At 40.8% G+C, this 109662-nt stretch overlaps 1 protein-coding gene across 1 annotated transcript; it reads right to left on the bottom strand.

The window, feature by feature from the left end:
* Window positions 1-55937: 55937 nt before the first annotated feature.
* Window positions 55938-109363, bottom strand: LOC134496297 (collagen alpha-6(VI) chain-like). Its single transcript, XM_063302037.1, has 36 exons — window positions 109297-109363; window positions 107537-108066; window positions 105938-106598; window positions 100542-101102; window positions 97146-97703; window positions 94884-95459; window positions 93552-94118; window positions 92034-92377; window positions 91859-91937; window positions 90386-90531; window positions 88792-88884; window positions 88608-88661; window positions 84404-84475; window positions 84268-84294; window positions 81943-81987; window positions 81758-81811; window positions 76486-76548; window positions 75685-75750; window positions 74725-74778; window positions 73402-73437; window positions 71845-71907; window positions 70480-70542; window positions 69613-69675; window positions 68510-68572; window positions 67650-67700; window positions 66559-66594; window positions 65662-65724; window positions 65028-65090; window positions 63434-63469; window positions 63297-63333; window positions 61399-61416; window positions 60582-61069; window positions 59219-59315; window positions 57661-58335; window positions 56783-56879; window positions 55938-56331 (listed from the first exon to the last, which is right to left on the bottom strand). Exons 1-36 carry the CDS (start codon window positions 109361-109363, stop codon window positions 56328-56330), a joined length of 6570 nt encoding a protein of 2189 aa, XP_063158107.1. The 3' UTR covers window positions 55938-56327.
* Between the last annotated feature and the right edge of the window lie 299 nt (window positions 109364-109662).

Here is a 109662-nt window from a genome sequence, read left to right as displayed (position 1 = left end):
GGCAAGCCATCTAACATCACAGTGATCCAAATATACGCCCCAACCACAAATGCTGAAGAAGCTGAAGTAGAGCAGTTCTATGAGGATCTGCAGCACCTACTGGACAACACGCCTAAAAGAGATGTTATTTTCATCACGGGAGACTGGAATGCTAAGGTGGGCAGTCAAATGACACCTGGAATTACAGGTAAGCATGGCCTGGGAGAACAAAACGAAGCAGGACATAGGCTGATAGAATTTTGCCAAGACAACTCATTCTGCATAACAAACACTCTCTTCCAACAACCTAAGAGACGGCTTTATACATGGACTTCACCAGATGGACAACACCGAAATCAGATTGACTACATCCTTTGCAGCCAAAGGTGGTGGACATCTATACAGTCGGTAAAAACAAGACCTGGAGCTGACTGTAGTTCCGATCACAAACTTCTTCTTGCACAATTTAGGATCAGACTAAAGAGATTAGGGAAGACCCACAGATCAGCTAGATATGAGCTCACTAATATTCCTAAGGAATATGCAGTGGAGGTGAAGAATAGATTTAAGGGACTGGACTTAGTAGTTAGGGTCCCCGAAGAACTATGGACAGAAGTTCGCAACATTGTTCAGGAGGCAGCAACAAAATACATCCCAAAGAAAGAGAAAACCAAGAAGGCAAAATGGCTGTCTGTTGAGACACTAGAAGTAGCCCAAGAAAGAAGGAAAGCAAAAGGCAACAGTGATAGGGGGAGATATGCCCAATTAAATGCAAAATTCCAGAGGTTAGCCAGAAGAGATAAGGAATTATTTTTTAAACAAGCAATGCGCAGAGGTGGAAGAAGACAATAGAATAGGAAGGACAAGAGACCTCTTCCAGAAAATTAGAAACATTGGAGGTAAATTCCAGGCCAAAATGGGTATGATCAAAAACAAAGATGGCAAGGACCTAACAGAAGAAGAAGAGATCAAGAAAAGGTGGCAAGAATATGCAGAAGACCTGTATAGGAAGGATAACAATATCGGGGATAGCTTTGACGGTGTGGTCAGTGAGCTAGAGCCAGACATCCTGAAGAGTGAGGTTGAATGGCCCTTAAGAAGCATTGCTAATAACAAGGCAGTAGGAGACGACGGCATCCCAGCTGAACTGTTCAAAATCTTGTGAGATGATGTGGTCAAGGTAATGCATGCTATATGCCAGCAAATTTGGAAAACACAAGAATGGCCATCAGATTGGAAAAAATCAAGTTATATCCCCATACCAAAAAAAGGGAAACACTAAAGAATGTTCAAACTATTGAACAGTGGCACTCATTTCACATGCCAGTAAGGTAATGCTCAAGATCCTGCAAGGTAGACTTCAGCAATTCATGGAGCGAGAATTGCCAGATATACAAGCTGGGTTTAGAAAAGGCAGAGGAACTAGGGACCAAATTGCCAATATCTGCTGGATAATGGAAAAAGCCAGGGAATTTCAGAAAAACATCTATTTCTGTTTTATTAACTATTCTAAAGCCTTTGACTGTGTGGACCATAACAAATTGTGGCAAGTTCTTAGTGGTATGGGGATACCAAGTCATCTTGTCTGCCTCCTGAAGAATCTGTATAACGACCAAGTAGCAACAGTAAGAACAGACCACGGAACAACGGACTGGTTTAAGATTGGGAAAGGAGTACGGCAGGGCTGTATACTCTCACCCTACCTATTCAACTTGTATGCAGAACACATCATGCGACATGCTGGGCTTGAGGAATCCAAGGCTGGAGTTAAAATTGCTGGAAGAAACATTAACAATCTCAGATATGCAGATGATACCACTTTGATGGCTGAAAACGAAGAGGAACTGAGGAGCCTTATGATGAAGGTGAAAGAAGATAGTGCAAAAGCTGGCTTGCAGCTAAACCTCAAAAAAACCAAGATTATGGCAACCAGCTTGATTGAGAACTGGCAAATAGAGGGAGAAAATGTAGAAGCAGTGAAAGACTTTGTATTTCTAGGTGCAAAGATTACTGCAGATGCTGACTGAAGTCAGGAAATCAGAAGACGCTTAATCCTTGGGAGAAGAGCAATGACAAATCTCAGTAAAATAGTTAAGAGCAGAGACATCACGCTGACAGCAAAGGTCCGCATAGTTAAAGCAATGGTGTTCCCCGTAGTAACATATGGCTGTGAGCTGGACCATAAGGAAGGCTGAGAGAAGGAAGATCGATGCTTTTGAACTGTGGTGTTGGAGGAAAATTCTGAGAGTGCCTTGGACTGCAAGAAGATCAAACCAGTCCATCCTCCAGGAAATAAAGCCAGACTGCTCACTTGAGGGAATGATATTAAAGGCCAAACTGAAATACTTTGGCCACATAATGAGAAGACAGGACACCCTGGAGAAGATGCTGATGCTAGGGAGAGTGGAGGGCAAAAGGAAGAGGGGCCGACCAAGGGCAAGGTGGATGGATGATATTCTAGAGGTGACGGACTCGTCCCTGGGGGAGCTGGGGGTGTTGACGACCGACAGGAAGCTCTGGCATGGGCTGGTCCATGAAGTCACGAAGAGTCGGAAGCGACTGAACGAATAAACAACAACGCAGTGATATTTATACAAGAGGAACTGGAAGCCATTAGTCGTGTAATGATTAAAGTAAATTAAACATTTCAAAAATAGAAAATTTATATCAGTGTTAAATATGATTTCAGTGATGTAAATGGACAGAAAGCTGCTAAAACTGTACACTTAATGCTGAATATAACATTAATAAGAAGTTGCAAAGTACATTGAACTATTTTGCAATATGAAAAAAAGTTTAGATCTTTGATCTTAATACTAAAATCCCCACTGTATTGTTATTTATGAATACTAAAAGGGGGAGAGGGGGGAGAAAAAAAAGGAACTGCTTGAAAAAAATAGGTATTTTGCCTCTAACTTCCCACTTCTCTGTTCTCCAACTGATTTACAGGGTTTATAAACATTTAAATCTCCTAAAACACCATTCTGTAAATGTTTGTATTTGCCTTGCTGTGAGATTATATAGTTTCTCATGAACTGAGGCAGGCCTGAAGAAATAACAATTGTTTATTTTATGCAACATGTTGTCCTTTATTGTATTTTGGAAATAGTGCAGATAGTCTTGTAGCTACAAAATGGTGAAGGAGATGTTGAGAAAATTTTGGGTTTATTTTAAAGCTAATGGAGAGAAAGAATAGCTGAAACTGATTTTACTATACAATCGCACCCACCCATATGCACATACTTCTTTAGCTTACAGGACTGTAAAAATCACAATGATACAAATAGTGTATAAGCTCTGAGATTTAGTTGGTTGGTTTTGCAGTATTTGCTGTATATATAACAACTATGTAAACATTTCTACAACCAACAATTCTGTAATTCCTCAAAGCCCTATTTACTGGTGTTGGAAGGAAATCTTACCAGGTCCATTCCGAGCCAGGAATGAAAGTTCTTAGGCAATTGCTTGAACAGAGGTAGAAACAACATCTGCAAATTCCTGGTAGCGGTCCAGCAGCCCTTCGAGCTGCTGTACAATGGGGTGTGGTGCTGCAATTGCAGCCCTGGCTCCCCCCCCCCCCCAGTTAAGGGTCTCCCCACTGGTGGGGCTTGATAAAACCCATTGCTAAAGGTAAGGGTTTGGTGTTGCCAGTTTATATAGGGGTTTCGCCAAGTTAGCCAAGGGATCCCTAGGATTACCATGGGATCGTCCACCGGGGCAATGATGAATTTTAAGGCCTCTTTGTGGCTCCCCATTTGCATCACTACAGTCCCAGTGAAGTGAGTTGCTGGACACCCCCCCCCCCACTGTTGATCCGTCTAATTGGGTGAAGAGTAAAGACTGCTGGAGAGGGAAACTGGCCAGGTCTAGGGCAGTCACTAGATCCAGGTGGATGAGGCATCTCGAACACCCTGAGTCAACTAAAGCCCACACTTCTGTGGTTCAGGTACGGGAGCCCAGCTTCACTTTCACTGCGAGGGTGGGGCAATCAGCACTCACCATAGCATCCTCATGCCCATCTTCCTCCACCTGCCCTAGGGCGCCGTTCAGGGCAGGTGGCTGGCATTTCCTGCTGGCTCTTTTGCTTCTTCCTCAACCTCTGCATAGAGATACAGGGCTTCTTCTAGATTTGTGGCTCCTTTGGCTGCAGTTGTCCGGCGTGATGGCTGGGGCGATTTAACCGGGGCTCTCGTCCGTTCTCCTGACTTGAGCTTCGGGCATTCAGTGGCTCAGTGTCCTCCCTTCCCACAACGGAGGCACTGGCCTCGCGCATAGCGGCGCTCCCTCTCCTCGTCTCCAGCTTGGTGGCTCAGGGGTGCAGCTGTTGCTCCACTCCAGTGTCCTCGCGACCAGGTTGTCTTCTCGGTTCGACGGGTCTGCATGTAGGTGCGCTGAGCATGCTCAGCTTTTCCGGCCAGACAGATCCACTTGTACAGGGACTCCGGATCATCTCTGCCCAGCACCCACCTTAGGACGTCTCGGTTGAGTCCTTCCTTGAATCTCTCGATGAGGGTTGATTGTGACCAGTCGGGAACCTGCCTGCCAAAGCTTTGAATTCTAGGGCATAATCAGCTACTGACCTGGGTCCTTGGGTGAGGTCCTTGAGCGCCTCCTTAGCCCTGGCTTTGGCTAGGGGGTCTTCAAAAAAAAAAGCTTCAGGGCGAATATGAAGTCATCGAACGACCTGAGCTCCAGAGCGTCTGCCTTGGTCAGTTGGACATACCAGTCTGCTGTTCTACCCTTCAGCTTAGGGGTGATGGCTGATATCTTAGCCTCTTCCGATGTGAAGCACAACCCGTATTGCTTCATGTAGTTTCTCGTGTTGGTCAAGAAAAAAGAAAGTTTGGTGGGGTCTTCGTCAAATTTGACTGCGAAGTCCTTTGCCACCTTCCCGGTTGGAGGGACCCCCATTGTGGGTTGAGTTGTAGGGGCCCAGGACACCCCAATGGACCCTCTTCGTGGTGAGGCCCCGTCGCAATGTCTTCTCTGACCCCACACCAGCTGCGGTCCACTAGGAGGAGGGGAGGAGGGCTGTGGAGAGCGAGAGCTCCTGTCACGGCTTCCCTGCTCGACTAGCACAAGTGACAGGGTCTTCAGCAGATCTTCCACCGATTCCATCTTCGCCTCCAACCTTCTCACCCTCTTGGGAGTCAGCAATTCTTCCTCTCATCGGGTGCCCGGTCGCTGCTCTGGGGCCACTTTGGTCGACTCTCCCTTGGGAGTCAAGGGGAACCGATACTTCCAGGAAGTCCCAGCCACCTTCTCCTTGGATTCCCCCTCCTCTCTGGATCCCCCCAGCTCAGGGCTTGAGCTGGAGTCCCTCTGGTAAAACAAAAAGTCAGGGGGAGTGGGAATGGGGCTCTTCGGTGCTGGACCAGCTTGCGGTTCCAGCTCCTTGGATGGTGGTCTTGATTCAGTCATCACTAACTAATTTCCTCACAAGGAATAACCTTGGAAGGAGTTAACGGGAATTACAAAGATTCTCAGCTTTATGTAATGGTTGCCTATCCTAAAACACACTCAGGCTTACAAGCAATGGCTTGAAACAAATCTGGTTTATTTAGGGATAGTGTGCAAGTACAAAGAAAGCTGAGAATGAGCAAAAGCGTGCCAAATACAAACTAAAAACCCTTGGTGTAAAAGTGAGCCCTCCCCCCGTACAACCGTTTCAAGTTCCCCATCCCAGGTGCCCCTAACGAGTTCTGTTAATCAACGGGCAAAAAGACCTTGGACACAAACGATAACCCAAACACATTCCATCCTCAAGAAAACAGATAGACAGCCTGGTACAAGGTCCCTCAGCAGCTCCCTCCCAACTGGAACACGTGTCAGCACCATGGCATGCGAAACGTTACAATGTAAATCAAACATCGCAACGGTGAACATGACACTACCACACCCCAAATATGAATTGCCTTTTGTCTACAACTCTCTTTTTCAGGATCTAACCAACTCCATCCAGTGACTAGTTTCTCATTGTCCCTTTCCTCTTGACCCATTCAGTCTTCCTTCATATATTTGTTTTGCAATTTGGACCTCATTAATTCTATATGACCAAACCTCCTCAATATACTTCTTTCATACAATCACTCACTTGGGTAGCAACAATGGATGGTCAAGGATGGTTCATTCAGGCTTGATTGATAGGAAAGAGGCAGAGAGCAAAAAAGAAGTTCCCAATCATATTCTTTGTTGTACAAGCCTTCCTTTTAAGCAGCTGAAGCCAGTCAGTGACAACCCATTTACAAGCTTGCTTGGCTGAAGAAGACAAAAAAATTCCTTCAAGACCATCAATATTCTACTTTGTGCAAGCTTGCCTTTAAGCAGTTGTGGAGGATCAGGGACAGCCCATTCCAACATACTCGTGGGAAGATGCAGAAAACAAATGAAGTTCCCAGAAAACACTCTACCCTGGGCAATCCTTCCTTTCAACAGATGTAGATAATAAATTCATTCACAGGGTTGCTTGGTGGGAGAGAATCAGACAATAAGCATGCCCACCCAATTCCCAACCCAGGAAGCACCTATGCTGCATTACCTCCTTCTCTGTTCTCTGATCTTGAAAATTTGAGAAGGCTAAGCAGGGTATGACCTGATCAGTATTTGGATGGGGCTACTCCAGGAAAGCCCAGGGTTATAGACTAGACTAGGGAGACCAAGAAGCATCCCAAAAGAAACCAGTGACAAATCACTTGCATACTGTTGCCAGGAAAACTACATTTCAATGTCCATGTAGTCACCAGAAATAAGCTAGACACAGGGGAGTCTTTATCTTTCCCTTATCAGTGGCAAGCAGCCTGCATATTTACCCATTTCCTGCTGAACTTTTTCCAGATATCTCTGCTACTACTAGATATTTCCCAGGTAATTAATAAGGGATTGACTAGAAGATCTTACACAGACCAAAAGCTCTTTAAATTTCATTTTTACTTTTGAGAACTGAACCTCGTAATGCTGAGTTCTGACTTCAGCTAGTGGACAGCTATGGGTTTCATCTGTTGTGACAGCAGAATATAGGCATAAAAGTTACACAACTTGGAATGCCACTTTTTTTTTAGGTTAAGACAACTTCCCAAGCTTTTAGCTTCTTTGTTCTTTAATCTTACACATAAAAGAACAGGCATTAAGGCAATGAATCTTACTTGTTAGAGTTTCCTCAGCAACAACATCTGTTGGGAAAGTACTGTAGGTAATTTCCGGTTTAGTTTACACCCAGCACACTCTGAATTGATCCCTGTGTCCAGATCAGAGCAAGCATACCTGCCACTCAGTCCAGCTAGCAAAAAAATATAGTTGAGGTTTAGTTATTAAACATCAGCAAACAACAAAACAATTAATTGCCAAAATGAGATAAAAGGCAGGCAAAAACAGGGAGAGAGGCATGAAAAATAGGCATTATCTACTATATCATCTATATCGGTGTTTCTCAACCTTGGCAACTTTAAGATACATGGACTTCAACTCCCAGAATTCCCCAGCCAGCATGGCTGGCCAGGGAATTCTGGGAGTTGAAGTCCACCCGTCTTAAAGTTGCCAAGGTTGAGAAACATTGTTCTGTATAGTTAATCTATGTTGAAAGGACACAGAACTTTCCAGAGCCACTGGAAAAGATACTGGGGACATTAGCACGGACAGTCCCAAAGGGAGCATCCTTTGGTTATTCCAGCCTTAACCCTTTTATGTGCACAACAGTAGCAGGATAGAGATGGCAAGTAGGACACTGGATGAAACCACCTCTATTCTGTACTTTAAAGAAAACAATTTGGTGGATGGGGGTGATGTATCCAACCCCATCAAAGGAAGGCAGTGAGCCTATCATTCTCTTTTTTTTTTAGTCCTTATTTTAATCCAACTTTCAAGAGCTCATATATCTCTGCTTACTATGAATGATAATATCAAATATTCTTTAAATAATCTTTCTCTCCTTCCTTTCTTACTTCCAAATGCATCCTAGCTCATGACTTGGAACATTACCCTGTCCTAGTCCCTGCTCCCACCATACTAAAATCTCTGTACCCTGCTCACTTTCTGCTTGCTATAATGCCAGGAATAAAATGAAGATCAAATGGGCTATTTCTTTATTTCCTAACATGTAATATGAGTAGCCTTATGCAGTTATTCAATTCAGCTGGGGCCACAGACCCTGCCCTCTCTGTAAACTAGGGAATAGGAAGTGCTGATCATATGATTTGAGAAGTAATTGTCCTTCTAATACCCAAAGTTCCAGAAATGTAATCCCCCTCCCCGTCTCACACACATAGAGAAGATAGCTAGCATGGTGAAATACTCTTAAATTCCCTATCCAGAGTTATTCCTGCCTTTATGGCAAGCAGGAAGCAAGCTTAACACAGAGAAAAAAGGCCAAAAAACCCCAAACAAACCACAATCCTATATTTCACCTTATAAATCCTATTTCCAGATTTGGAATTCATTTCCATCTAGAAAGTGAATTGAGCCTCTTGTCAATCACTCTTTGGAGTCTGGGTGCTTCCCATCATATCAGCTCTCAGCCTCTTCCTGCCAACAGAACAGCAGGTTTGCACGAAACCTTATTGCCACATCGGGTCTCATGCCCTCCTCCTGTGTTAATCAGGTTTTGTGTAAATTTCCCATTACAGCAGTAGGAAAATGCCAAGAACTGGCATGAAGGGGAGTAATCAGTGATTCCATCAGCTGATTCCCAGGGGGTTCAGTTCCTTCCCAAGTTTGAAACTATGCCTGGTCATGTTCTGAGAGAGAATGAGGGAGATTGGTAAGGAATTCTTTAGCTGGCGTGCCCTCGAGCAATCAACACAGGTAGGCAAAGTTTTCTCAAGGGTGTCTCCTCCAGGCAACCCAGCACATAACCCACGCCATGTTTTGGCTGGTACTGCAGAGACCACTACCCCAGCAACAAAATGCCCCTATTGTCTTCCATAATCTTTCTTGTCTCAAGCAGAAGTGAGCAACTTCTCTAGCAAGATGGCTTCATAATATAATTCCCAAAGTGTTGGAGGTCCTGGCAAATCCAGCATGCCCCATTAGCATGTGCATTAGCATGTAAATTGAGTTTGTCCCATTATGCTTGCTAGAGGAAGCTGTTTGTTGCCACTCCCACTTCCTCTCTCTCTCTCTCTCTCTTCCTCCTTCTTCCACTGACTGAACAGGCAGCATGGATGCTGCTCTCTTCATCAGGGCCATGTGCTCGGGCCTTGATGAAGAATTCTGCCCCTATCTTCCATGCAGCTCTTAGCAGCTGTAGGGCTAAGGGTGAATTATGTTTAGGGACAAAAGAAGAACAAAGATTTCATCTTTTCCACTGAACATGGATGTAACTGAACCAAGAATAAAGTCAGTAAGATATTCTTTTTACTTCTTAACCTACTCGTGTGATTCTTTATGCTTGGGAGAGCTAATTGTGTAAGATCAATAACCTGTGTTTCTCTGACATGCTCATTAAAGCTAAGATAATATTCTTTTTCTGTATGCAGCTTCTCAGCTGTGTTAAGCTCTGCTCCATTTCAGTTGTTCTAGCAGGCCACTAAATGGCTTCACAAAGGAGGGCACAGATAAAATCTTGAGGATATTTATTTATATTGTTCCCATGGAAAAAAGTAAGGTGCTTAAATAACTGTCTACTCTCTCATGATAGAGGAAGGTCATTTTCCCTCCTGGATTATTTTTCTCCATCAGGTTGCTGGTCAGAGTTGTAAAGTTCTCAAATCAGTGAAAGAAACTCCAAAGCTATCAGCTTTTAAAGCAGCTTTCCCCAGCCTGTTGTGCTCTGAACGTATTAGTACTCTTAACGCCTTGAATTCCAAGGAAATTTCAAAATACATCTGAAGGATGATGTCCTAACAGCCAGGAACCACGCTGAGACAAGGAATAGGTCTCTAGTGTTTTATTACTGCTACATAACAGAGAATCCTAACAAACTGAAGAAGCATGGGAAAACCCAGACATATAAACCCCAAAGACTAAGGTGGGCCCAATCTGTGTCTCTTTGAATGACCACCTAATTCCTCAGTACTATGCATGCGCTTTACAGCCTGGATGGGAGCCCCCTGCTCACCATCCTCACTCATGACAGATGCTGCTATTAACTTTTCCCCCCACATTTCTCTAGAGAAGTTGCAGTATCAGGGATGAGTTCCTACAGTGTAATCACAGAGCTTATACTGATTTTAAAAGGATCCTGCCCAATGGTGTTTCTCACGGAGCACTTACACTGACAGATGATATTTCAACTCAGTAGTTATAAGCATCCTAAACCAGCCAATTATCTTGTTTACAAATGCCATTTCTTCTCACAGAAATTATGGGCCATAAAAATGTCTAACTTGGAGTGAAGTGTCCATTCAGCATGGGCAATTAATAAACTTGGCTCAATATTTTGACATAGCAACTTTTTTTTTCAGTTTTGATTCAGTCTATAGGTCCTTTCACATACATGTGGCAAGTTTATTGTGATTTTTTATCTTATTCCCAAATAAACTCTTCATGCACTCTGCCACTGAAAGAATGAACTTTTCCTTTCTTTTACTTTTTCTGCGTTTCACATTTGCATTTACTTTTACTTTTACATTTGCATACTTTCTCTGGGAGGAACCCATATTAATAACACATACATATAATCACATTACTACTTTTCTGGGTAAGTACCCACTGATTTTTGACAGGGTCTCTTGTTCTATCACAATCATTTACTGAAAGTACCCCCTTCCTATTGCATTCAACTTACTTTTAAGTTTCTCCTGATAGACCCAAGTCCCACTTTTATATGACAAAGCGGGCAGAGATACACTCTCATACACATTCATTCCTCACAGCAGACTGCATACTACCCTCTATCTTTCACCCAGCATTTATGCCTCTTAAAATTTCTCAATCCATTTTTCCAATCTTTAGCCATTATTCTAACAAAGTATATATATTCACCTCCTGCTCTACTTGTCTTTTGGCATTCATGTTGCAATGATTTACTCCATTTTCCCTATCAAACACAACTACCTTGGTCTCTGATACATTAATTTTCAGATCCATTAGCCTCATTGCACCATATAATCTAACATTCACTGCAAATCATTCAGGTTCTCAGCCAGCAACACTCAGAGTCTTGTTGGGCTGAAGCAACCCATTAAGTCCTAATGAATAAAACAAAATAAATGGCATCATCTACATACAATAGTGTACATACATCCACATCCCAAATCAACCCGTTTCTAACATCACCATAAGCATTATATATCTATGTATTTATATATCTATGTATTTATCCATAAACACATTAAGCCAAATAGATAGCACACATCCTGGTTTATTGGTGGCCATTTTGGAGGAGGGTACGTTTATTATTAACTTTGGTTTTGTATAATTTTGACTTACTCTTGCACTTGCCTTTATCATTTTAATGTGTTGTAAGTTGCCCAAACTCTTTTGAATTGGGCAGGCTATAAAAACTGTACAGTATAAATAAACAAACAAACAAACAAACAAGGGTGGGGGAATGTACCTTGTTTAGGTAAACAGACAAGTTCAAAAGAACAAGCTGAAAAGCAACTTTCTAGCAATGCTTTCTTAAAATCCCAGCAATTTCTGCCAAGGTCAAGTTCTGTTGGGTTTATAGTCCAATATTGTAAAATATACTGTAACTCTTTTGTAAATTATAATTATTACTAGATATTGCTTAATAGTATGAAAGACTATGCAGTTAAACACTGCATAAAAATGGCCCATCAGCTCTTTTGCTTAGAATATTAGTGTTCTGCAACTGTCCAAGGTCAGCCATCTAGAAATGAAAATTGCTTCAGCCAGCAGGCCAAAGGAAATTTATGTCTAAATGAAGATATATTAAATGAAAGTTCAAGCCAAATAGTCTTACATTCTGATATCATCTCACTCTTGTCCTTGAGAGAAGCATGAGCAGGAAGTGCTGTGACATTACATGATATGTATCTGAAGGACAGTCTAACATATGAATAGGTCAATTCCCTTAAAAGAGAAGGTTCATAAAATTTCTCAGGAAGCCCTGACTGTGAGTCATTCATAATTATGATTCTTTGGAAAATGAATTTCATGGTAAATATGAATGACTCATCTGACACATGCATGTGAAACCAGATGGCCCACTAGAAGGTTTGGCTGCGAGTCACAGCCGGCATTCCCAGTTGGGGCTGTGTCCACAGCATGCTGACCACTTCTGGCAGTGAGCAAGAGTCCTGGGGTTGCCGGGACAATGCATCTGCTAGAAAGTTCTTTTTCCCCGGGATAAACTTCAGCTTGAAGTTAAATCGATTAAAGAACTGAGCCCATCACACTTGTTTAGGGCTCAGCTTGCGGGGGGTGCTAAGAGCTTCCAGGTTCTTATGGTCAGTCCACACTTCGAATGGATGATTAGCCCCTTCAAGCAGGTGGTGCCAAGAGTCCAAAGCCACTTTGACTGCAAACGCCTCCTTTTCCCACACGTGCCAACGTCTCTCAGTTTCAGAGAATTTACGGGACAGATAGGCACATGGCTTTAAACACCCTGTCCCATCGCCTTGCATCAACAAGGCTCCAATAGAATAATCAGAGGCATCTACCTGGACCACAAAAGGCTTGGAGGGGTCAGGATGTAGTAAAATCGGCTCCTGTGTAAGACTCCTTCAGCTTATCGAACGCCGCCTGACAAGCCGGCGTCCATCTCAGCAGCGCGCCTGGGATTTTTACCCTGCGGGTCTCCCCCACCCCTTTCGTTCGAAGCAACTCAGTTAGTGGCAAGGCTATTTCAGCGAACCCCCTTATGAATAATCTGTAGTAATTGCTGAACCCCAGGAAACTTTGAAGTTGCCTCCGGGTGCGGGGTTGTTCCCATTCCAAGATAGCCTGAATTTTAGCAGGATCCATTTCAATGCCCTTATCTGAGATCCTGTACCCCAAATAATCAATTTGTGTTTGATGGAAGGCACATTTGGACAGTTTGGCATACAACTCAGCTTTCCTGAGCTTGCGAAGTACCTGCTTGACCAAATAGACATGTTCTTCCAGAGTTTCAGTATAAATCAATACATCATCCAAGTACACCAATACCCCTTTAAACAGATGTTCATGGAGTACCTCATTGATCAATTGCATAAACACTCCAGGAGCCCCAGCCAACCCAAAGGGTAACACCTTATATTGAAACGCTCCCAATGGGCAATTGAATGCCGTTTTCCATTCATCCCCCTCCCGGATCCTTACACGGTAATAGGCCTCCCTTAAATCCAGTTTTGAGAAGATTTTCCCCTTAGCCAGATGTGATAACATATCTTTTATCAAAGGCAGGGGATATTTATTGGATATTGAGACTGCATTGAGCCCACGGAAATCGGTACAGAGTCTTAATGTCCCATCCTTCTTTGGCCGGAATAGCACCGGTGCTCCCACTGGTGAACTGGCTGGTTCGATGAACCCTCATGCCAAGTTTTTGTCCACAAACTCCTGTAACAAAGTTAGTTCCTTCTGAGTCATTGAGTAAATCTTTGGCTTAGGTAACTGGGTGTTAGGCACCAGCTCAATGGCACAGTCAGTTTTCTGATGAGGGGGCAGTTGATCCGCTTCTTTCTCCCCAAACACATCAGCAAACGCCTGGTACTCCTCTGGTAGACCCTCCAGAGGAGGGACTGGGTACTGCAGAGTCGAAACTGCTGCTACCCCCACCACCTCCTCTGGGGCTTCACTTCCCTCTGGCGCTTGATAAAATCCGTCCTTAAAGGTTACAGTTCGATAGACCCAATTGATTTGAGGATTCTGCTGGACCAACCATGGGACACCCAGAACCACCAACGGACCCCCCACCGGAGCCACTACAAACGACAGACCTTCCCGATGGCTACCCATTTGTAAGGCCACTAGATCGGTGAAATGCGTGACCGGTTTGCCCCCAGCCATGGATCCGTCCAGTTGGGTGAAAGCAATGGGTCTTTGCAATAGAAAGGTGGGTAGCTCCAAGGCAGCTACCATGTCGGGATGCATTAAGCACCATGAACACCCCGAATCAATCATTGCCCACACTTCTATCGTCTTCGAACGTGATCCCAATTTTAATTTCACAGTGAGAATGCGATAGTTGCCACTCACTGACACAGGCTCGCGCCCCTCTTCTACCACCTGCCCTGCGGCGCCCTTTAGAGCAGGTGGCTGGCGTTTCCCGCCAGCTGTGGCAATTCGGGTTCCTCCTCGTCCCCGTAGAACGGCACACTTTCCAACTCACTGTCAGCCACAGCTGCTTTCATTTTCCTCAGTAGAGAAGGGGACTTCGCAGTCGACTTCCCCTGCCAGTTGTCACCCTTCGCCCTCGGGCACGCCGCCGCGTGGTGCCCCTCCTTGCCGCAACGCAGGCACTGCCCCTTCGTGTACCGACGCTCCTTATCCTCTTCCCAGGAATGTTGTCCGGATCTTCCCAGGGAGCCCGATGGCCGGGTGGGTTTTCCGTCTCGCCCCGACTTCGTTGCTCATCTCTGCACAAACACCTCATGGGCATGCTCAGCCTTTCCAGTGAGCTGGATCCACTCGTACAAGCTGTCAGGGTCATCTCGACCCAACGACCAGCGCAGCACTTCGGTGTTTAGGCCATCCTTGAACAGTTCAATGACCGTTGCCTGGGACCAATCTTCCACCTTCCCTGCCAGCGCTTTAAACTCCAGCGCGTAATCAGCCACCGTTCTCGATCCCTGCTTGAGTTCTCTCAAGGCACGCTTCACCCGCTCCTTGGCTAAGGGGTCCTCGAAATGATGCTGTAGAGCCCAGAGGAATTCATCGAATTTCTCCAGTTCAGGAGCTTCCGACTGGCACATCTGTACATACCAGTCCGCTGCCCTCCCCTTAAGCTTGGTGGCAATGGTGATGATTCTCGCTTTTTCCGATCGAAAGAGCGACCCCCACTCCTCCATGTACGCCTTGGCATTCGTTAGGAAGAACGAGAGTTTTGTCGGGTCCCCGTTGAACTTGACAGGGAAGTCCCTCAGTCCTCCGCCCGACGGGCTGCACCCCCCCACTGGGGTTTCGGCTGCTCTGACAGCTCCGGTCCATCTCCGCTCGGGAATGGGTGGCGACGCTAGTTCCACTCGGTGAGCCCGGCCCCCCTCTCGCGGCCGCGCTGCCCTTCTCCATTCAGGGGACTGCACCTGGGAGGAAGGGGTCGAATGCCGCTGGCTTGACCCCTCCCGCACTTCTTTCAGCGAGCTCAGGTCCATACTCATTTTCTGCAGGATAAGTTCCAGAGAGTCCATCTTCGACTCCAGCACCCGGATTCGGTCGGGAGTAGGGGAGTCCCCCCTCGGCGGCACCTGCACTACCGTGGGCGACAGCGGGTACCTCTGCTTCCAGGATGAGCCCCTCGCCTCCGAGAGTCCCCCCTGCTGTCGTCCCAGGTGACCAGTTCGCCCGGGGTGGTTACCGTGGTCTCGGGCGCGGTTTTCATGCCCGCAGCTTCCGACCCCAAACTCGCCTCCTCCTGAATTGCTGAGAGTTCACCCAGGGGGGTCTGTCGGGGCGCACCACAGTAGAATTGGGCTCTCCCTCACTCGACCCCTCACTCTCCGCCAATAGCACATCAGGATCGGTCATCGCCGGCACTCTCCCTCACAGGATCGGACAAGCTTGTCTTTTCCTGGAAAGGGGCCCACGGGGTTTGAAGTTTTAGATTCTCAGCTTTATGTAATGGTTGCCTATCCCAAACACTCAGACTCACAAGAGGTTACTAAATGAAATCTGATTTATTAAGGAAATTAAGGCAGATACAGAGAAAGCTGAGAATGACTAAAAGCGTGCCAAATACAAACTAAAAACCCTCGCCTACAAATGTAATCCCTCCCCCCTACTAGCCATAGCAACCACCCCCCTCCCAGGTGCTGGTAACCGTTTTCTGCACATCCTGGGAAAGCAACCTTGAACACATGAGATAACCCAAATACATTCCAACCCAGCGGCCAACAGATAAGAACTTCCCAAAGAGGAATCTTCCTCCCTTCAGAGATCAAACACGTATCTGGCTAATGACATGCAAAACGTTACGATGTACCAAGCACATTGAAACGGTGAACATGACAAAGTGTTCCTGGAATTTTTAGGCTTCATTATTAGCTTTTTAAAAAGGTGATATTAGCATTTCTAACATGGCAGTCTAGGCCTCTTTTCCAACTTTAAGAAAACATGTTTTTCTTCTGGGCTAAGGCCATTTCTTTTGGTATGTGAGGTTGTCTCTTCAGCAACTAAACAATAGGGAGCGTTTAGTTAAAAGTCTAAACATCCTTGAATACACTTGCAAATTTTAAAGATACAAATCCAGCTGGGAAAGGGAGTGAAGTAACCTGTAAATTTGCCACTTGTGGAATGTTATCTAGAATCAGTGATTTCGATTGTTCAGTTCTCACGTGCCATCAATGTCTTTTATTGTTTAATTACTTGCTTTATGATGTATCACATATACTCAATGTATGTATCATTTTTTTCTGTACCCTATTAAAAGGACTGACACCCCCCCCCCTTAATAAACACTTTTGGTTTTGCCTGAATTACTTTGTAATTCATGTTTTCTGGTAGGCAAAAGGTAAAATTGCAAATTACCTGTACCTTTGCAAAGGTAAAATTGTCTTCACTCCCAAATTCAGGGAATAGGTCTTCAGCTCCACACCACTCAGGGTGCCTGAGTTTTTAAGGCAACGATTTGGCAGCCCATCCAGGATTGCAGCGTGGCATGCCTCAGGGCTCAGACTGGCCTGCCTCAGTCACAGAACATGCTTGCTGGCACAGGGTAAGTTCACCCACACGTCTTTGGAGGAGGCAGAAGACTGAGGAGCTAGGAGGGGTAAGCACTAGCTGATAATCCCTTGGGAGAGAATACAAGGTAAGGAAATGGAACAGGGGAAGAGTGCACCCCTGGGGAGCCTGTTGGGGCTCATGGTCCAGTTGTGGGACCAGGGAATCCTGTCTGTCAAGCAGAGATTGGCCAAGAGGAAGATGGTCATACTGTGTACAGGGGAGTGGACAAGATACACTGGACACCCTTCACAGGAGGAGAAGTGTCCAAAATGGGGCTCATTTGACTAGGGACAGCTGTGGTCAGTTTTAGTGCAAAGTGAGCAGAACCATCCCTGCCAAATGGACTTTTGGGTCCTGTGGGCTGATGTGGCTGAGCAACAAGTCACCCAGATGATGGTTGAAAAGACTGTGCCCTCCACCCCTACCTCTGATCGGCCACCCCCGTCCTACTTCCAAAGGGACAAGGATGACCTGGCTCCAATCCTGTGTCCTCCAGGGAGGAGCCGTAGGAAGCAGAGTGGGAGTGCGGGACCTGCAATCATGTGGGCGCTTTCACCTGTGAAACCATCACCCATTGGAGAAGGAGCTGTCACCAGCTGTCAGGGCCAGCCTCGCTCCGAATAAGACATGGACTCACTTAATGGGGATTAAGGATTTCCAGTTTATTGAAACGGTGCTGACAGAGAGAAAAACGGGAATGGAGGCATGGTGGCATGGTACTCTGTTTATACCCTCTTGCCGGACCCCGTGCTCCTCCACCCTCCATTGTCCCCACTCCTCTGACCGGACGGCCAATTTAGGTGTTGATGTGATTTGTGATAGGTGTCTGGGCGTTTTCTCGGCTGCCGTCTTTGTCCTCTGGTTGCAGGTGCGTCCTCCGGGGCACAAGCCTTGAGTTCTCCTGTGTCACTGATGCTTATCTGGATTACCTAGTGATATCCTTCTATTAAGCTGTAGATCAGTTCATGGGTGTGGACGCTTGGGTGATTATCTGAGCATTGATTTGATTGTGATCCTTCCTCTCTTTCCTGATGATCATGATCCACGTTGTGAGGCTCTTGTGTGCCTTGCAACGGGGTCATGACATGCTGCCCCCTGAAGATGTCTTTAGGGTGCTGGTTTCTCTGGGTATGGCTCATGGAAACGTCTGGTCAGTTGTTTTGCTATGACGTGTTGTGCCTCGACCCACTCTGGGTGTGGGAAATGCTTCCATTTGATGAGGTATTGTAGTGTGCCCCTTTGCTTTCTTGAGTCCAGTATCTCCTGTACCTCAAAATGCTGTTGTTTGTCTATCATGATGGGTGGGGGCAGGGGGTCTTCCGTGTGCCATTTGGATGGGCTTGTTGGTTTCAGCAGGGCACAGTGGAATACCGGATGGATCCGTCGTAAATTGTGGGGCAGTTCCAATTTAAATGTAACCGGGTTGATTACTTCTGAGATTTTAAAGGGTCCGATAAATTTAGGTGCCAGTTTCTTCGAGGTTTGTGAGGTTTTTATGAACTTAGTGGAGAGGTAGACCCTATCTCCCACTTTGTAGTCTGGTGCCTCTGCCCTGTGATTGTCTGCAAATTTCTTGTACGTGGTTTGTGCGTCTGCTAGGGCCATTTGGATGATTGGCCAGGTTGTCGCCAGTTGTGCCGCCCAGTCGTCTGGTGAGCATGGTGGTGCATCTGGTTGAGGTAGTTCTGGTATCGGTACAAAGTCCCTTCCGTAGACCACCTTGAATGGGGTGTGGCCAGTGCTCTGATGTACTGCATTGTTGTAGGCTACCTCTGCAAAAGGTAGTAGGTCCACCCAATTGTCCTGTTGGTAGTTTATGAATGCCCTCAGGAACTGTTCAAGGGTTGAGTTTAGGATCTCTGTAGATCCATCTGTGTGTGGATGCCACACAGTGGACAGTGCCTGTCTAGTCCCAATGAGTTTTAAAAATTCCCTCCAAAATTTTGACATGAACTGTGTGCCCCTATCAGTCACCAAACGATAGGGGGCGCCATGGAGCCTGTATATGTGTGTGAGGAACAGGCATGCCAGTTGTTGTGCTTGTGTGCCTTGCAACGGGGTCATCACACCAGCTCTAACAGAGTAGATCAGGTATTCGAGCAGGAGTGTATTGGCATGGGGTGGGGGAACCTCAGGGTCTCCCCACAGACTGCAGGCAAAGGAATCACAAAAACATCACGAATAGCTAGTACAGCTGAAAGTGGCCGACACAGCCACAAGAGCAGCTGGACTGTTCCCTCTAAGAATCGTACAACAACCTTATTTAGACACTGAAGGGGTGGTGCATCACACCACGACTGCCCAATATCACCCGTGGCAGGAGTAAGATCTTAAACAAATGGAAAGCATGGCAGGATGCTTTTCTGAAAAACCAAAACCATTATTGACACTCTAAGATGTCTTTTCAACAGTTACAACCACACGTATGAAGATACAGAAGAGCTTTTGGAATGCATGCTGATGGGAGAAGGGAAAGTTAGGCTTTGGAGCATAGAGGAAGGATGGGCTAGACAGCAGCAGGATAGACAGGCTTGGAGAGAAGGGAGGGAAGCAGCAGAGGAAGAAATTGGGCAAATGAGGCACACCGACTGCAGCTAGCTATAGATAAGGACTTCTCACACACTTGGAAGCCTTGTCTAGAAACCCCCCCACCCCCCAATGGGAATGTTTCAGGCATGCAAGCAGGACCTTGATGAATTTCCACGGAGATTCTGGTCCCGGCTTCTTGAAGCCACCTATCAATTTACAAGCCTGGAACCTGAGAGGGAAGCTGATTGGCCCATGCTAACCTCCGCTTTTGCTCAGCAGTCCCAAAAATCTATCCAAGCCTATTTTGAAGAATTTTGTCCTGGGTGGGGTTCTGAAAAAACCTGAAAAGATTCTAGACGTTGCTGATTTCGTGTGGGAAAAAGAATGGGAAAAAAGAAAGAAAAGGAGAAGGAGGCAGACCTCAAAGTAATGGCACTAATGGCAAACGAGGTCATGCGCAGGGGGAGAAGAACAAACAGAAACTCCCAAGGAAATGTCAGTAGCTACCCCAGATGCATAAAGGAAAGCCACCAAACTTCTCTTTGCTCAGATTGCTACGGGTGCGGAAAATCTGGGCACCTTAAAAAACATTGCCCATGGAAAAATTTCTCTGACTTGGACCCCATCAAAAGCTCCAAACAAGAATCCGTGTCCAAGGCATCTTATCAAGTCTTGGCAACAACACACTGATCGAACATGACTACATCAGAGCTCGAGTTTTCACCAATGACTGAGCCCCGGGGACAAAGGAAACCAAAAATGGAAGGATGAGTACTCAAATAACAAACATTCTTTACTAACCTTAATGAACTTTTCTTGTACTATTTTAGATACAAAAGAACCTATTGTAGAAATGTTAGTTGAAGGAAAAATGTTTCAGTTTCTTGTGGATACAGGTGCAAACTTGTCTCTCCTAAACAAATATGAAAAGGGTTGGTTCAGTTCTGAACAAACCCGAGCGGTGGGATTGAGGGGGGAGCCTTCTGTTTTATTATATGCTAAACTTCTGAAGGTTGAATTGGAAGGAAAATTGTTTCCACACAAATTTCTTTTCAGTAAAAATACTCCAAATTGCCTCATGGGAAGGGATTTGCTGCTTGCTTGAGGCAACCTTAACCTGCTTTCCTGGCAGGGTGGGTTTGATTCACCAGATGTTAGTGGTTCGCCATGGGCCCCTTCCTTCCCTAGACCCCTCTCCCACAAGCAGCGATGCTCCACTGGCTCTCCAGTGTCTACCAAATTCACTAGGGGGAAGAGAGGAAGGAGATGTTGGACTTGTGCTTTCTGCAGAACCTGTTACAAATTCAGGCAATGTCCTCCTTGCCTCGTCCCTCAGTGCCACAATATCCTCTTTCACCAGAAGCAAAAGAAGGCATTCGCCCAATATTACCTTTTTTTATGGACAATGGAGTAATTGTTTCTCTGCACTCTCCCTGCAACACACCGCTGCTACCAGTTAAGAAGGGACCAAAAGAGCAATGGGCTTGGACTAGATTGCCTCAAGGGTTCCCTGATTCACCATCTATCTTTTCACAATGTTTGCATAAAGACTTTTCAGCCTTTTTTCCTGAACAGAAGTCAGGCCTTGTTCTTTATGTCGATGTCATACTTACGGCAAACCCAGCCCAGGAACCTTAGGAATCTGTTGGAAAAAAATTACTACTATATCTGCATTCATGAGGCCATAAAATCGACCCTGGAAAGATCCAATGGTGTTCCCAAGTAGTCAAGTATGTGGGTTTCGAAGTGACACCTCAGGGGTGCCAAATTGACCAGTCTCAAATGCAAGTTATCAATCCACGTCAACTTTGTGGATTCCTCAGGCTAATTGGCTTCTGCCACCCATGGATCCCTGGATGCAAGGAGCTGACAAAGCTCTTACATGCTATGACTGCTAAAAACTCCCCAGATCCTCTTCTGTGGTCTCCAGAGGCACTTCAACAGTTTGACTTATTGTAACAGGCAGCCTTAACCTCTCGTTCTCTTTGCCTGCCATGTTACACAACACCGTTTTACTTGTTTGTACATGAAAACAGGGGAGTGGCAAGTGGGGTCTTACCAGAGATGAGTGGACCCACACACTACCCAATAGCCTTTTATTCCATCCAAACAGATCAAGTAGCACAGGGAAGGCAAGCATGCACACGTGCTTTGGTAGCAGCATCAAACATTGTGGAAAAAGCCAAAAGCCTGACTCTAGGACACCACACCATTGTCTGGGCTCCTCATGAGCTTGCTGCCTTGTTAAAGCAAGACACACTCTGATATTCTTTGCCCACTGATTGCAGCTGTTGGAAGCAACACTAATAGGGGACTCTTCCCTGGAATTTAGGAGGTGTGGCCCTTTAAATCCTGCAACTTTACTCCTACAACCCACTGGTGAAGAGCATTACTGTGTGGATGTGGTACAAACAGTAATGAGAGTAAGGGGGGACTTTTTGATGAGCCCTTGCAGAACCCAGACAAAGTCTTCTTCACCGATGGGAGTTCCTTTTACCAAGAAGGGACCAGATATACGGGCTATGCAGTGACCACAGAAATAGCAGTCATTGGAGCACAGCCTTTGCCAGGAAGATGGGGACCAGAGGCCGCGGAAGTGCTCACCAGGGTATGCCAGCTAGTGGAAGGACAAACCGTCAACATCTACACGGACGGCAGGTATGCCTTTGGGGCTGTGCACCATCATATTCATTTATGGTCCTTTAGAGGGTTCAAGACAGCTGCAGGGAAAGACTTTCAGCATTTTCAGCTTGTAAGTCTTTTACAGGCACTCCAAGCTCCAAAGGAATTAACCGTCATGCATTTCTGGGCCCACCAGAAGGATGACAGGCAGTTACAAAAGGAAACAGCCTTGCTGATCTAGCAGCTAAGCAGGCTGCCATCAAACAATTTACCTTTGAAGGACTGGGAAAAGTGCCCACAGAACACATTCCCACTGTGGAATGTCTCAGGTACAAGGAGAATGAAACCAAATACTGGAAAGAGAAGTATGAAGCAGTGCAGGATGTCCAAGGTATGTGGAGAATTCCAGATGGGAGGTCATGCCTACCCAGAGCTATTTACCACATGGCAACTGAACGGTACCATTGACATTATGGGCATTATGGGGGAGAGGCATTGAAAGACTTTGTTACAAGAACCTGGTTTACCCCCAGGATTGGAGACAATTGCCACAGGGTGGCACAGGCTTGTGCTATTTGCCAACAAAACTCTCCCTCTCCCACAAAGCTGAAGTTACCACTGGGGGGGAGGCACCAACACCCGCAGCCCCCGTGCAGCGTTTGCAGCTGGATTTTGCAGAGCTCCCATGAACAGAGGGAAAAAAAGTATCTTCTTATGATTAATAAGAAACTATAGCTTAAATATTTTGGACTCATAATGTGAAAGCAAGAATCACTGGAAAAAAACCTGGTGCTTGGAAAAAAATGAAGGCAATCAAAAAAGAGACTGACAAAAGTCAAAGTTGCCAGATATTAACACTGATTACCCAAAAAGGGTGGGTCGTGGTGGCGCTGCGGGTTAAACCGCTGAGCTGCTGAGCTTGCCGATCAGAAGGTCGCCGGTTCGAATCTGCGTGACAGGGTGAGCTCCCGTTGCTAGTCCAAGCTCCTGCCAACCTAGCAGTTCGAAAACATGCAAATGTGAGTAGATTAATAGGTACCGCTTTGGCGGGCAGGTAACGGCATTCCGTGTAGTCATGCCGGCCACATGACCATGGAAGTGTCTACGGACAAATGCCGGCTCTTCGGCTCTGAAACGGAGATGAGCACCGCCCCCTAGAGTCAGACACGACTGGACTTAATGTCAAGGGAAACCTTTACCTTTACTACCCAAAAAGGAGCCTTCAAGTACTCGAAAAAGTAATAATTGACTGATAATTCTGGTAAAATCCTGGTCACAAACAGTCACAAACAACTGAACGACAACAAGATAGTGCTTCTCTATCAAATGAATGAAATGGCAGATCAGTTCTTCAGAGACCACATGGTAAAATGTCTAAACAAGGAAAATCTATTTTTGGGAGACTATATGGCAACATGGCTCAACAAAGCACACATTTCATAGCCATAGATTAGAAAACTAGCAGTACTTTGCAGATTGTGGTTTTCAATTTCAGTTTAACTAGCTTAATGTGGAGGTAGTCCCCATTTTTCATACTTTGTCTCAAGACTGTAGATATAACAAGGATCTTGAGCAGCATTCAGCTGCTAAGATCTTGAGAAATATGTCCTGCTGGCCCAAAGTGGAAGAAACAGAGACTGAGTCCTTGATTCACGTTCTTCCTTCTAAAAAGTCTCCAAGTCAAGATGGGATCTATGGAGAGGTATTTAAGGATAATTCGAGTAGGTAGTTCTGCTGCTCTGTTAGATATCAGTGACATAAACAAGAAAAGAAGTGTTCTGGAAAGTTGCAACGTCACTGTGATTATACCAATATTTTAAAAAGAAGATATTATGGCCCCAGCAAATTACAATCCCATAAGTACCATTAACTTTGTAACAAAAATATATGCCAGATACTTGTTTAATAAGCTAGTGGATTGGACATTAGAAAATGAAATCCGTGTTGAAAATGAGGCAAGGTTTAAAAAACAATACTCAACAATTAAACCATAGCTTAAGCAAAAACCTAGCAAGTTAAGCAATTTAGTTATCTTGGGATTTGTTTTACCAGTCAGGTGCTTCGATACCACAAACTAACACTGGAAAATTGAATATTTTTTTTTAATAGTAATGTTATTAAAAAATAGAATTACAATGATAAAAAATTAATACAATCTTTAAAAAAGAAAAGAAAAAGAAAATAGAAGGTGCAGAAAAGAAAAAGAAAATAGAAAAGAAAAGAAAAGAAAGAAAAAATAAGATAGTAAAGAAAAAGAAAAGAAATATATAAAGAAATGGCTTCCCCCTTCATCACAACAAATATAAACAATTTAGTAACTTATCACCTTCTCTTAAAATACAACAAAAGATCTCTTCTTCCCATATCCCATCTCTTATCTATAAACAAATCCTTAAAACCTCATCATTTCAGTCCTAATGTCAGCATTAAGAATTATCAGAGATAACATGATTATTTTAACCTCGATCAAATAAACCAACTTTATTCCTTCCTTTTAACAATCCTGATCTTTAGTCCCTTCAAATAATGTCCTAGAACTGGATTTCTTTTCATTTTTTCTTTGTCCCTTCTCACAAAATTCTTTGAAGCTTTTAACAAGTCTCTTTTGTAAATCCAGTACAGGAAAGTTATCCAGGTCACTCTTTTAGTTTGTTATTTGTACATCCCTTTTAATTATTAGGGACGCGGTGGCGCTGCGGGTTAAACCGCTGAGCTGCCGATCGGAAGGTCGGCGGTTCGAAACCACGCGGCAGGGTGAGCTCCCGTTGCTCGTCCCAGCTCCTGCTCACCTAGCAGTTCGAAAACATGCAAATGTGAGTAGATCAATAGGTACTGCTTCGGCGGGAAGGTAACGGCGTTCCGAGTCGTCATGCTGGCCACATGACCCGGAAGTGTCTATGACAACGCCGGCTCTAAGGCTTAGAAACGGAGATGAGCACCGCCCCCTAGAGTCGGACACGACTGGACTTTACGTCAAGGGAAACCTTTACCTTTACCTTTAATTATTAAGACATTGGCCGGTTTCTTTTGTAAGTCTAGTGTAACATCTTTTTCGACGTTATTCTTGTAGCCTATCATTTTTAAATCCACTTTCAAATCAGTCTCAGTCTTGTCAGGTAAAACTTGTTCTTCTTCCATAATATCTTTAAGCACAGTTTATCTATAGAAGCAGATACTCTTAATTAACTTTTGGATCCATTGTTCAAAAATATCCTTCAATTTGTGCAGCGTTAAAATATTTTTCTCCATTCTGTATTAATAGGTCAAATTTAAGTGTTCTTCTCCTTTAATTGTAATATTTAGTTCCTTCTATGTCCCTTCAGGGTCCAGCCTTCAAAGTCCCATCCTATCATGTTTTTTCTAAAAGAATTCAAAACAAAAGCATTTTCCCACAGGAAAGATTCTTATAATTATTTCCAAAATATTATTTCAAATCCATCTGGACCTTTAGTCTATTTGTAACTTTCCAAAATCAGGCCTTCTATGTGACAGTGGCTCCAGAATATTGGTTATCAATGAACTGAACTGTTTATAGAATAGTATTTTAAGAATTAGTGTGAGAGTACCCAAATTCTTCCCTACATTTTAAATTTCAAGTATTTTATACTGATTTGTGAAGCTGTTGAGAATTATTTTTCTTGGGCTGCTAAAGGTCTTGATTTAGTTCTGCTGTGATTTTATAGCTGTATATTCTGACATGGCCCTAAAAGTTTGCATAACTTACAGCTAAACAATACATTTGTTTAATGTTCCTCTTATATGGCTCCTCCTACATGGTAGTCATCTGAACATCAAGTAAAAAAATGCCATTAAGTGAATCCCTAGGGGGAAAAATAGGAATAACAGTGTTTCTTTCCCTTTCCAAAGATCTTTCAGGTGCTTTCAAATTTCATCAGGAAGAAGCAGGAAGAACAGTTGCTGCTACTTTATTTAAGGATACAGGAAAAAGGAAATTCATCTTAGAGAATAAGATTGGCAACCTCTGAAGAAAACTGTATACCTTATTTAAATTATGGGATAATAATTATTTGATTACTGATTACTAAATGATAATTCCTAGAAAGTATTACAGATCCTTTCTTGGTGTTTAAAAAAATGGCAAAAGATGACTTGGTAGTTTGTCAACATGACATTTGCATTTGGTGAGTTGCTAGGGCTAGGTATCTCTGCATGATCTTCCAGTACCATCAGCAGAATGTAATTTCCAAGTACGGTGATAGTAAAAGTTGGATAAAACTCATATGAATTGAAAACATGTTTTCTGGTCCCTTACTGATAGTCTATATTTCCTTGATGGCCATTTTCCCTGACTGAAAAATGCATTTGGATGTGATGAGAATTACATTATTTTCATTTTCTAGAGGTTGGGAAGTCCTTCTTGAAGGACTTCCATAACTTTATCATTTCACACGTTAGATATTATAGAAAGTTAGTTCCATAATAGAATTCTATACATTTCCACAGGAATATCTGAAATGTGGCATCAATGCTTGGAAGTTGTCTCATCTTATGACTGCTGAGGTCATCAGAAGCGATCACTATCCACTATGGATCACTATACCAGAAATACTTCTTGTGTATTTCTAGTTTACAAATAGAATTCTAAATGATTAAGCAAGTATTTAAAAACAACAACAACAACAACAATTGTGCATTGTTTTGTATAGGGCTATTATTTTTATTCATGTTCCTCCTTATGATGCCTGAGGCATTAAAGGGCTAGAGATAGAACAGTATTACTCTGGAACATTTCCTTTTCTCCATGTTCAGCCCAGATCATTTTTTGTTTGGTTTGCTTTTATTCTATCCTCCCCCCAAAAAACCTGGGGGGGAGGAATAAAAATCAAGAATCTAAAACCAAACAATTAAAAAAAATCTATATCTTCAATATAACCAATTTATTTCTAAAGATATGTAGCTCTCAACTTGGCTAATACTACTAATAGTTAGGTGGTTTTGTTTTCTAAAAATAAACCAAATAAACTTCAGGGCATATCAGTGAGTGTTTTTCTTTAAAACACCATCAAGGTGATTCATAGTCAAAGAGTGAGTGAGCAAAATGTCCTGATTTGCCAGTCTTTCTAAAAAGCTTTAACAAATAACTAAACTAAGTTTGTACAATGCTTTTAATTGGAGCTTTATTTTCAGTGGGTTAGATAAACACTGAGATCATGTCCCTTGTGATTGACTGACTGACTGACTGACTGACTATGTTCCATCAAGTCATTTTTGACTTCTAGTGACCACATAGCTAGCTTTCTCCATCTTGTCCCTTGTAGTTAACCAACATCTGGGAAAGCCACTAAATATTCAGCTTTAAGTTTGTGTGCTGTTTCGTAGAGATTAAGAAATGAAGGAATCTTATTAATGGCTTAACTGTCATTTTAACTGAATATTTAAAAATGTAAATTATTTACAGGCAATAGATTGATCCTGATTAAAGTAGATGCTGTTAATTTGATTTGAAAAAAATTGGGATTTTTAATGTATTTCATTAATTATAATAGGATCTGGATCTCACCCATTATCCTGAGCAATTCTTTCCTAAGCAGTTGAATAAATAAATGAATGGAGTAGTTAGATAATTGTGAGAAATATATATTAGTCATAAACAGCTTGATTATAGCGATTAGTCCTCCGGTGAAATGAACTATTGGAACCGATCCTGCTGTGGATGATTGGACCTAAGCTTTCAAGGGGAAGGGAAGATTTTTAGTGCTTCTTCCCAAGTATTCTCCAATTATCTTCATATTTAAAATTTGATTCCAAGTCAGTCTAAGATAGACTTATCAATTACTTATTACCAGGCATAAATCTGTTGCTGATAAAATTAATAAAATTGATAAATAAAATTGATAAATTAATAAATAAAATTAGAGCCAAACTTCACATGAAGCTAAGTTTGCCAGTGGGAGGGAGGCATCCCTCACATGTACACAAGCAGGGTATTTTCATTTGCATACTCAGGTAGAGTTTGGAAGAGCAGAGTTTATGACAGTCAATAGATGAGAAGGATCCAGGAAAAAACAAATTGTACAGACAACGAAAGATGTGTCTAGAAGCACCAATATGAGAGCACACAACAGTGATGCAAACATAACTCCTGGCTTATGAGAGTTCTTTCAATAAGTCATTTCCGCATTTTAATGAACACTAATAGAACTTATCCATTAATAAAGTCATCACTACAGTTTTATTTTTTCTACAAATATTTAACAATGAATGGATCTGCCCTGGTAATGAAGTCAAGATGGGTATGGTCAGTTGCTGGCAGAGTGCAATGTGAAATCTGCAGAATCGAAAAATGGGCCGCACATACTGCCTTCTTGATTTTACATACACTCCAAGACGGGGGAATCCCAGCATATCTGTCATGTTCGCCGTTTCAATGTCTCTGAGACATCGTAACATTTCTCATGTCATTAATTGGATACGTGTTTCATCTTTCATGGGAGGATGAGTGTACTTATCTCTTGGCTTGGCTTTGGAATGTTTTCTTCCTATCTGTTATGTTCAAGGTTACTTTCCCAGGCTAGCAGGTCTGACGTTTGCTAGCACCTGGACCGGGCGGGGCTGTTGCAACGGGGGCGGGACACGCACGCACTGGAGGAGTCTTAAGTTTGTATTTGGCACGCTTTTGCTCATTCTCAGCTTTCTCTGTATTTGTCCTAAGTTCCCTAATAAATCAGATTTCATTTAAGCACTTCTTGTGAGTCTGAGTATTTGGGTTGGGCAATCATTACATAAAGCTGAGAATCTAAGATCCCAACTCCGCTGGCCCCTTTCCAGGATTAGGCGAGTGTCTAACCCTGTGAGGGAGAGCGCCGGCGATGACCGAACCCGACATCATGATGATGGAAGAAGGGGAGCCGGACTCAACCGTGAGGCGACCCGACCGACCGTCCCAAGGGGGAGAGCTATCAGCCATCCTGGAAGAGGTGAGCTCTGAGTCGGAAGGCGAAGCTGGAGGCATGAAACCTGCCCCGGAGACCACCGTAACCTCCCCGGGTGAGCTGGTCACCTGGGATGAGACCCAAGGGGATGTCTCGGTGGCAGGAGGTCCGTCCTGGAGGCAGAGGTACCCACTATCCCCCACAGTGGTCCAGGTGCAGCCTACCGAGGGCTCCCCCACCCCGGATCGCATCCGGGTGCTGGAGTCGAAAATGGACTCGTTGGAGACCATTCTAAAGCAGCTGAGTCTCGACGTGACTTCGTTGAGGGAAACGCGGGAGGGGTCAAGCCAACGGCATTCGACACCTTCGTCCCACGGGCAGTCCCCGGAGCGGAGACGGACGGCGCGGGTGCGAGACGGAGACCAAACGGTCCAGATGGAAATGGCCACCTCACCCGTGTGGCAAGCCCCCGCCCCGGCGCCGCCGCCGCCCCAGGGAGCGGCACCCGCCGCCGCCCTGGGGTTGGGGCGCAGCCCGGCGGGAGGCGGGATGAGAGACTTCCCTGTCAAGTTTGATGGGGATCCGACGAAACTCTCCTTTTTCCTGACAAATGCAAAAGCCTACATGGAGGAATGGGGGTCGCTTTTTCAATCGGAAAAGGCAAAGATCCTCACCATTGCCACCAAACTGAAAGGGAGGGCGGCAGACTGGTATGTCCAGATGTGCCAGTCGGAAGCGCCTGAATTGGAGAAATTCAGCGAGTTTCTCTGGGCGTTGAGGCAACACTTTGAGGATCCCCTGGCGAAGGAGAGGGCAAAGCGGGCTCTGAAAGAACTCAAGCAGGGGTCAAGATCCGTGGCTGATTACGCGCTAGAGTTCAAAGCGTTGGCCGGGAAGGTGGAGGACTGGTCCCAAGCCACCATCATTGAGTTATTCAAAGACGGCCTGAACACCGAGGTGCTGCGCTGGTCCCTGGGGAGGGACGACCCCTATACCTTATACGAGTGGATCCAGCTCGCGGGAAGAGCTGAGCATGCCCATGAGATTTTCGCGCATCGAAGAGCTGCCAAAGCGGGGCGGGAGACGAAGCCCAGTCGCCCACCGAGCACTGGGGGGTGACCCGGACAGCGAGCCTGGGACGAGGAGCGCGAGAAGCAGTATGCGAAAGGCCAGTGTCTGCGATGTGGTAAAGAGGGGCATCGAGTAGCGGCGTGCCCGAAGGCAAAGGGGGAAGACCGGCCAGGGAAGCCGCCGATGAAATCCCCTTCCCTACCCAGCAAGCAGAAAGCAGCAGTGGCGGAAACCGACGGAGACGAGGAGATGTTCTTCGAGAACGAGGGGGAGCCCGAACTGCTGCAGCTGGCGGGAAACGGCAGCCACCTGCTTTAAAGGGCGCCGCGGGGCAGGTGGTGGAAGATGGGCGCGAGCCTTCATCGGTGAGTGGCAGTTACCGCATTCTCACAGTGAAGTTGAAATTGGGTTCCCGATCCAAGACTGTGGAAGTGTGGGCCATGATTGATTCGGGGTGTTCCAGGTGTTTGATGCACCCCGATGTGGTAGCAGCTCTGGAACTACCCACATTCCTCTTGCAGTGACCCATTGCCTTTACGCAGCTGGATGGGTCCATGGCAGGGGGCAAACCGGTCACCCACTTCACAGGACGTGTCGCTTTGCAGCTGGGTAGCCACCGGGAAAGCTTGTCATTTGTCGTGGCTCCGGTGGGGGGGCCCTTGGTGGTTTTGGGGGTACCCTGGTTGGCTCAGCAGAATCCCCAAATAAACTGGGTTTACCGAACTATCACGTTTAGGGATGGCTTCTACCAGGCGCCAGAAGGGAGGGGGACACCAGAGGAGATGGTGGGGGTAGCGGCAGCTGTGACTCCGCATTGCCCGGCCCCTCCTCTGGAAGGCTTGCCGCTTGAGTATCAAAGGTTTGCTGATGTGTTTGGAGAAAAGGAAGCGGACCAACTGCCCCCTCATCGAAAAACGGATTGTGCCATTGAGCTGGTGCCCAACACCCAATTGCCCAAACCAAAGATTTATTCCATGACCCAAAAGGAACTAACCCTGTTAAGGGATTTTGTGGACAAAAACTTAGCGCAGGGATTCATCGAGCCAGCGAATTCGCCAGTGGGGGCACCGGTCCTTTTCCGCCCAAAAAAGGATGGGACATTAAGACTCTGTACGGATTTCCGTGGGTTAAATGCAGTATCAATTTCCAATAAATATCCCTTGCCCTTGATCAAGGACATGTTGTCACACCTGGCAAAGGGCAAAATATTCTCTAAACTCGATTTAAGAGAAGCCTATTACCGTGTACGCATCAAGGAGGGGGATGAATGGAAAACGGCATTCAATTGCCCGCTGGGAGCATTCCAGTATAAGGTGTTACCTTTTGGGTTGGCTGGGGCCCCTGGGGTATTTATGCAGTTGATCAATGAAGTGCTTCATGGACATCTGTTTAAGGGGGTATTGGTGTATTTGGATGATGTATTGATTTATACCGAAACCATGGAAGAGCATGTGTCTCTGGTGAAAAGGGTGTTGAGTAAACTCAGATCAGCAGAATTGTATGCCAAACTGTCTAAATGTGCATTTCACCAGACACAAATTGACTATTTGGGGTATAGAATTTCAGATAAAGGCATTGAAATGGACCCTACCAAGGTCCAGGCTATCATGGACTGGGAAAGTCCCCGCACCCGCAGGCAACTTCAAAGTTTCCTGGGGTTCAGTAATTATTACAGATTATTCATAAAGGGGTTCGCCGAAATTGCCTTACCCCTAACCGATTTGCTCCGAACCAAGGGCTTGGGAGACACTCGGAGAGTAAAGAATCCAGGGGCGCTGTTGCGCTGGACGCCTGCTTGTCAGACGGCGTTTGAGCGGCTTAAGGCAGCTTTTATCAACGAGCCCATTTTGCAACATCCTGATCCCTCAAAACCTTTTGTGGTTCAGGCTGATGCCTCCAACTATTCCATTGGGGCATTGTTGATGCAACAAGACGGGACAGGATGCCTCAAGCCATGTGCATATTTGTCCCGTAAGTTCTCCGAGACTGAGCGACGTTGGCATGTATGGGAGAAAGAGGCATTCACAGTAAAAGCCGCGTTGGAAGCTTGGCGACATCTGTTAGAGGGGGCGAATCATCCGTTTGAGGTGTGGACTGACCATAAAAATTTGGAGGCTCTTAGCACCCCTCGAAAACTAAGCCCAAAACAAGTCCGTTGGGCTCAATTTTTTAATCGGTTCAATTTCCAATTGAAGTTCATTCCGGGGAAAAAGAATTTCCTGGCTGATGCGTTGTCAAGGCAACCTCAGGACTCTGGGGCAGTGCCAGAGGTGGTTAGCACCCTGTGGACGGCGCCCCAATTGGGTATGCAGGCTGTGACGCGTAGTCAAACGCGTGCGCAGCAGCCACCCGCTGCAGACGCCGCCCAGCCGAGCGCTCTGTCGATTCCTTCCCCGTTGCAACAAAAGTTTCTAAAGGAATTAAAAACTGACACTTGGTTGCTGGCAAACAAGAACAATGTTACTTTTGACCAGGGACTTGCTTGGAAATCTGATCGCCTCTACGTGCCTGAAAGCTTAAGAAAAGAGGTGTTGCTCCGTTCACACGATGACAAAGTCGCTGGGCATTTTGGGTTTGTGAAAACCTTGCACCTGGTTCGGCGGCAGTTTTGGTGGCCTACCTTGCGCAAAGATGTTAAGGAATACATCGCCTCCTGCACTACCTGCGCGATGTCCAAACACAAAGTGGGTAAACCACAGGGGCTGCTGCAGCCCGTAGCTACCCCGGCTTGCCCTTGGGATGAAATCTCCATGGACTTTATTGTGGAACTACCCCCCAGCCAACGAAAAACGGTCATCTGGGTGGTCAAGGATTTTTTCTCAAAACAAGCCCACTTCATCCCCTGCGTGGGCATTCCTTCGGCACGGCAATTGGCCCGCCTCTTTCTCGTACACGTGTACAGGTTACACGGATGTCCCTCGCGCTTAATTTTGGACAGGGGCACACAATTTACTTCGCAGTTTTGGCGGGCATTCCTCAAACTACTAGGCACGAAACAAGCCCTGTCCACGGCGTGGCACCCCCAGACGGACGGAGCCACAGAGGCGTTAAATTCCACTCTGGAGCAATACCTCCGGGCTTTTGTGAATTATCAGCAGGACAACTGGGTGGATCTCCTTCCCTTCGCTGAGGTTGCTTACAACAATGCCGTCCACCAAAGCACTGGCCAAACCCCATTTCGTGTGGCACAGGGCAGAGACTTTGTACCCATCCCGGATTTGCCCCAACCCCCTGCCGTATCTACCTCACCGGGCGATTGGGCCACGCAACTGTCAGACTCCTGGCCAGTGATTCAAAGAGCACTGGCTGATGCCCAATTGGATTACAAACATTTTGCGACAGGAAACGTGCCCTTCAGCCTGGCTTTCAAGTTGGTGATTTGGTTTACCTCTCCACAAAGTTTATCAAGTCATCACAACCTTCTAAAAAATTGGCACCTAAATTTGTGGGTCCTTTCCCTATCGTTGCTCAAATTAACCCTGTGACTTTTAAACTTGACTTGCCCCATAATCTCAAACGCTTACACCCTGTTTTTCATTGCAGCTTGCTCAAACCGACTATTCGTTCTGACCGCTGGCATGATCAACCTCCGCCTCCAACCCCCGTCATGATTGATGGGCAACAACACTTTGAAGTTAAAGACATTTTAGATTCTAGACGCCTTCGCAATACTTTGCAGTATTTAGTTCGTTGGAAGCATTTTCCCCATCCCGAATGGGTTGCAGCGCCGGATGTGGCTTCTCCTATCCTCGTTGCCCGTTTCCACTCTGCTTACCCAACAAAACCGGGTCCTTGACTTTGTTTTGGGGGGGCGGTATGTCATGTTCGCCGTTTCAATGTCTCTGAGACATCGTAACGTTTCTGATGTCATTAATTGGATACGTGTTTCATCTTTCATGGGAGGATGAGTGTACTTATCTCTTGGCTTGGCTTTGGAATGTTTTCTTCCTATCTGTTATGTTCAAGGTTACTTTCCCAGGCTAGCAGGTCTGACGTTTGCTAGCACCTGGACCGGGCGGGGCTGTTGCAACGGGGGCGGGACACGCACGCACTGGAGGAGTCTTAAGTTTGTATTTGGCGCGCTTTTGCTCATTCTCAGCTTTCTCTGTATTTGTCCTAAGTTCCCTAATAAATCAGATTTCATTTAAGCACTTCTTGTGAGTCTGAGTATTTGGGTTGGGCAATCATTACAATATCGCAGCATATCTTATTTATTTATTTAGGAAATGTAGCTTAAGCAAATGACTCTGGATGGCTCACAATACAACTATTAGGCAAAGGTAGCCAAGCATAAAATGGGCACCTATCATATTAAGCCCATGCTTAAAGGGTTGCCCTTCTGCCATAGAAGCAATCTCTATGCACCCTGGAATGAAAAATGATCACTGGCAGACAAACATTGCCAATTCTAAGTAGCTCTAACTTGCTGGCAGCTATGTTCATCCAACCACAAAGGCGGTCTGTATATGAAAGCTATGCATCATTTACTCTTGACAGTACTGCCCCACATGCACAAAAGTTTCAGCTCAGGGCAGGGCTGGAATGTCGTTGCGGCAGTGAAGTGGTAGAAGCATGAACAGCATGCTGGTGAAGGAGATATTTGATCCCACAGCAACATGCTAGTAGACTTTTGCAATAGAAAATGTTTTCTGGATTGGGATAAATGTTTATTGTCAAAGCAGGATCTTGCTGTCCTTTCTGGATGAACTGTCAGCCAAATGCCACTCAGGGGACTATTCAGCTGCTCTCAGTAGGTTGCTTTCATTGTTTTGCATATTTGGTCACCAGAATACTAAATCAAACTGGTGGACTGAAGATGCAGCTTTTTTAAAAAACCTGTAATGTTAAGAACACCAATATTTCCTACTCTAGAAATCCCCATTTGTCTTTATTAAGCCAAGAGGCTATTTCCGCAAATGTCTATGGAATTATTTTTGAGGGTCAATTTTTTTATCAACATACTACAGCAGCTATTCCAGCTTTCAGCTTCAGTTCATCCAAAAGTCTATTCCAGCTGAGTTCGCTTTTTCCCTTCCCTTACACCAAGGGAACAGCCTTTTCTTCTCTGTTTTTTCCATTTTCCTTGGAATTCTAGTTACGTTCACTGAGCTTGGGGTGAATTTAGGATTCACGTATTTGAACTTTCAAAAATGAGATTCTGAAACAGGGTCTGTTTTTGCTCCCAAACTGTTGCACACAGTGTGCAAATTTTATTTTAATTGTATGCCTCTCCCACACACCCCTTCCCCAGAAGAATGCATCCTCTTCCTAGAGCCCCAAATGGAACTAGCCAGACAAAACAAGATGTTAGTCATGGGGCCAAAGCAGCATTTCCCAGTAGAGCAACAGTCTTCCCCTAAGCCCATGGGAAAAACCTGTCCAAATAATGAGTAAGAGTTAACGCATACCAGTTTGCTGAAGCCATAAATGGCAAATTATGCTGCAGTACAAAACTGAAAAATGAGTTTGTTGTTTACTGCCATGTAACTGAGTTGTGTGAATTTGTCAATATGCTTATTAGAACTTGAGAGGATTGATTTTTAATCAGCAAGGCAAAAATGAAACAGAAGGAAGAAAACTAATTAAAGCAGAAAAAAGTTTGATAGAAATGTTTTATTCAGAGCCTTAAGATCCTGGCAAGTTGAGCATACCCCAACTAAGGTATCTTTCTTGGTTAATTCTTAATTTTACAGTGTGTGTGTGTGCCATCTTCACAGATACACACACAAGCTAAGATTATATATATAACAAGATCTTTTATCCTTGCTCTATGGGGATTTTGTTTAGACACGCACCAGAGCAATAGTGTCAACAGCTCTTTCCATAAGAATAAGAATCACTGTTCACACAGTACTTTGTCTGTTTCCTTTTGGAACTGAGCAGCATATACGTTGTCGAAATAAATGCTAAATCAATGGAATCATAGAATGATGGAATGAGAAGGGGTCACATAGGCCGTCAAGTTCAATTCATTGTTCCGTGCAGAAATCCAAATTAAAGCAACTATGACACCCAGTGAAAGAGAGCCCAGGAGCCATCTAGGTACTTGATTCCATAGTTAGACTGTCTCTATTTTACAAACTTTTCCTAACATTCAACTAGAACTGACCTGTAACTTAAATCCCTTATTCTGTATCCTGCCTTCCGGAATGATAAAGAACAAGTCTTAGCCTTCTTCTGTATGGCATCCTTTCAGATATTTGAAGAGTTCCCTCACATCCCTCTTCAGTCTCTTTTGCTCAACTTCCCCAGTTCCTTTCACATGTCTTCAAAGGACTTCGTTTTCATTTCCCACTTATCTTTGCTACCATTCTCTGTTTGTCTGAATGTTCCATGCTTTCTCATCTTGGCAGCTTGAAGAGAAAGAAGAATGTAAAACTTGTTAGCAGCAATAATGAAAACACCAGAAAATAGTCAGTCAGGATTTTACTGGGGCACTGGTGAATTCTGGACATTTTTAGAGCTTTTTAACCCACTACCAGTTAGAGATTTGATGCTTGAAAAGTAGGAACATCCTTATTTACATCCTTCCTCGCTTTATTTATTTATTTGGAGGATCTACAAGCTGCTCTAGTCAGCTGAATCTGAGTGGCATACAAGTCCCCAGTAACATAACTGGAATTAAAAACAATACAAATCAAATTTAAAAACAAAACCATACATTATAATAACATAAACAGGGGGATATGCTCAGAAGAATAAAAACCATTCATCCTCAGACTGCATAGTTATAGCCAATTGGTGACACACATAAAAAACAGCCGGGCTTCAATTGCACCATCATGGACACCATCTTGACTCTTTTAACCACGTTCTGCAGACACCCCTGCTTGCAGTCAGCTCTGTTCAACCATTTGGGGCCAGTCTACACACAGAATCACTGTCAGCATATGTGGACATTTAAGTATGCAGACCAATGAATGTATGTGAAAATCAAGCAGATACATGCTGATTTTTTTTGCGCTTGGTGCCAAAATGTATATTACTAGCTGAGTGTGTGCCAAGCATGTTACTTAAAAAAGCATAGTACAAAAATACATAGAACTTTTGAAAGAATAAAGTTCTGTGAAATTATCACCTAATATCTCCACTTGCCTCAGATATCAGTTCTCAAGGAGGCAATGTTTTTTTTTTTAAAAAGAAAATGCTTCATTAGAAAATATTCCATATTTTGTAATACTTGCAGCTGATGTCAAGCTTGTTTATCTGCTGCTGAAAAATTCCGTCTGTGGAATTTGCACAGTTGATGCAAGTTAGTTTGGTAGCTAAATCTCTTTGATTATAGCTTGTTTTTATAAACCAATCTGGTTTCTGGGAAAAGAAAGAATGGAGGACCACCACAGATATTTTCCCCTCTTTTCAAACTTGTTTTGCAAAGCAGGGTAGTTTCTCCCGTAGACGAATCCTCCTGCATTGCCAAAAATATTAATAGAAGTAAACCTGAAAGGCAGAAAGGCAATGAAGTTAACCTCTCCCTCCCCACACTATAGGTGGAGCTCTCTACTAGGGGAATGCAAATCAGCCCCATTCCTCTTGAATTTGCGATATAGTTTGAAAAGTCAAATAGATTCTATTCAAATGTCAGTTCAGATCTTTGAACCTGATTTGTTTAAAGTGTGTGCAGGCATGTTCAGTCCCTATCTGATATTCAAGCTGACCTGAATGCAATTCAGTTATTCAGTCTGAAGGGGGAACTTAGTCAAATTGTTTTTCAATAGAATTCTTTGAATGGAATTATTAAGCACCAATCTTTGTTTATTATTATTTTGTAATATAATATGAAAGCGATGCAATGTTGAACTTAATTTTGTTGACTGTAAAGTTGCATCAGGGCCAAACTAAACAGCAGACTGTGAGGTTCAAGGGAAGATGATAATCCAATCACAGAAGGGTTCAAAATTTTCATCCCATGCTGAAAAGTTTCCTGATGAAACTCATACCAAAGACATTGTTTGGCTTGAGATCAAAGCCTCTCACATGAGTCTTGATTTGCCATACCTGTGATTTAAGTGTCTAACTATTCTTTCATATAGCTGTGAGCAACATCTTCAGCTGCAAGTCAGATGCACTGTGATATTCAATGCTGCAATAAAACAAATGGGCTTCATTTGTAATTGGTAGGCAATTGGATGAATCAAATATTGACTGAGCATTAGACCACGGGGGTGATCTCATTATGTTTTCCCCTGCTACATCTGAATAAACAAGAGGCTATTTATTGAGCATGGAAAAAACATACCTTATTTGTCTTTGTATCACATGCTAGGTACATTGTCAAAGGACTTGGGATCAAACACAGGATATTTATATCTCTTTGGACAAAACGTTTTGTTATCTAGCTATGCTTTGCCATTAAAATCAAGCTGAAGATGATTTCTCAAGAGATTGCTAAAAGCAATCCTCTATGTTTTCATTAATTGTTTCTAAAATTGGACAAATGGGATGGGATAGAATTGAAATCTGTATTGGGTGATAGTCAGTTAGTTTCTGCTTTTTAATGATCTGTTCTATGTATCTTATCACATATTAGGGTTTAAGCATTCTGTGATTGTAAATTGTTCATACTGTGAAGGCTCTTCAAAAGGATTATGACAGTATTCTGTTGTAAACTCAATGTGGGGTTTAAAATCTTGGTTTTAAAAGATTTTTAAAAACTTTTTACATGATTTAAAATGAATTTTTGACCTTCTTCCCCCCTTATTTGGGAAGTGAAACAGTAGAAAGAATCCACTAAGTCCAAATAAGCATTCTCATTTGTTTAAATTGAATTTTTAAAAATATGTTATATCTGTTAAGTGACAAAGGTTTAAATCACCATATCATATCTGAGGTAGTTTTATTTTAAAATTAGTTCAATCATAGCGGATGTAACTCATGATAAGCAGAAGCAAAGATCAGGATGTATTTGTGCTCTGGAAGGAAAACTGAATGTGTTCCAAGAATAATCTGGTTAAAGAGAGATTAAGATAAAGATGAGGTAGAAAAGGAGAGAAACGGGGAGAGTGGGAAATAATGCAGCTTGGTTGACTGCCCTCCAAAATCTCATTTTTGCTTTACTGTTAATTTGATGTACTTCACTTGGTCTTCTGAATCTCAGCTGATTGGGCAACCATAGTATACTTAGACACCGAACATTTAAAAAATAGTAAATGAAAGTAATTTTATTCAACAGCTATGCTCATGTGCAAAAAAGAATAACAAACAGGCATCTATGCTCACTATTTTATATTTTTGTTTTCTTTAACTGGAAAAAAATTGGAAGCCAAGGACTGACTTTCAGTTTCTTTGACAGAATGTTCTATGGGAATTCATAACCTCTTATGGAAAGAGGAAGACAGAAATCAGACAAATTTGTATTTGAAAAAAACACGATTTGTACTCTTTTGTGAAAAAATAGATTTGAGAATTAAATTCTGCAATATCTCTTTTCTATTCTACAGTGATAGATTAACTCTATTTGTATTACAAGTATGTTGGGGTGTTCTTTCCACTCTTTTTATTCTCTGACTTCCTCAGTGCTGAAAACTGTGTCACAGTATGAAAATAAAATATTAAAAATAAAAAGTGAATGATAATTTCTCATGGGACACCCTGAGAAAGCTCTTGGAATATTGCAAAGACACCGCTTATTTGAGAAATGAACTGTTGTTAGAAGAAGAAGGATATCAACATTTCATATTCTCCAACCAAAGCTCAAATAAGCAGGTAAAGTATACTTTTTCTCTACCCAAATGATGGATCTAGTATTCTGAAACAAAGTAGCAAGCAAAATACTAATTGAAAATCATCTCTCTCACACCCACAACACAGCCAACATCTCAATCAGAACAGACAAGAAATCAGCAGATAATTTTTTTCTTGCCACTGAATCATCGTTCTGGGGAAAAACTGAGATGCAGATACTTAGGACACTGTAATTCTTCAGAAAACAAGTTGGCTATGCAGTCCTCCAAGGGCTAAAGTAACAAGTGAGCATTGTTTTCCTTGGCTGGATGAAACATACTGTATGTGCTGAATAGCGACCATGTCAATTAAGTATTCTGAAGGCCTTCTGAACATATCAAATGAAAATGGAATGGAAATCTTTCTTCCTATGGCAGCTCTTCCTGCTTTATGATATTCAACTATACTGAGTTTAGGAGGACTTTCTAAGAGAAATTGGGGAACAAAGTTCAGCCTAATATAAGAACTTCCCTTCTGTACCCTAAGCCTTCCTATCTACTATAACCACAAAAATTCCTGGAGTTTTCTCATGCAAAAGGGGTCCCATTTCCTACCTCTTTTTCAGGTACATCTTTAGAATTATTTTGGTGGTATTACTGAGCTTGTGTCTCAAGTTGTGACAACAGCTTGCAGACCTTTTCTTGATTCAGAAGCTAAGTAGGGTAGTATTTAAATGGGATACCTTCAGAGAGTATCAAGATAGTAGAGTGGGCTGGGTTGTTGAAAAAAATCTCAGAAGGTAACGGTGGCAAGCTATTTCCATACCACTGCCAGAAAAACTGTCAGATTATGTCATGTGATCACCAGAAGTCAAGCAGGACTCAAGGGCATCTTTACCTTGACTACATCTTCTTGCTCTGAGATGGCCAAAAGTGCTCCCCCCCATCTCTGTGTTTTCCTCTATTGCTTTGCAGCCCCCTTGGATGTCTATACATCTTGATCTTAACAAGCTCTCTGAAAAGGGTTCTCTCCTAGGTTTCTCTGGGGACTTAAGTGTGGCATAGGAAGCAAGGGAAAATGCAGAAAGATGACTGTACAAACAGCAAGCCACTTATCACATTCCTGGGCCACTTCCTAGGTGAGTGTAAGAACCCACAGAACCCACAAGATACCAATAAGAAAATTATACTGCAAAACAGTCTCCTTTGAAAAACCAATTCCATCCAATTGAATGAGAATAGCCAAAATAAATGCAGAAGACATTTTGACACAGTTACGTAAATTCCAGGTTAATCCTTGTATGTGTATACTATGGTCTGATATAATGTTACAAAAAACAACATAGCCAAGAATGAATCCAAGGTCCCATTCATCTCCTCAATAAAAAAGCAGAAAGTTATTTCCCTCTCTAAGAGTTTTGGTGGCAATAGCTAAAGCTATTTGTTGTTCCTCTGCTTCTTGCCTTTTCCATCCATGCAGGGATGACAAGCCTTGCTGCCTGTCCTTTGTATGAGCAGATTGTCCAATGCTAGCCTTGTTATCTCCTCACTGAGAGCCCATTTGGTCTAGTGGTTAAGGTGTTGCATTGGAACCATGGAGATGGTGAGTGTTAGTCCTACCATAGGTACAGAAGCCAGCTGCATGGCTTCAGGCCAGTCACTCCCTCAGCCCTAAGAAGAAGGTACTGTCAAAGCCAGAGCTGAAAATGTTGCCAGGAAAACTATGGGGATTTATCCCTATATTCACCAGGAGTCAGGGTTGACTTGATGGACCATAAAAATAACAACCTCCTTATTAGTCCCTGTGCCTTTCCTTTGCTTTCTCAGATCTTTGCACACATGGATGCCTTTACATCACACTATTTCCACACACTTGTCTTTGACAGTAATGCAAACTCTTTCTTTTTTCTCCCTGCCCAACCCCCTACTGTACCATCATTGCTCTGAAGCTACAAGAATCAAAGAAAATAGAACCTGCCTGTTCATTTCTTTGTATGTTCCAAACTTTGTAACAAGAAAGAATGATGGCTCAACTTCATAGAAGCAAAAGAGTATTCACTGAAATTTATAACTTTATTCTAACCTGCCAACATTGCAACTTATGGGTGTGTGTGAAGGAAAGTTTCACAGTACTATAGGCAGGGCTAGGAAAGCAAAGGAAGCATGTTTTACCCAGACAGAGCATAAACCAAAGTCTTGTCCACTATAAGATATAAGGGTTGAATGCAATGATGAGCTTCTAGAGGGAGTTGGAAAACACAAGATGAGAAAAGTTCATTGATTTAATGGGCCATCACTGGATCAACCGTAAGATATTTTTTTAAAAACCAGAGATGTTAACCAACAGAAAGTATATGAGCCTGGCAACCCAGGATAAAATGGCTTCTTGGGACAGTGACCACTGTTGGAGGAGAGGGTTGCTCCAGACACTGTAGCCAATTGGAGCTGAGGCTGTGACTAGGAAGTATTGTAGACCATCTGCTCAGAAGGGCTAAGGATGGGAAACAGCAGTTTCAACACAGAGCTTCAAAATACAGGTGAGAGTATGTTTGCAATTGTGAGGGGGGAGTAAAGATCCCCTGAAAGTGCCTCAAACTCATGGCTAAGCAAAAGCTAGTCACAGGTGGTGAACGGACCCTGAACCTTGAATATATGAAACAAGGATGTGGGTGTTTAGATAAGCTTGCTTAGGTTAAGAATTTGTAGCTAATTGTGTGTAGGATGGTTTGCCAATAGAACTGTGTGTTTGAGTAGAGATAGACTTTGAAACCTCAAAACAAGGAGAGGGAGGATCTGCAGAATCATCCCACAAACCCATAAGTTTAGAAGATAGTGCAAAAATGTATGAGATAATGTTGCCTGCTTGAAAGAAAAAGGAAGATTGTGAGCTGAGCCCTCATAGGAGGGGGAGGACAGTTAGGGTATAAAAGTTTTGTGTTAACCTTGTTCTTGGTTCTTTCCTGCACCTGCATGGAGGGAACCCGCCTTTGCAAATGCGTTACAAATAAACTCTTTTCTCTGTATCATCGAACCTTGTGGATTGGAATTCTTTTGGGAGTTTTTCCCGCTGACACAATGGTTGGGAGCAGTGGAGGTCATCCAATCCTGCATTCAGGAAGTGGTGGATAAACTGTCCTGGGGCAAGCAGAAAGTACAGATCTGCCCTTAATCATTCCAGAGGAAATAAAGAGAGGAGGGAATAGGCATTTAAGCTGTATTTTAGCATTTTATTGAACAAGGCCATTATTTTGCAGTTTTCACAGTTAGGTACTTTGATAAATCTACCAGTGTAATTTACAATTTAGATGTACCTGGAGTGGAGCAAGAGTTACTCATTTGATACCACTCTTGAGCTTTGCTTTATCCAGGAGCAGTCTTCTCCAACCAGCTGTACTCCAATGTTTTGTGACTAGACCTTGACGAACTGGGGATTCTGGGAGGACACTAGATAATGGAAGAGCCTGTCACTGATTGCAGTATCAGCTGGTTGTTCCACACTAAGCTATCATGTTTACCATCACTGGAATGAGTTGGTCTGTTTCCCATGATTTAACTGATTCTGCCCTGCTGTAAAAACCTTTAATTCCTATTACTTTCTAATATAACCCAGTTTGGCACTTATTGTGCATCCAGCAGTTCACCTGTGCAGACATTCCAGTTTTATAGTTGTGACTCTTTTGCACACCGTCTCTCCTGCTTAGAAATGTACCTTTTTAAGGGAAACCACAATAATGCAATCTGTATTATGCTTTGCTACAGCCACTCCAGCATCACCAGAGAGAAATGGGACAAAACCAGTCGTCAGTCAGCTGTTTGATTTAGCTTACCAGACATCATGTGGTACATTGAAGACAGAAGTGTGATAAAAATTGAAGCCTGTAAAATGTAACACAAGCCTTCATTGTGGTATTTATAAGACATTCTGCCAACCAAACTCTAAATTACAGTAGAGGCTGCATTCAGCCAAACAGAAATATAACCAAATATATCTGACCATGAGATACAGAGCAGGCTATCACCAATGCCAGTCCCAGCTTTTGACTGGCCTCCAAGCAAGAGACCCCAGTAGGCCCTAATCCCTTTTCCTTCCAGCTTCACTGCTGCCTGCTTGCTGTCAAGGACTGAAGTGATTGGCAAGCTAGTTAACAAGCAATGGCAACTGATCCTTCTTTTTAATATCTTCATTCATTCTCTGGATCTAGGAAGCAGCGCAGGGGAAGAAGGCTAGAGGCTATTGGTAGAGAGCCAAAGTAGATGCTTGAGTTTAATCACTTAGTTGCATGTGGCTGTCTGATGAAACTGAGCAGGTGTGGGCTTGGCTGTAAACAGTGGTTTGTACATTATACATAACGTCTGGAAACAAGTGATTATGTCTTTATATATACTGCTCAGTTCATGTTCAATATAAAGTGTTACTGATCCATTCAGTATGTAGTTCCATAGCAGTGTCCAGAAAGGGAACCCATTCTGTAGAAAGTGGGATAAAAACTTCTCCAAGTCTTGAAGAAACTTGGCTGGAATCTCAGGACTGTGAGCCTAGATAATGGGGGGGAAATGGCATTAGTGTGTCTCAGATAGAAAAGAGAATTTTGTCAGTAAGAACTGAGGAATTATTATTCTATATTTGCCATTGAACCATGAACCAATGAATTGGAAGGCTGTGCCAATGCCCACAAGCCTGCAGATGATTTTCAAAATGAATGCTGTTGAAACTAAAGTGTGTGAGCATGAAATATAGAGCTTTGTAGCCAAATGTGCTAAAACTAAAAGGGTGATGTTGCCCTTGGCTTGCAGGCCAAATTTGAGAGGGTGTTGGTGTAGGCCTCAGTTCCTTCTGTCTCAACACAAGTAGAGAGGCAGTAAGAATTTCAGATCACACCTCTGTTCCCTTATTGAAAGGGATTGGTAAGAAAGGGAGCAAAAACTAATTTCCCTTATTTTCTTTTGCTGTCCTCAAAGCAAAATTATCTTATTGTGGTTTACTTCTAGTACAGAAATCGGGTTTAGAAAAAAAATGTTCAAAGCTATGGAACACAATGAAGTAAAATAGGAAAAGGAATTCTCTTTAATTCCCAGGTGCTCCTTCTCATGTACAGAGTTGATATAAGGAGAGAGAGAGAGAGAGAGAGAGAGAGAGATGTTAAAGCTGAAGAAACTGCATACATCAATATCTAGTTTGGTGTTCAGCCATGAAATGCAGATCATGTTCTGGAGAGATAAACATGTAAGAGAGGACCCCTATCTTCAATTTATTTTCCCAGAGCTGTAAGACATGTTTGCCAAAGAGCGTGTCCCACACAAATTCCTTGTCTATCTCTTGGATTTGTTCTTTCTTCTCTCCTAGCTTCAGTATTTACTGACTCTTGAATGCAAAGGATTTGTTACAATAGAACTTTTAGAAGATTGACATCACAGTGGTCATAATTTTCAGTGCCACACTGGTTTGTGACTGATTTTACGTGGTAACTCACATTACTTGAGGACATTTATAATTTTAGAAAGTTAGCTTTCCATTTATGACTCTTAGATTCTAGGACCTAGAGGATCACTCTGGCTTCAAGGGAAGGGACAACAGTTCCCAGGATAATATTCACAAAACATGCTACTTTTAAGAAAGAGAACATTGTCTAACAAAACATCAAAGGACCTTTGAAGTAGCAATGTTTGACTGCTCTGTTCCTTCCTCATAGCCCATTTTGATTTCCCAGAGGTAAAAGAACTGATGAGAGAGCCTGGATGAAGTATGACATTCTGGCAGCATCTCCAACCACAGTGTCTTTTGGACAGAAGACACCTAACCATTGTCTCCCATTTTGCCTGCCTTTCTTTTTTTAAGGTTCAGACAATGTTTGCAATATATTTAGGCCACAATTTCTTCTTGTTGTTGTAATCATGGTGTCCACTTTATCTACATCACATCCAGCCATTAGCATTTTCTGCTCAGGTTGATGCAAGCTTTAATCAATATTGATGTTGCTTTCAAATGAACATGGGGAAGAAAGAGAAGCCTGGGTATACCTCCCACCCAAAAAGCAGCCATGTTGGAGCTTCTTACCCTTTACCTGACTTAAGATAAATTGCTCAGGTTTGGGGAAACAGGCTGGTTGGGTTTCTCAAATACTCTGGCTAGACATAGAATGTTCCAAGTTACTTAGACTGATCTCTTATGCTTGTAACATTTCTCTTCATATCAATCCAAAGATATTTATGTAGTCCTTCTGTAAGTCCTGCTGTTTCCATAGATCCAGTTCAGCCATATGGTGCTACAATCCAGTTTGTAATCCAAATCAAATAGCTGGTCTAATAATATAACTTCAGATTTGATATGACCAATCTCCCTCTTTCTTTTTGCACTTTGTAAAATCTTAAATTTAATTCTCTGTCATTTGTTAACCAGATGAAATTGTTTATTTGTATTAGCTACTCATTCAGTATCTTTTCATCAATTTTTACTGGGACAACTTGGAATAGGAAGTTAACCCTTGGAAGAATGTTTATTTTTACTATCAGTATTCTTCCTAACCAAGATAAGTTCGGCTTTTTCCATCTAAGAATGTACAGTTATGTTCTTCTAAATCTGAAAATAATTATTTTTGTATAAATTCTTACTGTTTCTAGTTAAGTAAATTCCTAAGTAGTTGGTTTATCACTAACATTAGACCCTGTTGTTTATCTTAGATATTGCTGCTCCTCTTAGGATAAGTTCCATGTAACCAGCAGCATCCAACGCTTGTTGATCCAATATCCTGATCCTGTACTGTATTGCTGTACATGTTCCACTATCAATTGTAGAGGGTCCCTTGGCTGAGTAACTGTAAGTAAAACATCATCAGATATAGTTTTAATTTAAGTGCTTGACTTGCCATTTTAATTCTGAAAATTTTACTGTCCTATCTTGCTAAACTTCCTTGCTAATGGTTTTAATGCTAGTATCTAGGTGCCATTTAATTTAATTTAATTTAATTTAATTTAATTTAATTTAATTTAATTTAATTTAATTTAATTTAATTTAATTTAATTTAATTTATTGCTAGTATATAGGTGCCAAGAGAGAGCCAGTTTGGTGTAGTGTTTAAGGCATCAGGCTAGAAACTGGGAGACCGTGAGCTCTAGTCCTGCCTTAAGCACAAAGCCAGCTGGGTGACTTTGGGCCAGTCACTTTCTCTCAGCCCTTGGAAAGAGGCAATGGCAAACCACTTCTGAAAAACCTTGCCAGATATTTGTCCAGGCAGTCTCAGAGAATCAGACATGATTAAATGATTTTTTTAAAAAGGTGCCATGGTAACTGTACTTATGCCAGTAGATTGAAACCATTCATTATGAAGAATTCTGATTAAAATCTTCATTGCTGTAAAATTAGATTAACAAATATTTCATAAATTGTGCTTAAACATCTTTGCTGTTCGTAATATTCTGAAGTTTATCTGGTGTTGCTCTTGTTCTTCATTCTGTCACAATGATAAGGTCACAATGTCATGTCCTCTGAGGTCTTTGGCGCTTCATCTAACACAAGTCATAGGTATTTTTACTGGTTATCCTGATAAAAACATGGTCTGCTATTGCCATGCTCTGCAGATATGTTGAGAGCCAATGTCCTATGACCTTATATTCTATCTCCAGCAGGCTTGGCACTCTGGATAATGATTTGTGTTTAAATTAAATAGAAACATGTTTTGGGCACAGCAGAAGATATGGTAGCTCCAGACAAAACTGAATGAAGTTGATTTATTTTGCGTTTACTTTTTTTCATTAGGGCTTTCATAAGTCATATTCCTTAGAATTTCTTCTTCTGGAATCATCAGTAATAATGAAAGCAATATCTAACTACATTTTCTTTTTAAAAAATTAAGTGCCAGATGCATGCCATGTCATTCTTGTTCCTAAAAAAGCATACCTGAACCAGCTGTCTCTATTTTAAAGAACATGCAGCAATGTGTGATGCTGATCCAGAATGTGCTCCTAATCATAATAAGGACTCTTGACAATTTCTTGCTGAAAATCTACATGCACGCATGCAAATATATATTGTGAGCTGTAGAAAGTGCAAACAATGGGAAATTGCATTAAAGAAACAAATATTAGCCAAGCAGAGGCAATTTTACACAAGAAACTGATGCTCATGTTCTGGACTAGGGTATGATGATCTTTTCTTCTACAGAACATAGTAACCAGTTTAACCACTGTTTTAAAAAAGTGGAGTAACATAACATATGGCTTGGTTCTAAGAAGAGTTTACTAATACACATCAGTATTAAATTGTTCTATTAATCTGTGTCGCATGCAAAACATGAGTTCAAAATGTATGAATTCATATCAGATCACTCTTTTGGAAAAAGTCCTTAAATATGCTTGGAACAAATTTCCAAACAAAAATGGATAATGCTGGATAGAGCTAAGACTTTGCTGCCACAAATTCATCTGGAATCCATTAATAGGGATATCAGTTAACATGACTTTTAAGTTTCCATTAAAAAAAATACTTTAATAATAGGTACATTGGGCCAGCAAATCTATGTGAAGCCCAGTTATGCGGTTCTTAATAACCAGCATTCCCACAAAGGATGGTAATTTAACACGTTACCAAGTTTTATATTACTCCAATGACATACACATCTAACTTTCTAACTCATACACTGGATTTTTGTAGCCCAGATCTAGTAGCTCTAGTTTAATCAAGATGCATGTTCAAGTCTCTCAGTAACTCATTAGCACTCAATAATTAATAAAGTGATTAGATTGTATTCACAATCAGTAGGAGTGGAAAGAGCAGCTTTGCCCTGCTTCTTACACCTTACACAAGAAAGTGTTAGGCATTTGAAGTGGAGAACCTTTTCAGTCCAAGGTGGGTTTCTAAAATCAAGATCCTTAACTGTATGGCCAACATCATTGGAGAGGGGAAGGTCTTCCATACAGAAGTTTCACATATCTGTCTGTCTGTCTGAAGTATGAAGAGAATGGGGTTATCATGCTTGTCTCTTCCTCTGAAGTCAAACAGAATCTCATCCATTTATGTTCTACTGTGCATTAACCATTGCAAAATGTTTGTGTCTCACAACATGAAGCATGATAAACTAAAGGGAAGGGAAGGACAGAAGCTTAGGAAAATCTAATTACAAAGCAAGATTTGGGTACAGGGGAGACACTATTTGCAAAACCACTGGTATCTAAAAAGCTCTTTTAAAAACAGCTCTGTAAAAAAAAAATCCTCTTTAACATAGTGTATGGATTCACACATCACATTCAGCCATAAAGTGGTTGGTTCGTTTTTGGCTAGACCCCATTCATTATGGTACAGCCAAGTCATTATAGCTTGTTTAAAAAGTAATGGTTAATGGTAATATTTGATTTGTGTGATATGTGAATCCAGCCTGGTAATTAGTAATTCTCCTGGCTACAAGGCAGAGGTCTTTTTGGCGAACTGATCTAATTGGATTGAACATGGACCTTCTGTATGGAAAGTAGGCATTCTTAACAATGGGGCCTCCCCAGTGTTTATCCTCAATGCACAAAACAACTGGGTTTTTTTATGTTCCCCAAAAGCATCTTCCCCATCTGGTCAACCTATTTCTTTAGATTCATTGGAACTAAAACTCACAGAATTACAGTACTGTAGCTGGCCATTTTGGGAATGCCAAGGCAGCAGTTGGGAAAGGGTACTCATTGGTTTTCTAAAACCTAAACCAACTTCTTATCTGGTGGAAGAGACCCAGGCCCATGTCATCAATTCACTGGGCTGATAATCAAAATCCCCCAAAGTACCAGAACAATCCTATGCTATGTCAATGTTCATTACAGTAGGAATGAGGGGGGGGGGGGAATTATAAACAGTTCAGCCAAAATCTGAAAATTAAGATTGTGATATATGTCTCTTCCATATGATGATCTTCATCTCACAAAAATGTTTGTGCCAGTGTATAAACATTACATAAAGCTTTTGTGAAAATGTACAGTGCAAGGTTCCTTCTGTGATGAAGTGTTTTTCCATGTAAGAACAAGATCCACATTTAATGTTTTATGTTGAAATTGAACAGCTGGGCATTATCAGTCTGACCCAGTGTTCTCAGTTACTCTTCATTTTTGGTTTATTGGCAGCTGTTTTTGTTTGTATCACTTATATCCCATCAGGAGACATGACTTTATGACATAGCTGTAATAAGACAAACTTATCAGCAAAGGGAAGGAGTTGGATTCAGACTTATTCCAAATGTTCCACTGACTTTTACACAAAGGCTTGAGCAATCTCACAGTAAGGGGGGTTTTCTACAGTTCAGATCTTCCAATTGTGCAGGATGCTGAAAAAACTCATGCCATGAGAGGATCTTTTGGAACGCTTGTGGTTTTTTTCACCCAAGAGTCCAGTTTGAACATAAGATATAAAATAGCCTTTCTGTCAGTAGCAAATGGCTCCTGAATGCAGAAGGATGCCTTTGGATCTAGCATATAGAAGTTGTGTCTTTCAAAATTTCAGACTTTTCAGATTGGACAAGATGATCATAAAGTTACAGAAGGCCTCTAGGCATCTGATACCACTGTAAAGCAGAGTCAGGCAAACTTTTGGTAGGTCAGGGCCCACATGTACCATTTCTTGCTCACCCAAAGTTGTAGTGGGTGAAGAGAGGTCATAAAATTGGCATGACTATGTGATGTGTGCTGATAGGACCAAGATTTTCTGTTTTCATTCTGGCTAAGTACGAAGAAATACAGTGTCCTTTTTTAGATTAAAAAAAGTTGTTAATCTTGTTTTTGGACTTACACTGCTCATGGATGGATGGATGGATGGATGGATGGATGGATGGATGGATGGATGGATGGAAACTCTGCCAATAATTTCCTGCAATTTTCATCATACAGGGCTTAAAATGCCCATCCAATGTGAATTGTAGAGTCAGTCCTTTTGTCCGTGAAGGGCAAAGCTGGCGATGTAGCTCTCCCTTCTTTTCCTCAATCATACTTGTACTCCACACAAACTGCACCCTTACAATCCATTACTACTATTTTTAATCGAACTTTTTTCTGGAGACAATACATTTACACATATACCACATCATTTATAGATCTCCTTCCTATTCCATTACAAACTGATCATATCTTCCACAAATCCTGATAATTTTTTAGAGAGGTATGCTTATCACTTGCATAACGAATGATGTCATACATTCTTTATAGGTGTTTGTGAATGTGTTTTTGATCATAGGACTACCAAAGTTTGGCAAGCATCCTCTTCAGGCTCACTGGACTCATATTAACCTGTATTTAACTGTAAACTGTACTGAACTGTACTAGAATGTATTTGATCCCTTCCATGCCTCAGAGTCACAGTCAACCTAGTGTAGTAATACGGATTGCAATTCAAAGGCTTCACTAATGGCTTTCAATGGATATATATGCTACTGCTAAAGTGGAATGTATATAAGTATGCAATGTTTTATGGACCCAGTGATGTTCATTCCATTGAGACTTGTAGAAATGCTGTTAGCAAACTGCAAATTTATATTCAGTGATCATAAAAAGAATCCATCATCTATGGCTAGTCAAATTATGACAAATATTACGATGAAAGAGAAGACTGTATAAAAACCTCGTAAGGGAAAGAGGGGTGGGGTGGGGGCAGAAACCATGGCTGAGACCTGACCTCACCTGGTTTACCAGATTTGAAATTGAATTTCGCTGCTTGTTGTTTGGTCTGGATCAAAGAATGGATGTTGCTGAGAAACTAGAGACTTTTAGAACTAGAGGTCACAACCTGAACTTTGGATGGCATGCATATTTAAAGTACAATAAAGCTAAAATTAATATGGATTCCAAAAATAATTTTATTAGATTGCCATATTGAGAATATGGAATAGATATGAACCCAGGTTGTGCCTCTATATGGACAAACAGCAGACAAAGACAAATGGTTGACATACCAGGAACTATTGGAAAAACATTAAAGGGAATTTAAAATTAAATCAATAAGGGAAATAAATAGTTGTGATTGGGTAACCCACACCCAAAATCTACTAATTTAACATCTTGGCAAAATCTTCCTCTAATCCAGGTTATGTAAGAAAAGCTGTATGATCACTGCTTGAATATTCCAATTCACTGTTTATACGTTCCTTGTAAATGGAGCCCATTGCAGGCACCAATTGTGAAAATAATAGCAAGGGAAATGCTGCTCGTGGACTTGACAGGATCACATGAAGCAAATCAAGAGAAACCCACAAAACCTCCCAAGACAAGTAGAATGACAATTCCATCTGTACTTATTCAATTAGCTATCCTGCAGCCTATGCACTTGCTAGTTGCAATGCCAGGAAAGCTCCCTGGCGCAGCATGGAATAAGTGGACGGGGAGCCTGATTTTCATTAGGAATATAGCAGGGACAAAGGGTTCACCCCACTGGTTCTATACCATAATCCCAATTTGGCTCAAGTGCTGCCCTTCCCCAACTGATTCTTTACATGGACAATTCAACCCTGAGCTACACATATTCTCTTCTATAGGAAAGAGAAAATGACAGCGGCATCCATCCAGGCCCAGGGCTTTGACTAGCTCTCAAAAATAGGGTATATATTAACCCATGTTTGCAGTGGCAAAGGTACCGTATCTTTAACATCTACAAATTCCTTCATAAATGGGACAATAATGATTTCAAAGTAAAATGAAATAAAATTATAAAGTCACCTGTCAAAAACTGCTGTTTGTGACCAACTAGGTGATAAAAATCAACATGTAGTTTTCTTCTGCTGCTTGTTGTACGCTTTCTAAATTTCAGCCATGTATTCCTTTTTTTCAAAGAGTAATGATTTACAAGTAAGAACTTTAGGTCATTAATCTGGCAAGCAAAGGGAATACTTGCTGAGAATGCTGGTCAGCCATGTAGTTAATTCTGGGGGGTGGGGAGTCTTTTAAAGCCTTGATAATTTGATAATTTGTCCTGAGGAAGAAGAGAGAATATGCTATATAAGAAAAGATTGATTTAATTTAATCATTTATCTATAATGGGAACAGTGAAGCTAGTTAGCTCTAATTAATTGAATTTCACTTATGTATTTAAAATACATCTGTACTGCTTCCCATTAAAAATGTTTGGCTAAGACTCAGATGATGTTGTTTGAGTCAGCACAACAACAAAAGAATAGAACAAGCATGGGTGGAGAAACGAAAGCTACATCACTAACCTCTTAACTCGGGAGACCAGAATAATTTTTTATGCACCTAATGCTAAAAGGTTATGTTAAAAGGTTACTGTATGTTAGAGAGCCAGTTTGGCATAGTGGTCAAAGCACCAGGCTAGAAACTGGGAGACTGTGAGTTCTAGTCCCGCCTTAGGTACAAAGCTAGCTGGGTGACCTTGGGCCTGTCCCTCTCTCTCAGCCCTAGGAAGGAGGCAATGGCAAACTACTTCTGGAAAACCTTGCCAAGAAAACTGCAGAGACTTGCCAGGCAGTGTCCGAGAATCTGACATGGTTGAACAGTTTTTTTTTTAAAAAGCAACTATATGAAAATTAAATAAGAACAGTATCATATAATTAGCAACAATACAATATTAAGCATTTAAACAATTATCTTATGCCTGTGTTGGCTTGGTATCCAAATTATTTCTTCAAGGTTGATATGACAGGCTTGGCAGATAATTACTTGAAAAAATTATAGACCATTTAGAGTTCCACCTTCCATGGTTAATTTCTTCCAGGTTTATCTGTAGAACCACTCTATTGACTTGAGAACACTTGTAGCATGACAAAGTGGGCTCCCTATTTAAACTGATAAGAGTTGAAAGAGTATGTGACATATGAATTTCCTCCACTTTTTCCTGGGTAGAATTCTTCCTTTCTTCCTTTCATCACTGTCATCAGCTTAGATAACTTGGGGGGGGGGGGGACTGTTTGGTATATTGTTTTCTGCTACAGATTAAGGTTTCTGTGGTAACAAATGATTTTGGCGGGTGAAGAGGTTGAATTTAATTGTCCTCTTTTCAGGTGTTAATAGTTGTTAATAGCCTGAAGCAAGGGCAGTTAGCTTGGTTTCAGTTTCCCTTCTCTTTAGGCATGTAGACAGTAAGCAGCTCTTTGAGAGCCTGTGAGAATGCAGAAGCCTGTAAATAGGTTTCTGTGCTTTCTGTAAATAAATTTATTTTTTATAGAAATGCCTGGTGTGTGACTTTTCTGATCTCTCCTGGGCCAAATGCTTTCTAGCACTCTGCCAGCAGGAACCTCAGCCCAACTCTTCCAATTATCTTGGATATCAAGAAATTTGAAAGATTTACGAAGTATATCTGTTTTGTTACTGATTGTCAACAGCTGTTGAAGAATAAATCTAACAGTCTGGGCTGTGAGCAGTGTTAGCTATGCAGTCTGATATAGTCATTTTCCCTCCTGAGCATTTTCCTGAGTAGGATCTGTTATCCCTTCTTTGGCATAATCCTAATTAGTAGGTCCTGCACTACTGGTCTGCTACACAGCACTGTCAAAATGAAGCACAGCAAATGTATTAAATGTAAATAGTGAAGATCTCATGTGTATCAATCTTGCTTCTTGGTAGTTTGCTAATTTTTAGTTATTTATTCCGTCTGGGAGGTGTCTGCTCTCCTGCACTCGTTCTGTTACATTTTTAAATTTTAGACTGATATTTAAATTTTGATCTAATTATGTTAACCATTGTAGATAAACATTTGCAAGGTTGTCAATATGCATTTCTTGATATTTGTGAGAACATGCAGCTACATTTCAATTGAACAAATCTAGAATTAAAAATAACTCCTCAAAATGGAAAACATGCACTAGTGACTCTTTAAAAAATAAAGAGAAAAAGAAATTAAAGAAAACAAGGAGAGTTAGTATAGAAACTAATACCCAACTGAGAGCTCTTTATTATCAAAATGAAGAAGGGGAAGATATTTATCTCCAAAGCTGGACATTCAGAAATGCAGCAGAGGGAGCAGATTCAGCAATCAGTTGTATTTCTGAAGACAGGGTGAAAAGTAGACAAAAAGTGAACAGGGAAAAGATGTAAATAAAGGAAATAAAAGTGGAACGTTCTGTTGAGTGTGTTGCCAGAGTGCACAACATGGGATGGATAGTAAACTCCAGAGGTTTTCAAAGTGCCAAATATATCATTAGAGTATTCACCTCGACCATCTGGATTGACCAGACTGTTGCCAGACAAAATCCTGTAATTCACATTAGAGTATTAGGAAAATTAATATAGTGGAAATGTGAACAAGAAGGGACATTTCATCATGTTTAGTGGATGTGTAAAAAAGTGAGAAAGTTTTGGATCCAAATACATACACTAATTCAGAGGATTTTAAAGATCAATATCCAATTAAAACCAGAGGCTTTTCTTTTGGGACTGATGGACAAACAATTGGAAAAATGTCATGGTTCTTTGTTTTTATACATGATAACTGCAGCGAGATTATTATATGCACAAAGATGGAAAGATTTGGCAATACCTACAATGGAGGAATGGTTGGTGAAGATGAAAATGATGGAACTTGCTGAGGTGGCCAAACTGACTTCTTTGATCAGAGAAAAGACAATATCTACATTTACTGTTGACTGGAAACCCCCTATAGACCTTTTGCATGAAACAGAAAAAAATAAACTTATGATTTATGGTTTTGATGATTAGAAAGAATAGTTTATAGAAAAAATAGAATTATGTTGTAACCATAGAACAAGAGATAAATTTATAATTGTACTTATAACTGTTGTAAAGAAGATTGAAAGCTACTTCTTTGTATCTTTTTTCTTTCTTTGCTTTTGCACTTTTAGCTCTTTCTTTGATTTGATTTCTTTTTCTTACTCTATATTAGTTTCTATTAGCTTTTACCTTCTTTGTTAACATTTTTAATAAGATTATACATATAAAAAAAGAGAAATGAGTCCCTCTGGTGAGAGGAGATGGGTGGTGACAAATTTGATAAATAAAATAAATAAATAAAAAATAAATTATATATAATTGTGTGAGTATTGTTCAGCATAACATTTCAGGTGCAAGAATGCAAATATTACCTAAATTTATTACATTGGAAAAGCCACTGACTGCCTTGTTGTAATAGAAAGGTCACTGAGCATGCAAAATTTTTCTTAAGGAATTACTATTTCTTCATGGATGTTCCTGAATTAGCAATGCAGCTTCTTTGTATCTTCAGGAGTTCTTTTACTTGGAAAAGTGATTTGGAGCCCAGTAATGTGATACTTCCCGCTGTAATCAAAAAGATAAGTGACAACAAATTTGTCCTATTGTTTTGAGCATGACTGAAAACTTTGGCATGACTTGCTTGAAATTTCCCTCATAGCTTCTAGCAGAGTGCAAGTGAAGCCCCTAAATCCATTTTTTAATGAAAAGGTCAAAAAAATTAAGTTCATTTGTTTACTTGTGACAATAAACCAATTTAATGTGCCTATTTTGTTTGATGTAATATCACTATAGTAGCTGTGATGCACACATTTCTCAGCCATACCCCATTCACATGTTCAAAAGAAAGCTGAAATAGCATATGAATGGACATTGACTTATTCAATTATATCTCTGAACATATATAAAGAATTAAGGCAGGAGCAATGTCCAGAAGACATGACTGTGTTAACCTTGAAAAAGAAAGATTTTCTTTAAAAAGGTGAGAAGAATCACAATCACTCCATAGATTTTATATATTACATCTTGTTTCTTCTGAAGTTCCTAGAATTCTATACATCATTGAAAGGGACAAGTGGACACTATTATAAACATAATTCTTCCTTCTACCCATTGACAAAAGAAAAAGTTGTGTTTCTTTGCATCTGTGTATGTGCCAGTTCATATCATCTTCTGTCAATCATCTGAAAAATATCAAAAGCAATTTTTGAGTGCATTTGGAAGATTAATAAAAATAATCCCAAGAATTCTTCCACATACTGAAGAACAAAATCCAAACTAGCCATGACAGTAATAAATTAATGGTTGAAGTCATCCTTAGTCATACTTAAAACAGACTCAGTAGAATATATGAGTTCATTATTGTATAAATGCTTAGCTCTTTTAAAGAACTGTACATTTTATTCATTTTCAAATCACTGTGTTTGTACATGACTGATATGTTCTCTCTTGTTCCCTTGGTTGACTTCAAAGTGATAATCAGAATGCTCTTAAGAAGTTTTCAGTTAAATTATTTTTATGAATGTAAGTAAATGAATCGAGCATAAAATAAGTCCTGTTCAGATCTAAAATGAAGAGATGAGCAGATGAATATTAAGGGTAAGCAATTTATAGTGAATGAGTAGCTTGACTTACTTGTGACTGTGACGCCTCAAAACGTATCTTGATTTTTTAGTGCTGACCTTATGACATTTTGTTCTAAGTTCAGCTGGTGGATAGCTGTTGAATCCATCTATTTTGACCACAGGAAAGCATAAAAATAAACATTTAGAAATAGCATACAAATGCTTTCCCACTGAATATTTTGCAACATCTTCCCTTTCAGCATTAACTATACAAATATAAAAAACATTTATACCTGAACTGGATCAGCTTTGGAAAAAAAAATAAAATTAGGTGCAATAATTTTTCAAAATCCCCAAAATGCGATTTTTTTTTTTAAAATAAACATAGTCTTCCTCTGGAATTCTGTTTGAGTCAATGAATGGGAGGCAGAAAGCTAAGAACTAACCCCACTTCTTAATTATGATGCATCCATTCCCTGTATCAGCTCAATCTGAGGTGATCCCTCCTCTGTGGATTGACTTTTTCTCCCAAAGGTACCTGAACCCTGATTTGGTAGACTTCCTACTCTGGCATTTGAGACACTATACACAGCAACCATTCATGAACAGAAATGTTCTGTATTCCAGGGGAGGATAATCCATGACCAATTTGTCATATGTCTCCCTCCAGATTGTTTTGGCACCATGCAGTGACATTCAAGAGGCCAATTTTGGGAAGTTTGGCTTAATGTATGGCCTTTACTTTTTAAAAAAAAATCCCAAGCTCCTTTTTACTCCTCCCTCTCTGTATAAAATGAACACATGGAGGAAATGGTTTGAAAAAGTCTAATGAGATTAATGTGAGTACTACTGTATGTTAAAACAATAGTGAAAAAAAAAGAAACATTTGTGATGGGGAAGGCCTTACAGAGATTAAAAACAAAAACCACACAGGTTGTAAACACTTACTCCAAAGAAAATGTAGAAAGGGTTTCAGGAACATAATGGCATAGTTTAATTCAGGCTTGTGAATTCTGCCAAGCTGAACCAGGTGCTGGTCCAAGGGGTCACTTGCCAGCTCTTCAAGTTCTGTGCTGTTGTAGGTCTGTCCCACAGAAACTACCAGCAAGGCATAGCCTTGACACTTGGCTCTCAAAGACACTTTCTTTAACACTGCTTTATCCCATTGACTTGTTCCGCCCACAGATATAACAATGATGACCTTGTGTTTCCTTGGGTTTGGAGTATATGAAAAAATGTGGTTAATTGTCCACTGGATAGCATGGCCAACAGCCGCCCCACCATCCAATTGTTGAACAGATTCCTGGATATATTTTTTCATGAACCATGTTGTATTGAAAGTCACTAAATCAAATCCTTTCTTTACAGGCATCACCTGGTTTTCTGGTTTGAATGCTGGTGCAGCATGGCTCACCAGAGCCACCCGGTCACCTACAGAAGAAGTTGCAGGCTGAGAGGAAATATCAAAATGGTCCAGAGCCCTGCTTAGAAATGCCTTCAGTTTCTTAAACTCATCAGGATTTATTTGTCTTGAGCTGTCCAAAACAAAAGCAGCATCCACATATTCCCATGGTGGTCTGGTTCTTCTGGTATGTCCACAGACAGCATCTGGTTTGCATTTATCTGGAAAAGGACAGAAATTTAGGTTTCTCTTTACGGAGAAAACGATAATGCTCAAGGGATTGGTTTTATTATGTAATCAGGAACAGTAGTTTCAACAGAATCAAATTGTTCTCAACCAGATGATTTGTACACACTTCCAGAACTGTGCTTGTTCTATTTTTATAGCACAGTAGAGTATTTTGACAAAGGAACTCATTGAAGAGATTTTGTGAGGCACTTTTTTCTATTTTATATTCAAATGAAGGTTGACAGGAGGAATATTCTCCAGTTCTTCTGGCAGAAGTACTACAAGGAGAATCAGTGTGGTTACTTATCAAGATGTTGGATTGGAACTGGGGAGACCAGGTTCAAGAACTCCCATGGAGCTCAGTTGGTGAGTCTCCCATATATGCTGCCTTGAAAAGGCAGGATACTGTCCTGGCTAAGCAAAGACCATGCCGAGACGAGAAGGAAGTCTCTAGTATTTTATTTAACTGCTATTGTAGACATAAAATCCTACCAAACTGAAGAAGTGTGGGAAAACCCAGACAGATAAACCCCAAAACTCAAGGCAGGTCTGTTCTGGGTTTCTTTGAATGACAGCTCAAAGTCTCTAAACTACGCATGCATTTTCCCCCCTGGATAGGGGCCTCCTCCTGCTCATCATCGTATTCATGACAGATACACATATAAAAGTAAATATTATATAATTTGGGACAAAAAATACCCCTCAGGTATGCATATTTAATTAGTTTAAAAAAATAAAACAACCAAGACATATATTTTAGTAACAGCTCCTCAGAAACCCAGAGATTTCTGCTAAACTCTCTCGGGCTTCTGGTTCAATACAAAAGAATACAGTCATCTCCTTCAAATATGTATGTAAGATTATCATTCTTCATACCATAGCAAAGTGTGCACAGTTGGAATCTTTTCAAAAATGGTGAGTAATCTCCCCTGGTGGGAATGGTGATGACTTGAAATTGTCCAGAATCATCCATCTAAAAATTTAAAAAAGGTAAATCTGCTAGATAATTCATTATTCATTGGTTAAAATTATATTCCACCTTTGCTTCAGGGGCTCCAGGTAGTTTATATGGCACTCCCTTCTCTTCTTAGTATAAACTAGACACAAAATTTAAAGTGTTTGCTCCTATTCTCCGGCATACCTGAAAATGCATGCATATAATTTCAACAATTAAAAAAATGTTTAGATTTATTTATTTATTTTATTTATTTATCAAATTTTATCACCGCCCATCTCCCCCAAAGTAGGGACTTTGGGCGGTTGATAAAAGTAATACCTCAGTCTGAATCTTTAGATGTTGTCTTAATATAAGAATTATATCAAAAAACATACTGTGATCTTTCAGAGGACCACAAGGTTAAGAAAGAGGAAAGGTTTTGCTATTTGGGGGGTGGAACTGGGCTGTCCTTATTCCACCAGGAAAATTAGGACTTGCTTCCAGTACAGAGTGATGACATACAAACAGAGGAAACTGCTATGTTGATGTACTTTAGTAGGTATTATACTTATTAGTACCAAATCAGACTGCCTTTTGTTCATACCATCCTGTTTGCAGGCTATAAAGTGATTTTGTAGAGGCATACAGACAGAGACATTAGCATGGGGCTAACTGCAGAATCGCACTCAGATGGCCTGCAGCCTTTCTGGGTGCCAATGCTTCAATTAAAGTCCAGAGACAGATATCCAATAGGTTGGTGGTACTTTTTTGTTTCTTCTTTTTTGAACAAAAACATAGAAAACCTGGGAGAATGCATCATGCTGGAAAGTTATGCACTGGAAAGGACCAAAGCACAGTCAAAAAACATGAACAAGCAATTCTTACTCATTTGGAGAATAAAGCAGAAATACAGAAGTTGTTTAGCAAGGGGGAGAAATGGTCTGAGTGCTGGTGGTGGTGACTGGAGAACAGCTATGGGATAGCAGCAACATGACCCATAAAAAACAAAAACAAATATGACCCATAATTTTAATATTATATATTCTGCAATATATTTCATTGGGACTAGTCCACAGACATAATGCTCTTTCAAACATTTTTTGATCATATATGATCTTTGTGCTCTCCATATGATTCAAAACTAAAATTCCTAGAATAAATGAATTTTATCTTCTAATAATTTATTTCATATCTTCATACCTGTTAGAAAACATCTACATGCAAAGTTAAACTTGTTAGTAAGGCAGAACACACATAATTACTGAATGCAAAAAAAGTAAAAGACCATAACTTTAACCTCACCAGAAAAGCACGATTGACCTCAGTTATGTTACTAAATGCTAAGATGATTGGAACAATGTCTAAGGCGCTGTACTCAAGGAGTGCTGTATTGACAGAACTTGGATGGTCCGACTCTCCATTGCTGAAGAAGACAGCAACTTTCCTCACATTAGCACCTTGGAGAGTTCGCTTGAAGAGATGCCTGGCAACAAACCTCATGGACCCACCAATGTCCCGTCTGTTGGTTGTTCTCTGGAAAGAAAGTCTATTGAGCTCCTGCAGCAACTTGTTCTTGCTCTGGAAATCTGTGAAGCGGATGAGGTAATTGGTGTTGGAGCTGAAGGACACAACAGCCACTCTGGCTCCCACAGGACAATTGCTCTCTCTGATGTTGGTTTGGTTCACAGTCTCTGTAACAATCTTTTTCATTTGTTCAAACATCTGGAGTGTGATATCCTGGGATATATCCAAAGCAAATACTAGTTCTGTAGGATATGCTGGACATTCTGCTGTTCCTAGGACAACAGAGAAGATTGCACATTGAACCAGACACGATTTAAAAAAAAAACTAATTTCAAAAGATAGCTAATTTATGCTTCAGGAGTCCCCATCCTATTTTCTTTACAGCATGCCACCCATGCCACCATAAGCAATGCTAGATGGTATTTCTCTTGCAAACTTCTCACAATGCTATGCCACATGGTAAGCTGGTTGGTGTAAAAACATGTGGCAGGTGCCACAGGCAGGAAATTATTGTGATCCTCTACATTCATAGAGTGAGATGAAGCACTCAATCATCTTTTTAGATATATGAGTGCATTTGAATGGAGAATGAAGCACTTACCTTGGTAGCAAGCTAAATGAAAAAGAGAAAACAATGTGGTATTATTGTTTAGCAAATGGCCAGATATTCCTTCTAAATGTATGACCCAGCTTTATTTTTTGTCTCCTACTTTACAGCCATACTTGGATTTCAATGGTCTGAGTGCTGGTTTTAAATGCACAGGTCATTCATACTTATATAAAGCAAGAATTTGATTTGAACGAATCTGTTAATGACTTCAGTTTTCTCCTTCCTGAGGCTGTCTTATTAAAAAGTGTTAGGACTATACAGTAGTTCTAATAATTCCTACCCAGACAAGGATTTTGGAAGCTTAATCTCAACATTGTTGATGGTTGTTAAATAAGAAAGAATTCTCAGAAATCATGTCTAAAAAGCTAACACTAGGAGTGAGTGATTCTGTTCTATTTCCTTTTTGTCACATTATACATGTTGCCAGCCATGAACACTATTCAAATTATTTCTATATTATTCAATGTATTTGGCTTCATTTTTCATTGTATTGTTCCTAATGTGCCTCTTTTTAGGTTGTGGAGCAATTTTCCCATTATGGGTGTGTAGGGGTGGGGGGTTTGCTTTGTGTTTTATTAAATAAACAACACAGGACAGTTTTAAAAAATAGAATGAAAAATAAGCCAAAAGCGAAGGAAAAGGGTCAGTAAAAAAGGCGGTATGATCTTAAGAAGAAATCTGAACATTTTAAAATATCTAATAATTAGCTACAGAAATGTTGTGCAGACGAATGTGATCTATTAGAAAAACACTGTTAATATAGTTAATGGAGATGCAGTATGAATAAATGTAGTGTTTGGCAAGAGAGTCAGTGTGGTGTAGTAGTTAAGGTGCTTGGCTAGAAACCAGGAGACTGTGAGTTCTAGTCCTGCCTTTGGCACAAAGCCAGCTGGGTGACCTTGGGCTAGTCATGCTCTCTCTGGATTAATTTTGAACATGTAGGAATAGGCTAGACCATAAATAATATTAAAGTTCTGACAACCTTCAAATTAGCCTGGGACAGACTGGCATCCCGCTGAGCTCCTGTGATAACAATGACATGGCTGCACCAAGGCAAACATCCCCAGAGTAGAATTCCAAAGGCCAAATCCCTAAAAACAGACATGGCCAGGACAAAGAAATAGGCGGCAAGGGACTAAGTCTGATTAATTTAATTTTAAATCTAATTATATTTACATCTGATTATTTAAATACATTTAACAGGATTATTTCACATGCATTTATTAATTTTTCCCTTCTTTTCCAGTTATAATTTGGCAGCAACTTTAAGAGGAGATATGGAATTCTCACCCAATGTTTTATTGGGGCTCATTTGGTTTTGGGGCCATAGTGTGTGCATTCTTAATGCAGGGCAAAGAGAACCAAATTACCCACGTAACTCAACGAGAAGAAGACCTCAATGTCTCTGATACTGACTGTGAAACAAATCTTATATGAATGAATGGAAGCAGTTCTATCTGCAAACTTGGCAGAATTGTATAGTAGGCTACCAAAGATTTAACTCTTCCAAAGAAATTGGCAGAATATCTATATTTTGCTTCCGTGTTTGTATAGGAACATTTAATCATTCAGAAAAGAGATTGTGTAGGAGCAACAGGAGCAGAAAAAAGGAGTGGATGGGTTGTTTTTAGTTTTTTATCTTTTGTTTTTGTTCTTGCTCCTACTGCCACCATAACAGAATAATCCACAGGACCATAAACCTCTGGGGTCAGACTATCTTAATAGGCCTTTGGAGTGGGAATGTCTGCAGGAATGAGGCACGCTGGCTGCTGTCTAAGAGTGCTCACTCGTACAGAACCCAGTTGTGCTTGTTTGAATGGAAAGCACTCCAGATATTTGAATGACTGAACAAGGCAATTATTATGCTACAAATTAATACTTACAGCTGTGCTCCCGAATATAAGCAATGAGCTCACATGGCTGCAGATTGAAAAAAGGGGAAATTAGAAACCATGGATGATCTGAAAAATGTTTCTGTAGATACTGTTCAGTGTGCAAGGTAGATATAATAAATGCTTACTGAAAAGGAAGAAATGCCTTTTGTTCCTTTGTTACCCTGAAGGGAGAGAGGGAGGAAGAAAATATTTGAATAAAATACTAAGAAATGTCTTTCCATGCCTAAGAACAATGGATGATGAAGCTGAAAAGGGGACCATGATGGGAGACAACTGTAGCAAAATGTTGTCCTTCAGTCTGGCCATTTGCTACTGTTTTTATATTTGTTAATGAGATGATCCCATTTAGGAACTATAAACACAACATACTTCAAAGCCAAACAATTATGTTAAACTAGCACATAACAAACATGACCCCAGCTATTCTGGAATTCACAAGTGCTGTATGAACATCTGAGGTTAATAACCGCAAGAGCCAAAAACATTTAGGACCCATGAAAGCCATTGCCACTGGCCACCCTCCTACTCATACTGCACATGTTCATAAGCACTAACTCTCCCAAATGTGCTAAGTGGGAACTAAGACAACCATGAATATACAAGTGCAATCAATGTAAGAGTCCTTTATAACAGTTCCTGCCCACATGTAGTGATACGATATGTTTTTAATGTGATTGTTAACTCATGGTTAATATCCTTGGATTTAGTTTTCTGATTTTGAGGGAAGGGTGGACTGCCAATAGAACTCAATAGTCAGTGGTCCATAATGTCAAATAAATAAATATATCTATCTCCATAACCTATCTCAGCCTCTTTAGTGTGCCATCCTCCTCTTATATTGGACTTCAGCTCCTATCACTCCTATCATTCAGCCAACATGCTGAATTACTTCTTTCCTTCTGATAACAGAAATCACATTACAGCTTCAAAGCATAATAAAACAAATCGGTACATGCAGGGAGAAAAATCTTTCATTAAGCCCACCACTCTCCCATTATCTTGTGTAGTCAAGTAAATGTTTTTGAATTAAACCCTAACCTAAAACCACAAAGAAGCAAAATTAATTCTACAACAGGAGCAAGGGATCTTTGAAAATGCAGAACAACAACAACATCAAACAACATCTGCCTATCCTAGGTCCTTGGGAAGGACTCGATAGGTGGATAAAAATGCCATATCCAGTCTAAACATCTGGGCTGACTGTGCGACCAACCATAACAACAACAACAACAACAACAATCATAGGAAACAATTGGGGCTACATCAAGTAAGAAGATGGGCCTGGGAGGTTTTGTTTTGTTTTTATTTTGCAGGGAGATTAGAATTTGTTTTAATGTATTAAATTTTAAAAACCTAGTCTAAGGCATAATGAACCATTCTTGTCTATTCCTCACCTAAAACTTTGGGGAAATTGCTTCATTGGTTTTCAAAAGAAAGCTGCAAGATACGGGCAGCACAACTGGAGGACCTGAGCAGCCCAGAGCAAATAGCTCTAGTGATACATACCATCAGGGCATTCTGCATCCCAGGCCTAAGAGACAGTCCATGTACATGAGCTCAGATGATCCAAAAGGAATACATGCACTAGCTATGGTGACATGGAAAGAGGAAACTTACAAAGGTCACTTAATTTAGAAATGATTGCATCATGCTCAAAGACACAATGCAAATTGCCATGCAAATAAGGTTGCCTACAGAAAATGGTATAAATTTGCATACCCGGTGTCCTGGAGGACCATGGTCTCCTGGTGCTCCTTTTTGGCCAGTGGCACCTGCAGGACCCTAAAAACAATGACATTGAAGAATCTATCTTAAAAAACAAAACAAAACAAAACTTTCAGCCACATATCCTGGAATTAGTGAACAAGTGAGTAATGCTGACGAAGCCTAAGTAATCTGAAGCGATAAGTTAAAAATACTATATAACATCCACAAATTATTTTAATTCTGATGCCTTATGGCTATCATTTAAAGAGATATACAATTAATTCCATGTATCCAGATAAATTTAGATTTATCTCTAATATTTACCCAGCCCTCTCCATTTTTGCAATCAAGAGGCATTTTAAAAAGTAGTTTTCAAAATGAGAGGAGGGTCAATTATTCAAATAAAAGTTTCATGAAGCACATGGAAGCCCTTGGTTGGGTCTAAAACAAACCTTTGATTTTTTTTGCCTAGGCTTGCTTGTTTGGCCTAGGCTTGCTAATGTCATGCTGCAACAGACCTTCCTTTAAAAGTATTTTATATAGTTACAGTTGGAATTAATTATTAGACACAGTATCTTCCTGACTACAAATTACTCTTGTAGAATTTAGACAATGAAAAATGTTATTAACAATATTAATCACTTGCCCTTTGCCCATGGATCCCCTTTGGCCCAATTTCTCCTGGAATTCCAGTGTTGCCAACATCACCCTAAATTAAGTAAGTTTTGTTAAAAAACAACAACATGAATTTGAGAATGAAATTATTGTTAGAAGCTTCTGATTGTTACAAGATTTGTAAAAAGTAGCTTAATGGAGCAATCCCATTTTTATTTATCTGGAAACAAGCCTGGTTAAACTCAGTGAAACATATTTCTAAGTAGATATGGACTACAGTTTTTAAAAATGTCGATTTCTAAAAATGCCAATTTAAAATATTAAATCCAAAACTAGCTCAAAACTCATGCAACTACCAGAATCAAATTGCTGTCCTAGTATAACTGTACTACCAGCACCCTCCAAAAACCCCACTGCTGCTTTGCTCAGGTATGGTGAAAAATGTCCTCTCTAACATGAAGATTCAGCAACCAGTTGTGCTGGAGGCTGCTTGGTCTGGTGCACCTGATGGGAAGTGCACTTTTGTTTTTAGCTGTTGTTTTTATGGATTGTTGTGAGCTGCCTAGAATCATTATATATAGGTGGCCATATAAGTTCTATAAATAAATAAACATGTACTTTAAAAAATGCAGATCAGGACTAGGTGGGACAAGGAAGAGAAGCTACATCCAGTGATTGATGAGCTGATAGTAGTGACCACAGACTTGAATAAGATGACTCTACCGCATGGCCACAGCTAGGCTGAATCACTGAATTACTTTGTTAAGGTCTGACTGTACTTCCGAACAAGCTGTTGGCTAAACAACTTCTCTTTCACCACAAAGAGACAGTTCATTGCTGTCCAATTTTATTTGAACTCTTGCACTGTGCAGCTAAACAATATAATCAGAACAGTCCCTTTTAGTTTCATTTTTGAAATGTCCATTACCTCCTGCCCTACATCTCCAGGAAATCCTTTTTGCCCCTGTAATACACAAATGGAAAAACAAAATTTATCCTTGAATAAGGGATGCAACAAAGATAAAAAAGCAAGCATCTCAAGGGAAAAATGCTTATTGGATCTTTCTCTTCTTCAAGCTCAGTTCATCCAAAGGTCCCTTCACTTGAATGTATATACTTTTTCTCTACTCTGCCAGACAAGCCTCTTGTCTGTCTTCTGTTCAAGGTTTCATTCAACATGAAACATGAGTTTTGTAGCATTGTAAGAGGGAAGAAAGAAAAAAGGAGGCAGAAAAAGGGCCAACTTTCTTTCACACACTCCTGCTAATTCTGAGATGGATCTGAGGAATATGTTATGGAACTGGTTATGGCTTTTTTCCTTAAAACAAACAAACAAACAAATAAATAAACAAACAAACATTCTCTCTCTCTCTTTCTTTCTCCCTCACTCTTATCTCTCTCCTGCTCTGAATGTTTTGTAGGATCTAATTTTGAAAGCCCATTGATCCTTATCTAGTTTTAAAATTTATGTTTCAATTAATTTTAATGTTACATTGTTCTTTAACTTTTAACAATTGAAACTCTAGTTCCATCATTTATTGCTTTGAAAAATTGCCAAAAATCCTGAGATAGTTTCCCAGTATTCTGAGACAAAAAATGTCCTAAAATTGATTTTGGGTCCTAAAATAAGCAGAACATTGCTTGAAAACTACAACATTTTCCCTCCCCAAACCAAGAAGAACCCTAAAAATCTCATCACATCTGTGCATATGAACCCAGTTCTGCCCAGATTGCATTATTTGCTTTGGCCCTCAACACTTCCCCAAAACCTAAATTTGGTTTCTAGACATCCAAACATTTTTTACTTCGCTGGAACGCTTGACAATTAAGCATGCAAACCTACAGAAACGACTATACAATTTCTTGCCCAGTGTGCCAAAGTGAATAGGCAATAAACTATCACAACTGGTCCATAAAATAGATCATATTTTATCTCTAAAATAAGGCATGTTTTATTTGTATTCAGTCCAATGATAATTGGAACACTGGTTTTCATTTAAGAGCCTTTCCTGAACTTACCTTTATTCCTTTGTTTCCTGGCTTACCATACCCAGTTGCACCACTATCCCCCTAAAATAAAATTGTAGCTTGTATTATTTAGACAGCTTTTGTACTCACAACAACTGCACATTAATAAAAGGTGGGCTTGACTAACTTAATCACATCATTCCCATTGTGTTTGGACATCACAAGATTAGAGATGGTTCCCCAATATGAATGGGAAGAGAAATTCTCCCACGTGTTTTTCCTACCAACTCTCATTCTTTGCAGATTGTTTTAAAGAAGAGAAAAGTATTGAAATTCTGATGGATGATGAGTGGTATTATTGCACTTATTTTGTTGTCAAAAGGCAATTGATCTGTGTGAATATCCTGGCTTTCATTGTATACTCACCCTACAGCAACCTGCAGACTCTTGGGCTTCCCACTCAATTACATTGCAAGTAAAGCTAATATGAGGGAATTTCCTCCCATGAAACCAGGATAATCCCTGGGAGGGGGATAGTCAAAAAATTCAAGAAGGTGGCCACAACTGCATGTGCAACAGATAAATCTATTCATATATGCCATCTTGACTTTTCACACACACAAACCAATGGTATTGCACAGGACATTTTTAGTAGTGTTGCTTCTGTCACCATGGGGGGGATTCTACCCCTGAGAAATTGTTGAAGAATTTCCCCCAGAGAAATTTGGAGAAGCCACTTAATTTCTCTGTCCATAAATTTGGTGGAAATTTTCAAAAGATCATTTGTGCCCAGATCCAATCTTAGCTTAAGCCAATCTAGCTTTTTACTGAGAATTATGAAAACAGCAGATCAGCAAGAGTATAAAAATATTAACAGGATGAAGCTTGGATGTAAACAGATTAATACAAACCCTTAGCCCCCGTATTCCAGGTAAGCCTCTCTTCCCCTTCATTCCAGGATCACCAAACTCTCCCTATTAAAGGAAATAAAGCTGCTGTACTTAAGTTGAATCTAACTTCAGTGTCATGTTATGCTGTGAAAGTATCAGCACATTCAGTTGTAGCTATACAATAAAATCCAAAACTTCCCAGAAGCTTTGCCACATGAGTAACATAAGAAATAAGATCTATAGAGCAACCCCCTTCCTGCTTGTAAAAAGAAGGAGGGTTTTTTTTTCCCCACAACTGGTCAAGCAAGACACTACTTACTCATATGTGGGAAAACATTTAGTTACCTATGCCATGCAAGAATGGCAAAAAAAAAAAAACTTTTTAACAATTTAATTTTCTATTTTGTGGATCCAGATTTCTTAGGAGTATATTGGATATTAGATAAAGATTACATCACCAATTATTTTGAATGAATTGTTTTAAGATTGCATGAATGAGGATGAAGTATGGAGAGAATAAATATACATGTTTTTTTGTATTCCACTGGTTTCTATCATCCACACTTTTTGGGTGAAGCATTTTTGCTCTTGGGTGGCATTCAGTGAAGCAGACTTAAGTAATAGGTGAAGCTAGGACAAAGAAATGGATGAAGTTAAAGCCAAAGCTAAATCTAACTTAAATTTAATCGTCTCAGTACCTAACCAACCTTAGCAGATCTTAGATGCTAAGCAGGGTCAGCCAAGAGTAGTACTTGGATGGGGGACCACTTAGGAATTCCAGAGCTGGAAAGTTAAAACATTATTCTTGGCAGAAGGCAATAGCAACCAAATTCCATACTGTTGGCCAAGGAAACTACATTTAATATTATTATTTTTCCATATACTGTATACTATAATATTTTCCTTCTGTCACATTAAACTGTAAAGTTTGGGAATAATTTCTACAGGGACTCTGTGCATTGTTTCCATGCTGTTGGAAGGCAATGATGTCATATTCTGCAACATCCTTCTGTTGGCAGTCTACTTTTTAGATGGAAGACCATTTCAAAGTAAGTAAGAACATGTGCCAAAAAGTATATGAGAAGGAATATATGTTGTTCCTAAGGACAAGTAAGATGAGATACCTTATTCCCTCTGAGTCCCAATTTCCCAGGAATGCCGACTGGACCTGTTCTTCCTGGAATACCCTAAAATGAAACAAGGAGATAAACCCATCTGGAGTTGATTAGGTAAGACAGTGTTTTACATAAAATTCTTCTAAAATGTGCTGTCATTATATGTATTATAAGCTTAAAACCATTCAATGGAGTCTTTAATGAAATTGTTCCTCCATGCTGGGGCAAGGTCCAGTTGTCAAAGTGGGGCTGTTCTGCTCTGCAGAAAAAGTCTCCTTCATTTTTTTCCTCCCAGTTCCCATTCCACTTGAAGAAAGAGGCTTTGCTTTGAAAAGTTCTTTCCAAGGGGATGATAATTTCAATGAAATTATCCTGGATGGAGAGAAGTGCTCTTGTGGTTCTCTGGTCTCTGAGTGGCCAAGAGCTGGGAATGAGGAGAGGGGAATGTATGGTGCAAGCACCTCTCCAGAGACCTGCAGCCCTCCTGGCTTCATGTCAGTCCTAAGGGAAGAGCTCATCAGGAAACGCCTTTCAGAAGCCTTTTTCAGATTGGGAAGGGTGGACAGGTAGCAAGTCTTCAAAGTGATGGAAGAATGAATAATAGAAAACCATAATACCATCACTAGCACCCTCTGCCATTTCCAATAAATGAATAAGCATAAAAACACCACTAAGTGAAATTCAAATGAGTTTCACAAGCTCCTCAAAAATAGGGTAAAAAACCAAAAACTTCTGCAGAGGTAGAAATTCTGAGAAATTATACAGTGGATTTTGACACAGCATTACCTGAAGCTAATAAAAACAAAAAGGCATGCGAGAGGGCAACCCACTCCACTGAGAAACAATCTAAAAAAATTCTATTGTACTGGGACATACTGGAAAACCTTCCCTTCCTTGATTTCCTTTCATTCCTTTCACTCCCCGAATTCCTTTTTCACCCTAGAAACATATTAAAAAAAACAGTATTGAGTTCAAACAGTACACACAAAGGATACAGGCTTACTTCTTATTTCTACTTACTGACTAAAACAATGTGGTTACTAAATGTGGGTTTCTTGGAAATCTGTTATCATTTTGATCATTACTGATAAAAACAATGACTGAAAATAAGTCACTGGGATCATTATAAAGAAATGTTGACTCAGTTGGTGGATATTCTATTATCTTTCATTTGTTTATCTGAAACATACCCCATCCAAATAGATTTTATGACAGTGTTAGTCAATTGCTCTTTCCAAACAGTATCTCTAAAAGTTCATATTAGACCCTGGCGTATCTCAAAAAAGGTAAGCAGGGTGAGATCTGATAAGCACTTGGATGCAAGACCACCAGAAAATCCCAGGGCTATAGGCTGGACTGGGAAGATGAAAATAAAAACGAAACATCACAGAAGAATCTAATGACAAACTATTGCCATCCTGTCGATAAGAAAACTACTCAGACATAATCAAGATGATTTAACCTCAACTTGAGCTCAGCTACATCAAGCACCACTCACTGAGTGCTGCAATGGTGAAATATTCGGTCAAGAAGTTGTAGTTTTCCCTAGGACACATGTTCTGTTGCTTTGAAGGGGAGTGGATTTCAGGGAGCTTGAAGAAATCCAGCATCTCTCCAAAGCATTCTTTACTTTGGAAAAATAAACAATCCATGAAGGTAGATGGCAAAGACTTACCTCTAAATCAGGATTCCATAGCATGGGCAGCCTGTTTCCCCCACTTTTACTATCCATACTACACATTGTCCAGACTATCTGCACAAACTACAGTTGTTCAGCAAATGAAGATAATGCCTTGATCAACATCCAGGTCAAGAGGGAACTAATGTTCAACAAATATGGGCTACCAAGGTAGTACAATGGTTAAAGTGTTGGATTAGGACTGTGAAGCTTCAAATCTGCTATTGGCTGTAGAAAACCTATTGAGTGATTTGGCTCAGTCTCTCTCACAGCAAACTCACCTCACTGAGTTGTTGGGGTTAAAATGCTTTGATCTCTAAGAGAAAAATCAGGCCACAAATACATGAAAATAACCAGGTTGGGATTAATGGACAGACAACTAAAAAAGAGTTGATCACTGCTGTGAGACTATTATATCCACAAAAATGGAAAGACTCTGATATACCCAAAATGGAGGAATGGTTGGTCAAGATGATGGAACTAGCAGAGATATACACAAAGTAATTTTGATATCTTTTGAATTCTTGTTTACAAAGAAAAAAGTAAGCAATTTAAAAGCTCACCTGTGGGCCCTTAAATCCTTGATGTCCAGGAAAACCTCTTGGGCCATGGGTTCCTTTACTCCCCTGTAACAACAGGAATGAGTGCTTAAGTATTAGATCTACTGTATTAAAATAAAACCTATCCAGCAGTCAAGCTAAACAAAATAATGCAGAACTGTTATGTTCAATTCTTTTGCTACATTGACCACCAGGAGGCACCACATTGCCAGCTTTTCCTCATTGGGACTCCTCAAAGACAGGTTGCCAGATGATATTCTATGGGGTTCAGAACCTCTACTGGGAATCAAGCTCACAAAGCTTTGCACTTTAAATGACTGTCATTTAGTGCATTAGCTTTAGGAGCGTTCCACGTTCTGGCATGTGGCATTGCACAAAGGGATATCTTCTGTATTTGAAGAGTAGGTAGACTGATAGATAGATGTGTAGATAAGTAGGTAGATAAGTAGGTAAGTAGATAGAGTTTAAAGCCGTGTAATCCTGGAACCCTCCTCTTCTCTCCTTACTGTACCATCAAGTCCAGAAAAATAGCTACATGATATGCAAAGAAAGACATATTTTTGCTTGTCCCAAATCTACTGGCATATAGATATATGTTTTAATTCTTTACATCTACTGTTATGTTACTCTGTCCAGTTTCTCTCCACCAGGCATAATTCAATAAACTCAAGACGTTTTTTTTAATTAAAATTTTTAAAATAAGCTGTCATTATATATTTCTTTATACAGAAAGTCCTCCAGCCAGACCATAATTTTAGTCACCCTTTTCTGCATGTTCTCCAGCTGCAAAACATTATCTCAGACATGGGATGATAAAGTAACTTAAGCATGGCTTCATAATAGATTTACATAATGATGTAATGATATTGGCTGCGTGTCTTTTTCCCACAGGATTTCAATAATTTCATTCTTTAGTGAAAAATGCAATTTTACTATTTTATTTTATTATTTTTTGTTAAATTTATACCCAACTTCTCTGTTTATATAAACACTTAAAGAAGTTTACAATCATTTAAAAATGCAAAATAGAAAACATGACAGTAAAATCAATACAGTTCAAATCAATATAATTAAAATACTGATTTGAATTTAAACCTGAACAGAAATCTCCAATGCACATGATTTTATATATTGACTGATTATATATTGACTTTTTTATATTGACTGATCTTTAAAAGCTAAAACTAAGTAGAGTGTCTGGCCTGGTTAGTAGTTGAATGAGAGGCCACCAAGGTTAGCTAGACTGAGAAAAGGGCCACTTCTCTTGCCAGGAAAACTACATAGACATAGTCAAGATGAACAATGTGTCCGTGAAGTCACCATAGTTTTATACTTATATTAAAAGAGATTTAAGAAAGTATATATAGCTTTTGCTCATTTTCTCTGAATTATGTTAACCCTGCTGACTCATGACTATTAATATTTGCCTTATTACCAGTATCAGTGTCAGTATCAATATCAATATCAGTATCATTATTTTATAAGAGAGGCTAGCATATTGTCATGAAAGAAAAAATAGAGCATCATTCAGTAACTATACAGTTAAAAATGTATGCATACCTGGGGGCCGTGATGACCTCTTCTACCTTGGTATCCCTGAGATAAGAAAATTAAAGGAAGCTAGAAACTGGTCAATGCTTATACAACTTCACTTTAGTAAGGCTTACTTCCAAATAAGCATGCATAGGATGGCATTCATGAGACTTCCCTCTCAATATGTTTCACGGGACTACACTACATGGTCAGTCCAACCATATGAGGTAGAGGAAAGCTGGTTCAAATTATGAAGATGGCCATATGCCATAATGTTTTTTTAAATATCCCATAAGGATTCAGATGATTTAAGACAGGGATGAGGCACTCCATATGCTGTTTAACTACAGCTGACATCATTATTCATCATTGGCCATATTGCAGAGTTACTGACACTATGGCTACATCTGAAGAGTTTCAGATTCCTCAGTACTGATTTAAAAACTTAATTATGGTACCAGAAGTATGAACCAAGCTCAGGAACAATCTGCAGTCAGTGAGTTTCTCTGGGGTCATGCATCATATTTAGCTATGATTTGTTTAACTATATTTATTGAATCCACAACCACATAAAACTAAACAAACCCAAACTAGTCACGTCATGGTTTAGCACCACATGTGATCCTTGGGATTGTACCCCTCTCATACAAATATATTTATCTGAAAGCCTTGGCAGGCTTTGCCCCAGAGGATCAATATTCCTACTGTTAACCTTCGCTGGCTCCCCCCATGGTGCTCTCTGACCTTACTTTCATGTTTGCTGGCAGCATCACTGCCAGCCTCAACAGCCACAGCACTGCTGCTGTCAACGAGGACCATCTCCAGCAAATACAGAGGTAAAGGCAGGGATAGCTATGGTGGGAAGCTGTAAGGGATTTGTCGGGGAAGGAGGGGGGACAGTAATAGGGGGTGGAATCCCCTCCCTTGCTCCTCTGTCTCCAGATGGTAAAAGCAGAAACCATTGCCCCCAGTCTCATGTGAAAGCAGCAATTTTCCTAGCCTCATTTTTGAGGCACAACAACAGGATCGCTCTGAGGGCATCAGTTTGTCACTTTCATTGCTGGGAGTGTGGGAAAGAGCCCTAAGTACAGCAAACAGCACAGTAATCATACCTGCCCATTTCCAGAAGATTAAAAGGCAGGTGGTTGCTATTTCATATGGGTACACCTTTCATGCAATTAAAGTGTGAATATTTTCCAACTGAGTTATATTTAGGGAAGACAAAGGCTTGAGCTGGCAGCTTCTTTCTGTCTAGCACTATGAACAAATTTGGAAATGGCCTTGGAGATGCCATCATGAGGACCATGCACAAGGGAAATCAGTACAGAATCTTCTTTCTTTGGTTCTTACTTGGGTTCCTTTAGATCCTGGAAATCCAGGGGGGCCTAGGTGTCCCCTTTCACCCTATAAACAACACATAGTATTTGATTTTGAATTAATGAAGTGGTTTTCCTAAATTCATACCATTAATCTTATAAATAACAGATTAAGCTTCTGCAACCCCACAGCCTCCATTTGAGGACTACATATCCCATTTTCAGCATGATGGGAGCTTTATACATAGTCTGCAGTACAAAAATGCCTTGAGAAATGTGATAGATAGAGGGATAGATGGATAGACAGATAGATATGTAGATGAGAGAGAGAGAGAGAGAGATGATAGATAGATAGATAGATAGATAGATAGATAGATAGATAGATAGATAGATAGATAGATAGATAGAGGGTTGTCTGGTAGAGAGTGAAGATAATGACTACAGCTGCACATTCAAAGCCTGGTGCCAAGTTTGTGTGTGTCACACATGTACAATGTATGTAAAAAAGGGGTGGAGCTTCAATTGCCCAGTCATGCCCATCATTGTCACTTTTTGTCCCTCCGCACAGATGCCCCCGGATGGGCAGATAGTTGTATTATTTGATGTAATGCATGCAAAACACTTCTCTACTTAAACAATTTATAACCAGGAATACATTATGAAGGTTGGAGCACAGAGATAAAAAGCATAAGGACATTTATTTCCCCTCCTTATGCTACATTGCTTCTTGTGGAAAACATGCTGTTTGAATAATTCAGCATTAGCAGAAGCTGCTGTGATACACATCACTGGAAAAGTTCTACAAAAGAGAGACTGACCCACTCAGAAAATGTGGTTCCCACTTGGAAAATCTGTTCGCCTTGAACAGGGCGAGTAGTTACCAAATCTATACTAGTCTTCCCTAATGTCACAACATTATGCTACATTTTTATGGAAGCAATTTTCAACTAACTTTCCAATGATCAAGATACATGTTATAAAAAGAATCGATTACCTGTCTTCCATTTTCCCCTTCAAAACCTTTTGGTCCTGCTCTGTTATTATTTATGCCAGGGACACCCTAGATACGTTGTGAGGAAAACATGTTAAAGTTATATTGTCATTAGGTATGTTTCAGCAGTGAAAGTGCATCCATAAATATCATTAGTAGAAGTGATTACAGATTGATATATTTTTGTCAGCCCGTTTGAAGGGCTGTACCAGCACAACTGAATCAGCATCATGAAACATTTGTATAAACCAAACTGATTATATAAACCAAATAAATCCATCATCATGTATAGGAATAATACTGGAATCTCTTATACTGTATGTTTGAGATAGAGGAGGGAGGGATGTAATAAACATTTGGGATGAATATTCACAGTAGCTCTCTCTCGAGATATAAATATGCAACATGTTAAAATTGCAGTATAAAAATGTAATATTATGGCACATATTCTCTTTTATAGAGAGAAATACATACACATTAACATTATGGACTTATATTAACCGTAATTCTCTAAGTATATCTATAATATATGTACACGCACAACCATACAGATAAAGTAAATGTAAAAATAAAAATGTTACTGCACATTTGGAATATTTCTCAGGCTAATATAATAGAAGCAATTTGACCAATCTGTAAGTCCCAAAATTTAGGGAATGCCCTCAATTGTCTCCTATCAATAGCACTTAAAAAGAATCATCATAATAGGCGAAAGGACTTATCCCTCCCCAATAACTTTAACCCTTGTGTGCAGAGAAAAACATACAAAGACATTTGTTTTCTTTGCAGGAAAAAAAACTTTACCAGATCTCCTGGAAAACCCTTTTCACCACATTCACCAGGCATTCCCTTGACTCCTGGGCTGCCCTTTAAAAAATAAAACTTATGAGAGAAGTTTCAAGCAAGAAGATGTAACTGAGTCTTAATTTTGTATGATAGATGCTTTTTCAATGATTGCAGTTTCTCTATTTCTACTGATTTCAACCGTATGCAGACTCAAGTTTGGCATTATGAAGTTGGTCCCAGGATATCTTCAACAATATCATCCCAGTTTATAAGCACCAATAATGGATTTTCTGCCTCTTGGTCAGTTTATCACAGAGGCTATTTATCATATTAATTGTGTTACTTCATTGAATTTTTACTCTTACTGTAAGACCTGGAAAAAGTTTATTTGAGGAGTGTGGTCTCATTCTTTCTATGTCCAGTATTCATGCTGAGTGCCATTGTATAGTAATCTAATAAAAGTAACATAATTAAGGGGAGGAGCTTTGAGCAAAAGGCCACCATCACCATCTTGACTTAAATCCTAAAACTTTAGGATCAGTAAAACTGGGTCAGTACAGCTCTTTTCAACCAGTGTTTCAACCAGAGATCTTATCCAGTTATGATAATTTTTCTTTGTGGTGTTGCTTTGCTTAATCATTTCTTAATTAAAACAAAATTGACCATAATGCATAACTTTATATTATCATGATGGATTATAATTCAGAAATATGTCTCATTTGGCAATAGTTATTGAAACTGTGTAAAGGGACCAAAATAGCGAGATTGTTAAATACAAGTAAAACAGTTAACTACATTAGAGGAATATAAATTTGATAGACATTCTGTGTCATTTGAAATTCAGTAGATAAATGTTTGGTGGAACTGGTAATAAACTATATTTCAAGCAATATCATTGGAAATAAAGTGCTCTGACTGCTGTGCACATTACTTACCAGATGAAGTACTTTTCCAGAAAAAATATACATAAAAATAAAGCTAGAAGAGTGTGTATTTTTTTTGTAGGTATAATTCTTATTGATGGAGTTCTGTTTATTTCACGACATGAGAAGTCGTAAGAAAACTGTGTCAATAGTGATACAGGAAAGTTCTCAATGTTAAACTGAAAGTAGAAATTACAGTATGTTAAATTAAGGCATCCCAAATTCTAGAAGCCCAGAATGCCCAAAATGATAAAAGGATATCTTAAAGTGAAAGTACAAACATTCACTGATAGTTTAAAATGTGAACATAGGTATATGTATGTGTTTATTTTATGCAAAGCTTGTGGCATGTAAAATGTATTGTTACATTATGTATGTTTTTATATTATAATCAATTAAGCAAAGCTATACAGAAGAAAAATTACCATCAGTCCCTGAAGAAGCTTCAGCAAAGGATCGTTACCTTGTTGTGGTGCTGGAGCTTGAGCACCTCAATGATGCCATGAGCTAAACCGTGAAGGGCCACCCAAGACAGGAAGGTCATCACAGAAGGGTCAGACTAAATGCGATCCCTGGGGAAGGTAATGGCAACCCACCCCAGTATTCTTGCCATGAAAACTCAATGGATCAGTGCAACCAGAGATATGTCGGTATACCATCGGAAGATGAGACCCCCAGGTCGGAAGATGGTCAAAATGCTACTGGGGAGGAACAGAGGATGAGTTCAACTAGCCCCAGACGTGATGACACAGCTAGCTCAAAGCCGAAAGGACGGCTAGCGGCCGACGGTGCTGGTGGTGAACGGCAAATCCGATGTTCTAAGGATCAACACACCATTGGAACCTGGAATGTAAGATCTATGAGCCAGGGCAAATTGGATGTGGTTATTGGTGAGATGTCAAGATTAAAGATAGACATTTTGGGCATCAGTGAACTGAAATGAACTGAAATGGGCCACTTCACATCAAATGACCACCAAATCTACTACTGTGGACAAGAGGACCACAGAAGAAATTGAGTAGCCTTCATAATTAATAGTCAAGTGGCTAAAGCAGTGCTTGGATACAATCCAAAACATGATAGAATGATCTCAATTCGAATTCAGGGCAAGCCATCTAACATCACAGTGATCCAAATATACACCCCAACCACAGATGCTGAAGAAGCTGAAGTAGAGCAGTTCTATGAGGAGCTGCAGCACCTACTGGACAACATGCCTAAAAGAGATGTTATTTTTATCACGGGAGACTGGAAGGCTAAGGTGGGCAGTCAAATGACACCTGGAATTACAGGTAAGCATGGCCTGGGAGAACAAAACGAAGCAGGACATAGGCTGATAGAATTTTGCCAAAACAACTCACTCTGCATAACAAACACTCTCTTCCAACAACCTAAGAGATGGCTTTACACATGAACTTCACCAGATGGACAACACCAAAATCAGATTGACTACATCCTTTGCAGCCAAAGGTGGCGGACATCTATACAGTCGGTAAAAACAAGACCTGGAGCTGACTGTAGCTCCGATCACAAACTTCTTACTGCACAATTTAGGATCAGACTAAAGAAATTAGGGAAGACCCACAGATCAGCTAGATATGAGCTCACTAATATTCCTAAGGATGCAGTGGAGGTGAAGAATAGATTTAAGGGACTGGACTTAGTAGATAGGGTCCCCGAAGAACTATGGACAGAAGTTCGTAACATTGTTCAGGAGGCAGCAACAAAATACATCCCAAAGAAAGAGAAAACCAAGAAGGCAAAATGGCTGTCTGCTGAGACACTAGAAGTAGCCAAGAAAGAAGGAAAGCAAAAGACAACAGTGATAGGGGGAGATATGCCCAATTAAATGCAAAATTCCAGAGGTTAGCCAGAATTATTTTTAAACAAGCAATGCGTGGAAGTGGAAGAAGACAATAGAATAGAAGGACAAGAGACCTCTTCCAGAAAATTAGAAACATTGGAGGTAAATTCCAGGCAAAAATGGGTATGATCAAAAACAAAGATGGCAAGGACCTAACAGAAGAAGAAGAGATCAAGAAAAGGTGGCAAGAATATACAGAAGACTTGTATAGGAAGGATAACAATATCGGGGATAGCTTTGACGGTGTGGTCAGTGAGCTAGAGCCAGACATCCTGAAGAGTGAGGTTGAATGGCCCTTAAGAAGCATTGCTAATAACAAGGCAGCAGGAGACGACGGCATCCCAGCTGAACTGTTCAAAATCTTGCAAGATGATGCTGTCAAGGTAATGCATACTATATGCCAGCAAATTTGGAAAACACAAGAATGGCCATCAGAGTGGAAAAAATCAACTTATATCCCCATACCAAAAAAGGGAAACACTAAAGAATGTTCAAACTATCGAACAGTGGCACTCATTTCACATGCCAGTAAGGTAATGCTCAAGATCCTGCAAGGTAGACTTCAGCAGTTCATGGAGCGAGAATTGCCAGATGTACAGGCTGGGTTTAGAAAAGGCAGAGGAACTTGGGACCAAATTGCCAATATCCGCTGGATAATGGAAAAAGCCAGGGAGTTTCAGAAAAACATCTATTTCTTTTTTATTGACTATTCTAAAGCCTTTGACTGTGTGGACCATAACGAATCGTGGCAAGTTCTTAGTGGTATGGGGATACCAAGTCATCTTGTATGCCTCCTGAAGAATCTGTATAATGACCAAGTAGCAACAGTAAGAACAGACCACGGAACAACGGACTGGTTTAAGATTGGGAAAGGAGTACGGCAGGGCTGTATACTCTCACCCTACCTATTCAACTGGTACGCAGAACACATCATGCGACGTGCTGGGCTTGAGGAATCCAAGGCTGGAGTTAAAATCGCTGGAAGAAACGTTAACAATCTCAGATATGCAGATGATACCACTTTGATGGCTGAAAACGAAGAGGAACTGAGGAGCCTTATGATGAAGGTGAAAGAAGATAGTGCAAAAGCTGGCTTGCAGCTAAAGCTGAAAAAAACCAAGATTATGGCAACCAGCTTGATTGAGAACTGGCAAATAGAGGGAGAAAATGTAGAAGCAGTGAAAGACTTTGTATTTCTAGGTGCAAAGATTACTGCAGATGCTGACTGCAGTCAGGAAATCAGAAGACGCTTAATCCTTGGGAGAAGAGCAATGACAAATCTCAATAAAATAGTTAAGAGCAGAGACATCACACTGACAACAAAGGTCCACATAGTTAAAGCAATGGTGTTCCCCATAGTAACATATGGCTGCGAGAGCTGGACCATAAGGAAGGCTGAGAGAAGGAAGATAGATGCTTTTGAACTGTGGTGTTGGAGGAAAATTCTGAGAGTGCCTTGGACTGCAAGAAGATCCAACCAGTCCATCCTCCAGGAAATAAAGCCAGACTGCTCACTTGAGGGAATGATATTAAAGGCCAAACTGAAATACTTTGGCCACATAATGAGAAGACAGGACACCCTGGAGAAGATGCTGATGCTAGGGAGAGTGGAGGGCAAAAGGAAGAGGGGCCGACCAAGGGCAAGGTGGATGGATGATATTCTAGAGGTGACGGACTCGTCCCTGGGGGAGCTGGGGGTGTTGACGACCGACAGGAAGCTCTGGTGTGAGCTGGTCCATGAAGTCATGAAGAGTCGGAAGCAACTGAACGAATAAACAACATCCTGAAGAAGACTTTTTTTTGAAAAGTTATAAATACCATTATGCAGGCTCATAAAGTTTTAGGATTGTGTTACTTTTGTCAGACTGCTGTACTATTAAAAAAGGACCAGGCACGCTGGCACGTTGCATTCTTCTTAGTGGACTCAGTCCAACAAGGGAATTGAGGGGAAGCTGAACATGCCATGGCATGTCAGGAGCAGGCCTGCAACTAGGGTCTGTGTCACCCAGGGCAAACATGGATTCTGCACCCATTTTTGCGCCCCCCCACACTCATTTTTACTCCCCTCAATGCTCATTTTGGCACCCGGGGCACATGCCCTGCTTGCCCCCACCCCCCAGTTGAGGCCCTGGTCAGGAGAGTTATATGTTTCCTCAGTGAGAATAAAAATTCAGAATAGCTGACCAAGGACTGAGCCCAACTGGTGGATACAGAATACTGACTGATAAACTTTGTTTAAAAGATGAAGAACTGGAGATGGGACTACAGCATGGGGGGGAAGGGTTTGTCAAATTACATGACCAAAGCCCCACCTCTTTTCCACGTAAGATGATATCACATGCCCATACAAAGGTGGGGCCTTGATTGTGCAGTCGTGACTTCCATCTTGACCTCACTGGGACAGGAGTTAGAATGGATTGTCTGGCGTCTGGAATGCCAGCACTCTGTGTCATGTTGTTGCAGGTCTCACTTCTAAATACGTAAAAGGAATAAATCAACGTACCTGATTGCCAGGGTCACCTTTTTCTCCTTTAAATCCTGGAAGTCCAGGAGAGCCCTAGGAGATAAAACATCTCATAAAAATTGTCATTATATTTATTGATTTACTCTGCTTTTTTTAAAAAAAAAACCCTTAGTACCATTAACTCAGATGGAACACTAATAGAAAAAGAGAGAAACTGAACTTACGGGCTCTCCATTAATGCCATCAAATCCTTCTTCCCCGTTTCTTCCCTGCAAAAAATAATGCAAGCGGGAATTATCAGTCCAAGTTCATCACAAGATCAAGCGCATGTTACTGTCCTGTGGTTTCATAACAAGCACAAAAAATGTATAGATAGCATCCAAACTACTTTTTCTTTTGGTTTCTCTCAGGTTTCAGTTTCTAAAAGAAACAACACTATCAAATATACCATGCAAACAATGTTAAAACTTTAGAAAACTTTACAAGTATATTATTATTCCGATTAGGGTAATTATTCATTGCTATACTATTTACAGACAACCTGTTTGGTGTAGTGGTTAAGGCACTGGGCTAGAAACTGGGAGACCCTGAGTTCTAGTCCCACCTTAGGCACAAAACCAGCTGGGTGACCATGAGCCAGTCACTCTCTCTCAGCCCTGGGAAGGAGGCAGTGGCAAACCACTTCTGAAAATGATGCCAAGAAACTGCAGGGACTTGTCCAGGTAGTTGCCAGAAGTCACAACTGGCCTGAAGACACAAATTATGCTATTTACAGTGCAATCCTAAGGTACATACCTATAATTACATATCAAGGATTTTCTGTAAGCTGGCCCAATACAGAACATTTAGAACTACAGTTCCCATGGTCTCCCTGAGAATCTGGGTGTGATAATCACAACTCCTCCAGAGGGCACCCGTTGTAGAAAGCTGGTGTTTAGGATTGCAGCTGTTGAATAGTGTGGTTTTTAGGTTCCCTATATAGTTCCCACAATTGCTCCAATGAATTATAAAGACCAACTCATACTTAATGCTGGCACCTAATAACAAAATGCTTTTTAAAGCCATGCTTCAAGGCTACAACCCAAATATCTGAGAGATGTTCTGACCTCAGATGGAACAAAAAAATGACATATTTCCATCTCTAGAGACAATTGTCATTTATGCATTCATTGTGGTCCAGTTTTTTTGAGGAAGTTGACTTATAACAATAATTGGCAATTAATTCTTGAATTTATTATCCAATTTTACAAGTTTTATAAAAAGTTGCATTACAAAAAAGAATCATGTTTGTTAGCTGCCAGATTTATTGCAGCGACACATTGGAAAACTAAAGTACTGAACATCATTCTTTGAAACAATTGATTTTAAAATGTGGAAATAGCTGTGGCTGAAAAATGACCACCACCACAAAAAGTCCTGAAAAAAGCATTCATTCGAATGTGGTCACCATTTTTTAGCTGTATCAATGGGCATTAAGTGATTGGTTTCATCCATACAAATGTCTTTCTGGGCAGAAATACAGTACTAGTTTACAAGCTAGGTGGCAATATCTGTCTGATCCTGACTGAAAACTAAGCATGATCTAAACTGTTTATATTTGGATGGGAAAGCACCAGGAAATCCCAGGACTGTAAGATAGATCGGGAAAATTAAAAAAAATATATCTGGAAGAAGGCAATGGCAAACCACATCCATAATGTTGCTGAGAAAACCATGCAGATGATTTCATGAGGCCACTAGGAATCAAGCTTGCCCGCAAGAGACTTTACATGTTATCTTACCTTAAGATTTAATTGTATTTATATATGCTTCCAAATTGTTAATTTTTTTTTCTATTTTCATCTTATTCTGGCCTTATCTTCACTCTCTGCTTCTGCAAATCCCAACCTTTTCTGAAGTCTTTGCATTCCCCTGATAGACCATGAATTTGCTTATAAAACTGTACCAGCTCAGTAGTTAATTACCTTCATGGTGAAACCTCGAGGAGAGGGCAAAAAGTAAGTTGAAAAAAGAAATTGGAGGAGGAAAAAAGGTGAAAAAAATCCCCCTTTTTGTCTCTGATTGTTCATACCCAGAAGGGCATAGGAAAAAATGGTTTCTGGCCTTGCATTCTCTGTTCTTTATACCTTAGCATTGCTCTGCCCAACAGGATGCTTGCTAGCCACCCTGTGATATGGGATGCCACCTCCGTCATCTTAGAATGCTTGGATTTGTTCTCTGATGCATCCAGAGGACATCCTTTCTTCAGGCACAAGTTTTTTTTGTCTATTTTGGCTTTCTATGACAAGGTGAAGATGAGAGGTCACATGCTCTTTATCTTTTGATATCTTATGCTGCAAGAATCTGATTTATGATTTCCTTAGCTGAGTGAATATTAAAATCTTCCCCCCCCCTCCACCAAATATCATTAATAAAGCCCCGGGGGGATTGCAGGTTCCAGAAATGGGAAGAAAGGGAGGAAATAGCTAGTGCTCATTTGGCTATGGCTCTGATATGAGCATATAATAATTTTTTTTTCCAGTCCATGCTTTTAAATCAAGTTTCAGTACCTTCTGGCCAATTATTCCTCTTTGTCCCTGAAAAAGAATGGAGAGGTCAATAAAATAATCTTAACGCATCAGGCAGTGAGATAAATAACTTTTTGTTAAAACTTTAAAAGTAATGGGTTTGTACTGGATTTCCTACCTTAGGGCCTCTATTGCCTCGGCAGCCCCTGTAACCTTTATCACCATCTGGTCCTGGCAACCCTCTGGGACCCTAATAATAATGAAAATAAATTAAGAAAGTTTGCAGTACAGAATTTGTATCATCTCCATTTCATGGGCAGAGAATGTATGGACTTCCATACAGTATGTTGCTGAATTATGCATATGTATGTATGTATGTATGTATGGGACGTGGTGGCGCTGCGGGTTAAACCGCTGAGCTGCTGAGCTTGCCGATTGGAAGGTCGGTGGTTCAAATCCACGTGACGGAGTGAGCTCCCATTGCTAGTCCCAGCTCCTGCCAACCTAGCAGTTCGAAAACATGCAAATGTGAGTAGATTAATAGATACCACTTCGGTGGGCAGGTAACAGCGTTCCGTGTAGTCATGCTGGCCACATGACCACGGAAGTGTCTACGGACAAACACCGGCTCTTCGGCTTTGAAATGGAGATGAGCACTGCCCCCTAGAGTTGGACACGACTGGACTTAATGTCAAGGGAAACCTTTACCTTTATGTATGTATGTATACACACACACACACACACACACACAAACCCTATCGCATGATCCCCTTTGGGGATGAACAGCATTATGCAGAGCACAGGAAAGAGGAAGGAGTACTAAACTGAAGAAATTAAAAGCATGAAATAAGAAAAAAGCAAAGGCAATCTAACTAAATTTTTAATTTGCCGCTACACTATTCATTATACCTTTCTGTCCTTGGATTATAATTCCTAGTAGTTCTAGCTGGCTGGGGAATTCTGGGAGCTGAAGTCCACACGTCTTAAAGTTGCCAAGTTTGAGAAACACTGATCTACATCCCTGGTTTCTTTGCTCTGTACTGATCCCAGGGAAACCATGAAAAATGTGGATGTTTGTCTTGAAGCCATCCTGGTATGGATCAAGGTAATTTGAAACAGATAAGATATAGGTAGTTGGAAAATGCTCAGATCTGGGAGAGATTTTTAATTGATTATTATGGGATTGCATTTCCATTGAAGAGTCTGATGCCCAGCCTAGAATTTCTCCTGGACACTCAGGAGACAGATGGCATGGCATTAGCAGTCAGGAGTGGTTCTTCCCAACTCCGTGCCTTTGAAATGTGCTGGATTACATGCTGTTTAGGGGTTTGAGGAACTGCAGTTCTATCATATCTAAAGGGCCTAAGATTGAAAAAGCTGATCTAAAGAAATGGGAGGAGGGGAGGATATACCCCACTACAGAAACACATACAAATGCAAATATACACACTCACAATGATTTCTGTTACATAGCCAGGGGATTTTTTAAATTAAACTTTTATTTTTTGCCTTCCCTCTATTTCTTGTAATAGCACATGCCTTGCAAACTATCTTTATAGTTAAACATGAGAGTTTTGCCTTATGGCATCTGGAGGCCCAAACTGCTTCGATGATGCAATTAAAAAAATCCCCTTTGAGTCATGCTGTGATTGTGTTTGACAAATTCTTTCCTGAATTTTTCTTCAGGCCATCTGATAGAAAAAAATTGCATCCCCACACTCCAAGCTTGAAAGATAGAGTATGTGATACTTCTTGATCCTCAGTCCTAGGTAGTTGAGGAAGACGTCCAAGTGTGTTATCTTTTAGAGCATAGCCAACTTTCTGTCTGTGGTAGGGGTTGGTAACATAGCAACTACAAGCACCTGGACACCCACCAGATCTTTAAGAGCTGAGCCTGCTCCCCCTTAGAATATTTAAAAAAAAAACTGATGAAATCTTGCATGACACCTCCCATAGATCTTAAAATTTGACATCTTTTTCATAGAAACTCGTAATAGTTCTACACATTTTTCATTACTTGTCCCATCATTCCAGAAAGCTACCTAGCCAACCTCAACGTTCTCAGATAATTTAACTAATTAAGGCCAATGAAATAACTTTTTAAATATGGCTTTGCTAGGTCATATCCCATGGGCAATCAGGGTATCCATAAATAATTATAACAGGAAGAAAATAACACACATGTCATGTTCATCGTTCCAATGGTTTGAATACATCGTAACGTTTCACATGTCACTCTCCTGTTCCGTGTCTGTCATTTGCGGGGAGGGGAATTTCAGCCGTGCCAGGCTGTAATCTCCTTGCTGTTCTGCAGGAATGTATGTTTGGGTTATGACATGTCTTCAAGGTTACTTTCCCAGGCCGATGTGTGATGGTTGCCAACACCTGGGAGGGGGTGGTTGCTATGGTGGGGCGAGGGGCGGGATTGGGTTTGAAGCGAGGGTATTTAGTTTGTATTTGGCGCGCTTTTGCTCATTCTCAGCTTTCTCTGTATTTGCATACTATTCCTTTAATAAATCAGTTATCTTTAAGCCCGAGCTTGTGAGACTGAGTATTTGGGTTTAGGCAATCATTACATAAAGCTGAGAATCATAATGAAATTTTCCGCTAGCCCCCATCCAAGCCTTTGGTGAAGGGGAGAGCTAGCGATGACTTTAACAATGGATGGACGAATCGGGGCGCAACAGCGCTCCAGCGGGGACGGCGTGGCGGAAGCTCGGTCGGGGCTAGCTCATGCCACCTGGAGACCCCAATACCCCACGTTTCCGGAGGTGGAATTCGCTGATCGGCGGGTCAGGCCGCAACGGGCAGAGTCGCGGGGGAGCGACCTCAGCGCGGTGGCCGGTAGCGATGTTCCGGAGTCGGGGATGGGTTTGGAGGTGGAGAGCGGCGCCCCGGTGTGGTCCCCGGAGTGGCTGGCATCCTTGATGGCCCAGGCTGGGACGCGGCGTGGCTGCATGGTTCCGGCGAAGGAGGGCGGCACATCGGCATTTTCGTTGGAGTGGTGGGTGTTCCTGCTGACCGAAGCCGAGCTGCGGTGCGAGCGCTCGGAGGCGCAGCGGGACTGGATGAGGAACTTCCTGTGGCTGGAGATGGCGCTGCTCCACGGGATGCAAGCGCGGCAGGAGAGAGCCATCGTTCCTGCCTGTGTCAGCGCCAAGAAGGGTGCGGCCTCGAGGGGCCTGGGCTGCGTGGAGAGCGGCGGCGGTCGGGCGGGATGCAGCGGAGAGGCCGAGGTGAGACAGCCCGCCTTGGGGCCCGAGGAAGAAGGCGACGCATTCATCGCACTGAGGGCGGAGGAGGTGGACCCACCGAGTGAGGCTGGCGATCAGCGAGAAATCCTGGATTTCGGGCGAGATAGGGGTGGGTTTCAGGGCTTTGTTTGCTGGAAGCATGTCCCTCCGGACTGAGTGGAGGGGCGGGGCTCTGTGGTTTGCTTTAGCATTCTCATGCTGTTTAGCCTTTTGCATTTATATGCTGTTTAACCACTGTAACCTGTTCCTTGCGTTTTGTCATGATCGCAATGTTCAATGCTAATATCTGCATCGTGAAAATTTTCATGCCAATGCTTAGATCTTGTGTAGAGATGAATGGGAACGTTTCACATGTGGATTCTTTGATGCGTGTCTTCCTATGTATAGGTGCTGATGCGTGTCCCACACTGTAAAATCACTTAGCCCGTCTTTATTCTGCCTAGCCGCATGAACTTGCTGCTTAGTTTAGTTTCTTTAAGGGGGGCGATATGTCATGTTCATCGTTCCAATGGTTTGAATACATCGTAACGTTTCACATGTCACTCTCCTGTTCCGTGTCTGTCATTTGCGGGGAGGGGAATTTCAGCCGTGCCAGGCTGTAATCTCCTTGCTGTTCTGCAGGAATGTATGTTTGGGTTATGACATGTCTTCAAGGTTACTTTCCCAGGCCGATGTGTGATGGTTGCCAACACCTGGGAGGGGGTGGTTGCTATGGTGGGGCGAGGGGCGGGATTGGGTTTGAAGCGAGGGTATTTAGTTTGTATTTGGCGCGCTTTTGCTCATTCTCAGCTTTCTCTGTATTTGCATACTATTCCTTTAATAAATCAGTTATCTTTAAGCCCGAGCTTGTGAGACTGAGTATTTGGGTTTAGGCAATCATTACAACAGTTTCAGGAAACTCAAAACTGATGCCAGAAGATATCTAGAAGGACGTCTAAACTGTGCGGAGTGAAAGTCAGAAAAGCAGAAGATGGAAAACTTTGGGGAAATAAGTGACCAGAATTCATCATAATACTGCACAGCACAGAATCACTGCATGTTTCTTGGATTCTTATCATGATTTTGAAGGTTTATTTATTTATTTATTTATTTATTTGTAAATGTATGTAATGTAATTTAATAGCTTACAGGTGCCCCTTCATCTCCTAAGTGTCCTGGGCTTCCTTCAACACCCTGAGGACCCTGAAATGATAATGAGAATAATTGAAATCAAATATTGTTTGAAGAATACATGATGATTGTAACTTGTGCCAAGATCAATTGTGCCTCTTCAACTAAAGTATGTAGACAAACTGGTATTTGTCTCCTTTACCTCCATTCCATATCTGCCTTGGTCACCTGGCTCTCCTTCTTCACCAATGCATTTGCAGTACACACAGCAACAAGTCCGTTCAGCAATGTTACTCTTGCAAAAAGAAGATTGGTCACAGGAATAAGAATAAAACTAGTCAAAATAAACGTAGACTTTTATCAAGCTATGGTATCAAGAAAATACTGTAACACAAGTTCTCTTAGAGTCTCAAATAAGCACCACTATCAATATATCAATTTTTCTCAGTTCACCACTTTGTCTCCCAGTCTTAAGAAAGACAGTCATTCAGTTGACTCAAGAAGCTAGGTACTTTTTCTAAGCATTTACTCAGTAGTTTGTTTGTTTTGTTTTAATGTGATGGCTGCATGATTTTTGTCAAGGAAGGGTATCCCGACATGTTTATGCTGTCTTCCAATAATTTCAAACATGATTTATGGCGATTTGTGCAGAAGCTACAAAATACTTTCCAGCTGTAGCAGCCTGCCTAGTGAAGACATGTAAGCATTTTTTAGGTTTTACAAGCAAATAATTTGAATTGAAAGCAAGTTACTGCTGCTCTTTTCAGCAGCCCCAGGGTCTTGTCCCCAGTTGCCCTCTATTTTGTCTATTTTTGTTCCATAGGAAAAATGAGGGCTAATTTTGGACGTTTTTTGGTTTGGTTTGGTTTGGTTTGGATCATTCCTTCTTTGTTTTCTTTCTTACATACCAAATGCTACAATGGAACACAAAAGGAGAATTTTGTGGTTGAACTTACCAGCGGATGGTTCTCTATTAAGTGGAAGAGGAACTTATCTCTGAATGGATATCAAAAGAAGAGACTAGCCATGGGGAAGAGCAATGCTAAACAATATAACACTGCAGTTACACCACACTAAAGTGCCTTATTCATGGTTTATGGCTTACATTACCTATGAATCAGATCACTGAAATTTCTGAAAGTAAACCATGGCTTTGCCTGAATTTAGCCTATGGCATGTTTATCAAACGAAGTTTAAAACAAACTGGCTTAGTACTATTTGCAAACACAGACAATATTAAGTGCTTGTGATGGAAAACAATGCAGAAATGCTTTACAGTTTATCATTTCTTAACAATACAATCTTCTGGGAGAGGGAGCAATTAAGGTAGGAGATCTTCATTCTTCTGAGTACTTCAGATTTGTAGTGGCAGGGCAGGAAGATGGAAATATTTTCCTTTACCCAAAGCTTTTTGCAATTTTGTATTTGTCCCTATCTGTACAACTGACTTCTCTTTGGGGGTGGGGGGTGGATGAGAGAGCTCCATAGCTTTCTTGACAATCCCAGCATGCACTGGAACTTTCTGGGCAGCTAGTCTAATGGCAGACCTTTCTTTCACCTCTCAAAGAATGGTGGCCAACTTTTTTGGCTCTTGAGCCACAATAGTTCATCCTTGTCTGATTGATTTAAATGAAATTTCAGCTGTGCCAGTTTATTCCAGATTTGGACCTTAAAGTTGCAGTCCTAACACCCTCCCCCAAAGTAGGGCCAACTGGATTTGGAAGGACTGACTTACATAGAATTTTGAGTATAAAGTAAATGTCAGTCAGTGTCTTCATTTTTCCTGAATTGCTTACCATGTATTTGAACAACTGACTGGCAATGTTTCTCATGCCAATATTCAGCTGGGTCTTGTAGCCATAGCCTTTTCCAAATTCAATGTGTTGCAGGTCATTAAAATTTGAAGCTCCTTCCAGAACCACAGTTATCAGTGCATCCAATCCTGATTAAAATATTCATGGTTATTTGTAAATATTCATTACAAAAAAATATAACGCCTGCAGCTCATTCTAATATAGGATTTACTGTAGGTTTTAAATGCCCACACAAACACATTTTAATTTTTTAAATGAGATACTGCAGAAACAGGGTATTAGAAATACCAATTAGAAAATCCAGTGATGGATTTGATTAACGGCCTATATTCCCATGCAAAGCAAAGCACTCAGTTTTCCACATTTAAGCAAATCCCTTTCTTACCTCCAAGTCTGTTTCTAAGGGCATAGGAACCCCTGGAATAATGCACGGCATGCCTCTATCTCCAGTAGATAGAAGGTTACAGAGAGGATTGGTGTGAGAGTTCAGTGAAAATGGGATTGGGTCTTAAGCAAACAAACGTTCACTTTGTGCTGCCCTTTGTCACAGTTCAATACAAAGCTAAATACACAGAGCTGCAGAATCTTTTATGCAAAATATTGCAAGACATGAACTATACTTAAGAAATATTAGAGCTGGAACCAGTAACTGAAGTGCCTAATTATAAAATGGGGGAGATTAACATGGAATAAATACACTATTAATTGTAATTACAGTAAATGCTTTTGCACTTGCAAATCTGTGAGCCACATAGCACTTGTCCGACTTCTCCCAGCAAACCAGCACACAAGAACTCAAGGACTTCTGATAAGCAAAGTGTATCATATAAAAGTTAAGAAGCAGAAGCCATTATGAAAGAATTCTGGTGCCTGTTATATATCAAATGCAAGTTCTACTTAGACTGGTCTTCAGATTCCTGCACCAAAGCTGTAAGTTGGGTGGGAGGCCCAATTTCTGCCTGCTTCTTCTTTTGGCAACAGACAGATCTGATACCAGGTTGTTTTCCTATGACCTTAGAAGAACTCTCACCTCACTTTGGCTTTGAGAAGTTTACAGCAGCAGGCATATGTTGCCACCTACTGACCACACATGGAACTGCGTTAGAAATCCCACAGGTCTGATTAGCAGCCGTTTTTGTCTCTTCCACATTTCAGACTACTACTTTTGTTTTTATCATAGCCAATGATGAGTCTTTCTTGAGAACTAAACATTTAACATATGATCCTTATCTCAAACTTCTGAGAAACCATTTTTTTCATAAACTTTCAAGATGTACTTGCCAATTACTGTGTCTACAACAACTTGCCAATTACTGCGTCCAATACATCCTTCAAGATTATCTCAGATTTACAGCTTTTTATTTCTCTTCTGGCTTTTGCATGAAAAAGCATTTTTTACTCAGAAATGTGGGAATATGGAATATTTATATGGAGTTCATCAAACTCATGACATACCATTTTTCTTCAACTCTTCTGATTTGCCTTCCAGGATTTCTATTCTGTCATCCAAGCCATCTGAAAATATTAGTAGTACCTAATAAGAAAGTAAAAATAATAATGTGTAGACCACTTAAAATTATATTGTCTAGAAATGGCTTTGAGTACAAGCGGATAAAAACAGAAAACTCACTTTCCTTCTGTTTGCAGATTTGATTTCGAATGTTTCCCAAAGTGAATCCAAAAACTCTGCAGTAAGATGAGAGGCATTCTTGATGGTGGGGCCCACAAGACTGTTTATAAGTTTTTCACTATCAATTTGGAACTTTGACGTCACTGGTGGATCTGTGTTTTTAATTTTCAGCGCCACACTGGTTTGTGACTGTGATCCCGCAGTACAGCTTAGGCTAGTCAAAGATGTGAGAGAGCTTATGATTTGGGGAAGATAGAATTCCAGCTGGGGCTGTCCGTGGAATACATAATCACCTTGACTTTGTGAGGAGACATCTATCCCCACCACAATATCCATGAAGCATGCTGTTGTTTGGTGTGCAGGAGGAGAAGATAGCATCAATTACTATACACTACTATCAGAGGAAAAAAATCAGAAAATGAAAAAGAGCAAAAGCAGGGGGCGGGAAGAAATGGGATTCAAGATTTATGATCATTAGCTATGTCACCACATTAAGAGGAGGACCGTGAGACAACAAATTCGAAGACCTAAAACTAACACTGTTTGGATAATTGAAACATTCATCTCTCTAAACCAATTAGAAATATATCTGGTTCACCTTTAATGTGAAAATGCCTAATATGTACTTCTTGAACCTATATTGGATTCAAAATGCACTTGTATTCATACTTTTCATTAATTTGTGTCCTAACTGCCAGGAAACACGCTGAGACAAGGAACTGGTCTCTAATGTTTTATTGCTTGTACATAACAGGAATCCTAACAAACTGAAGAAGTGTGGGGAAAACCCAGCCATATAAACCCCAAAGGTTAAGGCGGTCCCGATCTGTGTCTCTTTGAATGGCTACCTAATTCCTCAGTGCTACGCATGCGCTTGACAGTCTGGATGGGAGCCCCCTGCTCGCCATCCTTACTCATGACAATTTGTGATGGAATGCATCAATCCAAATTCACCGTGCAAATATATATATACTATGAGAACGCAAACAATAAGGGGCATATTGAGGAAAAGGCATATAAACATGAATTAAGATGTATACAAAAATGTTCTCTTGGCTTACATACACATGAACATGTATATAAATTTTCATGTGGATTTTTCTAAAAAAATATGCAAACTGATAGAGAAAGAAGACCACCACTAACAACATTTGGGGAAAAAAGTGTAACAATGAACTTTATAGATTTGTCCATCTCTAAACTAAATCAGAGACTATTTTGTTGGGTTTTGCAATTGTTTATGAGGTATATCAGGTTAGACTGACACACTCTTTAACAACAGGCTTTATTTCACCTAGATGGGGGAGGAAATTTTTGTCCTTTGCTCCCCTACTTAAAATATTTACTGGTGACTCACTTTGAGCATTCACCAAGATCCATCTTTATAATATAAGAGAGAAGGATCAGATTTTTGTAACCTTATGGTTAGATGGAGCAAAAGACATGTAACCCATTTGTCTCCAAGGTCCAAGAGGGGAGATACTGAACTACTTGAATGCTTGAAGTGAGAATACTTACATGTTTTATCTTCTTCCTCACAAATATCATCAACTAGTCTTTTTTTAATTACCTTCAGTTCGCTGAAATTATCAACTGTGTATTTCCTGTCTGAGGAGCCAGCTATCTGACTAAGCTGCAAATGGTCAATTCTCCCTACTCCTATGGCATATATGTCAACACCTTTCTTTCTCAGATCTTCTGCGGCTTGAACAACTCTGTCATGTGACCTGCCATCGGTGATCACAAGCAAAATTTGCTGGATCTTTTCACTTATTCTGCTGCCACCTTCTGGAGTAAAGTAGAACTTCACTTTCTCAAGGGCAGCACCAATGTATGTCTGAAGTCCTTCCATCTGTTGAATGTGTCTGATTTGAGTTTCAAGTTCTGATTTGCGTGGGAAAATATTCAGGCTGAATTCTTCCTGGTATCTGTCACTGTACTGAGCAATACCAACTTGCACTTTGTGACCCGTGTCAAATGGATGAACTACATCTTGCAAAAAATTCTTCATCTTAGTGAAATCACTGTCACTTATGCTATTAGAACCATCAATCAGGAATACCAGATCTGCTGGAATTCCACATTCTGCAATAGAGGAAAAAGAAAAAGGAGATTAAATTTAATAAAGGATGAAAGCAGCCTAAGACAAGCTAAGAGAAGATTAACCAACAATGGACCCTGAAGAATACTCAGATATTACAGGCAACTACTGAAAGTTCTGCTTGCATTTTACTGTAGTTTATTTTCTTATATTTATTTTATGATAAAGCTTTAATTAGGAAGGAAATTTCTAATTCATAAACAGATCATGACCTACCTACTCAGAGATTTCAGAATAGCTAGGGAATTTCTTGCTCAATCTTCTTACTTGTGGTTGGATGATATTAACTCATCAATTTTTTCTGATGGAGCCCTGGAGTCCAGCATACACATATTTCAGCTGAACTATAATTCTGTAAAATGGGTTGGTAGTCATGCATAAATGCAGGTGGTAAATTTTATTTTGCCATAGAGATAAAGGGAAGAAACTAGCCCAATGGTCCAGAAAAGTATTTAGGTTTGCAATTCCCTACAAGATTATTTGGCATTGGGTCTTATTCAGTTTAATTTCTTGGTAGATGCTTACAGAATTTCACTGCCAGACTATACTTTACTCCAATATACATGTGATTAGAATTAAGCCCCAATAAACATAGTGGGTAACCATCACACTCGAATTTTAGACTGGTTTTAGACTGATTTTGTATTCCATTTACTGGTCAGTAAATCACAATAGGCATTGCATTGTGGTTCTATTTTTTTTTCCAGAAATATTTCATTATTTTTTTCTTAAAGAAAATGAACACCTACCTGGCTTTGAAACACCGCAAATGTTATCAGATAATCTGGGATAGAGGTTTTTCAGGCCTTCAAATGTATTTACATAAAAATATTTGTCTTCAGATCCTGCCATGGTCAAGAGTTCGTCTGGCTTGGCTCTTTCTATCCCAATAGCATAGATCATGATCCCTTGAGCCCGGAGATTCTTCGATATGTCATTGAGTTCTGCTGCATCATGAGAATCCCCATCAGTTATCACTATGAGAACTTGGGGAACATTCTGGTGTTTGCGGCCACCATGCTTCTTAGAGAAAAGGCTTTCTGAATGTCGCAACGCCTTGGCGGTGTAAGTTGTTTCCCCAATAGGCTTATCATTCTGAATAGCCTTAATGATTGCAGCTTTGGTATTGAAATTGTTGAGATAGAAAAATGTTTCTGGCTCTGCAGAATATTTGACTGCTCCAAACTGAACTCGATCGTGGCTGACATCAGATTTTTTCACCAAAGTAATCATGAAATCTTTCATAATATCATACTCTTTGGGATCTATACTTCCAGAACCATCAATGACAAAAACAATGTCTAGACGTTCTATTCTTCGGCATTCTACAATAACAATAGGATGAGCGGGTCACACAAAGGCAAGTCAAAATGAAATCTGACCTAGCTCTACAGTCAGAAACATTATAAAGTCCTAGCGGCCCCCAGAATTTATTAGGCTATAACTTCAATCAACCCTGACTATAGACCATGGTTGCGAGGGGCTCAGAATCATTGTAACTCAACAGTAGCTGGAGAGACCTCAGGGTTATCAGCACTGATCTAAGGGTAGAGGAAGGAAAACATATAAAAATGCAGAAATGTTATTCTGGAGAATTTCCATTCAGTAAAATGAAGAGTAGCATGAGCTATGTAATTCCATCTCCATGCTATATGACTTCCACCCTTAGTTCTATGGCCAGTAAAAATACTTCTTCCAAATAATGCATGGGGGGGTTCTGCCCTGTGATGGGAATTTCCAAAATTTCATTACATTCACATGAAGTTTTCCTATGATGTACTTTTAAATTCTGTAGTAAGGCCTGCTGAACTCTGCAATATTAAGCTGCATTGCTTATGTTATTATATTAAGTTCTATTGAGTACAACGGTCAGAACAGGAATAAAAACTAAAGAGGCCCAGAATATGTAAGTCTGTAAATATGGAAGCAGCTGTGCTGGGCCTCCAACATGACCTCTTAGTTTGTGGACCCCCAAATATCATAAACGTGGCTGCCCAGTGAACCAGCTAAACCAACCATCATCTTCAGAAGTCAAGTGATTGCAATAGTCCTCCCTGGCTAAGCCAGTCCTGGCTAAGAACGGACTGAAGGCAGACAAGCTGTGCAGCTAGTTAGGAGCCAGATCTAGGAGATGTGGTAGTGGCAGCCAGTGCTCTGAGAAAGTGAAAGGCCTTCTTTTACCAGATGGCACTCTTACAATGACTGCATTTTTACCATGGGATATCAGGTCTCAGCATCTTTGCCTCCTGCCTGCATCTCATTTTGATGGGCAGTATCTGGGATGGCTACCTAGATATGGAACCTGAAACTTGGTTATGGAACTAGATACATCGGTATCCCTTATTTTCTGTTTGAATTCATTTGTTCCTTGAACTGATCTCTGTGTTCTGTTTAGAATTACTGATTACCTCATGGAGTAAAATTGCTTAAGATGATATTGGTATGTTTCACTGCCTAACCTCACCACTTGACCATAAAAGGGAAAGCAAGTTTTGGAGAGCTGTGCTTATTTTCAGAAGCCCTTGCGTGAAATTAGAGAGATTTGTTCATTTAATAAGCAGCATAAGAAAAAGCAATTGGACATGATAAACCGGCAGGTCAAGCTGCAGTGAGCCTCTCTGCCTTAGGAAATTACCAGCAAAGACACTGAATGAACAGCAGACTACAACAAGCTAGGCTGAACAAGACTAAGGGATTGATCCAGGACTTTGGAGTTCAGTGTGATTCTGCTTGGATATCAGCACTGGTTTGACCATCTTGGCTTTGTACTGCACCCATACTCGAATGGGGACTGACCTCTTAGCTTGTCTTTTCTAGTGGCAAATTATGTCACCAACACTACACAATAAATAAACCTAAGGGTCATTCATCAAGATTAGGTCTGAGTGATTGACTGGGTCTGAGTGACTGAAATACATATTAAAAATTCCTGGCAGATTGGAGGACTGCAGACTGCAGGCTGAAACTATGTCCCCAGATATGCATAGAGTTGTAGACCCTGCAATACTCACCATCATAAGGGCTACATATTTCAAAGAGGATCTCACTTTTGAAGTGCTTTAGAACCTCAAAGTCTTCCACATAAAAGACCATCTCCGGCTTCCCACTGATCTCCATCAGCTGCGTTTTGTTAGCCTGGAACAGCCCCACTGAATAGATTATGATGTTTTCCTCTCTCAAAGCTTCTGCGTGGTTTTTCACCTCATCCTGTGCTTCTCCATTAGTTATCAAAATAAGAACTTTCTTGACATACAGCCGTGCCCCTTTGGCAGGCTTGAAATAATCGGACACAAATTGCAGTGCACCTCCAGTGAGCGTGCTCTGCCCCATAAAAGTCATTCTCCCAATAGCATTGTTGATATCTCGTTTTGTCAAGTATTGGCTGAGTCTGAATTCTTCTTTGTATTTGCCACTGAACTGAACAACTCCAACGCGCACTCTGTCTGGACCAACATCGGATTTGTCCACCAGCTCCCTCATGAAGTTCTTCATTTTCTCAAAGTCCTCAGCCCCACTGCTTCTAGAGCTGTCCACCAGAAATACAATATCTGTTTTCTTTTCCTTGCAGACTGTTAGAAGAGGAATAAAATAAATATTGTAACATTTGATGTATCTTTTCAATATTTACACTAGCCATTAAATAAAACATACTGGAAATGAAAATACTGGGTCAAATGGTGGGTGTTAAAATGATGGCATTTTAGGCTGTACCTTTGAACATCATTTTTCAATTGTTAAATTGTCTAAAAGTTTCCATTGTTAACTTTTATAGATTTGGCAGCTAAGAGTAAGGATATAATAAATTCTTCATAAATCAGTCTTATTCTCTCCCTTAAATCTATGTAATATCCCCAACTTTGGGACATATTCTACTTTTTGTTTAATTATATGTCTTGCTGTTGTTTATTCGTTCAGTCGCTTCCGACTCTTCGTGACTTCATGGACCAGCCCACGCCAGAGCTTCCTGTCGGTCAACACCCCCAGCTCCCCCAGGGACGAGTCCGTCACCTCTAGAATATCATCCATCCACCTTGCCCTTGGTTGGCCCCTCTTCCTTTTGCCCTCCACTCTCCCTAGCATCAGCATCTTCTCCAGGGTGTCCTGTCTTCTCATTATGTGGCCAAAGTATTTCAGTTTGGCCTTTAATATCAATTATATGTCTTACTTGTCAGAAAATTTTCTGCCAGAATGATGCAACTTTTTCACAGTTCCATCACATATGAAGAAATGTTCCCTTAACCTTATAACTGCTGAAAAAAATCATGGATAACATTCAAAGTGTAAATGCACAGAGGGCTGAAACACATTTTGGTCAAATCTGGAATGCTTATATACAGGTAGTCCTCAGTTAAAAACCATAACTGGGACCAGCAACTCTGTCACTAAGTGACGCAGTCATAAAGCAAAACATCATGTGACCACACCAAGTTACGACAGCGGTTCCGGCAGTTCCAGTTGTGGTCATTACGTGAATCACACATGGTTGTTAAGCACAATGTTACATGAACATGACTTGTGACTTTCTGCCAGCTTCCCCACTGACTTTGCTTGTTGGAAGCTGGCAGTGAAGGTCACAAATGGCGATCCCATGACCATGGGACGCTGCAACCATTGTAATTGTGCACTGGTTGCAAAGCTCCTGAATTGTGATCACGTGACTGTGGGGACACTGCAATGGCCACAACTTCAAGGACCAATCATAAGTCTCCTCATTCAGCGCCATCATAACTTTGAATTGTCACTGAACGAGTGGTCACTAAGTGAGGATTACCTGTACTATGTAGTTATAAGGTAAAACATTGTTGTGGTAATAAAATATTTCAATTGTTGTAACCTTGTAATATTATTTGAGTAACATATTAATAAAGAAAAAAGAAAGAAAACAGTAATAATAAAAGCAAATAATAAAAATAAAAATATAAAGAATATTGGAAATAACTATAGGAAAAAACATATGAGACTAAGACAGCTTTTCCTAACCGTTTTTTTTTTTCCTTCATGCTGACCACTACATCATCTCTGAAACTTTTTAAAGCCTGAGTCAGCAAATAGTGATGGCAGACACCACGGCATGTGTGTTCACCTCTGTTGTGTATACAGGACTCCAGAATTAAATTAAAACCCATTAAAATGGGTTTTTTTAAATTTAAAAGCCATTAAAATGGCTGAAACATATGAGTTTATCAGACCTCAGGAGTCTATGATGTGATGGGGTGTCCTCGTGATATGGTTAAAAAAATCAAGATGGCAGTCCCAACAGGGCAATCAAAGCTCTATCCAGTTTTTATGTGCATTGCATATACATGGCACATGAAAAACAAGCAGAGTTTTGATTGCACTGGCATGGTCATTATCTTGACATTTTTTATTGTACCCTGTGGACACCCCTGGATGTGAAACTTTCCTGAGATTTTGGCCATTCCAGAAGTTAGTTAGTTAGTTAGTTTGTTGCATGTATAAGCTGTCCAGCTCAGAATGACTCTGGGAAGCGTACCATTAAAAACATTTCCAGTAAGTATTTAAAAAAACAAAACAAAAGGGGCAATAAGCCCAGAACTAATATAACAAACACCTGAGCAAAAAATGTCACAAGGGCACCTACTCCTAACCCAACAGCTGAGAGGAAAAGCAGGTCTTTAAGGCTAGTTGAAAAGAAAGAAAGGTTGGGAGAGCTTGAACTTCAGGGGATTCTGAAGCTGCCAACTTCAGTCTCTTTTGACAGCTGTCTAGGGACATCTACAGGCAGGGCAGGGGAGGGCAGAATGACAAAAGCTGCATCCCAGGTTCATGATGAGAATCCTGCCCCATTTGTTTGTGTGTTGTGAGGTCATATTCACATACAAAAGGGCAGAGCCCACTGTTTTCATCATTCCGATGAAGGCAGCAAGGCCTGCAAATGCCCATGTAGCCATCTCAGCAAGTTGTCTATAGTTCCTCTAACCCCCAGTTTATGTCTCTAAGCCAACAATACCCTCACATTTGCATGTTTTTAAAGGGCTGCTCCCAACTTGCATTAGGCCAGCTTCAGCATTCTGATTTGCTATGACAAACAACTGTTTAATACTTTATTTTCATTTTCTTATTTTATTCATTCTTATACTGTATGTTATAGCAAGCTCACATCAGATCTAGGATCAAATGACATCAGGCAAAACAAAAAGCTGTTCCTTCAGATAGACAAGCCAAAATGACATCATATGTATCGTAACATGAAAGTGGGGCATACTTTTCATGATGCCATGAAGCACATGATCACACTTCCCCTTTGCCCTCCTTTGCCTCCCCTACAGAAGCCCATGCCTCATACCTTCATCTATTTTGGTCAAAGACCAGCTCCTAACAATATATACCTGCTGGTCATTGGCCACACAATTAATGGAATGCAAAACAAAAATATAACCTTTTACCTTCCATAGCACAGATCTCCCGAACAACTTCATTCTTTATGTACTTCAGAGAGGCAAAATCATTCACAAAATAAGCTCGGTTAGTTGAATCTGCCATTGTGTAGATCTGAGACATGTTTGTGTGTCTTACACCAATGGCATAAAGATTTATCTTCTCATTCCTTAATCTCTTGGCTGGCTCCTCCACATGGTCTTTTGATATTTGATCTAATAACACAATTAGATGGCAGGGCACACTTCTAGAATGCTGATCTTGCAACTTCCTGAACAGGGGCTGAATGAATGTCAAAGCTGCTCCTGTGTGGGGAGTCCCACCAATTTGACGAATGTTATCAATGGCTTTCAATATATCATTTGTTCTTCTGTATTCCTCAAGATCAAATTCCACCTCGCTGGTTTCTGCATACTGCACAACTCCAACACGGACCTTATTTGGGCCTATAGTAAACAATTTAACCACTTCTTTCAAAAATAATTTGAGATCCACAAAGTCAAAATAATCAAGATTTGATGAACCGTCAATGAGAAAATAAATATCAGCTTCTTCCATATCCACACATCCTATAAGGGACAGAATGTTGATACATAATGAGATATTTAGTCCTTGAATGAAAGCATCTTTTTGTGCATTTCTTTCTTTCCCTGACTATTACACTGATGAGGCAACCATTGATAACGTCCATCACAGCCTTGGAGCAAGCCACTGAAACTGTGTAAACCAGGAAAGCAATATCTTTTGGTTCTATCAGAATACATAGATCCATGTAAAACCGAGATACATACTGTAGGTTTTCTTATTTAAAAAATGGCTACAAATTAACCAGGGAAGGGCAACAGTTTAGTGACCAAAGGGACACATAGTTTAATGTGACTGGCAAAAGTGATGCTGCAAAGCAGCTGAGGCTGCATTAAACATATTGATGGGTCTGTGATACTTTCACCTTTTTGTGGATTATTGGATTAGGGTTTTTAATTTTTTTTAATCCAGTTTTTTAAATTTTATTTTTAAAAAAAATTCTATTTTTTTTTTCTATTCTATTTTTCTATTTTTTTTCTATTTTAAGGCTAATTTATGGTTCTTATATATTTCTTCACTTGGAATGGTGAGAACTACATGGCATCAATTTTTACAACTGAGTCTATCAAAAACCAGTGCTGCTCAGAAGGGTCTCTGAGAATCTAGGAGGAGGAGGCATGAAATTTTTCTCATTAAGAAGTAAGTTCTTGCTTTGGGACGTCCTTTGGTGAAATAGGAATCCATTTAAAAATACATTGTTTTACTGAGTTTTCAAACAATGTGCATAATAGCAATCCAGAACAAAACTGATTGTGATTTCATTCTACATTTTATTCTAAAGCTATATATTTAAACTTCAGCAAAGGATCGTTACCTTGTCGTGGTGCTGGAGCTTGAGCACCTCAATGATGCCATGAGCTAAACCATGAAGGGCCACCCAAAACGGGAAGGTCATGACAGAGAGGTCAGACTAAATGCAATCCCTGGGGAAGGTAATGGCAACCCACCCAAGTATTCTTGCCGTGAAAACTAAATGGATCAGTACAACCAGAGATATGTCGGTATACCATCGGAAGATGAGACCCCCAGGTCGGAAGATGGTCAAAATGCTACTGGGGAGGAACAGAGGATGAGTTCAACTAGCCCCAGATGTGATGACACAGCTAGCTCAAAGCCGAAAGGACGGCTAGCGGCCGACGGTGCTGGTGGTGAACGACGAATCCGATGTTCTAAGGATCAACACACCATTGGAACCTGGAATGTAAGATCTATGAGCCAGGGCACACTGGATGTGGTTATTGGTGAGATGTCAAGATTAAAGATAGACATTTTGGGTGTCAGTGAACTGAAATGGACTGGAATGGGCCACTTCACATCAAATGACCACCAGATCTACTACTGTGGACAAGAGGACCACAGAAGAAATGGAGTAGCCTTCATAATTAATAGTCAAGTGGCTAAAGCAGTGCTTGGATACAATCCAAAACATGATAGAATGATCTCAATTCGAATTCAGGGCAAGCCATCTAACATCACAGTGATCCAAATATACGTCCCAACCACAGATGCTGAAGAAGCTGAAGTAGAGCAGTTCTATGAGGATCTGCAGCACCTACTGGACAACACGCCTAAAAGAGATGTTATTTTCATCACGGGAGACTGGAATGCTAAGGTGGGCAGTCAAATGACACCTGGAATTACAGGTAAGCATGGCCTGGGAGAACAAAACGAAGCAGGACATAGGCTGATAGAATTTTGCCAAGACAACTCACTCTGCATAACAAACACTCTCTTCCAACAACCTAAGAGACGGCTTTATACATGGACTTCACCAGATGGACAACACCGAAATCAGATTGACTACATCCTTTGCAGCCAAAGGTGGCGGACATCTATACAGTCGGTAAAAACAAGACCTGGAGCTGACTGTAGTTCCGATCACAAACTTCTTACTGCACAATTTAGGATCAGACTAAAGAAATTAGGGAAGACCCACAGATCAGCTAGATATGAGCTCACTAATATTCCTAAGGAATATGCAGTGGAGGTGAAGAATAGATTTAAGGGACTGGACTTAGTAGATAGGGTCCCCGAAGAACTATGGAGAGAAGTTCACAACATTGTTCAGGAGGCGGCAACAAAGTACATCCCAAAGAAAGAGAAAACCAAGAAGGCAAAATGGCTGTCTGCTGAGACACTAGAAGTAGCCCAAGAAAGAAGGAAAGCAAAAGGCAACAGTGATAGGGGGAGATATGTTCAATTAAATGCAAAATTCCTGAGGTTAGCCAGAATTATTTTTAAACAAGCAATGCGTGGAAGTGGAAGAAGACAATAGAATAGGAAGGACAAGAGACTTCTTCCAGGAAATTAGAAACATTGGAGGTAAATTCCAGGCAAAAATGGGTATGATCAAAAACAAAGATGGCAAGGACCTAACAGAAGAAGAAGTGATCAAGAAAAGAATATGCAGAAGACCTGTATAGGAAGGATAACAATATCGGGGATAGCTTTGACGGTGTGGTCAGTGAGCTAGAGCCAGACATCCTGAAGAGTGAGGTTGAATGGGCCTTAAGAAGCATTGCTAATAACAAGGCAGCAGGAGACGACGGCATCCCAGCTGAACTGTTCAAAATCTTGCAAGATGATGCTGTCAAGGTAATGCATACTATATGCCAGCAAATTTGGAAAACACAAGAATGGCCATCAGAGTGGAAAAAATCAACTTATATCCCCATACCAAAAAAGGGAAACACTAAAGAATGTTCAAACTATCGAACAGTGGCACTCATTTCACATGCCAGTAAGGTAATGCTCAAGATCCTGCAAGGTAGACTTCAGCAGTTCATGGAGCGAGAATTGCCAGATGTACAAGCTGGGTTTAGAAAAGGCAGAGGAACTCAGGACCAAATTGCCAATATCCGCTGGATAATGGAAAAAGCCAGGGAGTTTCAGAAAAACATCTATTTCTTTTTTATTGACTATTCTAAAGCCTTTGACTGTGTGGACCATAACGAATTGTGGCAAGTTCTTAGTGGTATGGGGATATCAAGTCATCTTGTATGCCTCCCGAAGAATCTGTATAATGACCAAGTAGCAACAGTAAGAACAGACCACGGAACAACGAACTGGTTTAAGGTTGGGAAAGGAGTACGGCAGGGCTGTATACTCTCACCCTACCTATTCAACTTGTACGCAGAACACATCATGCGACGTGCTGGGCTTGAGGAATCCAAGGCTGGAGTTAAAATTGCTGGAAGAAACGTTAACAATCTCAGATATGCAGATGATACCATTTTGATGGCTGAAAGCGAAGAGGAACTGAGGAGCCTTATGATGAAGGTGAAAGAAGAAAGTGCAAAAGCTGGCTTGCAGCTAAACCTCAGAAAAACCAAGATTATGGCAACCAGCTTGATTGAGAACTGGCAAATAGAGGGAGAAAATGTAGAAGCAGTGAAAGACTTTGTATTTCTAGGTGCAAAGATTCCTGCAGATGCTGACTGCAGTCAGGAAATCAGAAGACGCTTAATCCTTGGGAGAAGAGCAATGACAAATCTCAATAAAATAGTTAAGAGCAGAGACATCACACTGACAACAAAGGTCCGCATAGTTAAAGCAATGGTGTTCCCCGTAGTAACATATGGCTGCAAGAGCTGGACCATAAGGAAGGCTGAGAGAAGGAAGATAGATGCTTTGGAACTGTGGTGTTGGAGGAAAATTCTGAGAGTGCCTTGGACTGCAAGAAGATCAAACCAGTCCATCCTCCAGGAAATCAAGCCAGACTGCTCACTTGAGGGAATGATATTAAAGGCCAAACTGAAATACTTTGGCCACATAATGAGAAGACAGGACAGCCTGGAGAAGATGCTGATGCTAGGGAGAGTGGAGGGCAAAAGGAAGAGGGGCCGACCAAGGGCAAGGTGGATGGGTGATATTCTAGAGGTGATGGACTCGTCCCTGGGGGAGCTGGGGGTGTTGACGGCCGACAGGAAGCTCTGGCGTGGGCTGGTCCATGAAGTCACAAAGAGTCGTAAGCGACTAAACGAATAAACAACAATATATTTAAAAAGCTAAAGCATACCAATTAGAAAAAAGAAAGCACACAATAATACCATAAAAATTTCACTGCTTTTCTACAATATCTTATTCTTATTTATTGGTATATTTATTGTAACTTATATTTTATGATTTTAATCCTGGTTTTATTGTAAACCGCCCAGAGTCCCCCCTTCTTGGGGGAGATGGGCGGTAATAGAAGTTTGAAAAATAAATAAATAAATATCAGAGTGGTATTACATTATATCAACATGCAATGATAATTTTAACATTATAATTCAGCTTTTAAAATGAAACCTAGAATCATATTATTCATTCTTGCCTTTCTGCTGATACAAAGGCTATTCAAAGATTGAGAGTTGATAAATTCATTAAGCCAAACTTTATTCATGTCTCCTGTGCTGTTGCAAAAAAGGTGGCTATATAGACTCCATCTCTTAAATAAAAAAACCCAGATAGCCTCTCCAAATTGGGCTGACAGAAATTGCCCTTTTGAATTTGCAGCCCCTGACACATCACGTAAAGCCCAGTGCAACCTTTATACTGTCAGAAATTGCATACTACTGTTTTAGAGTAATGAAGAATTTCTCTAATGTGTTTCTGTGATCTTTGGGTTGATCTCATAAATATACTCCCCTACTGATTTTGGAACGTTTCCTATGGCCAACAACTACTTTTTTATTATTTATTTGGTTGATGGTTTCTAGAATGTTCTTGCACTAATTTTGGCAAGAAAACACATTTTCCACAAGATGTCAACATACTTGCCTCTTGATTTTGCTGTTAAGAGCCCACCCCTGCAAAAACCTTGTTGACAAGAAATTACCTTTTTTCAGAAGTTCTGTTCTTTTGGTATCCATGTAGAGTTTTTCCTCTATTTGGTTCATAATTTTCTTGTGAAAATCCATAGACTTATTGAGCAAATGAGAAAATGTGCTTAGTTGAGTAACATATCGCGATGGTGGGTAAGCAGCAATCTGGGTGAGCTGGGTAATATTGGCCTCTTCAATGCCAATGGCAAACAAGGTCACACCAGCTCTTCTGAGCAGCTTAGCTGCATCTTTCACACCCTCTTCTGAAGATCTGTGGCTGATAAGAATCGCTATTTGTTCTACCCCTTGAGCCTTCCTACTTCCAGCACTGGCACTGAAGACCTGCTGCCTTGCAAAATTGATGGCAGAAGCTACATTGGCTTTTCCTGGCTTAGGTGACAGTCCTTGGATATATTGCAAAACGCGAATTCCATCAGTTGCCATCTGCAGTGAAAATATCATCTGGGGCTTACTGCTGAAAGTCACCAGGCCTATTCTTATGCATTTCTCCTTCACATCCAAAGAAGACACCAGGTTTTCTAAAAAGAGCTGCATCTTTTCAAAGTTTGTTTGTGAAGAACCTGCATCCACTATAAATACCAAATCAGCAACTCCATCACCATGACATGCTATAATAGGAAGGAAACACAACATTCCATTTTGGCTGCTGATTAGCTTTTTCAGGCATCTCTATTGTGAATCAACTACACTTCCACATTTATCCGTCCCAAAAGACATGCGTTCTGCTTCACTTTTGCTCTAGGTAAATCTTTTCCAAATGGTGCCTTTCAGATATGCTGAACTATAACTCCCACCTTCACCAGACAACAAGGTCTTGGCCAGGCTGGAAAATAATGGTGGAAGTTGCCATTCAACACATCAGGAGCACACTGGGTTACTTGGGGGAGACTGCTATAGATCAGAACCATCCAATCTTTTGGCAGGTGGAAACCACTGTGGGTGGGCAGGAATGAGGTTTATAGTAAGGGTGGGGGTCCAGAGTTTGGTGGAGTGGGAGTGGGAGCTCAAGTCTGTTGGCATAAAAACTTGACATGCCTGCATTCTAACTATTGTTGTTTTGCATGAAAACTGGCAACTTTTGCCATTAATGTTTATTTATAAGGGTCAGAAAATAAGAAAGAACTATTGGAGACTCATGTGTGCCTCCCACCAGAGGGAAATGTTTGTACAGTACATTGGGATGCAGGTGTGTGTGTATGTGTGTGTGTGTGTGTGTGTTTATTAAATGTTTATTGAATAGAGGCCTCATAATACCCCCAGGAGCAAAAGGCAATATACACAGCACTGCCTCTCCTGTTCTTCTACACAATAGCCACCCAGAGTTGCATCGGTGAAAAGGGAAGCCATATAAATTGAAATAAACAAATAAATAACCCATTACTCATTTTTGCAAAGGGATATGATGCTAAGTTTACAACATTATTTCAAATGAGTCAGTTTTATACTTTTTTGGCTAACACCACCAACTTCTTCCTAATAAATCTATTTGGAATCATGGAATCGTATGTCTTACCTTCTAATACTGCTTTGTAGTTCATGTTCACAGCTGCCATATTTAAAAGATTTGCATCATTATTACCTATGTGAATAGCATCAACTACGATCCTAGAAATATTCTGACCAAATAAACTAAGGTCTTCTATTCTAGGAAAGAAGAAATAAAATGGCTTTGTGGCCATCAGATGTAGTTCATCAGGAGAGGCATCTTCCATCCCAATTGAAATGACCTTTACTCCAGCTTTCTGTAGTAGCTGGCCAGCTTCTTTTATATCATCTTTAGATTGTTGAGATGTGATCACTATCAAAATCTTGGACCTGTCTTTTCCAGGAGTTGGTTTCCAGGAATCAATATCATGTATTCTGTAGAGAGCACTGCCAGTTTTTAAGAGGCCAGCTCTGGGTACCATTCTCTTTTTGATATGATTTAACATTGGATTCTTCCCTTTGTAGGTATCCAATTGGAATTCACTATATACTTTATCGGTATATTGAGCAAGTGCAATGCGATATTCATTAGGGCCAAAAGGTAAACTCTTGATTGCTGTACTAATAAATGTTTTGACATAAGGGAAAGATGTATTACTACTGGAAACCAAAAATATAATATCAACAGGCTTGGGAACTGAAAAAGAAGAAAAGATATAATGACGTAATGCTTAAGCATTATGGCCTCAAAACAAAATGTTCAAGTATTTCAGTACATTTAAAAAGGTACTAGTAAGTGAAGCCAGCCAATTGGAAGCCAGAAGCCTAAAACTATTTATCAAAGCCTTTTTGTGGGCCAGATCATAAGATGTAATTGGACAAGGACCACAATCTGTCAAGTGCCTTGAGGTGCAACCCTTAGAGACCTCCAGAAGTTATTGCCATTTAGTAATTGTCAAGCTGACACAGGGAAAACATCCCTTAAAATATGATTGGAGATTCAAATTAAATTGTTAAATTGAACACTGAATTTAATATTGGACCTTGGGTTGGCCTATGACCAAAGAGACCTAAGTTCATGCCAGTCCTCATATGTACAAGGCCACTGTGTGATCTTGGGCCAGCCACTGACTCTCAGCCCACCTACCACACTACAGGGAAAAGTTCTGGTTATGGAGGAAATACTGTGGGAGGAGGGAGGTCTGTGCAAACCTCCTGAGTTTCTTACCAACCAGGAAAAGAGAAGGACCTCAGATGGCATTTTGTTTAGGATGCCCTCATAGCACCACATTTTAATTCAGGGACTAGTATACAAAGGAATCCTCTCTTTCTTTTCCTCTATCCTCTTGGCACATATGCACCATCATAGGAGGAAATAATATTATTTCAGTTTTTAAATATAAACTGCTATTCAGTTCTGAAAACTCCTAGAACAGCTAAAAGCATACAAGAATCCAACAGAGCAATTTTTAAAAGCCTGAATAAATAAAACTAATAAAGTATCCTTTTTTTAAAAAAAATTGCAATAGCACCAAATAGAGATTTTAAAAGATCTCCAGATGGAAGACTGAAATAAGTAGGTCATCAGTTGGCCATTAAAAAGGTGTAAGACTGGGCACCAGTCTGCCTCTTGATCAATCAAAACACATTCCACCTCCCCTGTCACTTGCTAGCCTTTTCTCCTCCCTCAGTTAAGGAACCTGAATTCTGGTTTCAATGCACCCTTTGAATGCTAAGAACTACAGCCCCCAAACCCCTGGAGGGTACCTGCTTGAAACTGCTGACAGTAATCCTTCAGCATGTCTAACTGTTCCTTACGTTTTTCTCAGTGGTTCAAATGCATCTTTCTTTTAGTGTCATGTTCACGGAACTCCTGTTTCTCAGGTGGATATATCTTACCATTAGGGGGTAAAAAAATCTGTTGTACCTGGTTTCTGAGCCATGGAAGTCTGTGTCCCAGTAATTATGAAAATTAATATCAACAACATCTTCATATTTTGAGCAATGTTCCAATCCTTAGCTGTGAAGGGAAAATTAAAAATGCCATTTATATTTTTTTCACAAGTGTCAAGAGAATATGATATAAAGATGAACCAGGGCTTACCATAGACATCTCAATGCCTGAAATAAAGGCCAATATCTGCATACACAAATTCACATATTTGACATATATACGCCAAACCACCATATGCCAGGATATTATCTTCCAGTAGTATCCATAGGGATGTCAAAACAGGTAAGATGGTAGTCACAGCATCATGACTGAACCCAGCACCCTTCTTGTACATGTGTT

Source organism: Candoia aspera, chromosome 4 (assembly GCF_035149785.1).
Source record: "Candoia aspera isolate rCanAsp1 chromosome 4, rCanAsp1.hap2, whole genome shotgun sequence".
Classification (NCBI taxonomy): domain Eukaryota; kingdom Metazoa; phylum Chordata; class Lepidosauria; order Squamata; family Boidae; genus Candoia; species Candoia aspera.
Note: the sequence above shows the minus strand (reverse complement) of the source record. Positions and strands in the feature narration are given on the sequence as shown.

What these genes read in the sequence shown, in the direction of transcription:
- LOC134496297 (XM_063302037.1), bottom strand. Translation starts at nt 109,363, where the DNA reads ATGAAGATGTTGTTGATATTAATTTTCATAATTACTGGGACACAGACT. An exon ending in AATATGTAGCCCTTATGATG is followed by an intron (nt 95,460 to 97,145) that starts GTGAGTATTGCA and finishes TTGTTATTGTAG; the next exon opens with AATGCCGAAGAATAGAACGT. An exon ending in AATCTGCAAACAGAAGGAAA is followed by an intron (nt 91,938 to 92,033) that starts GTGAGTTTTCTG and finishes CTTTCTTATTAG; the next exon opens with GTACTACTAATATTTTCAGA.